This window comes from Lissotriton vulgaris, chromosome 5 (genome assembly GCF_964263255.1).
Source record: "Lissotriton vulgaris chromosome 5, aLisVul1.2, whole genome shotgun sequence".
NCBI classification, from domain to species: domain Eukaryota; kingdom Metazoa; phylum Chordata; class Amphibia; order Caudata; family Salamandridae; genus Lissotriton; species Lissotriton vulgaris.
Genome location: NC_141693.1, coordinates 1,399,668,141 through 1,399,812,319, shown reverse-complemented (window position 1 = coordinate 1,399,812,319; position 144,179 = coordinate 1,399,668,141).

Sequence of the window (144,179 nt, the reverse complement as noted above, 5' to 3'; positions counted from 1 at the left end):
AAAAAAAACATGATTACCATAACTAATTACCAATTAATATTTTATATTAATTAACAACCGAATAATAATTAGTTATTAATAAATTACTTCCCACAATTATCACTATAAAATCTAAATTAAATAAAGACTACTTAAAAAAGAATCATTCATTTATTATAATTAAATCACTTCCACCCTATTCCCCTATAAACCCACAACCAGCATACAGAACTCAGAAAATCGCAAAATTTAATAAAAATAATATTGATTACTACTAAAAATGTAAGACATATATTAAAAAACAAAGGCAATACTTATACAGAAAATAGATCACATTAATTTAAAATACATACTAAGATGCATAACACTAATTTAAAAATCGATATTTTAAACAACTACATTTTTGCAAATGATATTAATGACTTCGATGTTTTTAAAAACGATATTTCTTATCCTAAACTCAATATACTTGACCACGATATTCTTGCTGTCGATATTTCTCTATCATGATATTTCCAATTCAATATTTGTGTAAGTCGACGTTTCCAACCCGATATTCTGTCTGCATACCATATTGCTGGTTTTAGGACTCCGCACCCTTTACCACTTCTAACTAGTACTAAAGTGCTTGTGCTCTCTCCCATAAACATGGTAATATTGGTTCATCCCCAATTGGCATATATAATTTACTTGTCTAGGCCTGCCACTGCAGAGCAAGTGTGTGCAGTTTCACACTGCCTTGTCAACCTAGCAAATAAACCCTCTTGACAGGCCTATACTTTCTCTTTTTATACATATACGTTACTCCAAAGGTAGGCCTTTTATAACCCACAGGGCAGGGTGCAGTGTATTTAAAAGGCAGAACATGTACTTTTAAACTTTACCCGTCTCTGTACTGAAAAACTCCCAATTTTGTTTTTCACTACTGCAAAGCCTATCTCTCCGATGGGATAACATGTGGATTAACATATTACATCTTTGAAGTGTAACTTTCAATTGTGAAGAGATAGACTTTTCAACTTTAGTGTCACTCAACTCACAATTTAAAATCACAACTTAGGCCCCCATTAGGATGGTGGACAGACTTTGTCCATCCGCCATCCGCCATCCTGTCGTAGTAAGGGACCGTCCGCCACAGGGGCAGAGGTCCTGTGCGTAGAATTAGGATGCACCCGCAACAGTGATGGATTTATCCCACATTTTTAACATTGCGGCGGGCGGTGCTGAAATGCTAAAAGTACATGCTGTGCATTTAAAAGCAGAACATGACAGGCACCGCGCGGTGCCTGCCATGTTGTACTTTGAAACGCCCCACTCCCCCTTCACCCTGGGGGCCTGCAACGGGCCCCCAAAGCAAAGACCGAAAGGCATAGGACCGCCGGCATCGTAATATGGTTGGCAGTGTCTCGCAGACACCGCCACCATATGTAGGCACTTTTTCTTGCCGTCCGTCGCGGACTCCCCCGCCATCCTAATGTGGCGGGGGGTCATTTCTTTGAGGATGGAGGATTGATTGGCCCCGCCGGGCTGGCGGTAGCTACCGCCAGTCCGGCGGGGGCAATCCGTCCGCCATCGTAATCGACCCCTTAATGTTGAAGTTGTATTTTAATTTTCAGTTTAGCAAATGCCACTTTTTGAAAGTTGGCTTTTACTTACATTAGCCATTTGGTGCCTTCTAGCTGTATCTGGAATACACGTCTGGGGTGGGTGACAGCTTGTTTCCACATTCCCTCTAGGCAGTCACACACAAAGGAAAGGTAGGTGTTTCAGAGTGGTCATCTGCACGCAGATGGGCCATCCTGAGCAGAATGGGAGGGAGGAGCTGCCACTTACTTCTGAAAGTCCTGTGTCCCATCCCCACACAAAGGATTGATTACCCCTCTGTAGTGTGTAATTTTAATTAACATGGGTCTTGATCGGGCCTTAGTTGATCTCCTGGCAGACTTACATTCTGGCCTTTTGGCCTCTGTCAGGGACACTGCAGAGGGGCGCTGTACTAGACATTTTAACTCGGAAAGGGGGGTCAGGCAATGCTGTATCCTGTCCCCGCTTCTTTTTACAGTATATATAAATGCCCTTGAACCTGCTCTAAAGGAGGCTACACTTGACATACCGCGCATAGGGGAACTGGGTATTCCAGTTCTCCTCTACGCGGATGACGCTGTCCTCCTTTCACGGACAGGTTGTTGGACTACAGCGGCTTCTGGATGTAGTTGGGAACTTTATGGGATCCTTGGACCTTAAAATAAATGTAAAAAAGTCCCAAATTTTGATTATGGGGAAGTGTTCTAGGAAAAAGCAGTCTAAAACTTTTTTCTGTGGCAAAGAAGAACTTAGCAGGGTGCCACATTCCCCTACTTGGGGATTACTTTTGATGAGAGAGGGAACTGTGGCCCGCAGCTTAAATATAGAAACATCTCTTTTGCAAAAACTACCTCTGCACTCCAGGGCTTTACGAAAAAACTTGGGGCCAGGCCGATAGCTGCACTAATGAAGATCTATAAGGCAAAATGCCTTGCAGTATCTACATATGGCAGCTCAATATGGGGATATAGTTCCCCTGACTGTTTACAGGTGACCGAAAACAAATTTATGAGATCTGTCCTTTCAGTGCCACAGTCTACGCCCTCATATACATTCCGAATTGGGGGCAGGCTTTATTTCTGACATGATAAGTATGGCTCCTGTAATATGCTGGCTGAAGACCTGGTTGAACCAGGAAATCTCCCTGAACCATATTATCATGAAAGATTGTCTCCTTCTAGAAAACTATAGCAAGAGTGAGCGGTTGACTTACATTAAAAACACCCTGACCAAACTTGGGAGACCGGAGCTTTTCTCCTCTCCGGAGTTAATAAAACCAAAGGATATTGCTCTAATTAAGGGAGCTATGGCAGATTTGCTGTCTCTGGAGAGAGAGGAACGCGAATTAAAAAAAAACAACTGTAAGGGCTAATCTCATTATTGCCAGCTCATGTGGTCCTGAAACCTACCTTCATGTGGTGAACCGTCCTTTTCATAGGTTTCTCCTAACCTGCTTTCGTTTTAATTTGATACACTTAAATCTAGGACTGTTTCCTTCTTGGAGTACCCCCGAAAAAGCACCGCCGTGTTCTTGTGATAACTTTTCCACCCAGAACACATTGCATTTCTTGATGTTCTGTAGCCACTACACGGAATTGAGGAAGACATTTTTGGTCCCAATCCTTAAGGAGGGTGGCTTTTTGCAGGTCATACCTGCCCTCCTTTACTTGCAACTATTACAGTCCTGTAGGATCATCTTTCACGTTGCAAGCTTTCTGGTGGGTGCTGTAAGGATCAGAAATAAGAAAAACTGTGTGACTAATTGTACATAAATGAATTTGGATGTACATATGTATGATGACTGTTTTTCGAGAATTGTTGGGGAGGGCACATGAAAGGGCTAATGTTTTTATTCTATTTACTGTGTTTTTAATTGATGGACATTTTATTCTATGAATATTGTTGGATGATTTTTAATTGGACCATGACTCTGTTTTTATTCTGTATTAATGAGTGTATTTAATTGTATATTTTGTATAGTTCCTTCGCCTTTTTATGATATTGATTTATCGAAATAAAGTATTCTGACTGACTGACTGATTACCCCTCTGTAGTGTGTCTGGAGCCAGGGAAGGAAGGGAGAACCTCTGTGAACTTCAAAGCTTTCTTTGAAGTCTCTCCTACTTCAAATGCCCCACTGCGTAGAAGTACTGGACCTCTGGTCCTACCAAATCAGCACACTTCTCGACATGTGACCACCCAGCCTTGAAGAAGAGCATCTGCTGTGCTCTGCAAGGATTGCCACTCTGCTATAACTGCTGTTTGCTGAACTCTTGCCTTGTTGTGTTGTCCTGCTCCCTGCTGCTCTCTCTATGCCTGGGTGAGAAGGACTGGACCTGCATTACTTGAACCCAGAGTGACTCCAAGGGCTTGCCTCCTGTTTCCCAAGTCTCAGGGACGCAAAAGACTTAGGCCAGATGTAGATTAATATCATTTACCGATTCTAAAATACTGAATTTTACAGATTCTGTGTTTTAGAATCGGTAAATGATATGTAGCTAATGATTTGGTAAATTTTACTGAATGGGTAAAATTTGGGGGCCTACATGCCCTTCCGTGGCGGCATTGCCGCCACGGAAAGGCATTCAAATTTGCCCATCATAATATGGCTGGGGGTGTCTGATAGACACCGCCACCATATTATACCTTTTCCGCCCCGGTCACAAAAGCGACGGATGGTCTTACCGTCCACCGCGGTCCCCCCGCCATCCTAATATGGCGGGGGGACTTTAGAGCAAGGATGGCAGGCGGATCGTCCAAGCCAGGCCGGCGGTGGCTACCACCAGCCTGGTGGGGGCGATCCGCCCAACATCCTAATGGGCCCCAATATATCTGAATTTATATGCCAGCTGACCAGTTTGTAAATTATCCCCTACCTCCATCGACATTATATCCCTTGTCACATATATTTGCAACCCTAGGCTTTCCGACGAGAACTGGTTTATTTGAAGCTTTAATTGCTGAAGCACATTGCAGTCGAAAAACACATGCACAAAGCCAGCTCTTTCCAAACTACATCTACAGCACTTCCCATCATTAGAACCCCCCCCCCCACACTTCATCTTCCTCTGAGGTGTATGATACAGGTCAAAAATAGTCTTATAGTGTTTGGCTTTCAAATTTGCCGATAACAAAATCATCCCTGCCATATCAATTGGTTGCTGCACATACTCGCCTTGTTGGACCAACCGTTCACCCCAAAGATAGATGAATTGGCTGCATTGCTTTAAGAAACCCGGCGCATTGCAATCAGGGCCGACGATTCACTCATGGAACCGGCTCATAGCTGAAGTTAGGAGGTGAAATTTGGGGAAATCGCTCAACTGCTTGGAAATCACTGACACATCTTGCAGTGGTGACCAGGATCAAGGTACTTTTGCTCCAGGGTCTGCGTGGGTCCTGTATCCGACCCACACTACATCGTGATCAGCCTGAAATCTTGACTTTTGTCTAGTCCAGTGCAACTAATTAACTCTTTCGGCACAACTAGCTTCTAAGTGCTATATTTTGCAATGAATCTTTAAAAATTCCTATCTCAACTTTTACACATTGTTTTTTTTTTCGTTTTGGTCTCGTTTGTTTAAAAAATCACAATCTATTTTTCCAACCTGGAATGGAGTCTTTTTGTGGTGTTTTCACTGTGCTGTTGTAGGAAGTGTTGCACAAATACTTTACACATTGGCTCTTAAGTTAAGCATGACTGCTCTGTGCCAAGCTTTCAGAGGGTGAGCACAGGATAATTTAGGTTCTGTTGTGACCGACCCTGACTACGATTGTGTTTCCTGCTTTGACAGGGTAAATACCTCTGCCAACCAGACAGTCCAATCTCTAACAATGCCCAAATACCATGTAAAGCTAAGCCTGTGAAAACCTTTGCTCTACACTCTCAATAATGCATGATAGATGTAAGCCACAATATCCCACTGTTGAACAACATTGTGAGAAACTGACCTAATGCATTTCATATGAGTAGAAATACGTTTCACTCAGTGCCTTTCGTAGCTTAGCCCGAACAGCAATACAGTCATCAAATAACATGCTTCTATGTACTGTTCATAACTAAGCAATCACGAAAACGATTTCCTGAAAAGATTACATATTAATTAACTGTATCGCGATTAAATAATCAGTGAAAAAGACAATTACAATTAATGTAAATCCTAAAACTAATGAAAAAAAAGTTATCAATAAAAAATATCTAGAAAGAATCAAACATATTGAAAAATATCAGTCACTGAAAATGAATGATAAAAATATCACATTAAAAGTCAATGGAAAACCAGCCATGATATCAAAATATCCTCAGCTTGGCCTGAACACAACGAATACTGTGCACTGGCCACTCCCTTTATTTTAAGGGCACACGCCTCAGGAGGTGCCTCAATCTTGGTCCATAAAGCTCTCGTGATAGAGGAGACAATCAAGGCACATATCCCTGAGGCTTGCATTCTGCTCAGGCTTGCAGCAACTACAACCGCCGACTGAAAAAAAGAGCCCATCGCTCATTATAGGAAGCATTTACATAAATCCGAAACAACCCAAAAGTAAACCATTCATTAATGGCGGTCTTACGCTAACAATACTGAAAAGAATTGGGGATCCTGGCAGGCGATTTTAATATGTTTCTGCTTGGGACGTCCTATATGTCCATCGGGCTGCACGAAGAGAACAATCTATGAAATATCCCTGAGATTATGTCAGGTTAAACAAAGAGAGACAAAGCTGGCCATACATTCGCCTCTGCCCTAAATGCCTTGGGCCTTCAAACTCTGAATGAAAGAGCAAGTCATGATCAACCAGCCAGCCATACCCACACAACCAGCTCTTATACCTCGCTGATTGATTACACCTGGGTTTCTTCTCAGTATTTCACCCGGATAAGTAGCTTTCAGGTCTCGCACTCTCCAATTAGCGACCATGCTTTCCTTTTGTTCTCTTTTCGCAGAGAGACCTTGAAATTAACACAATTGCAAGTAGTTGGTATAGAAGCTGCAACCAGTGGGCTCCAAAGAATAGAAATGGTGCACAAATCCAGCCCCGGGAGATGTGGTGTAATTTAAAAAAGTGCTGCACAGTTATGCTTCCACTAAACTAACTTCCACTGTAAGCTGGCAAATCCTGTTGTCTAGATTATCAGTAAAGTTGGCAAATAAACCCCAAACAATGGGCAGCACCTGTCCCCAAAATGAAACCAATAGCTCTCCATTGAGGACTTTGAACTGCAATCCAAACAGACTTCTGAGGCTGGTGCATAAAGGGTCCGCCACGGTTAGTGCACTAATGGAGGTCAGAAAGGGATGGAAGGCTTACAGACAAAAAGCCTGGGAAATGGCCATTGACAATGAAGAGCAGGCATGGGTGGAATTGTATGAGGCACAAAAACAAAAAACCCAACAGAGTTCTTGTCCCTTGTCAAGAGAAAATCAAACCAAAATATTGGGAAGTAGTTTCCTTCTGTATCAGTTGAACAGTGGCACCATTATGTCGTAATTTGACAGTGATCAGGTTAGCGTTCAGCTTTGCTACACAAATTTCCCCTTATCTTGACCATGATGTTCGGAGGCCATTTTGAGAACACCGGCGTCCATTTTATATGAACGCGCTGCCTCGTGGTCAGTCTGCCCTTTTGTCCTTTCTCTGTACCACTGACCACCTAACTTGCCCAGCAACAGGCTATTTTTAGTACTGGTCAAGCTTGCACATGCGTAGTCAAACCCTCTGTACTAGTGGACAGTCATTACTTAGGAATGTTCCCCAAACTGACCAGTAGTGCTATAACTCCTCCCATGAGTTGGCTGTGTTCCAAAAATGTCCTTATATGTACCTAAACTGAGAAAATGTGTTCTGCCTACTCTTTTTATTACTGTAAAACTGTATAAAAGAGGTCTCGCACCAATGTTCGGTGTGATACTTCTTGCATTGCCAAAGGGTGCTGTAGGAATGTACCACCACCCCATGGGGTCCTAATAAACTTGTCTTTTGCATTTCTAGTTTCCGTGCCAACTTCTGTTTTATGGTATCAAGCAGTTTCGCAGAATATGTAGGTCTGAAGAACCCAATACAACAAATTGGCGACCACGAAGGGACTCATCGGCGACTCGGATGCCCGAAGGAGAGGTCGTGACGAAGGATTGGAAACTCGCCATGGACGTGTACGCTGCCACTGAGTGACCCGAGTCTTGGCACCCGCGGTGTTTTCTTCCTTTCCTTCTGATCTGACCTTCCAGGTGGCGCTGGTCCTCGACTGAGATCCTGATCGTTCGAGTTGTCGTACAGTGCCTGTTTGGCTGATTCGATTAAGGAACTTGGCAGTTGGAACCTGGATACTTGAGAATTTGGTAAGCTTGTGATTGGTAAGATAGTCTACGGACGCTTACTGTGGCTTTTTGGATTTGTTTTGAGTTAGCAAACATTTGGTCCTATGATTTGAGTTATTTGTGCAGTGCACTTCACATAGGCAGGCAATGCAGAGATATTTCTCTAATTTTGTATTTGTTTGAACGGCACACCTTGTGTGAAGTATATTAAGTGCCATTTTTGTAATATCGCGTTTTCGGGATATTTTGACATGCCTGTTTTAAGCACACCACTTCGAGGAATGTGCTATCTTGGAAAAGGTACCAGTTATCGATTAAATGAATCTCAGCCGGCTCCCCCAGAGGGGACACCTAATCGTGAAATGTACGTTAAATTTGGCCTTCCCCTATTATGTACAGTACATTATGGCACAAGTATACTAAATCTGATCACGAATTGCACTGGCCACTATATGGGTCGTTTGATTTACGAAAGGTTCAGTATGTGGAGCAATGTTTGTTTCAGCGCAGGTCTAGACAGGATATGTTTGATTGTGTACGTATGTGGAAGAAAGCGGTGCGTGAGCGAATGAAGCGTGAACAAGCCTTGGCGGACAAAGAGCAGCGAAAGGCTGCTCGTGATAAAGCTTTACAGCTGGAGGAAAAAGAGTTGCAGGAAAAGAAAGAGAGGGAGACACGGGAACGTAATTTGCAAATGAATGGTCAATTTCCTATTCGACGTCCTCTTTATCCTGTCCATACGTTCCACCTATGGCCCGACTGAGGATTCAGACGGAGACGATCAAGGGGGTAGTCGTACTAGGCTAAGTGCTGGCCGAGCTGCGGAATTGTGTAGTTTTGCCCGAAAACTTAATCTTAAGTCGATAACTATTTCAGAGATTAATGACCATATGTGTAAGTGGTCTGAGCAAGAACGGTTGTATTTCTTGAGCCATTTTGGAGATGAAGTTGTAGAACAATTTAGAAAGTATTCAACTGATTTGGAGCCTAAGGATGTATCAGTTAGTCGTGAGAATATGCGTAAAGGTCTTTTTGTTCTTACAGATGCGGATCCGTTTTTTCAACGGTTGGTTCAGCTACGGGATGAGGCGTCAAGACTACAGGAGGCGAAAAAGGCATCAGATGCGCCTGCGCCGGGATAGACGGAGAAATCCAAAGAGTGCCCTATCTTTGGAGCAGATAAGAGTTCTACAGTCCATGTTATGCCTATGCGTGAAGCTGCACCTTTATATGTCCCTCCTAAAGGGCAAGGTACAGATAATGACAAATTGTCTGTGGATGCAAAGGGTTATTTTATATATAATTGGGTTTATACACCGTGGAACAGAACAGATGTTATGGCACTTAAGGCTGCTCTGCCTGACCCTCGTAAGAATCCGGCAGCTTTCTATGAAGGAGGGGAAGGGGCTATTTCTTCGTGTGTTATGACATTAGTTGATATTGACCTTTTCTTTGGGTTAATATTGCCTCCCGATATGTGGAGGGCGATTCGTAAGTTCGATGATCAAGCGATCCTGGGGGCGGATTGGAAAACTTTAGCTCAAGCTGATTTGTATAGGGAACCCGCGTGTAAGCCATGCCAATTAATTTTAGATCTCCCGGCGGCTATTTTGAATAAGTTGAAAACGCTTGTTCCGCCTAAAAATATTGATTGGACCATGTTAGCCTCTTGTAAGCAGAAGGCGGATGAGTCGGTTTCTGATTTTTTCTCACGTTTTGAGGAAGCATTCCATGATTACAGTGGGCAATTATTAACAGAGGACACGGGTAGGCATTTATTCGTTGACAAGTATGTAGCAAATCTCCTACCGGAGATTGCTAAACGTTTAAAGACTAGTGAAAGTTCTTGGACCACGGCGACCCCTGCTTCTTTATTGACTATGGCTCAGTATTACGAGCGACAGAAATTGGAGGCTAAAGAAAGTACTGATAAGAAAGTGAAGGAATTAAAGACGAAGGTGATGATGGCTCAGGTTTATGCTACACAGCCTAGAGGGAATGATAGAGGTAGCCGTGGATCGTACGGTACGTCTTCTGTTCGTACCGACATTTCTGAGGATCAGTGTGCATACTGTAAACAGTTTAGACATTGGGCCTCAGACTGTCCGGTGCTTCGAGAACAACGTAATCAGCGTGGTCGAGGAGGTGGAAGGACGCGAAATAGTTATTCAGGAGCGAGAGGTGGAGCGAACGATCGTGGTAGGTTTGAAGCAAGGGGTCGTGGTCAGGCTGATAATAATACTTTTGATCGACGGAATCAGTATCAGATAGCTGAGGGTGAGTTTACTGAGTCCCAGGATTATGTACATGCATAGGATTGCGTAGGATGGGGTGTGGAATCGGTTGAAGTACCAGTAGATCAAAGAGGTTCATATGTATCAGCGGACGTTTTGGGTTCTACTGATCAGTTCCTAGTTGATACAGGAGCTACTCGTAGTGCTTTGTCTAAACACTTGGTTCCAAGGGCTCCCCTGTCTGGCGAAATGATTACATCGATAGGGTTCGATGGAACGCCCTTTCTTAGCCCATTGTCACAACCCCTTACATTTCACATTGACAAATTTCTTGCCCCGTGCCCGTTTTTGTTGTCACCAAACACCCCAGACAATATTATGGGAATAGATATGCTTAAATATTTTCGAGCAATAATACGCTGCGCTCCTGAAGGGGTGCAGGTTATTTTGAATGACAATTACCCAGATGTAGAGAGATTGTGCTCCATGCAAGAGATCGAGGCGTTAGCCTCTCTCCCAAAAACGTTATGGGCTACTTCAGACACGGATGTTGGACAGATGATTATCCCTCCTATTCGCATCGCTGTGAAGGAGGGAGCGTCTCTGCCTCGTGTACCACAGTATAAAATATCCAGGGAAGGTGAAGTTGCTTTAACGCATATTGTACATGATTTGATTATTGCAGGCGTGGTAGAGGTAGTTCCCTATAATGTTTGTAATAGCCCTATTCTTCCGATTTTAAAGAAAGATACTGATGACAAAATCTATTGGTTTATTATTGATTTGAGAGAAATTAACAAGATAGTAGTGCCCCAATACCCAGTGGTGTCTGATATTACCACCCTACTTACTTTGATTCCGCCCACAGCCACTACCTTCACCGTGATAGACCTGAAAAATGCGTTCTTTTCCATTCCCATCCATCCTGATAGCCGATAACTGTTTGGGTTCACATTAAATAATAAATCATATAGATTTTGTCGAGTTCCTCAAGGTTACACTGAAAGTCCTAGCATTTATAGCCAGGCTTTAAAAAGACAGCTTGATTCTTTCGATTTACAGCCTGGAGTGGCTCTCATTCAATATGTTGATGATATTTTACTTGCAGCAGACATGCAGGAGCAATGTGAGGAGAGTAGTCTTGCTTTGCTTTCTTTTCTTGCCCACAATAATCACAAGGTTTCGAGGAAAAAGCTCCAATATTGTAGACCAAAGGTGACCTACCTCGGTCATCTTTTGTCTAAGGAGGGACGTGCATTGACATCTGATCGAATCCAAGCGATTTTAGATACACCAGTCCCCCGCACTCAGAGAGATGTTCGTGCTTTTATAGGTTTAAAGTCTTTTTGTAGGCAGTGGATAATGGGGTTTTCACACATTATAAAACCTTTGTTAGCATTATTGTCCAAAACTACACCGATTCCCCTTGAATGGATGGATGAATGTCAGAATGCTTTTGAACAATTGAGACAAGCCCTTTGTTCTGCACCAGTACTAGGTACACCAGATTATACAAAGATTTTTACATTATACGTACACGAGAAGGATGGGTGTGCATTGTCAGTCCTAGTGCAGACACACGGGGACAAACAGAGACCATGTGCGTATTTCTCTGCAGTACTTGACCCCGTAGCACGAGGATTACCTGGGTGTTTTCGAGCAGTCGCAGCAACAGCAGTGGCTATACGACAGAGTGAGGGAATAGTTTTGACACATAAATTGTTGGTGTTAGTTCCCTATGCGGTAGATGCTCTGTTAAACCAAACAAAGACCCAGTACTTAACAAGTGCACGTTTAACAGGATATGAGCTAACGCTGTTGGCGCCACATATCACACTAAAGAGATGTGCTACTCTGAACCCTGCTACTTTATTGCCGTATCCAGTTGCTGAGGGCCAGGAGGAAGAACACCATGATTGCGTTTTCCTGACTAAAGAACAAACAAAGGGTCGTATTGACTTACAGGATACGCCACTTCCAGATGTAGATGGAGAACTGTGGGTTGATGGATCGTGTTTAAGGTTGCCAGATGGTACAACTTCTGCAGCATATGCAATCACGACACTTAAGACAGTGGTAGAAGCAGCACGAATACCACAGAAATCGGCCCAAGCAGCGGAATTGATAGCCTTAACAAGAGAATGTGAATTAAGTGCTGGTTTATGTGTGAACATCTACACTGATAGCCGGTACGCCTTTGGAGTAGCGCATGATTTTGGCCTACTCTAGAGAGAGCGAGGGTTTTTGACTTCACACGGAGTGCACATTATGCATGGAGAACTAGTGCGTGATCTCCTGAATGCGCTACTATGTCCAAAGAAAGTGGCGATAATCAAATGCAGTGCACATAAGAGAGTGACAGACAAAGTAGGACAAGGAAACGCTTTTGCAGATTGCATAGCGAGGGAAACTGCTATGTTACAAAATGCCTCGCCAATGTATGTGGTGAAATCACAGGCTGAGCGATGGCATGATGCTAGAGAGGAGATACTAGACATTCAGAAATCAGCGTCTGAAGCGGAACTCGCAACCTGGGCAACGGAGGGAGTGTTGGACGATGAGGGTTGTTGGAGAAGCAAAGATATGGAGAGATGGAAATTGCCTGCAGCTTACTTGCAAGCAATGGTTCAAATGACACATGGATTGGCACATATTAGAGCTCTCGCAATTACTAAATTGCTCACGCGAGTTTGGGAGCATCCTGAGATTGCCAATACGGCCAAAAGAGTAGTGCAGACCTGTCTGATATGCTTGCAGTACAATCCTGCTAAAGGGACGTATACTCCAAAAGGAGGGTTTGTTCCACCTACTGCACCATTTGAAGTACTGCAAATGGATTACATCCAGCTTGAGCGTTGCAATAACCTTAAGTATGTCTTAGTGGTGGTGTGTGCTTTCAGTAAATGGATTGAGGCCTTCCCCACGAAGGATAATACAGCGCTGACAACAGCTAAGGTTTTGCTCAAGGAGTACTTCCCACGCTATGGTGTTTGTAAATTTCTGTGGAGTGATAATGGTCCTCATTTTGTTGGGAAAATTGTGGAATAGGTCATGAAGGGATTGGGAATTCAGCAAAAGTTTCATGCTGTATTCCATCCGCAGTCAGCAGGTCTGGTGGAAAGGTACAATGCTACTCTGAAACTGAAGCTAGCAAAGATCGTGGCATCTACGTCTTTGAAATGGCCAGATGCTCTGCCTCTAGCATTGCCATCTATTAGATCATTTCCCCATTCCCAAACTGGCCTCACAGCTTATCAAGTGGTATTTGGAAGGCCCATGAATATATGGGGAGTTCCTAAGCCTCGGTTGTTACATGATGTGCCTTGTATAATGATGAACGATTATTTGACACGATTAACAAATGATTTACTTTCTAATCATCAACAGGTTCGATAAGCGCTCCCCGACAATTCCATTGGAAAGGCTCATAATCTTCGTTCTGGCGACCATGTGATGATCCGCTCATTTGAGAGAACCAGCAGCTGGAGTCGAGATGGCGTGGCCCTGAGCAAGTGTTGCTGGCCACTCGACCGGCTGTGCGAGTCACGAACAAGAAGCGCTGGGTGCATTCTACTCATTGTCGTCGTGTCTCTCCGGATCTGGTGAACCCCGCTGTGCTGTCTGATTATCGAGACATCTTGGACGAAGAGAAGAGCCCAGCTGTCACGTCTACTGAATCGGAGGGAGACTTCCCGGACCACACTGTCTCTGGTGGAGAGAGCTATAATCTGCGGCCAAGAAAAGCAGTTGTTTTGTCCGAGACTGGTTGAGTTACCGCTCCAGGTTTGTGAAACGGAAGCCGGGAATATCAAGGGGGGGGGGATCAGTTCTGCCAAGTGTAGCGACACCCGTCTTGAATCTCGGAGAAGAAACCAACGGCTACCTCGGAGCTCAGCACTCACATTTTTATTTTTTAGTTGCTTTCTTTTTGAGATATTTGTACTTTGAACTATGGCACCTTCCACGATGCGGAATAAGAGAATTCTTGGTGCAGTACTTTTCGTTATGACCATAGTGGTGATAGCGGTAATTGCTTGGGTGGTAGAACGACTGGTTCCAGCAAGAGAATATTTATTGCCTACTACCCCAATTCCATCTGAACATTTTCATTTCACTTTGCCCTATCATGAAGAACGACATAGACAGACTTATCTAAATAACAGTTTCATTCAAATTCTACATCACACCCATAATATGACGAACACTTCGAACTGTTGGGTATGTGGAATGGTGCCTGGACATCAAAAGAAAGGAGGCACCCCGCTTATTCCTCTCCCGTTCTCTCACAATGGTTCTTGTAATGCTTGGTACACTCTTCTGTTCACTTTGAGATGGCCGACAAAAGGTGGATTACTGTTTCGGCTCAACAAAGTCTGTTATAACGATCGAGATGGTTACCCGCAAGCAGAAGGAACTAAATTTGAATGGGAAGAATATCGACCAGATAATGTATCTTCACCACGAATTTATACGAATCAGAGAAATGTAAACATGTCAAGTCTGCATGTGATTACAGTTATTGATACTAAAGGTGATTTATGTGTCCGAAATAAAGGTACAATCCCAGTAGGAAGAAGTGAATGTAATACCACTCTCACCTTTGACACACCAAATGGTATCACCTTTGTGGCGTCACGAAACACTTACTTTATTTGTGGAAATAAAGGTTATCACCGTCTCCCTATAGGATGGTTAGGAACATGTTATATATCTTTTGTATTACCTCCTGTGTTTATTGCCCCGCCTATGTATCATAACGATTTTGTGTTATACCATGATTTTATACTAAATAGAGTGAAGGGAACATTAGCAATTGACGAAATTGACCAGACGGATACCTCCCTGCAGCAATACGTTGATTTTAATTTAGGCCTCTTTTCATTTGTTGGTGCTGCTCTAAATAGCAGAAAGATTAGACGACTGACACGTGTTGTGGAAGCCGTTGCTAATGAGACCGTTTTTGCTTTAGGGAATTTTACTGAGGAACTTCAGATTACCAGAATTGTAACGCTCCAGAACAGAATGGTTTTAGACGTAGTGTTAGCTGATCGTGGGGGTGCATGCCGCATTATCGGAAGTAGTTGCTGCATGTATGTACCTGATAATTCACCTTCTGTATATGATGCTATTTCTAAATTGCACAAAATAGCTGCTGAAATACATCCTGATAATGGTACCTGGACACTTTCGGGTTGGTTTTGGACTTTGCTCAGTACTTGGGGTTGGAAACTGTTGACAATTTTATGTATAGTAATTGGGATACTCTTCTTCCTATGCCTGTGTATTCTGTGTGGCCCTATGCTATGTTCTATGTGCATTTCTGCTTGCATTCCATCCAAACGAGCTATTGTCAAGAATGAGCAAATGATCAATAGAGAAATAATGAATATTATGTCAATCAATATTGACGATGAATACCCTGATTACGTCCATTATGAGGTAGCTTCAGCTAAACGCTAAAAGGGTCGTATGTCGTAATTGGACAGTGATCAGGTTAGCGTTCAGCTTTGCTACACGAATTTCCCCTTATCTTGACCATGATGTTCGGAGGTCATTTTGAGAACACCGGCGTCCATTTTATATAAACGCGCGGCCTTGTGGTCAGTCTGCCCTTTTGTCCTTTCTCTGTACCACTGACCACCTAACTTGCCCAGCAGCAGGCTATTTTTAGTACTGGTCAAGCTTGCACATGCGTAGTCAAACCCTCTGTACTAGTGGACAGTCATTACTTAGGAATGTTCCCCAAACTGACCAGTAGTGCTATAACTCCTCCCATGAGTTGGCTGTGTTCCAAAAATGTCCTTATATGTACCTAAACTGAGAAAATGTGTTCCGTCTACTCTTTTTATTACTGTAAAACTGTATAAAAGAGGTCTCGCACCAATGTTCGGTGTGATACTTCTTGCATTGCCGAAGGGTGCTGTAGGAATGTACCACCACCCCATGGGGTCCTAATAAACTTGTCTTTTGCATTTCTAGTTTCCGTGCCAACTTCTGTTTTATGGTATCAATCAGTTTCGCAGAATATGTAGGTCTGGAGAACCCAATACAACAATTACATCTACAACCTGTACAAACCAGTTAAGACAGTAGGCCCAGTCGAGATTTATTTTGAAGAATTCTCGGAGAGATCTCGTTCAACTCAAAATATACCATACTGGCCAGATGTTATGACTAAGGCTTCAATTAAGCACTCCTTCGCCTCTTTCAGAGCTGCGGTAGCCCCCGGCCCGAATGGTATCCCTACAAGAATTTTTGAAGACACTGTAGTTGCTTGCGCCAATCTTCTAGAACCATGTTTTAAAAACTGCTTAAAGGAAAACACCATCCCAGACAGCTGGATGAGTTTGGCAAATGTTTCGCAAAATATTAAACAATGAGCTAGAAGAGTGGTACCGCACTGAGGCCCTTACTGTTATTACCCAAACAGGCTTCAGGTACAGGCACGGAACCAGAGACAACCTAATGATAGTCTCCTCGTTCATTAAAACTATGAACTCCATCAACTCTCCACCATTATACGTAGCCTCAATTGATTTTAAAGATTTTAAAACTGCCTTTAAAAGAGTGGACAGAGGGAGACTGTGAAAAAGCTGCCACCTTGGGGCCTACCTGAAGGACCCTTTAGTGCCATCATAAGCTTATACTCAGATAGATGGGTAAATGTAATAGTAACATCAACAGAGTTACTACACACAGAATTAAAACCACCACGAGTCAAGCAAGGATGCATCCTGGCGCCATGGCTGTTTATCTCTACCTGGCTGACATCAACAAAGCATTGGAGCCACAATTGCAGAGGTTTGCTGGGCACCACATACATTGTCTCAAGTTTACTTTTTGATCATACAGCTGTGGGATTGCAATGTTCATTGGCGGCTCTAGCATGTTGCAGTGTAGAGAAGAAACTCAAAATCCATTACAGCAAATCGATATGCAAGGGACTCAAGGGTCCGATAAATAAAGTGAGAATAGACATTTTAAAAATGCAGCTTGTCTTACCAATGTTTGATTTTGCAAACCAAATTCCAGGCTAACTGTGGAGTGTCCAACATTTTTTGAAATCCTAAAAATTTACTTAAAAACTTTTATTTGTAATTCATCCAGCAGTTGGCTGTTTTTTCCTTGAAAAATTATTGACCCATATGTAAGCACAGGGATATGTTTCGCCTTCATTACTTTTTAGTAAATGATTGTACCTAGGGCATGAAAGTTTGTCACGCAATGATCTAAAGGCAAAAGACAATGAAGTTGCCTTGGCCTTTAAATTATCAAAGTGTGGTTTAAAAGTCATTCTATCGTCCAGTGTAACTCCTAAGTATTTATACTGCTTTATAGTTTCAATAGATAAATCCTTCATTTTCCAGAATGTCTTAATTGATTTTATTGCTCCTATATCATAATTTTAGTTTTTGGGCATTTTTTTTTCTAAACCATTCACCAATGTATATTGATCAAATGACTCAATCAATCTGTGCAGCCCTATTTGCGTGTGACTCAGCAGAATAGTATTGTCTGCATATTGCAAATATTTTACACTTTGGTCTGCAAGAATTGGCAAGTGTGCATTGACACGATGAAAATGATGCAACATATCATCCATAAAAAGGTTAAAAAGACAGGGGGCAAGTACTCACCCCTTTTTAAGGTCACTATATGTTTCAAGGCTACGAGTGGTACTAATTTCATCCCCCACTTTGGCCTGTACCCACAAATTTGTATACAATACCGCAATCATTTCTAAAAGGTATTTTGGAATGCCCCATGCTAATAATTTTGCCCAAAGAAGGTTACGTGGAACAGAATCAAAGGCTGCATTTAGATCTACATAACAAATAAAAAGTTTTTGCTTTTCGGATTTTGTTTTCTTTGCCAGCAAGGTAAGTATCAGCAAATTCGTTATTGTTGATTGTAAAATCCAGTTTGAAAAACTGGGATAACTTTCCTTGCAATTGCTAATTCCTCTGGATCTTTGAGTAATAATGTTGCAAACATTTTTGCCTCTACATCTGTTAGGGCAGCTAGCCTATAGTTTGCTGGGTTTTCAGGGGGCTCACTTTTATAAATCGGATGTATTATGCTGCCTTGCCAAGATTCTGGGACATGCTTTGGTTTTACGATGTCTTCGAACATTTGGGTAAGAAATTTTGACCATATATCTGTTCTTGCATGTAAAACAGCATTCGGGATCCCAGGTGTACCATTTGTTTTTATCCTACATATCAATGACTTTACCATGTCCACCTGCGGTGTCTAAAATATTAATTGGTCCCACAGTTTTCTTGTCTTCTATTCTCATCAAATATTAGTAATTGGTCATCACACTTTTTCATAAATAATGTAGTTCTCAAACAAGTGACCAGCTGAAAAATGTGGCTATCTATTTCAAATCCCATGGCTCACACGGCACACGCTTAGAGCGCCTCAAATTGTCTGCTTTGTCAAAGACCGTGAACTTTTAAAAACTAGTGTTGTCTTTAAATGGGCCTGATGTTTCTGGCTTATGTAATGTAATCAACGCCAAATTTATGCCCACTCTTACGTATGGTACTTTGATTTTTAATGACCATATCTCAGGCTGGCAGGACCACAGAGATGTTACAGTCTTTCCAATGCTATTCCATCCTCAAAGATTTGCCTGGAATTCAGGCTTTTTAAACCGGCATTATTCTCAAAAGCCTGATTTCTGGAATACTACGGAAAGCTGAGTACGGCAGACCCAGGGTTATTAAAGGGAATGATTTGCCAAGGCATCCATCATAAAACTCTACCATGGGAACACTATTTGAGTGATGTAATTTAAACCCTGGAGACGTTGTTCACTCCACTTCCTAACTTATCACCATAGCTTTCAGCAAAATTATAGCTAAAATCAACAAGGTGACAATCGAGGGCCACAGATATCCATGAACTGTCCTGAAAGTCTCAGGCCAACTTATGTAACACATTATGTCAAGAGCCAGGAGAGCCAAGTACTTAGCCTCTCAAGTGAAAATATTAGTGAAGAAACAGCTAATGCGACTGAAATGCAGGCTCATCCTTTTAAAAGCCTGCAAATTCAGAAAACTAACTGGGACTCTTGACCAGCAGTGTTGGTTATGCAACTTTCCAAAGGAAAGCCTAGCACACATGACATGTGCTTGCCCAGTCTTAAGACGTTTTTGGCTGAAATTGCTGTTCTGTAATCTCTGCATAAGGGACTGCAACACAGCTATTCTTGCATTTCTGAGTGGCACGTATCTGCAGCTAACTGCCCGGGCATGACATTTCTCAAAGAAACTCAAAAGTTATTGTCTCTGGTACCAAAAAATTCCTAAGTATTAATGCCCTTAACAGCGGGATGGCCTAAAATACTTTTTTAATAAAGATCTTAGTTTATTTTAAGCCACTTAGGCAACTAACCTCTGCACTTTGCACTTTATGGAAAACGGTCCTTGTCAAAGCCATTTGATGGATCTCTTGCACTTCTAAGTACATTTTGTTTTTATAATGTATTTCTATTTTGTTGTGTACTCTATATTGTGACGGATTTTCATAACTTGAAACAAAAATGTATCTATCCATTTATCTCAGTGAAAATTAATGATAAAAAGTGGGAATTTAGAAAATTAATGAAAAAACTAAAAAAGAGTAAACATAATTAAAATGTTTCTAAGGGGCCGATTCCGATGTCAGATGGACTTATTTCCATCCGACATCAGTCAGGAGCTGTAACTAACCGATCTGCTGTCGTTACGGCCCTGAAAGTATGATGCGACCGAACCCTGTTCTTTCGTATTCGTATGCTTCACAATGGAAGCTTGCTTTCCGAGTGGAATGCATGCCTGCAGTGTGTAAAGCAGGGGTGCAGGTTATCCCTGCACCCTGTGGCCGGCACCCCTAGGTCCCTGCACCCTGTGGACGGCACCCCAAGGTGCCGGCCACCTGGGTGCAGGGATCAACAGAGAGGCACCATAGGTGCCCCCAGGCCACCATTTGGCGGCCTCGCAACCATAGGGGCTCTGCTGGAGCCCCCCAGAGGCAGTTTACGACTGCTTTTTCATGCCGGAAACACCGGCCCAAAAAGGCAGTGAAAAACTGCCATCGTACTCCCTGGGTCGTAAAGAGGCGACCGAGGGAGTACTGAAGGATTTCTGGATGGCTGAAAGGCTCTCTGAGCCCGTCATAAGCCATCTGGAAATCCGAGTCGGATTCCATTCAGACTGAGCCTATCGGAATGGCTCGGTCTGAAAGGAATCCAGCCGGTACATTTCGATGCGGTCGGAAGGGCTCCAAACATCGTTTGTAGCCCTTCCGACCGGAATCGGAATCGGAATCGGAATCAGCCCCTTAGTGCCATCTATTAAATTTACAGTGACTTAGGCAAAGCTTGTAACTAATGCTCAAATGCTCTAAGTAAGATACAAATGAGAGGTTTGTCCCATGAAGGATATATCACCTTCACATTTAAAGACAATTCTGAAATAAAAAATCATCAACGTAATCAATTAGGATACTATTTCCAATTTTAGTTCCAAGAGACCACAGAAGAATATCTTGCTCAAATCAAACAATCTAGCTTAAAATGCTTTTGTCTTGTATCATACTAGATGCTTCTTCCATGTCTGGAATCTAGAAAGTTGTACCAGAACACTGGGCTAATCTTACCATTTATCCTACAGTGAAGGGTTTTAGTTATCTGAGAGGTAAAGGGGAGTTAATATATATTAAACAATTTAATTTACAGTGTAGGCCATTTAGCCGCACATTAAGGACCAGGAATCAGTAGGTAAGGTTAAGTAGGTTTTATTACAAATTAACAAGCTGATGTATATAAATCTCAAAAACCTATTGTAAAGATACAAAATTGCTATGAGTATGCCAAAGCGTCGAATGAAATTAAGTCTTAGTAGCATGAAGCATTCAAGAAATTCAGTTGCGGCAATACAGAAGTTAAGGAATAGGATTTGATGATCCGTACACAAGTTTTGGCTCATCTGTTTATACATGAATAAATCTAAAGTCTCTTAAACAATTCTTATGAAAAGGGGGGGCCCTCGGCTCCCCCACCCGCATGGCGGTGCGGCGATCCCCTCTCCCCTTGCCTCCCGGTGGTGTGGGGGCGTAATCTCCCGGCGTCCAATGATTACGCTGGAGGTGTGCGCCAAACCACCGGTCGGCCGGCGCCCAATCCCTGATCCGGAAGACGTGGTGCAGTCTTCCGGGTCAAAGGGGCGGGCATCGAGGGGCGGGGGGAGGGGGCAGCCTGCCCTCTCCCCGCGTCCCCGGGAATAAAGGAGGGGGGAGCGCTCAGTTGGCCCTTCTTGTCACCTGACGCTCCCCCACACTGGTCGTGCCCCGCGCTCGGGGCCTCCTAATTTTTTGTTTTATCTTTCAGGTCAAGGATTGCTGCTAGGAGTGTGTGGTAGCGCGACATTAGAAGCAGACAGATGGAGCGTGGATCATACAGGCCGAAGCGTTCACGTGGTATACCGGTTTACAGTGGATCTGTAGAGTACTGGACGTAGGACACGCAGGACGTCGACAGTAAGAGGAGAGCGGGGGGCTTGCATTTCATTGCTTTGTGTGGCCGCCGGGTGGGTCTACGTTAGAGTTTGGCCACCCCTAACAATCGGAATAGCCGGTGTTGCAGTCGCAGTTGCGTGGTGCTCATAGCCCCCTACGCATCCTCCGTCTCGTGAAGGTACAGGGTGCACGGGTTGAGAATCCGAGCAGTAAGCGAGTCGATCAACAGACAAAATGCCGGGAGCCAAGGGTGCTAAGGGGACAAAAATGGAGTTAATGTTGCAGGCCATGATGCGTAAAATGAATGCCATGGATAAGAGATTGGATAAGGTTGACAGCCTAGAGGCTCACGTGATGGAAAGGATTGATGATATCGCAGGCCCACGCGGTAGACCCAAGCGGCAGATTGCTGCGCCTTTGCTGGATGGGGATTCCGACTCCTCGCCTAAAAGGAGCAAGTCCAAGAGATCGAGGCGCAGTGCACCCGCTCCTGCACCTGTGGCTGTGCCCACTACACCGGAGCCGGTAGTCCCGGCTCCCATGGCATCGGCTCCTGCCTTGCCATCAGGGGCCACTCCTGTCGGGCCGGCGCCGCCTGCCCCTGTTTGCCCACTTCCGTTGCCTCCCGTGCCGGCACCCATGGGGCCTGCACCACCGGTGGTGCCGGCAGCAATGCCGGATTGCGAAGCTCCGATCCCACCCGAGCTAACGGCGCAGATAGCGGCTTTACTTCCTTGGCTGCAGAAGGGGGGTATGATGCCCTCAACACTAGGCCATGCCGCTGAGGCGGCCAAGATTGTGGAAAAGATTAGGGCGGGAACAGTTGCGAGTGCGGCTGCAGCCTCTGTTTCTCTTTCTTCTGCAGGTTTGGATGCCGCTCGACCGAATGGAAGCGACGCGGGACCGGCCCCAGGGTCCGGTAATGGTAAGGAGGTGGCCTTGCCTCTCTTAGGGGACTGTACGATCCCGTCTAGGAGCGAAGATTTAGAGCAACATGTTTCTCGGGCGGTGAAAGAAATGATTTGGGCGGGAAAGTGCATATATATTTTCTCTTTGCTATTAGACAATAGGGAAATGGAAAATGCCAAAATCCTTAAAGAATGGATGCACCCTAGCGAATGGAGAGTACAGTGTGCGAAGTTTAGGGTGGAGGAAACTCTGCGCAATTGGATCAGGGCCTTCTCCATCCTTACGGCTATCACTGTTGAACGCCCTGCAAATGTACATGCGGCAATGGCTTGCTATCAGAGCAGGATTGTAGGGTGGAGCGAGCAGTATCCTGGGGAGGCATGGAAGGAATATGATATTAATTTCAGGAAAGCGAAGGAATTTGACTTGTCATTGGCATGGGACAATGTTGACTCGCTGTCGTGGCATAAACAGTTCTCAGGGAACATGGCCCCTGCCCAGCCCACTAGCGTAGCCAGTGTGTTCCCCGCTAAAACCGAGCAGCCCTTTTGTGCAGCGCCGGGGAATGAGTTCCCGGGGAAGAATAGGGGAGGCGGCGGGGAAAGGAAAGGTGTGTGTTGGGACTTTAATAAGCGCTCCTGTATGAGGCCGGCCGGCACATGTAGATAAAGACATGCATGCGCAATCTGCGGTCACACCTTCCATCCCGAGACAACATGCAGATCGAGAAGTGGTAATCAGAGTCAGAGAGGGGGAAAGAAACCAGAATAGCGTAGGATGCACGGTTGACCCCTCCCCCATTAATGTCCTGGCAATGAACCCATGGTTGAATAGATACCCAGACCACGCTGCAGCTGCCTTACAACAGGAAGGTTTCTCGCAAGGTTTCCGGATCCCGGCGGGGGGATACACAGGCAGTGCGCACTGTAGGAATCAGTTATCAGTACAACATGATCCTGCAGTAGTTATGGCTAAGATCCAAAAGGAACTGTCCTTGGGCAGGATAGCTGGGCCATTCCTGGAAGTCCCAGTGCCCGATTTTGTGTGTTCACCATTGGGTGTAGTCCCCAAGAAAGAGAAGGGCGAGTTTAGACTGATCCACAACTTATCGGCACCAAGAGGGGTGTCCTTGAATGATGCGATAGACGAGGGAATTTGTAGTGTGAAGTATGCTTCCTTTAACCAAGCAGTAGAGCTATTGCGGGGGTTGGGGCGGGGCACTCTCATGGCCAAATCGGACATTGAATCCGCCTTCCGTCTGTTGCCGGTGCATCCTTTCGACCACCACTTACTCGGTTTCGCTTTTGATGGAAACATTTTCATGGACACATGCATGCCTATGGGTCGTTCGATTTCTTGTGCATACTTTGAGACTTTTAGCTCTTTTTTAGAGTGGGTCATGAGACAGTCCATGGGCCACAAACAGGTCATGCATTATTTGGACGACTTCCTTTTCCTGGGAGCGGCGGGGACTCAGGAGTGTGCCTGGGCATTGCAGGAATTTTGCGTGCTCATGCGGGCTTTCGGGGTTCCGCTAGTGCCTGGGAAGACGGTTGGCCCGTCCACCTGTTTGGAATTTTTGGGTATCAAGATTGATTCATTGGAAGGGTGCTTCAGGTTACCCAAAGACAAAGTGTTTAAGTTCAGGGCGGCCCTGCGCCAGTGCCTACTCAAGGAGAAGGTTACCTTGCAGCAGCTACCGGAGACGGTGGGTCAATTGAACTTTGCATTGCGAGTCATCCCAATGGCACGCCCCTTCTCTCGGTCGATTGCCCAAGCTATGAGGGGTTTGAGAGAGAAACATCACCGCACTAGGTTGTCAGCCGAGGTTCGCCAGGATATGAGGATGTGGATGGCATTCCTGGAGGATTTCAATGGCAGGATAGTGTGGCCGGGCCCCCCCACGACATCAGCAGAGTTGGGTTTATGGACGGACGCTGCTGGTAGCGTGGGCTTTGGCGCCATCCTGGGGACCAAGTGGGTCGCCCAAAAATGGCCTGAGGAATGGGGGTCATGGGGATTGACTACCAACATCGGATTCCTGGAACTATTCCCGATATGGGTAGCACTGATGGTCTGGCCGGAGCACCTTAGCAATCAATCAGTGGTGTTCTGGTCGGATAACATGAGCGTGGTAGAATGCATTAACCAGCAAGCGGCACGGTGTCCATTCATACTGCGCTTGGTAAAGGAAATTGTGCTACAATGTTTGAAATGGAATGTGACTTTCAGGGCCAAACATGTGGCAGGCGTTCTCAACAATGCAGCTGATGCCCTTTCTCGCTTTAAAATGCAGGTATTCAGGGAGCAGCTTCCGGCAGCAGACCCATCGCCAGCACCTTTTCTGGTTGCTCTCTGATGGATTGGTGCCCCAGACTACCGTACCTCGTGGCATCTAGCTTAGCCCCCAGGACCAAGACAGCATACGAAGGGGCGTTCTTGTCTTACTGTACTTTCTTAGGGCGCAATTGGGAGGCTAGCTGGGCGCAGGAGGATAGTTTTGTTGCATACCTAGAGTTGATGCACAAGGAAGGGCACTCGGTGGCCGCTGCAAACAGGAACAGAGTGGCTGTTTCCTTCTTCGCACAAGCCAGTGGTGTAGGGGACCCTACAAACACGTTTTTAGTGCGCAAGGCTTTGAGGGGCTGGCGTCGCATACAGGGACACTCGATCGATTTGAGAAAGCTGATTGGGCTGGTAAGGCTCACAGCCCTGTTGTTAGCACTCCAGGGCGTCTGTAGCTCGACATGGGAGGTGCTGCTTTTCAAAGCGGCGTTCACACTAGCGTTCTATGGGGCTCTAAGAATGGGTGAGCTAGTAGCTGGGTCAAAGGGTGACAAAATAGGCGGCCTTCAAGTGGGCTGTGTACTGATCCAGGATGATACAATGTGGGTAACAATTCAAAGATCGAAAACCGACCAGGAGGGAAGGGGGGATACCATAGTGCTTCACCGGGCTCGGACCAACCCTTGTTGCCCAGTCTCGCATGTAGAGGCTTTTAGAAGGCAGCGGGAGGGTACGCTGGGGGGCACTATTGTGTCACACGGATGGTACACCTTTGACCAGGTATCAGTTTAGGAGAGTCCTGGATCTGGCGGTCGCAAAAGCAGGCCTGGATCCCACGAAATTTGGCTCCCATTCTTTCAGGATTCGGGCAGCAACTGAGGCAGTTGTAAGGGGACTCCCAGTTGAAAAGGTTAAAAGGTTTGGGAGGTGGTCTTCTGAGTGTTACAAACGTTATGTACGTATTGACATGTTGTGACATAGCCAGATGACTCACGCTTGGTATCCCTTGGTTTTGCAGTTTCTCGAACCTGTCACGGGGGAGAGGAACTCGCCGAATGTCGGCAAGAAATATCAGCTTTGCAACACAAGCAACAAAAAGATCGACGGACAGTGGTGACTTGGATCGTGGGCCACTCTTATGTTCGGCGCGCAAAAAATGTATTTCTTTCAGGTGACAGGATGAGAAGGGCTGAGGAAAAGGGTTTCTCCGTTTCCTTCTTCGGAAGGGGAGGCTTGGGAATTAGGCAGTTCAAGGACTACTTTGTGGAAATATTATCTCAGCAACCCGCTCCCCCGTCAGTGGTGATGCTTCACCTGGGGGAGAACGATTTGACCAAACTAGGGAGACGCATCCTGATAGACGAAATCATATCCACTGCGGGGTGGGTGTCTAGAACATGCGCGGCTTGCACGGTAGTCTGGTCGCAACTTATTCCTCGTTGGCAGTGGCGAGGGGGTCTCGGTCAAGGCGTTGAATCACTCGGTAAAGAGGATCAACACACAGCCGGACAAATTGTTTCAAGCCCCCCGGTTGCAGACGATTCCTCATGGGTGTATTTGGGGGAGCATTTCTACCTGCGGGACGGGGTGCACTTGACTGAGGCTGGGAATGTTCTGTGGTCGAACAACATATTAGCATGGCTAGAGGGATTTGCGAGGTGAACATGACCTTTCTGAGGAGTAGGAAGGGGGAGGCCAGATCGTCGGGTAACAATGCTGGCCTGTGGCGGTAAGGTCATGACCGGTGAGCAGCTATTTTAAGGTCTGAGGGGTCGACATCATCCTTTGGAGGTGTCCGCCCAGGGGGTGGAGGGGTCACTGGCCCCTCCTAGAACTTCAGGGGCAACTGGTGACGCAAGTTAGGGCCCTCCTTCAGTGGTTAAATGGAGTTCACGGGGTGGACCGATTAATTAACGGGCTCGGCTGCATGGGTGGACCGAGTAATTAACGGGCTCGGCTGCATGGGTGGACCGAGTAATTAACGGGCTCGGCTGCAGGGGTGGACCGGGTAATTAACGGGCCCGGCTGCGCATGCGCACCTGCGTAAGGGCGCCGCTTGTAAGACTTGACACCGGTTAGCGACCTTGCCATATCGCCATAAATGTTAGTATGCAAAAATGTTCAGATGAGGATGTTAGATTCGGTAGGAAACAAGCTGTATTAGAATCTTGTTAAGGCTAGCCGATCACACTTGTCGATATGAATGTATCTAAATGTTCCTGAATATTTTTGCATAAAAATTGTATATTTTGTTTAACAATTTTATTATTTTGTATCTTAATAAATACAGCCGGGGGGTCTTGCGATCCCCCGCCTTCCAAAGACAAATCATGTTCCGTGTTGATGTGTTCTGGGTTGATGTGGGTATACAGGGAGAGGGGCGGTAGCCGTCACTGACCATGTGAAAAGGGGGGCCCTCGGCTCCCCTGCCCGCATGGCGGTACGGCGATCCCCTCTCCCCTTGCCTCCCGGTGGTGTGGGGGCGTAATCTCCCGGCGTCCAATGATTACGCTGGAGGTGTGCGCCACACCACCGGTCGGCCGGCGCCCAATCCCTGATCCGGAAGACATGGTGCAGTCTTCCGGGTCAAAGGGGTGGGCGTCGAGGGGCGGGGGGAGGGGGCGGCCCGCCCTCTTCCCGCGTCCCCGGTAATAAAGGAGGGGGAGCGCTCAGTTGGCCCTTCGTGTCGCCTGACGCTCCCCCACACTGGTCGTGCCCCGCGCTCGGGACCTCCTAATTTTCCCCACCCACCATCCCTGGAGCAAAGCTGTGTTGTGCATTATGTATACCTGTTCTGTTATTAATCAAGTGTTTCCCTTTTAGGATGTATAATTGAAGCATAAATGTCGGTTAGAATGTTTGGTAGACTGTAATTGTGTATATCTCTCCTGTACTAAGTATTGACTTCCCGGTTGGGGATTAGTGTTAAAATGTAAATAAAATTTGCTGTTTTGTTTAGGCCTTTTTTCCCATAGTAGCCTGATGAGGGTATGTCATGACATGTTGTTGTAGATAGTGTAGCTGTCCTTTAGTTCCTTTTTTCCACAGGTCGTCGTATTTATTAGGGTATTGGACATGCGGTAAGGTCATGACCGGTAAGCAGCTATTTTAAGGTCTGAGGGGGCGGCATCATCATTTGGAGGTGTCCGCCCAGGGGGAGGAGGGGTCACTGGCCCCTCCTAGAACTTAAGGGGGAACTGGTGACGCAAGTTAGGGTAATTAACGGGCCCGGCTGTGCATGCGCACCTGCGTAAGGGCGCAGCTTGTAAGACCTGACACCGGTTAGAGACCTTGCCATATCGCCATAAATGTTAGTATGCAAAAATTTTCAGATGAGGATGTTAGATTCGGTTAGGAACCAAGCTGTATTACAATCTTGCTAAGGCTAGCCAATTACACTTGTCGATATGAATATATCTAAATGTTCCTGAATATTTTTGCATAAAAATTGTATATTTTGTTTAACAATTTTATTATTTTGTATCTTAATAAATATGGCCGGGGGGTCTTGCGATCCCCCGCTTTCCAAAGACAAATCATGTTCCGTGTCCTGGGTTGATGTGGGTATACAGGGAGAGGGGCGGTAGCCGTCACTGACCATAAACTAAAGTTGGGAAACAGGGAAATCTAGTTAAGTCAGGGATAACCGGAAGATGTGAGCATACTGGAGACTTCAGTAAAAATTCTCAAAATCAGGACAATATATAGCATAAAGCAAAACAAAGAAAATAAAAGCAGAAAGGTCTTTACCCCTCAAATATCCAGGAACATATATGCCCTAATGACTAACAGTGTGAACACCAATTGAACACCAATTAAACCCACAGGACATCCGAGAATTCCACATCATCAACTCCAGTAGTTTTTCACCTTTTCTCACTACAAAATTGGAAGGGGCATTCCATGGGCGTCCCTTCCAAATAGTGACTCGCTACCCTATGTAAGAATGTTTTGCGACCACAATTGCAGTCGTGAAACACTAAAAAATTACCGCCACGGTGGTAAAGCACTCGAAAAACGTAACCTGATTCAAAGAGACAATAGCAGCTACACATTCTACAACGCATTACAAAAATTCAAAGCAAAGCTGTGTTTCGAAGATTCTCACTGTACAGCCCAAAGGCAAGCAACATACCATTGCACATATCCAAATATGATGACATAAGTGAGGCCAGCTCATACAGCTCATGGTTCACATAATTTCATCCAAAATGTCTTCAAGAATCGGGCAAGTAAGATCAACTAAAGTTTGCCAAATATGTCGTGCTTTTTCCTAGAAGACGACAGAGACACTTGTGTAAAGCTGTTTAACCGTTCTGGCCAAGAACAGAGAGCAACACAGACCACAAAATAAAATAATTTTTATGCGGAAATATAATGCAGTTTTGGAATTGCACAATTCCAAATACAAAACTGCCAGGCAAGAAACAACGCATCCAGAGGTGATCTTAGATGACAGCCTCTGCGCTGGGATTGTACCACAAACGTCCAGCAACTTAACAGGAAAAAGTTATGGAATTCAAATTTACTAAGAAATAAATGGAAGGATTCACCATCACAAAAATCTTTATTAAGGGAGGCACATGTAGGGGTGTTTATCATCCTCAAGAGCGTTTTACTTCAGGAATTCCCCTAAAAACACTATACATTATCATATATCAAAAATATTGCATAGCAGATCTTAGAATATATTCATGAAACCATTACAACAACTGTTGCAACTACAGTTGTACTAAATGAAGGCCAAATGCTAACCCCATTTTAAAAACATCTACGCAAGCAGAAATAGCCATTAATTATATTGAAAGACGTACAGATCATTCTTCCATCCCACTATTGGCTGTCCTTGCAGAGATAATTGCATACAAAAAAGTATATTGATAAGACAAAGGGGCATATTTACAAGGAGTTAACACCACCAGAATGTCACTTTCCAGACATTCTGGTGGTGTTAAGTCTTTCCCCTTATTTACAAGGGGACGTTAAGCACCCTTGAGTGGCTTAATGTCACCTCCTTAATAACGCCCCTATTCATTCAGCGTAAAAGGGGCATGCAATGGGTGTTGCAGTGGGCGTTCCGTCGCAACACCATTTGCTTTTTGACACTGCCTCATATTTATAGGGTATGGGGGAGCGCCAAAAATATCACCAGGGACAACCTGGTCTTCAGCAGGCAATACGCGGAGAAATGTGTAATTTCTCCTTGTATTTTGCTCTTTCCATTTGTTCTACATTCTGCAGCACACAGAGAAACAGCAAATTGCCTGTAAAGATTGCTTATGGGCAGGCACCCTTGCAACATGGCGCAAGGGTGCCTGCGTTGTTGCTAGGCAGATTATTTAGCACCAGTGCTAGGGGAAATGTGGAGCTGTGCTGCATTCTTGTAAATACAGTTTATCCTTGCATTTTTAAACTGACAGAGCCCTGCATTACCAATGTTGGTGTAACAGCATGCTCCACCAGTTTCTAGTAAATATGCCCCAAAGTCTGCAACCAGAGAGCTAGCAGATTTACAGTACAATAAAATATACTTCTATTTTGTGATGCTAGCTATTTTAAAGGAATGTACCAACCGATTTACTGCAAATTAGAACGCGGGGCACCAAAAATCGAAATGAGGAATTGACTTCAAATCATCGCTTTACAATGTAAATCAGCAAAGACAGTGGGGATGTGTCCAATCCCACATTTTATTCACTGAAGCAACTAGGAAAATTTTATAATCGCTCATTTTCGGTATCTACAAATCTTTTTTTCAGTCCCAGTTAATGCGTTAACATCTTGCTTTAATAATAATGGAGCATGTGCTATCTAAATCACTACCAATACTTCTCTCACAATAGCGGAATCAAAGTGGCAGAAATCAAAGTGTTATTCAACTATAAGTCCAACTAGCTCAGGTTGATTAGGATAGAGTTGTTAATGGAGAAGTTTGGCAGACAGCAAGTTCTAATGTCTTCTAACAATTTATTCAAGCTTGCCTTCTGTAAAATTAATGTATACTATATCCCAAAATACCACTTCAGGTGAAGAGAGGATACAGATATCCAAACTTAAGGACATCTTTTCTGGTTCTTGGCTAAGGGATGAAGAGGGCATGGTCATAGAACTAGACAAGCAGTTTATTATGCACAAAGTTCACACTGTCAATGGGACCAATGGGAATGCAACAATCTTGCTCAGTACAGAGTCTCGGTGTCAAGCAAAGGCATGTGATGGAGCTAAACACTTTCACAGGTGTGTCTGATTATGAAGAGAAAGATGCCAAAAGGGAGCGTGCCTCCACTGAGGATCTTACTGCTGCATCATTCTCTTTCACCACATTCCTGATTTGGGGCAGACCAAAAGGGTATTCTCTGCTGCCAGGATCACAGGTGTTAGACTGTGCAGCCTTAGGGTGGTCTTCCCAAAACTTTTTGCCTGCTTGCCTCATAGGTTTGCTTATTCTTTTTTGTTGGCCTTAGGACTCTGAGCACTTTACCACTGCTATCCTGTGCTAAAGTGCATATACTCTCTTCCTTAAACAGGGTTTGATTGATGTATCCACAATTGGCACATTTATTTTACCTGTAAAGCCCTAGTACAGTGCACTACATGTGATCAGGGCCTGTAAATTAAATGCTACTAATGAGAATGCAGCAATGAATGTGCCCCCCACTCAAATAGCCCTTAACCATGTCTAAGGGCTGCCACTACAGAGCCTGTGTGTGCAGTTTACACTGACATGTCAAATTAGAATGTAAAACCCCCTACCAAGCCATACACTCTCCTTTTTATTACATCAGTCACCCCTAAGCTAGACCCTGGGTAATTAAAAGGTAGGACATGTGCTTTTAAGTTTTATGAGTCCCGGTATCTCTCTTATAGGTTAAAATTGGGCATTCCTTATTACATTAAATAAGCTATAATTTCTAATTGAAAGAAGGTGGAGTTGTTGTAGTAAACTGACTTTAGTGTGTTATTTCATCCTAGCCTTAATGTAGGACTGCCTTATATCAGTGGGAGCCATCACAAAATAGAACAGTATATTAAATTATAATTGCTTACTATTGGCTTTGACATGGCCTCATGTCATCTGGTTTTCTGTGGCTTTGACATGACCTCATGTCATTTTGCTCTGACTTTACTTTGCTTCACAGCAGTGCTTACTATTGGCTTTGACATGGCCTCATGTCATCTGGTTTATTGACTTTGACTATTGGCTTTGAGATGGCCTCATGTCATCTTGCTTTCTGACTTTACTTTACTTCTGCATGCACAGCAGTGCTTCAAGGTCTTTCTGCGTCTCACTTGTTTTTTGCACCTCACCGACCAGAGTGAACTGGATATTATCTGTAAAATGTGCAACTCTGCTTCGAAGTCAAAACACTGAGGCTTGGCTAGACACTGTCTTGGCCTTGACGCAGACTGGTACCAGCCAGCTCGGTTCTTTCCAATGAGAAAGGAGAAGGGTTTTCTAGTAGCTTCGTCCCATGTTGAATAATGGTATTAAAGCTAGTAGCTATGGGGGCCTGGTGGAAGTTTACCATAGAATAGACGTATTGTTGTGGCTTGGTGATGGAACCTGAGTCCTGATAGAAACTCCTTCCTGGGCTGTTGATGGACTTCCTACAGCTTGAGCTGGCAAGGATGATGCAAATTCAATCGGTGAGGTGCTCCTAACCACATTCTCCTTCTCCACTTTCTCTCTCTCTTTTGTATATATTTTCTATTCTTTGCTACCTGTGTACATATTGCATTCTATTTCAATTGTTTATTTTAATTACTTACTTGATATATGGGAGTCTGCCATGATTGATATATTTGGTCTACCTTTCTAAAATAGTGCATTAATGAACTCGTATCTGTTATTTTACCTACATTTGGATGTGTTATCTTACCTCACCTTAAGGAAGTGCTGAGTCTTGCCTTGCCTTTGGGGGTGTTGGGTTAGGGTGTGTTCTTTTAGCGAAAAGCACATTTATTACAGTTGTCATGTTTAGTACCTACGTAATGGCAATGATAAATCCTCTTTAATAGTAGAGTAGGATTTGTCATTACTATGCCAAAAATGCCACCTTTATTAAGTTATAACGAATATATGGTTCGACCCTAAATCAGCAAAGCAAGGCCATAATATACTAAATCAACAAACAAATGGCAATACTGATGTACAGTCATCCAACCACTCACATACCGAGATCACACACCTTAATTGATATGATCACTTGAATTTATTCAAAACTCACCAACTTTTTCTGTTACATTTTTTTTCAAACTTATTTTTGGGGAAGAAAAAAAGAATTATCAGTTTTTCAAATTACATCAAATCCTAAACATAACAATACACATGGACATACCAACTACAAAATATACAACATTGAATGTATCACACAGACAATTTTCACATCACATATAATTTCGTTATACAGAGAACTATTTCTTTGCTCAGGTTCTGTACAAATATGGATGCGGTAGTGCAAAGAGGCCTCTGATAACCACCTTTCAAAGGATGTTTTACTTGTTTATTAACAAGAACAATATCCAAACAGTGACCCTACTGAGCTCATAAACAACCTTTAGAAAATTCTAACTTAATTACACATGAGCATCAGCAGTATTACATATTCAGAACGCTTGTTTAACTGAAAGAAAAACTGTCTACGCGTTTCGAACTCTGGCAAGTTTCTTTTAGGGTCTCCTCTGGACATAAAACACAAAAGAGCTCTTTCCTACCCATTCTGCTTGATCGAACCAAGAATGCAACTGAGATTCTACACTAGCTTTGGTACAACATCAAAGAGACCTTATATATACTGTCTCCTGTGAAAAGAAGAAAGCTTGTCTCAGTGTCATAGTCTGTGGCCCTTACTTACTTCTTTGAGTTGGCTTTGCGCAGAGGTGGCTTACTTTAACTAAGTGTAAGTTCTTCATTGTCAATAGCATCTTTGCTAGGCAATCGAGATACAAAGTTGCTGCAGCTGAGACCTCTTTGACACAGTTTTGAAACTTTGCAGATTGTGTTATCCCTGGATGTCAAAATAAGACTAAGGGGCCCATTAAGATGGCGGGCGGATCGCCCCCCGCATTGCAGGCGGTAGCCACCGCCGGCCTGGCGGGGGTGATCCGCCCGCCATCCTACCCGGAATCACCCCCCGCCATGCTAATATGTGACCGCGGCAAATGGAAAGACCATCTGCTGCTTTTCCGCCCCGGTCACCTTGCAGCCGGGGCGGAAAAGGTTTAATATGGTTGCGGTGTCTATGAGACACCGCCAGCCATATTAGCATGATCAAGAACAAAAAGGGTTTGGCTTAAGCGCAGTAAGGCTACGCCACAATCATGAACAACGAAACAAATGCCAATACTGCTCAATTCTTTTTCTCTAAGAACACCCAAGGTGAGTACCACGTCCTCAACTTGATAGACGACTCTTTCAGTCCTGAAATATATCTCAAAAAATATTTTATTTATTTCTGAAACGTAATTAATTTTCAAAAATAAATAAAATATTTTTTGAGATATATTTCAGGACTGAAAGAGTCATCTATCAAGTTGAGGACGTGGTACTCACCTTGGGTGTTCTTAGAGAAAAAGAATTGAGCAGTATTGGCATTTGTTTCATCAGCCATATTAGCATGGGCATTTTCAAATGCTTTTCCATGGCAGCAAGGCCGCCATGGAAAGGCATGCGGAGAAATCCTTTGGGGGCCAGTTGCGGGCCCCCAGGGACTCCGGGGGGGTGGTGGGTGCACATGGGGGGTACCTATGGTACCCCCTAGCATTGCAAAGTACAACGTGGCAGGCACCGCATGGTGCCTGTCAGGTTGTGCTTTGTAACGCACTACATGTATCTTTAGCATTGCGGCGGGCAGTGCATTCAGCACCGCCCGCCGCAATGCTAAAGATACAGGATGCGCCCGCCACTGTGGCGGGTGCATCCAATTGCCCCAACGGGACCCCCGCCCTCCACATGACAGGATGACTGGCGGACAAAGTCCGCCCGTCATCATAATGGGCCCTTAAGTTTGATGCAGAGAAGTATTCTAGAACAGAACTTGAATTTAAGGATTCAGACTTTGCAATTGAACACAATTTTAAGGAGTCATCCGTTGAAGATTATGAACTTTTACATATACATCTAGCTGTTTCCACAAAAGGAAAAGAAATAATCCTCATCTCTGGACAGATTTAGACAACCTCTCTTTTTATTTACTTTAAGTTTTATGGGATCAACTTAGATGGGAAGTGATTCCACGTGGTAGCGTGAACTTCAAAATTCAAAGGTGCATGTATTATGGTATTGTTTATGACCCTGCCACAAAGTATATCATTTGTATCAAAGAATGTTTTCAGATAACTGAAGGTTTACTATAATGTGAAACATATAATCATTTGTATGTGCTACATTGATTACAATTGTGTTTCAGCTCCAGAACGACAGTTTCACCAGACCATACAGAGTTGGATTAAAGAGATTGTCAAAAGTTATACCCATACAATAATAGGTAGTAGGTGGTATTAGGTGATAAAATCACCAAACACTTCCTCTTGTGTTCAACTATCAACACTGATTCTGTGAAGACCATGCCAAGCTCCGTGATGGGGCAAAGAGGAGATATCCACTGTTTCTATTTCTCTCTCTTAATAAATTCCTTTTTAGACAACATACTATTTAGTGCGTGGTTGGTGTTGGGTTCAGAGAATGGTGGAAGCAGATATGAGTCCCGTTGGATCCGGATTGAAAGGTTAGTGCATTCTGACCCTGAGGCAGGGCCAATGTCAATGCCTGAGAGATTCCCAAGAACTTCATCAACTAAACAAAAAGAGATATCGAACTTGAACACAAGTATGTAAAGTCCACTTTAGCTGAAATAAAGAAAAATATAAGGCTCATCATCACATCTACAAAAACATTTTTAGGTCTCGGCGTCAACGCGCGGAAGCGCGTCTCCGCCGGAGATCTTTTGTCAGCGACTATGCTTCCCAGGAGACAGTCCCGGCCACGCGCATCCTTCCAGGCGATTTGTAACTGGAACGCGCGCTGTGGCCAGGCGCTGTCTCCTGGGAAGCGCAAGAACCACACACGCATGCGCATACACACACACACAAGCGCCCATGCACGCACGCACATACATACATACAGAGACACCACCCCTGACACATACACACACGCGCGCACACACACAAGTGCACCGAGGCCCCCCGCCCCCCTCCCCCCTCCCCCCCCCCGCTGTCACCGTCATCACCGTCGCACACATACATACACACACACACGCACGAGCATACACACACACACACACACACACACGTGCACCAATCCCGCTCCAGCCTTTAGGAACTTACCTTACCTCAGCACGCGGCGCCCAACCTCCTGCTGGCGCGGCCCCGGGGCTCTACACCGCTCACAGGAGCCCCGGGCCGCGAGACGCAACGACTCCGCCTGCCTCCTCTTCAGTTCCAGTCTGAACGTGGCCCGCCCCCGTCACAGGCGACCGTGCCTGACTTCCGGGGCGGCCGCGATACTAAGAGACTGCTGGGGACAAAGTGTGGTCTGTGGAGTTACAATGGCTGCAAGCAAGGGGTGAGTGTGAAAGTGCCGACCTTATTTATGTTGGCGTCGTGCGGCGCAGCCAGCTGTAGCATTTGATTAGTGCCTAAACAATAGCGATGCGGGCCACGAGCGGTTATTTCGCAGAACAAAGATGCATTGCAGATTGCTTTATGTCGCGTCCATTGGCGCTTATTATGAGAAGTGTACGGGCCTGACGGAAAGTAATTGCTTTCCGCCGGTGTTTTGGTTGGCTGCCGTACATCAGGTAGCCTGTGTTTTCTTTGTATTCACGGGCGGCTTGTACAAGAGAATGAGCTGATTTCCCACAAGGGCATTCACGCTAATTAATTTAGTTATCCCAAGAGCTTAACAAGTTGGAGCCCATGCTGGCCGAGTAGCGGCGTTCTTCCACAGTACAATCACTTCATGGTATTTAAGATTAAGCGATGTTCCTTCCCCATGCGAACGAGCTCACGTGGTCATCTCTGGGCGCGTCTTCGCTTCCCTCGGATTCTAACAGGGAGGTGTCCGCTTTCTGTATTTTTAGTGGTGAGTGGTGAGGGCAGAGTGGTGAGTGGTGAGTGGTGAGTGGTGAGTGCAGAGTGGTGAGTGGTGAGTGCAGAGTGGTGAGTGCAGAGTGGTGAGTGCAGAGTGGTGAGTGCAGAGTGGTGAGTGCAGAGTGGTGAGTGCAGAGTGGTGAGTGCAGAGTGCAGAGTGGTGAGTGCAAAGTGGTGAGTGCAGAGTGCAGAGTGCAGAGTGGTGAGTGCAGAGTGGTGAGTGCAGAGTGGTGAGTGCAGAGTGGTGAGTGGTGAGTGCAGAGTGGTGAGTGCAGAGTGGTGAGTGCAGAGTGGTGAGTGCAGAGTGGTGAGTGGTGAGTGCAGAGTGGTGAGTGCAGAGTGGTGAGTGCAGAGTGGTGAGTGCAGAGTGGTGAGTGCAGAGTGGTGAGTGCAGAGTGCAGAGTGGTGAGTGCAGAGTGGTGAGTGCAGAGTGCAGAGTGCAGAGTGGTGAGTGCAGAGTGGTGAGTGCAGAGTGGTGAGTGCAGAGTGGTGAGTGGTGAGTGCAGAGTGGTGAGTGCAGAGTGGTGAGTGCAGAGTGGTGAGTGCAGAGTAGTGAGTGCAGAGTGGTGAGTGCAGAGTGGTGAGTGCAGAGTGGTGAGTGCAGAGTGCAGAGTGGTGAGTGCAGAGTGGTGAGTGCAGAGTGGTGAGTGCAGAGTGGTGAGTGCAGAGTGGTGAGCGCAGAGTGCAGAGTGCAGAGTGGTGAGTGCAGAGTGGTGAGTGCAGAGTGGTGAGTGCAGAGTGGTGAGTGGTGAGTGCAGAGTGGTGAGTGCAGAGTGGTGAGTGCAGAGTGGTGAGTGCAGAGTGGTGAGTGCAGAGTGGTGAGTGCAGAGTGCAGAGTGGTGAGTGCAGAGTGGTGAGTGCAGAGTGGTGAGTGCAGAGTGGTGAGTGCAGAGTGGTGAGCGCAGAGTGCAGAGTGCAGAGTGGTGAGTGCAGAGTGGTGAGTGCAGAGTGGTGAGTGCAGAGTGGTGAGTGCAGAGTGGTGAGTGCAGAGTGCAGAGTGGTGAGTGCAGAGTGGTGAGTGCAGAGTGGTGAGTGCAGAGTGGTGAGTGCAGAGTGGTGAGTGCAGAGTGCAGAGTGGTGAGTGCAGAGTGGTGAGTGCAGAGTGGTGAGTGCAGAGTAATGAGTGCAGAGTGGTGAGTGCAGAGTGGTGAGTGCAGAGTGCAGAGTGCAGAGTGGTGAGTGCAGAGTGGTGAGTGCAGAGTGGTGAGTGCAGAGTGGTGAGTGCAGAGTGCAGAGTGGTGAGTGCAGAGTGGTGAGTGCAGAGTGGTGAGTGCAGAGTGGTGAGTGCAGAGTGGTGAGTGCAGAGTGCAGAGTGGTGAGTGCAGAGTGCAGAGTGGTGAGTGCAGAGTGGTGAGTGCAGAGTGGCGAGTGCAGAGTGGCGAGTGCAGAGTGGCGAGGGCAGAGTGGCGAGGGCAGAGGGGCGAGTGCAGAGTGGCGAGTGCAGAGTGGCGAGTGCAGAGTGGCGAGTGCAGAGTGGCGAGTGCAGAGTGGCGAGTGCAGAGTGGCGAGTGCAGAGTGGTGAGTGTGCAGAGTGGTGAGTGTGCAGAGTGGTGAGTGTGCAGAGTGGTGAGTGTGCAGAGTGGTGAGTGTGCAGAGTGGTGAGTGTGCAGAGTGGTGAGTGTGCAGAGTAGTGAGTGTGCAGAGCAGTGAGTGCAGAGCAAGTGTGCAGAGCATTGTGTGCTGTTGAGTGCAGAGTGCTGTGTATTGGCAATGTTAATGACAATGCCCATTTATTTTTGATTTAAAGAAAACAAATGTCATGAGCAATGCCAATAGCTCTACCTTTAATGATGCCGAGACCATTGCATTGCAAATGCTTGTTTTACTAAAGCAGTTACCTCAAATCACATATCAATGAAACCCAGAAATCCACCAAAGGGTTATTTAAGGCTAACAAAAACCTAACTGTTACTCAAAAAACTATATTACCAGTGAAACCACCCCAAGACTTATGTTACCACAGTAGTGACTTCTTTTCTCAATAATTTGCAAACTTGAGGTAAAAAATATAATGGGCGTACTCTTCAAAGTAAAGTGATACATATGCTACTAAACATCCCACAACGTGAGAAAATAAACAATAAAATCTGATGTCAGCCTTTGATGTGAAGATAACTTCTGAACTATGGCCATTGGGCTCTAGATCAGACTAGCTTTCACATTTCTGGTAATAGATAATATCACTGCCCTATCAGAAGATATCTTCCAGGATATTAATAATCCTAACAGAGAGTAATACAGCCCGACTGTCTGACAAAATCCATTGAAACAAACACAATTCAGAAAACCCTGCCTGGATCGTAATTTTCTAGCTATCGTACCCATTTCTACCTTCCCCTTTCTTGCTTAAATAGAACATTCCATAGTCACAGCTTAACTTTAAGTGTACATAGAATGCAGAGTCAGGGTGTACACCCAAACATAGCACAGGAACATTGGCACTTGATGATGGAGAGCAACTGCTGGAAGCTCGAGATAAGGTCAAAATGCTATACTAATCCTCTTAGATAATCGATGTATCTGCAACTTCAAACAATACGGCACTGGCTTTTTCTTGCCCACTTGTAAAAAGAATATGGAATGCGCTGCAATGCTCTCAAATACGCTTTTTACCAACAGACGACAGTGAATCTATCTCAATCATTTTGTATCTGAGGATTGTCTAAGGTCTTTGGATGTCCTCATTACTTAGCCCCATTGTTACTCCTTTCAACACTTATATCCTCCCTTTGGCAAACCTGATTGCGAACCATTAGCTACACCATCAGATGTACATGAAAGATACCCAAATAATCCTGAATATTCATGAGAAGGTCACTGACACAAAACATATGGCATCAAGACCTGGGTGCCCCCAAATGACCTCTGCTTAAACATCAATACGACAGGGTGACCACTAATTAGTAAGATTGGCCACCTGCCCTTTGCCCCCCTCTCCTCAACTTCCCAAGCACCAGGGAAAATTGTATTCTGAACCTTTTTTTTCTCTCATGTTTAGTCATTTAATCAGAATTTGCAGTACAATTACATTTATAAGATTTAACTCATTTTGGCTTTTTTTGTAATCCCTTTGGTGATGATTGTCTTCCATCTGACCAGATCACGGTCAGCAGCAGATACATTTCATGCTAGCATTCTTCAAACTTTACTCGGGATAGCTTATGGAACACAGGGTAGCCATATGTGTATGCTTAGACAAATGCTCGGAAGAGGGGTGCACTCTGGGGAAAGGACCCAGGCATTTAGCGCCCTGTGGTGGGTTTGTTAATAGTTTGCTGCACCGCTGAACTGCCCTTTGCCTTCCCACAAGTGGGGACTAGGAATCCTGTTTTTTTAATACTTTTTGCGGTTCACCTTTGGTTTGTTCCATACGGCTCTTTCAGTTGATGTATTCCTCAAATGTGCACTGCATTAGGAGACTTCGGATTCAATCAGGCTCAGCAACATCGACTTTCAAGGAACATTTTATTTGGTAGGGAGGCTCATTCATTCCACACATTAAACTCGTGGTAACTGTTCATCGTGTTTTGCTTTTCACATTTGTTTTTTTCTGTTGATTTGTTACACAGATGTATAATGCACTCGATGCTTACTGATTATTTTTGGTCCATTTTGCTTGATAGTGTAGCCACTCATAAACTCAAACGGTGGGCACTAGTCTATCCATTGTTTTCTGCTCAACTTTGGATGCCTCCCTCTCTTTGGTCCAACGACGACCGTTTGGAAGAGACCCATGTTTGAAAGTGAGCTCCCAAAAAACCTGTGAAGCCCTTCTGCACTACAGTAGTTTCCGCGGATCAAGGGGCACACGCACATGCTCGAGGAGGGACAAGGGCAACGGAATAGCCAGTAAAATAAAATACTCCCCACTTTGACCAATATCCCAAGTGTCAGTGAGTGAATAAGGCGAGTGAGCCTGGTAGTTGCTCTTTGGCTTGTTCCGCTCAATGAAATTATGAATTTCCCTCCAACCTACTTTCAGTATTCTTCCTTCTTCCACTCCCTCTCTAATTTGTTATTACTGTCTTTTTCCATCTCTCTTTTTGTCCTAACCACAATCCTTTTCTGTCTTTGTGTCCATTGATGCATTCATCAATCCATTCCTTCTCTCCATTTATCCATACATCCTTCGGCCCTTCCTTAGATCATTCATTATTTCTTCTCTCATCACTCCATTCTCCTGTCCATCCACCAGTGCTTCCATCAGTCCATCTCTTCCGCAATACCCATTGTCTCTTATCTGCATCTATCCACTCTTCTTTCATCCATCCTTCTCTCCAGCCATCATCAACCCACCATTTACTTTTCCATCTCTCACCCTCCTCTCCTTACAACTTTTTCTGCATCCATCCCTCTCTCCATCCCTCTCATGTTCTTCCTTCATTCCAGCCATCCATCCTGCCATCAATCCACTGTTTTCAGGTAATTATTTTATTTAAGATTCCTGTAAAGTTGTGATAGATGGTGCAGGGATTGCACCAGTGGTGTGACAGTTATATATCATATGTGGGTTTGAGTGTATATTTGCACCATCCACATACACGGCATAAATATATAGCACCAGGGATCACAATTATACTCTGAATGAACTGCAGTTTAAACGCACTCTTGTAAAACAAGAAAAAATGTTGTGTAGAAAAAATATGTTGATATATATTTTTAAGTCATGCGTAAAATGTGCCTTGCAAGCCCACATGACTTGGTGTTTAGGATGCATAATGCTGCTTACTACTGAAAGAAGTTGGGTTTTCATGTGACTGGGTTTTAAGACCTGGTCAAGTAGCACCCACAATTCTTGTCAGGGTAAGGCAGAAGCGAACACCAAATTAACCTTGCTCAACCCACCTGTAGCTTGGCAGAGAGCAGGCAGGCTCAACTTAGAGACAATTTGTAAAGTATTTCTGCAACACTTCAAACAGTAGCACAGAGAGAACACACTACAAAAGGAGCCCACAACAGAGTTAGAACAATAGAGTAGAATTTAATAAATAAATCAAGACCATAGTGACAAAAATCCAATCAGTAGTGACTTTTTAAAGAATAAAGTGCAATAAAGTGTCTAAAAACATAAAGCGCCAACCGCGGCTATCTGGTCATGCTGGACCAGACCAAAAGTAAAAAGATAAAGTCCTGCTGAATGTTTACCTTCGCAGGTTTTATGCCAAGAGTCCTCTTTGCGTGGAAGAAGGTAGCTGGGTGCAAGGAGAGTTTAGCTGGTGGTGTTCCACATGGTGCGAGGAGCAGGCCAGGTGTCATGGACAGGCGGGCCGATAACTAACATTGGTGAACCTCTGCAGTGATCAATGCTGGCTGGGCAAAGAGACTGGCTGGTGGAGGCTCACTGTGATTTTGGTGTGAGCTGCAGGGTTCTAGTGCAAATAGGCCCATTTGAGCCACACCAAGGGTCCAGGAACTGAGCGGCAACTCTTGGGGGTAAGGATCTTGCTGAATATGGGTCACACCTAAGCTCCCATTGTGTGTGACTGTCTAGGAGGAATACGCAAAGCCCACCTGCCAACTACACACAGTCATGGACCAGAGACAGACTGCAGGCACCAAATGGCTAAGGCAAGAAAATGCCAATTTTCTAAAAGTTCAGGAGATGACATGCAGTAATTTAAAGTTGGCAGGCTACCATAAGAGATAAAAATATTTGCGTCCCGTTGTTACTGAGATGAATTGGGAGACCAAAAAAATCAAATTCAACTTTTGGCTGAAGAGGGAATCCATTCAAGGAATTCTCCCCTGACACTCAGGGAGAAGACTACCTTTGCATCAGGTTCATTGTGTTTTTTTGTTTTTCTGAAACGCAGCGCCATTTTGGGAGTGTTTCAGTAACACGAAAAAATAATTCCAAGCCGATAAAAAAGGATTGTGCTTACTGAACCTAAAAGAATGGCGATCTTCCTGAAGAACATAGAGGACCTGATTATGTGCTTGTCAGTGCATCACTGGGTCCGCTGCACCATCACACCTGTGGTCAGGCCGCCCGCCAGATTAAGAGTGTTCTTGTGTCTGGTAGGCTTTTTTGATGTTCCCACGGCGGTTCCTCTAAAAATGGCCACTGCAATGGAAACATCAAAAACAGTTCCTGTACGCCCATGGACTGTAAAGTCCATGCCGTGCAGGGGGGCTCATGTTGTACCCGCTTGTGTACAACCACATGGCGTGAGGCACCAGAGGCCCTGTAGGGCCCCCTTTGTTTCCTCTCTGCCACGGTTTTCATGGAGGAGGAATCACCATGAAAACTGTGGCAGAGAGGAAACTTGTAATATGCTTGGCGGGATTGCTGCACTCTTGCCAGGCAACTTAGTGCCGCTTCGCTGCCACACCACCACCAGAGAATGGCTGTTCCCTGGTGGCTGCAGCAGGGCAATGGCAGTCCGACCACACTAATTGTAATAGGATGGTCTGAAGACCACCACCGCTGCACCGTGCCCACCTGAATCTCGGGGTCTGTGGACCGTCAGACTCGTAATCAAGACCTAAAGAATTCCCTATGCCTCTGTAGTGTTTGCCTGTGGATTTCCATAGGTGCACAATAACCAGTAGCATAGTGTCTTTATCATGATCTTGTTTGTATTTTGGTTTGGCAGGTCTGTACTACATTGCTTTGCACTTTCTTTTTCTTGCATGCTGTTTTTTTTGTTTTCAGATTTTATTTTCTGTATGGTTTTCGTTGAATAAAAGTTACATTTCAGCCAAAGGCTGTGAGTATGCTCTTCGTTCTCCATTGTAAATCACATTTTGGGTGTTTCGTATTTTGTTCTTTGGGTGTGCTTCCACTCAGGTTGGGGAAATCTAAATGTGTCCAATACATTTGTCAAAGTACAACTGTGCCATTGAATTTACTATGCCTTCAATGGCAATTTGCTGAAGGTTAATTCCAGTAATCGGTTGCCTAGGTGGGCATGGGCATGCAAATGTAATAGTAATCACAGGACCGTGTCTCAGATTACTTATGATGAAGAAGGTTTCAAGAGATGGACGTGATGATGCGTAATGAAGCTGTAAAGCTGTGGGAAGCCTGCAGAGGGACTCATACCATCCGATGCAACTGAGGGAGTGAACTGGATAAAATTAACCCTGAGTGGCAACTGGCACTCTGACTGGCAGCCGTATGCAAGGGAGGAGGAAAATGGTGTCTGGGAAGGCCTGAATGAGGGCAAAGGATGAGAAGTGATGAAATCTGCCACTCAAAGTCAGAGGGAAGGGGATCAGGAATGACTCTGCATACAATCCTACTCCTTTTTATGAGTGAAATACACTGGGTAATAACTGTTGCACAATTACCTTCAGTTCTAATATATAAATTAATAGCTTTGAAAGTAAAGAAATATATTAGATTCATTAGAAAAGTAGATTGTACCTATTATTGGACTTTGTCCCATTTACACGCAAAACAATGACAAATTATTGAAGATAAATAACAAGTGAGAAATGTTGTCTGAGACCGGGGCATATAGCGCTGCATGCTGGGTATTAGCGCTTCATGCCGGGGAATTGGCGCTGCATGTCGGGTCAAATGGTGCTGCTTGCGGGGGCATATGGCGCTGCATGCCGGGGTATTGGTGCTGCATGCCGTAGCATATGGCGCTGCATTTGTTATGTATTTTTTTTTATTTAAAAGAGTTTTATATAGCGCTGGCTAGACCCGAAGGTATCAGAGCGCTTTACCTGAGAATCAACACTGTAACAGGAAAAAGTTAAACAATTACACAATACATCAAAAAATAGGCAATACTATTAGGAGAGGAGAGAAAGGAGAGAAAGAAGTAGTGAAGGGGCGGTGAGAAAGGGAGGAATAGGGAAGAGACAACAAGGAGAGACAAAAGCAAGTCTGTCTAAAGACCTACTGGGTAGGTGACGAACAAGGAGGGAATCCATGGCCCATCTACCCTATAGCTAAACCAGGTAGCTCCATCGGGCATCAGACAAAATAGTTGAGTCTCAGTACATTGAGAGAGTATAGAGGGAGAGACAAAAATAGAGGGAGGGTGAGGGAGGAGACGACAGGAGAGACAAAAGGAAGTTAAAAAATGTGGTTCAACAGTATAACAGAAAAAGATCAACAATTACACATTACATCAAATAATCAGCAATACATTAGGAGAGGAGAGAAAGGAGAGAGAAAAGTAGTGGGGGGTAGGGGAGGTGATAAAGTGAGGATAAGGGAGGAGACAACCGTAGAGACGAAAAGAAGTCTGTCTAGAGACCGACTGGGTAGGTGATGGCCAAGGAGGGAATTCACGGCCCATCTCCCCTATAGCTAAACCAGGTAGCTCCATCGGGCATCAGACATAATAGTTCGGTCTCAAGTGGCGAGGGAAGAGGTTCACAGACAAACAAGGTGGGGACAAAGGGCAAGGGCAGATGAGGGTAGAGGACATAAGCTGGTAAGAGTGGGAGCGGAGCGTGGTGGGGGGAGAGGGGGAAGAAAAGGTCAGGAGAGATGCGGGGGCGTTTGCCCGAAGTCCGGCTGGGTAGGTGATAGTCAAAGGAGGGAGTCCAAAATCAATCTCCCCTAACTAAAGGTACGAATACTCGCCTATTCTATTTACAGTCACTAGCAAAAACTGTAAATCGTTTGCACAGCATGGCACGTAATCTACATTGACCCTGGTGTCCAAGTCTGCTCTGAGAAACAACAAGGATTTCATTCTACTCCCATGGAGGCACTCAGAAAAAACATTTACGTGATTAAATATGCCTATTCTAGAAGGTGGCAGAAACTGGATTCACAATGAGTTTAGAATCATGTGACTGTTCCTGGTTGGCTGGTTGGTTTGTACTGACAGTGTTGAGTACTTTATTTTTTAGTAATTATTTTGACAGCAAAAAAAAAGGTTTCAAATGAGCATAAAATGACATCATTCAAATTATTTAATAGCAAGTATTACATTGGAAGAACAGTTCCCTAAACTAGTGTCTAGTTGTAAAACTACCAAAGAGCAGCCAATGCTGTAGGGCATTTTTAGGTCCAGCCTAGCGGCAGCGTGCCTGCACTGCTCGCTCTGCGAGATTGCTGTAGTAGAGTATGGGAGAGAAGATGAGCCCACTCTCCGCCCATATTTTTCAGTGGCTTGTGTCATTGTCTTTCGTAAGTACTGCCTTCGGATTCGTTAATAGGCTAGTTAGTCCCTCCTTAGTAAACCTTGTCTTCATTTGTAACCTTAGTGCAGGGCCTACATGCACTGCTTCAGCTGAAACCGCTTGTGTTTTTTCAAGCAGCAAGTCTGCGCCAGTAACACGGGCTCCTGCTTTCAATCACTATAACCCAGCATTATCTTGTGTCTGTTTCAACCACCCAAGTAAAATGGATTTAGAAATAATTTTGCAAAATAAGTCATTTGAATTGTAGGTAGCCAATAATCGTGTGCTAATGGGCTGAAGCTGACAACAGCACATTTGTGTTACATGTCATCTGCTCTAAAGCCACCTGATGGGTTATTTTCAAAAGCCAGTTTTATGAACACCACCACCATCACCAATACCACCACCACCAATGTCACCAATACCACCATCTCCCCCACCACCAATACCACCACCACTAATACCACCAACACCACCACCACAAACACCAATACCAGCATCACCAATACCAGCACCACCAATACCACCACTACCAATACCACCACCACCAATAATACCACCACCAATACCACCAACACCACCAAAACCACCACCACAAATTCAACCACCAATCCACCACCCCCAATAGCACCACCAATACCACATCACCAATACCACCACCACCAATACCACAAATAACAGTGCCAATACCAGTACCAGCACCACCACCAATATCAAAAACAGCACCACCAATATGACCTCCAATACAACTACCATCACCAATACCACCACCAATACCACCACCAATATAACCACTAATACCACCACCAACACCAATACCATCACCACCAATACCTTTGCCACCACCAATACCTTTGCCACCACCACCACCAATACCACCACCACCACCACCAATACCACCACTAATACCACCACCAAAACCACCAAAATCACCACTACTAATACCACCACCACCACCACCACCAATACCACCACCACCACAATTACCACCACCGCCAATACCACCAACACCAATACCACCACCACCAATACCACCACCACAAATACTACCACCACTACAAATTCCCCCACCAATATCACCACCACCAATACCAATACCACCACCACCAATACCAATAACACTGCCAATACCAATAGTGCCACCAATACCACTTGCAATAGCAATACCATCACCAATACCACCACCACCACCAATACCATCTCCACCAATACCACCACCACCACCAATATCACCACTACCAATACCACCAGCACCACCAATACCACCACCACCAATACCACCACCACCACCACCAATACCACCACCACCAGTACCACCACCATAAATAACAATACCACCACCAACAATACCACCAATATCACCATCACCTCCAATACCACCAACACCAATACAACCACCACCACCAATACAACCACCAATGCCAATACCACCATCACCACCATAACCAATACCAATACCACCACCACCAATACCATCACCATCATCACCAATACCACCAATATCACCACCACCAATACCACCACCTCAGCACCTCTCACTCACTAGTAATAGCAGGGGCATTGTACGAGGTCAGGCTGCAGCCGAGTCCATCCCTCCCTCCCTCCTTGCCTGCCATAAAGCACAGCCCGTCCTGCACCAGGAGGTGAAGCCAGAGCCCTTGTACAGCTGTATTTTTTTTATTAGTCCAAAGATAGCAATGACATTATGCAATGCCACACTGCACACTCAAATCACGAAGATGGCAGGAAATATCCCCCCACGCTCTTCCTCCTGAGCCGCGACAGTGTAATGACAGAGCAAAAGGTGTTGGACCGCTTTATTGGTGTTTATAGCTTGGATCATATGTAACTCTCACTTTAAACTTTGTGTCTGTGTAATTTACAACACTTACTCATCTTCTTTACTGCACAGTTTATCACTACTTTTAAGACGTCACAGGCCGGTTTCTTCCTCAAATATTTACAATCTAACAAGCGGTAGAGAAGACCCTTTATTGCAATGAAGTAGGTCCCGCATTTGCAAGAGTTTAAGCTATTAGTACTGTAAATGACAATGGCTTTTTTTATGTTTTAAAACCCAAAACATAAATAAAAGGCATTGTCATTTAAAATGCCAATAGCTCAAACTTGTGTGAATGCGAGACCTATTGCATTGCAAATGCTTGTTTTTTTTAAAGGTCCAGCCTGGAAATCTTTTTTAGATTTATACGATCTGACATGTAGGAGGTACACAGTTTCCCCTGGAAAGATTCAGAAAATAAAACCCATTCTAGGGGTACTTACAATGCGAGTGGAAGAACAAAGAGCATCACTAAGGGAAGAGTATTACCTTGGGGGATTTTACTTGTCTCTGGAACCAGTAGAGCGGCTGCTCCGAACAAACAGTCTGGCGCTTGCCAAGAGTTAGTTTGTGCACATGTCATCCAGCGGCACCAGAGGGAATTTGTTCAGTAAAATATGCTGACTCGGTTAAATATTCGAGCCTCACTTTCTCTGCATAGAAAGCTGTGTCGATAAAGGCAATGCAGAATGATTTATGGATCCCCCTAACATAAGTATATGCATGTGTTCCCCAGCCTGTGTCCGCTTATGCATACATCTGTGTGTTTTGTGATGAGAATCAAGTTAAATATAAATACCAATTAGGCCCGCATTCTTTATATAGAAACTACCTGCAATCTTTCTGCATCTCTTTTCTAGATCTCCTCTAGGGCATCCTTGTCGTGTGTAGTTCATTTTTCCTCTAAGTCTGATCATTTCACGCGCCTCTAGCCTTGAGGGTCCTGATCTGTGCGTGGGTGAATCTGAGGGGATGACCGAAGGGCTAAGCTAAGATTCAGACTGTCATTAACCAAACGCTTTATTTTCATTCTGGTAACAGAAAATGTATGTACTAAATTATCACACGTTTTGACTACTTATTTTGTAGTAGAGAAGGATGTTTTCCACTCTCTTTCTCGGTAACTAGACCGTTTCTTGCAGGTTGACCATATGCAAGTTCTGTTCCAGTTGACCTTGCACAAGTTCTGTGGTGGCAGAATTAAAAACATACAACACATTAGTTTCTGCATGCTTCCTACTCAAGGAATTGGAGCATTGTATTTAATTCTATTCTAATTTTAAACTATTCAGGCTCCAACTGAAGAGGGGGGGGGCAGTTTTCCTCACAGATCCTAGTGCAGGGAAAGGGTATAAAAGAACCTAGCACTTGGGACGAGGCGAGCAGACTAAGCTGTTTCTAGAAAGATATGCTGGAAACCTAAATTCTGGTTTATGGTGCACTAGCATACAGGTATGGGTGAGGGTGGCTTTAGAGGACTCACTAAAAATGACAATATTTATTTTAGATGAATACCTTAAGCTGTATGTCCAATAAATACAATATTGATACGAACACCACTAATAGTGTAGAGATGGGTGATGAGCAATGCGTGGAGAGTGCCTAGCCTTAATCCTTATTTCATGTTGATTTCGATGTTTATTATAATAATGATATTTTGTGTTCACAATATACATACGTGAATAGCACATATTACTTTCTTCTACATTAACAAATACCAATATTTGTATGTGAATGAATTCAGGGCTCTGCTACATCGCCTGCAGATATAAGAGATTCGCTCACAGGGTTTTCTGACTCCTAGCAAACCTACTTCACAAGGGTATATTATAACCCGGTGGGGGGATTAGGAGACACCTGCCAGTTTTAATTTTGTCTAAATTGAACGAAGTTACCTTTCGGGGTCAGGAAATCTACAGTAGTGACCCAGCACTGATCAGGATAGCATAACATCCCCATCTTGTACTTCAACTGTGCAAGATGAGGCCTAAGGGCGAGGGCAGTAGACCTTGAAGCAGGGGAACCAGTTTCGAGTCTCGGCAGGGACGCTCCCATTCTGTGATTCTGGGCAAATCACTCCATCTCCCCGTGCCTAACAAAAAAACTGATGTGTTGTCTGTAACTGGTGGTCATGTAAAGCACTGTGATACCTCCGGTTCTAGTTCTTGCCTTACAAAACTCCCCTTCTCCCCCCCCCCCCCCCCCCCAATGTCACGCCTCCATCCTATATGTAAACTATGACAACTTTATTATTGATCGTCTGTAGCCTATATGTATTATGAGTCAAAACATCTAAATCTTCTTGGCCCCTTTAAAAAAAAAACGTTTATCGGCCATTGTAAGAATGAATGACCCCCTGCTTGAAAGCATTACTCTTCAGTGAACCATTGAGAACGAGTTGTGTTCTGGATGCTGGCTCGCGTATCTTTGTGTTCTTTCTGAAACAGCAGCTCTCAGTCCGAAACACTTATGTTCATAATTATATTTGTTTGTTTCATCCCATTGGATCAGTAATGGAACCCATTGTTCCTCGTTATTTGCTTGGATCACGCGTAGCACTTCTTTGGTATACCGTGTTTTAGGCTGCTATGTTTTCTAAAGCCAGGTCTTTATGAACAGCAATGAGGAAAACTATTCTGCCCACCAAAATTATTGGAGCTAGTCCAAAGAAATACTGGATGCAAAGCACACAGTAAAGCCTATAGGACTGCCCTTAGGTTGCAATGAAATGCGTTTAATAAACCATCACATGCTGACTTCAACTGTGTAACTGAGCCTGATGTTTTAGAAAGCATGCAAAATTGTATCTAATGATTGAAAAAATGCTGGTGGATAGATTACATGTAATAATTGTGTAACTCGTTGCCTTCTGTGCTACCAGAGCTGTACAGTAATCAGCTGCAGATGTTAACTGGGTGTCTTGTGAAAAAAAGGAAACTTTGAGATGTTGTTAGTCTTTAGCAAATAAAGCAACATAGTGGCTTCTTGTGACTGTGGTAGTAATTCATAACCACAAAACTCAGTTTGCCTATTCAAAATGACCATATAACTACTACCTGCTTTAACAAACAGCAAGATTTTACAAAATGAATTAATCGCTGCCCCTGTTTCAAAAGTGCATTTACTTTAGAATAGATTATTTTCGGTGGAAAATCAAAGAGCAAATATTTTACGGAACTGTTGAGTTCCACTTTGTATGTATAAAAATGAGTTTCAATATTATTGAAGTTCATATTGGGCTGCTGCACTAAATATTGGCCATTGAATAATGTAGATTATTGAAAATTCCACTGTAACTCTCCAAAGGGAAGAACACTGTGATGGTTTTACGGCAACAGTATGCCGCCTTCGAATTTACAGTACAATACTGCAACTTGTACCATGTGTCTGCTTCTTGTCTCCTTGTTTCTATAGGTAATTCCTCTTAAGAAACAGAGGCACGTATTAGACTTGTACTAACAAGACTATTAAATGTGCCATATGCAAATTGCGTACCTATAGTGCACTCATGTCTTTGGGGTAAGTGACCTCATCGCATCTCACACTGACGAAAGCTCAAGACCACTTTCTAGTCCACTAGAGAGGGCTGAAACATGTTGGTGTCTAGATTGGAGTCATCAGATCATCACATGCTAAATACACTTCTACAGTGTTTTTACCTTCCCTCCCACTCCACCAATAAAGAATACTTTAGGAGTGGGTGAGGAATTTTATCTTTAAAGTTACGCCCCCTGTACACCTTTTCATAAGTGCTCCCTGAAACACAGTTAAGCCACCCGACCTTTAGGAGTTGGGGTGAGCCTGTTGATGAAGCATGTCACTAGAGTGAGTGAGGGCTATATTAAGAAAAAGTGTTTTTTCCCTTCCCACCCACGTTGACTGGTTGGTTATAGATTGGACATAGGAACTCTCGGTGTCAGTTTCACTGAGGAGTGAACCACCATATTATAAATCAAATTCCCCCCTTGTTCCCTTTTCCTTTTGACAAAAAATGCTCTGTCTGTTTTTTCAGATGGGACACCTATTTACTTGTGGATATATATAATAAGGAGGATATGTCTCTTCCTACCTCTGTTGTGAGGACCTCTCAACCCTTCCAGAGCCCTTGTGGGTAGCTAACTGTGTAATGTAGATTATTGGAAATTGCCATCTAAAATCTATAGTGCTTCTTGTAAAGATGGCAGCCGAGTGAGCCGCTCAGTGCAGAGATCTGTACTCGGGAAGTCTCCCCAATACTCAAAGCATTTTAGAGCTGTGCCCTGGGGGATGCCACTGTTTACCGAGCAAGGGGCACCACTCAGAGGTTTGATGAGAGTCTATTGCTCCCACAAACCAAGGCAGAAGGGACAAACGCCACAGTGCAGAGAACAATTCAAGCACGTGGCCCCACAAGCATGTGGCTTGGTGGGCCCCCTTGGGTCATTCTGAAGCTGACCTGAAGCCTGCAGGAGGACCTTGATGGAGCTGTTGAAACCCATAGGTGGCGAGGCTGTCTGCTGGAACTGAAAAGCGGAAACAAGATGGTGAGCAATTCTAGATGGGGAGGTTAAACACAGACAAAATACCAGCGGGGTCCAATGTCCTGCATACATACATACATGCATAACTCCAAAGCTACTTCAATATACTGAAGCCCAATATTGAACCCTTGCTGGATAGTGCTGCAACCTGTGTTCCTGGTTCAAGCAGTGAAGTGTGCTAAATGTGGGGGGCCTACTAACGACTCACAACCTGAGAAGGCTGCCAGACACACTACAGTTTCTGTGAAAAAGAACTGACAAGAGGATAAAAACCCTGGAAGAAGGAAATGGTATCCTGGGCCAGAACAAAGAGAGTGATGACGGCGAACATTAAATGGTCTGAAATCAGACACATCTAAGACTCAAAGGCGAAGCGATGATGTCTAAAGGGGCAGACCACTTCCTGTAAGATAAAACTAAAATGAAAGGCTGGGAGACTTGTAGAGGACTCTGGATTGGGCGACCCTCGAAAACCTGGTGAACTATTCTGCGAGTGGGAACTGGTTAATATTTGACCCAAAGTTCTAAGCATAGTAACCGCCAACAAAGTTGAGGCTTATCCTCTAAGAGGTTCTTAAAAGCTTATTATTAATTGATATCTATAGGCGGGTCCTGTATCCTGGCATCTCCATAAAATGTGGTATTATGTTGAAATGGTGGATATTTGGGCTGGTGTGTTAATCAGGCAGGGAGGGAGGATGAGTGGGCATGGAGTTCTGCTTCTAGGGTGAACTATCTATGCTCATTAAGTAGGAACCTGACGCCCACTCCGACTCTGTTCTTTTTCGGCTGGTCTAAGAGATCGGCATCATGAAGTCTCTTTAGCATTGGAAATTGGAGGTAAATTTGTCCCCCTGAGTGGAAAGGTTCTGTTAATAATTAATCTTTCTTATTGCAGTTACTGTTCAAGGCGCTCAATTTACCTAAGCCTCACGGTAAATAGACATTTTACATTCAAGCACATTACACTTAACATACAAGGTCTCAATTCCCCCATGGAAAGTTGTATGAGTTGGTGTTTACTTAGCTGGCAAGATTCTTACACTACCTTTCTTCTGGAAACCCATCCTTTAGGAAAAATGTATTTTAGGACGAAAAATAGAGGATACCCAGTCGAGGTTTGGGCATCAGGAAGCACAAAGAAGGCTGAATTTGCCATAGTGTTTAAGAAGGATTTTACATTGCAGCTTCATGACATTATGTTCAACCCAGAGATTAGATTCCTTAGGATACACACCCTAAATCACAAAACTGAATTGACGCTAATGAACATCTATCCCCCCCAATACTCAACTGGAAAAGTTCATGACTAATATAATTGAGACACTAGTGGGCCCTCAAACAGGGAGAGTCATCCTGGGGGTAGTTTAACATGATTTGAAACCCCCAGATAGACATAGCATCATTTCTAATCCACTCCTCCAAGGCTATCTTCAAACTATCAAAAGCTAAATTCACAGACCATGGATTGCTAGAGATATGTTAACTCTGACAAGAGAGGCTATTAATTTTTCCCCAAAGGGCACAGGACATACACGTAAATAGATGTGATCTTTGTGTCTAAAGGGCTATTAGACAGTGCGATAGAGACTAGGAATAGGAGTGGAATCAGTCTTGGATAAAAGTCAAATTAATTTAGTACCAAGGGAGCCCTCTTTAAGAGGATGGAAGACCTGGAAATTAAAAACATACCTCATTAGAGATTGAGTGCACAGAGAGAAGCTCTGCCAAAGCACACACAATTATTTTACCAATAACTATCAAACATAATTGGTCACAATCTGGGACTTCCATTCAGAGGAGCAGCCATTTCCCTACCAGCAAATATGTAAAGAGAGGATGCGCTAAAAGAACAAAAACTCCTAGTGGACTTGGAGAAAGTGGAAAGATATCACAAACTTAATACCTCCAGAAAAAAAAGAAAGGGAACAGACGTGAATACAGGGAAAACTACAAGTCCATAGAAAAGCCAAGGCGGAAACAATTTTGCAGAGACTGAAACAAGAAACTGAGGGCGCACAAGATGAGAGAGCACATTGTAAGATTGTGAGCTCAGGATGGGGCAGACATCATTATTGAAAAGGGAAAACAGGAATTATTCATTACGTTTTATCAAAATCTATAAACTTCAGGTCAGAAGAAAAAGGAAGACATCTCAGGCTTTCTAAACAGACTCCATAACCATACATACTCCCACATTGGAAAGCAGAACTAGACAAGTCTATCTCCACAGACGTGGTCCTACCTGCAAATAAATCTATTCAACCAAACAAAGCTCAAGGCCTGTATGGTCTCATCCGGGCTTTCTATAGAGAAATGATTCTCCGTTTGCTCGGTTCCCTGGTGCAACTGTTTATCTCTTTCTGTGTGACATGGGATAATACACCCATCCTGACGGAAGCCGACGTAGTGGTGATCCCAAAATCAAGTGACCACTTGAAGACCACAAACTTTTAAGCCAATAGTCCTTCTAAAAATGGACTTTAAGATCTTTACAAAAGTACTGACATAAGCAAGGTCCTTCCCTCCTTGGTTGAGCCAGACCAGGTGCTTTCGCTAGAGAAAGACAAGCGAGATAACATGCAGAAAGTAGCCCATGTGACTGGGTCATGCAAAAAGAGAGTGGGGGGGGGTCAAAGCTCTCCTGATGTCTTTAGACACAGAGAAAGCATTTGACAGAATGAGCTGGGACTCCCTCAAGGCAGTATTAGACAAGGTAGGCCTGGGTCTAAACATAAAACAGTGGATTCTGGTTCACTATGTTAAACTAGAGGCCAGTGCATAGGGGAACCTGCCAAGCCTGCCTCCTGTCACCTATATTTTGTATTCTTGCGACTGAGCGCCCAGCATGGCTCATAAGAGATTGCCTTAGAGAGGATCATGGAATGCGTGAGAAATGTTGAGAATTCATCACACTTTAAAATGATTAATCAGAGATACTAAACATATCAATCCCAAAAGAAAAAGAAGATACAATTGAGGACTCTCAGCCCAATGCAATGGGCTGAAACCCCCATCAGACATTTGGGAGTGTATATTTCAAGGGCTGTGGAAACATGGACTAATGCTAACAGGCCTTTTCCTAAAACTCAGATATTAACACCTCTACATAAATGGAAAAGCCAATACATCTCTTGGATTGGGGAAATCAATATTGTGAAAAATAATATTGTATCCCACTTGCTATACTTGTTCCAGGCGTTTCCCACTGTAATAGTGATGTCAGAAAGTAAAGCGTTACAACAGCAAATGATCTCATTTGAGGGGAGAACAATCTAGATTAAGTAAAAAAATGACTGATGGCCTCTGTGATCAAAAGAGGATTGGCACACCTGAACATTCTCTATTACTGTATTGCTGCACAACTTACAATCGTAGTTGAATGGTTGGCAGAGGGATCAGAAAAGAGCTGGCTCTTCATGAACAGGGAGGTGGGAGGTTATTCCTTATGGAATCTTTGGTTTTCTCAAGACCTAAATTACTGTACATATAAGAAGACACTAGGTCAGACCTATTGCTCTGGGATCAAGATACACACTGATCCTTCTTAAACTGGCCTTTAAACCTGAGTTTGATGGTGCAAGGTTTAAAAATTGGCAACAAGGGAGGTGCCTTATGATAACAGACATGTTTGACAAGGGACTTATTAAATCATTCAGGCAATGCGAAAGGGACCTCCCATTGAAGAAAACAGAATGCAGTATAACCAGAGAGACACTGGGTAATGCATCCCAACATTTAAATAACAGCTGCTAGCGCTTTAACCCCATTTGAGAAGCTATCAGCGACTTATGAAACTTCCATGGCTCTGATAGCAAAACGATATCAGCTTTTGGTAGAGGTTTGTCACGGGACAAATGGTCCTACCAAGCTCGGTGGGAAACAGAATTGGAAAATTAATTTAGTGAAAATGAATGGTTCCAAAATTAGCTGAATTTCCAGAAGGGTTTCAAGAGTGTCCAACATTGGATGAATATAAACTTACTATGAGATAGTACTTAACCCCCAGTAGACAGAATAATACATTTCTGGGAACTTCATTTGTGTGATGGAGGTGTAATACTGAGATGGGCACAATCCCTCATATATAGTAGGAATGCAATGAGATTGAACCCGTCTGGAAGGAAATACTTAGCCATAGATGTGTCATTATAGGGGAAGACACACCAGAAGACCCAGCAGTGGTGTTATTAGACATGAAAGGCGAACAGCATAGGGTGGGGAGTGACACATTAGTATATTTCTGGTTATAGAAGTTCATGTCGGAATCTAAATGCTTTTTTTGGGTCTTAGAAATATGTAAATTAGTTAAAAATTGAGGTGAACCACTCCCTCCATCCCGACCCGTCCCTCACCCTACTTCTGAACATTCCTGCCCCTCCATCACCTCCTTCTTCACCCTTGAAGGCCATATACCCACCTTCCCCCTCCATACCCCTCCTCTTGCCCTACTACCACAGTCCTCCCATCTCCCTTTCTAGGAACCCCACTCTCCCTCCCAACAGCAAACCACCCCCTATGACGAACATCGCTCACCCCGTGCCGCTCCCTCCCCCTTCTCCAATATCCCACCTTAGTCTTATATCTAACTCTCTTTGCAACATTGAACGCAATCTCGCCACTCTCACTAGAGATCTCGCTCATCTTAGATCTGACTTCTATTCCCGCAAAAACTGAGCCCTCCCACTTCGGATAAACTCCGCTCGTACTAGACATATGAATCCCACTACCCCAACCCGTTTTGCCCCACTCCTCTACACTGCTGCACACACAGACCTCTCCGCACCTCCTGCACCCTCTCCCCTATGGAGATCCTTGACCTCTGCAAATCCTACCCTCACCGCTCACCCACTAATATCCAGCCTCCCCCGGCCTCCAGCATTCCTGTCATATTGGGGACTAGCCGAACTCCCCTCTCACCTTGCTCACCTAGGCCACCTCCCCAACTCACCACCATCCACTCCCTTCCACTCCCCAAAACTCCCCCGAAACCTCTTTCCTGCATGCTTGTTAATTGTCGGTCCACTGTGCGACATGCCACTGGAATCTCTGAAACTATCCTTAGTGAATCCATCGACATTGCATTACTAACGGAAACCTGGCTCAAAGACCACTCAACAAGGATCCTAGACCTCCTCGCACCTCCGGGCTACTCTATTCTCAGGAAAGACCGGTCCATCCGAATAGGCGGTGGTGTTACCATCATCCAGTGAAGTAGTGTGGCTCACTGGTTAGAGGCGGCAGACCCGAGAGCAGAGGACGGCCCGGGACCAGGGTTCGAATCCCGGCGTGGCAGGTTTCTGGACCAGGGTCAGCGGACTTGATAATTCTCTCGCCTCGGTGCCCACTCTGATCAGCGATCACACTCGGCAACTCTGGGCATTAGCTTGCCTCATCTTCACTAACCGCCCCACCAGACCGCCGGGGATGCCTGGTCTCACCCTGGAGATACCCATTAAGGGACCATCTCTCAGGGAAGCCAGGAAGGGTTTCGCAGCGGTCGAAGCGCCTTGGGACCCTCCGGGTAAGTAGTGCGCTATATAAATGCCTATACATTTACATTTACATTACATTTACATTTACATCTTCAAAGAGGAACTACAAATTTCCCTTGTCCATAATACTAATTACTCCGCCCTTGAATACCTTGAAGCTGAACTCAAAATTCACGGCTCCCAACCCATTCGCCTTCACAACATATATAACCCTCCCGGCAATACTCATCCCTTCGTTGATGAGCTATCCAACCTTCTTACACAATCGTCACTTTCTAACTCCCAAAACATTTTCCTGGGAGACCTCAACCTCCACTGGAATGAGCCCAACAACCCCTCTATCACCCTCCTTTCCAACCTTCTCGAGATCAATGACCTCGAGCAACTCTGTCACACCCCGACCCACTCCAAAGGAGCTATCCTAGATGCCATAATTACAAGCACAGATCTAGCCCTCCTATCCAACATTGTTCCCATCGACTGGTCTGACCACCATCTCATACTGTTCTCTATAGCGGTCTCTGCCACTCCCCCTTCCACGAAATTCACTAAACCCATGAAACTGTCCAGAAATTTGAATAATATCCACCCGGATTTACTGGAATCCAAACTCCATGCCCAACTTCTCGCCATCCCACCCTCACTTAATGCGAATGATCTTACAGAACACTACAACAAATCAGTTGTGGACACGCTGGACCTCCTGGCCCCGCTTAAGCTCAAAAACGAAAGAACCATTCCTTCCAAATCATGGTTTAATACTGAGCTAAACAATGAAAGACGCTCACTTAGACGGACGGAAAGAACATGGAGACTGCACCCTACCCCCTTGCACCTAGCTCGCCTCAGACTTGCAAGATCTTCTTACAAAAAACACATCTTTAAACAAAAGCATCCATTTTCCGAGCACAACTGGAGTGAGCCAAAAACAGACCCAGATAACTGTTCAACATTGTTCGCAATCAAACCTCATCTGCTCCTCCTGTACTTATGGCCTCGACGACCAGATGCGAAGAAATAGCCCTCTTTTTCTCTGAAAAAATTGCTAAGATAGAGCAATCCTTCCTGCCGACTCTGACCCTTACCTCCATGTTGTACATCTCCCCTATCGCACCTGCTTCCCGCCCACACCCCCGCCCCCTCCATGACCCTCCATAACACTGATCTCACGCCCCCCTCCTTTCCCTCCACCCTCCATGATTTTAATCCCCCTAACACTTGCCTTAAAAATAACGCCACTTGGCATAATTTCCAGCCAGTCACTGAAAGAGATGTCTTTGACATCATTGCAAAACTTAAACCCTCCTCCCACACTAAAGACCCCCTCCCTTCTAAACTCGTCCAAAACCTCAAACATATCATTATAGACGTCGATCATTAACTCTTCCCTAGCCACCGGCTGTGTCCCCACCTCCCTACAACTGGGCCAAATCACCCCCATTCTTAAAAACCCTACTGCTGACCCTAATGACCTCAACAACCTCCGTCCTATTTCCAACTTGCCCCTCCTCTTGAAAGCCCTTGAAAAATGTGTCCTTCTTCAGCTTGACAGACACATTGAACTTTTTAACTTACTTGACCCCCTTCAATCAGGCTTCAGGAAAGGCTGTAGCACCGAAACCGCCATGCTTAACATTATGGATGACATTAACCACTTCCCCGACAATGGCGAATCTAGCCTACTGATCCTCCTCAATCTCTCCGCAGCGTTCGATACCGTTAACCATTCTGTTCTACTCAAAGTCCTTAAAGAACGATTCGGCCTTAATGGTATGACTCATAATTGGTTTGTCTCATACCTGCAACACCGTGCTCAACAAATTAAAATCCACAACTGCCTTTCGAACCCCACCCCCATCTCTCTAGGAGTTCCACAAGGATCCATACTATCTCCCTCTCTCTTTAACCTCTTCATGGAGCCCCTCAAACAAGCCGGTATTAACTATCACCTCTACGCTGACGATAAACAACTCTACCATAAGATAAAAACCAATGCTGACATCCTCCACCTCAACAACACCCTCATCAAAATTCAAGCCTGGTTCCACTCGAACCATCTCAAACTTAACCCCAAAATACTGAAATTATTCTTTTTTCCTCAAAAAACAACCAGCTCCCCATTCAAAAGTGGATCACAGACCTTAACGACCTCAACTGCCCCTTGTCCCTAGCCACCTCAGTCAAATCCTTGGGCATCTCCCTTGGCAACCGCCTAACTCTCAACGTACACCTCAAAAACTCTGCCAAAGGAGCCCTCTTTACCCTCCGTAACCTTAAGAAAATTAAGCCCTTCATCCCAATTGATGACTTTAAACTGGCAGCCCAAGCTCTTGTTCTATTGCGCATTGATTACGGCAATGCCATCCTCACCGGAATTCCTAAAACCCACCTGGCTCCTCTAAAATCAGGCTAGGCTTATCACGGACTGCAAACGATTTGACCACATCTCTCCCTCCCCTCAAAACCCTCAAATGGCTCCCCATTGAAGGCAGATCCACATATAAAACCGCCTGCATTACCCACAAAATCCTCCACCAAAACACACCGACATACCTCTCAAACAAACTGACCAAAGCATGCTGCACGTGATCCCTGAGAAGCTCCAACACCCTCCTACTTATCCCCCCCTTCAGAAAAAGAATTCCGCTCAGTCACGCTCCTTTTCAGGCAATGCCCCACTTATTTGGAATGCCCTCCCAAAAGACCTCCATTGTAACCAGTCCTACCCCAGCTTCAAAAAGAACTCCAACTTCTTCTCCTTAATAAACACTGGGACTTATAATCACTCCCTGGTGGCCTCACCCCTCTGCATCACCCCACCTAGCTGCTCGGCCTAAGGCTAGTGACCCCCGCCTGCCATGACCCTCAGTTTTCTTGCATGTTTTAGTCCCTCCTGCTCCTTGGTATACTTAGGTGAAGCTTCCCACCAAACTGTGACCGCTATATTGTATATCTCATAGTGTCTAGCAATTGTTTTTACTTTGTTATCTAGTTGACATGTATCCTATGTGGACTTGCTCTTTTATTAATCCTTTGTCTGTGCTTATACACACTGTACCTGTATTGAAACACCTTGTAAAGCGCTCTGATACTCCTGGGTCCAGCCAGCGCTATATAAAACCTCTAAAATAAAAAATAAAATAAATAAACAAGGTAAGGAAACAGTACCCTTTAAGTATAAGACATAAGAAAGTACCAGTATAACTACTTATTGTAATATTAAAAATGTTTGTAGTTATCCATATTGAGATAGAATCAGTATCATATAAGGAAATGTAGGTGGGACTGTCAGGAGATTTGTGATTTTGTTTCTAACCTTTTTTGGGAAAAAGATCCTGGTGAGACAATCTCTTTGAGGTTGAGATTACATTTATCATGCACTGACTGTATCTGTTGGTCCCAGGATCTTGTATTCTAATTTCTCCCAATAAACACTGTGTTGCAGTGGGATTGCTTTCAGTATACCAGGACATACTGGATTATACACCTATTGGTCTGTAGAGGAAACTAAATGCTCTAGCAACTTATAGCAAGCAGAACCAGCTTCACATTCATCTGGAAAAGAGCAAGATTTTGGTCTTTGGGAAAAAATGTAAGAGTTTTTCCTGGCACTTAGACACACAGGAGGTGAAGCAAGTCGACCAATATAAATATATGGGCTTAACCTTCAGGAGGAATTTGAATTAGGGTACGCATTGGGATGGAACTGAGCAGTTCGAATTCTTTTTCTGATTTTTCCGGCTTTGTTTTGGTAGCTCATGGTCTCCCCCCTTAATGCAGCTTTGTAAGTATACCATACAGTGTTTCTTGATGCACTAAAGCGATTCATATTAAAAAATTCATCAGTCCAGATTTTAATATGGTCGATGTATTCCTTATTGGATAGTAGCTTCCTATCAAAAGACCACGAGCGTTTTTGAGTAAGATTGGTATCATAAGTGATTAGCAGTGTTAGGGGATTATGATCCGAAATTATTTTTGGTAATTTATTTATATATGAAGAAGGTGCTACCTCACTAGAAGTAAAAATGTAATCTATCCATACATGCTTTTGATGGGGGTGAGAATAGTACGTATAGCCAGGGTCATTAGGATTATTTTGTAGCCATATGTCAGTTAAGCCGAGGCTGCCTATCAAACTATTAACAGCGGGATAAACCCTTGGTTTTCGACCCATATATTTCGGTTTAGGTATATGCGAGATGGATGGCAAGAGGGAAATGTTAAAATCGCCACAGAAAATTAATGGACCTTGCCACATAGCTAGTTCTGTTTCCAAGATTTTGAATATTGTGGGGTCATCATAGTTTGATCCATAAACAGAGCATATAGTGATTCCATTGGCTAATTTAGCGATTGCCCACCTTCCATGCGCATCAGATAGAAAACGTATTCCTTGACCAGAGCAGGTTTTTGCAAAAATTGCTACACCCCTAATATTTGATGATTGAGATGATGCTATCAGTAAGTTATAACCCTTAAGTCTTAATAAAGTTCTTTTACTCCAAGGAATATGTGTCTCCTGGATGCACAAAATATCTACAGGGTTTAGTTTAACTAATTCCCCTAGTCTGAGGCGTTTGTCTCTAGATAGGAGCCCCCCTACATTCCAGGATTGCATACTAAGTTTACCTATTATTAATGTGGAAAAATTGACAAGTAGCATTGCTCAAATGATATTCCATATCCTTGACCTGCTGTATTTCCTTTCTCATTATCTCAAAGGTTAATTTTATTCCTGCTGCTAAACCTGGTTCATTTTTTATTCCCCCCCCTTTCTCCACCCCCCCTTCCCGCCATCCCTCCCCAAGACCCTCCTTAAAACCCGCCCCTTTCCCCCCCTTACGCAGGCGTTCAGACTCTACCAGAGTCTGTGTGATGAAGTTGCTGCACTTCTACTGAGCTACAGCTCCTTGTCATAAATAACAAAATATGGATGAATAAAAATAAAGCTTAAAGTGAAAAAAATAACATTATATACCATAACCATGACCAACGTGACCTCTATATCTTGTCAGACATCTGTGTAATTCTTAGTTCACACCAATCAGACATCAAAGTATCAAAGAACTGTCAACAGATGTTTTTCATATTACAACACCATCATAAAGAAATACTGAACTGTTGTTCTTTCTTAAGATTGTTACCAGATATACCTATGAGTTTACCCAAAGTTTTCTAAGATATTTCATCTAAATAAGCTTTTGCTTTTACCTCAGACTGAAAAACTTTGTCTGACCACCATGTATAATCTTAAATCTACCAGGATTATTCAAGAATGCCAGGGCCCCTTTTCTTGAAATGTTTTGATAAATAGGTGCAACCGCCATCGTCTTTCCACGGTTGTGTGGCAAAAGTCAGGCCTTGAAAAAAAGGAAAAATCACTAAAAGATAGTTTACGATCAGGTCTCGCTTTTTCAGCAACTACTTGCCGCAATAGAACATTTCTGAAATATACTAGGATAGCACGTGGGTATAGCCCTGGCTTAGGTGGTGGATTGAACGGGACTCGATGGGCCCGCTGAAGTTCCAGATCCCAGTTCCAGTTTTGTACTTCAGGCATAGATTCGCTGAGAAGTTTGACAACGAAAGCTCGCATACTCTCCCCCTCCATTTTCTCGGGTACTCCTAAGATGCGCAAATTATTGCGATGTTGTCTGTTTTCAAAATCCTCAAGCTTCCATTTGATATCCATCAGTTCTGCCTCCTGAAGCTTGATTTTCTCATGGTTCTCAGAGGAGTCTTTTTCTGCCGACATCACCCTTAGTTCCATTTCTGTTACTCTTTCACCTATTTGATTACAGGTTTTGGAAAGTTTCTTGACAACCCCTTGCATTTTGCGCAATGCTGCGCGAGATCTTATGCTATCTAGAGCAGTCTCTTCCCTATGAGCTGCTATCGCTTGTAGAATGGTCTCCACCACCGTCTGAGGTATCTCCGAGGTGCTGGAGCTGGCACCTTGGTTAATATCAAGATGATCTTTAGCTAACTTATTCTGTGTAGCTCTAGCTCCTGTTTTAGGTTTAGCCTTGACAGTATTAGCATTCTTTGTTATCCGACAAGGAGATTTTTATCATTTACCAGGGAAATAGGGCGCACACCTGTATGTCCGCTAGGTAGAGAGCACGGTGAAGTGGTTGGTACAGGCAATAGGGCGAGCGGTAATCTCACACAACCGCTCAAAGTTGGACCAAGAAGATCCACACAAGTAACAGTAGAACAACAATGCCCCTGCACTATACAAGTATAGAACATTAAAGTGATAACATCTATAGCAAGTGAAGATCAGTTAGTATACAACCACACTTTCGGAGTGACTTTTAAGAGAATCAATTATCCAAGTTCAGGTGCAAGAGTTCCAAAAATGAAAGAAATGTTCTGTTCCTGGTGTTAAGTAATTGTTTTATTGTTCCTTTGATAATGCCAACACGTGTTTCATCGCAGGGAACCTACTGCGAATCTTCAGGGCTGAACGGAAAACATAAGAAATTCGCATTTGCAAAAAGTTCTTGTTATAAATGCAAAAGGCTAGTGACTTACCAATGTGCAGAAGTGGTCATGCTCATGGTGACTCTGTGTAATTGTGACTCATGTTCGATAGCAGAGTGAATCAGTGAACTATAGAGTGTACGTGTGGTTAAGTGAATATATTGTGACATGTATTAATATCTTTTATTACTTTCTAGTGCAGATGTCCATCTGAACAATGAATTGGTGTACATAGTAGGTCTAAACACTGGCCGTAGAGAGAGTGTAGTGGTATTGTGAAAAGAGTGTGGCTGTGTTTGAAAGGGCGGTATTCCCATGTGACAATGGTGAAAACGCGAATAAACTAGATGTTATAGTATTGCAAAACAAACGTTATTCTGTGTACACACATAGTCGGATACTTTTTGCCACTTATCATATATTTCCCTATTAGGGCATATCATCACAGTTACTACACTATGTAGACTCTACAGGTTAAATAAAGAAATTGCCAGGATGGCTCGTTCTAGTACCATGCGAAATGCTGTTGTAATTTTACAAGATAAACCCAAAATACCTAGATGAAAAAACGTTGTGTGTTCGCAGGTATGTGTGATTCAGTGAAAGGACCTACATGTTATGTGAGAGAAAACAGTCAATGGCTAAACTTAGTAAGGTGATTATATATATATCTGCTAGGTTAAAATACCCGAGAAGACAAAAGAGGAACTATTTCTATCGGGTGGAATCAAGGAATATGAGTGTATTCACAAAGACTTTTGATGTTTCTAAAAGGCTCCAAGAATTAGTTTCTTTGGGGAGATTCCTAAACAGTATGTCACACTTACCTTCTTGAGGAAAGTATGACAACAAATATAAGAAATGTACGAAATGTCCGTTTCTGGACAAAGTTCAGGTTAATTGTTTCGAGTCGTTCGAGGTTTGTAGCACGCTGCCTGCGTGATTAAAAGATCTGGGTGGGAACAGGCTATTTTTAGTTTTCAAATAACATAATCATCGCGAAAAAGCAAATGAGACACAAGGACTCGTAATATGTAGTTACACACTCGTACCTTGTTCAGTTTAGGTATGTGTCAATAGTCTTTGTGAATACACTCATATTCCTTGATTCCACCCGATAGAAATAGTTCCTCTTTTGTCTTCTCGGGTATTTTAACCTAGCAGATATATATATAATCACCTTACTAAGTTTAGCCATTGACTGTTTTCTCTCACATAACATGTAGGTCCTTTCACTGAATCACACATACCTGCGAACACACAACGTTTTTTCATCTAGGTATTTTGGGTTTATCTTGTAAAATTACAACAGCATTTCGCATGGTACTAGAACGAGCCATCCTGGCAATTTCTTTATTTAACCTGTAGAGTCTACATAGTGTAGTAACTGTGATGATATGCCCTAATAGGGAAATATATGATAAGTGGCAAAAAGTATCCGACTATGTGTGTACACAGAATAACGTTTGTTTTGCAATACTATAACATCTAGTTTATTCGCGTTTTCACCATTGTCACATGGGAATACCGCCCTTTCAAACACAGCCACACTCTTTTCACAATACCACTACACTCTCTCTACGGCCAGTGTTTAGACCTACTATGTACACCAATTCATTGTTCAGATGGACATCTGCACTAGAAAGTAATAAAAGATATTAATACATGTCACAATATATTCACTTAACCACACGTACACTCTATAGTTCACTGATTCACTCTGCTATCGAACATGAGTCACAATTACACAGAGTCACCATGAGCATGACCACTTCTGCACATTGGTAAGTCACTAGCCTTTTGCAGTTATAACAAGAACTTTTTGCAAATGCGAATTTCTTATGTTTTCCGTTCAGCCCTGAAGATTCGCAGTAGGTTCCCTGCGATGAAACACGTGTTGGCATTATCAAAGGAACAATAAAACAATTACTTAACACCAGGAACAGAACATTTCTTTCATTTTTGGAACTCTTGCACCTGAACTTGGATAATTGATTCTCTTAAAAGTCACTCCGAAAGTGTGGTTGTATACTAACTGATCTTCACTTGCTATAGATGTTATCACTTTAATGTTCTATACTTGTATAGTGCAGGGGCATTGTTGTTCTAGTATTAGCATTCTGTCTTCCTTCCCCATAGCTATCTTCTGAAGAGTATGGATGCAGTTCTGAGTCCTCTTCATCATCCTCCTCCCCCTCCGTAGACTCGTAGCTCTCTGTCCATTCCCCCACAGCATCTTCTTCAACCTCTCCGGTTTCATCAGAGAAGGAGTAAAACTCACTAAGGTCTTTTTCGCCCTCCGGGAGTTGGCCTATTTGTAGCAGAGTTGTATTCGGTAATAAATCATTAATACCTTCATTTGCTGTAGTCTGCTCAGGGGTTGGTTGTGGGGGTACAGTTAATGCCTCTTCCAGGGTTATTAAATGCGGAATAGGTGTTATAGATATGGTCTGGTTAGTGATTAGTGTTGCTTCCATCGTCAGATTAACCAGTTCATTTGGTACACCTAGGATATTTCCGCCGGGGCCTGAGAATGACATAGCGCGTCCCTCCTCAGCTTGTTTCTCACCATTTTCTATCCCTTCTAACAACTCACTAGCTTGCATAGGATTGGAAGTCTCACAAGTATTAATATTAATATTAATATTAATATTGTTCAAATCATCTGCATTATTGCCAGCTACGGGCAGAGGGGTGGCAGGAGCATTTGAGGGGTCATATAATCCATTGTCTAAGCCTGGTATGTTGTATAAAGAATTCGAAATGAAAATGGCAGCTTTAGCTAAAGCTGGGGAAGAACACACTGCCAAAATTATACAAAAACAAGATACTAGACATTTGATGGCGCAGGTAGCAGTATTGAAATCAAAATTAAACACCAAACTTAGCCAGAAAGCTGCCCAAACATATCAATCACATAGGAAACATGTCTATGAAAGTGGAGAAAAATTGGGTAGACAACTGGCACTTAGTACATGACAGAAAAACGTAAGGAATGACATCGCCTCTATAATAGATAATGGGCAGACCTTCACCCATGCGACTGATATCAATTATCAATTTCAAAGGTACTACCAGAAACTTTATTCGGAGGAAGCTCCAATTACTGAAAAGGATATAAAAGACTATCTAGATAACTTTCTTATTAATCCTGATGCTATGAAATTGTTCGATGACGCTACTAAGAAGGATCTCGAAAAAGAAATCACACTGACAGAGGTGGGTGCCGCATTAACATTATTGTCATCCGGTAAAGCAGCAGGCCCCGATAAACTACCGATCGAGCTGTTTAAGACTCTTAGCCACCAATTAGTCCCTATCCTACATGACTTATTCCTTGGGATACAGTATAATGGTGTTCCTCCAACCTCCTGGGACGAGGCTAACATAATCGTTTTTCCAAAAAAGGGAAAATCCCCCGAACAGCTAACCTCTTATCATCCCATATCCCTAATCAATTCGGACTCTAAATTATACGCAAAGATATTAGCGCTCAGACTCAGCAGGGTTGTTGAACATCTTGTCTCCCAATGGCAACATGGCTTCATTCCTGGTAAAGGAACCACAGAACACACCCGCAGGGCAATTGCCTTATTTGACGCCATGGTTGCCGGGGGGTGAGGGGGACAGATGTCGATGATCCTGCTTGATGCTGAGAAAGCCTTTGACCGTGTCACATGGGACTTTCTTTGGGAAGTTATGACACATAATAATTTTGGCCCCAAATTTATCAATTCTATTAAATCAATGTATCTTCGCCCCAAAGCAAAAGTCCAAGCACCAGGGTTATTATCTGGATACATTAATATTGCCAGAGGCACTAGACAAGGGTGTCCGTGCTCACCCTTGCTTTTTGCTTTATATATTAACCCCCTTATTTTGAAATTATTAGAAAGCAACAATATTAAACCTGTTATTAGTCATCATTTTGAAACAAAAGTATTGGCCTACGCCGATGACATCACGATTACTTCATCTGAACCGATCGAGGCTATTCGTGAAATAGAGAAAGTGACTACTGAATTTGGGCGTTGCTCGGGCTATTCCCTCAACAAAGGAAAAACGATTATTGTATGTACTGAAAATACCATTTGCTTGGATCAACGAAGAGCTGAAAAAGCTACATATTTGGGAGTAGTTCTCTGTGCAAACACTAAATTAATAACAAAAGCTAATTTTGATCCACTACTTATTAAGATCAAGAATGATTTCGAAAGGGTTAATAGCCTCCATCTCTCTATTATAGGAAGAGTCAATTATGTTAAAATGAATACGTTACCCAGATGCCTCTATTTGTTTCGGGCAATTCCATTAGCCATTGAACAGGAAACGCTAGTGTTGATCAATTCACGTATATCAAAATTTGTGTGACAAAATGGGAAGACTCGGAGATCTCTTGTATTATTGTCACTCCCCTATGATAGAGGCGGCCTCACTATACCTAATATAATCCTATATTATTGAGCAGCACAGATAAAACAGCTTACACCTATGATTAGAGGCTATAACCTAGAGAGCCCAGAAGGCTTTGGAGAAATACCCTCAATATACGAGCTCCTTGTAGTTCAGGAGGCTAAGGGCCTACTCTTATGGAAGACCGAGGCAAGAAATTATAAAGATGTTAAGGGAGAAATTATGGCTAGCGCATGGAGAACTTGGAATAAAGTAGCTAAATATATGAAAATCAAGAAGATCAATCGATATACGCCGCTATGGCGCTCTAACGCCATTCAAGGCCAAGATCTCGCTAGCGTTCTAAAGAAATGGGACAAGCTGGGAATTAGAACAATTGGCGAGTTCTTAACAAATGATTTTGATACTACCTTTTTTGATTTAAAGGTAAAATATAACTTACCCAATGGAGATTTCTTAAAATTTGCACAGATATTTGCTAAATTAAAGGCCAAAGAGTCCCTAATTTGTCTTTCTAAAATTGAAATGTTGGACGCAATACCTAGAATAAATACCAGAATTAGAACCTTGTATAATATTCTTTTGAGTATGAAGAATGATGATCTTGATAAGACTGAAAATAAATGGGCTACAAAATTAAACAATCCTAATGTAGACATCAATAGAGTATTAGAGATGAGCCAAAAGCTACTTATGGCGAGCAATCTCAAGGCGCAACTTTATAAAACTTTTTTTGACCTTTATTTCACTCCCGCTAAATTGTTTTTATGGGGTAAACGGGAGAATGATTTATGCCCTAGATGTACTCAAGGACCGGCAACTCTTACCCATATGTTTTACAGCTGTCCTGACTTGATGCTGATTAAAAACATGATAGCTTCCTTCTGGGAAGAGGTATTCAGACATAAAATACCAGAATCAGAAACCTTGTTTCTACTAGGCCATGATTATTCTCTAAATCTAGCAAAACCTGAAGAAAATCTAATTTTTATAGGTACAGCAGTATTAAGGTTAATTTTGTCTGCTCGTTGGAAAGAAGCAGATCCGCCAAGCTTCCAGATGTGGATAGCACGCTTCCTGGCGGTCTATAGATACGAAACTGCTATATTTGAAACAAGAGGAGTAAATTCTAGGGCGTGCGGGGAAACACTCTGGCGCCCAATCACTAATTGGAAAGCTGACATTATTCCCAGTGGTATTGGTTGATTTAAAATGTATGTATCTTATCTTATGTGTTAATTGCTTATTGCTATATTTAATTTGATTTCTTAGGTCTGTAATATCTGCTGTATAATCTAACTATTTATGTTATATACTTGTATCTCATATTTCACTACTGTAAAATGATTCCTACTTTTCCTGGTAAAAAATAATAAAATAAAATGTAAAAAAAGGGATGGAACTGAGCAGAAGGCCCTATTGCAGGCCAGTTGTCTATCCAGATTTAATAGTAGATTTGGGGGGCTTTCCCATATTCCATTACTAAGGGCTTACGAAGGGAAGATACCTCCGCTGGGTCTGTATGGAGGAGAGGTTTTTTCCAATGATCCAACATACGAATGGGACAGATTAGAAGGGGTAGTGCTCAAAAGGCATGTGTTTAGGTTTAGCCACCATATAGATTATAATGTTTTTTCTGTCTATATGTGTACGTAATGATTATTATTATATAGGCTATTGAGATAGATTGCTTCCCCCTGACACTTTTTTGGAGGAGTCTTGGATTAACAGTGATTTTTTGGAACTGTGTTGTGTCACACTAAAGTCAGGCTAACTAAGGAAACAGCTATTTAGTGTTGCACTTTTTAGACTACTTCTTTGTGGTTCAACTAGAAGTATAGGGGAGACACGTGTGTGAATAATTTCTGTAGGGTTATTGTTATTTGTTTCAATATCTGTTTCATGTTTGTTGTGTATTGTAATGTAAAAACACATTGTGATTGATGTAAACTGTTTAGCCTCGGATAGGCGTCATTCCCCTGTGTGTGTGATATACTGATTTTGATATATTCGCTATGAACAATGATTATTGCTGAGAGGGTAATTAAATGTGCTCTACTCGGAAAAGTGTTTAGTATTGTTTCCTTTATACCAATTTTTGATTGTATAAAACTACGTCCCATACCCAGGTATTAAAGGGTTATTTGGGTATACCCCTGTTGTCTACATACTGGACCAGGGTTCAGAATAATAGTGGTCTCTGCCCCTGCCCCCTGAAAGTTAAATGCTCCCTACTGCATATACTTATGGACTGCATCTTTTATCTTTGGAATTGCTTGGTTGTTACGGTCTGTAAAACAGAATTTTATTGATAAACTGTAGTGCGTAGGGGGTGTTGGGTATTTGAGAGGGGGCCATTTTAATGATTTTAATTGTCAATTGAGTTTTTAGAATGTTTTATGGACAATTGTGTAAATAAACTTGTTTTTCTACCTATCTGTTAATTCCTCCCAATAAACACTGAGTTGCAGTGGGATCGCTTTCAGGATACCAGGACACACACTCCTTGTAGACTTATTATATGAGCTTTGCTTGCCAGGCTCCAATGTATTGGACCTGGTCCTACATAATCTGGCCAATATTGTCCATGCACCATTTGGATGAGAAACACTACCATTAGAATCCATATCGCAAATGTGATTACTGTTAGGATGATCCAAACATAAATCCATTGGGCCTTGGGTACATAATTGACCATGTCATATCCTTTTCACCAATTTAGGCTTTAGGATTTGACTTTGAGCTAACTTAAATCTGTATGACTTAAAGTTTGTGGTCTGTGCCATGGACATGCTAAGAAAGATGTTCCTCATTCAAATAGTTATACGTTTGAGCACGTTGGGGTTTTTGTGCATTCATTGTATCATTTCTGTTTCCTACTGCATATCCAAAAATTCCAATGCAGATATTGCTGTAGGTGCTGTTTGCGTGATACCATTAAAATATGTAGCTTGTTGAGTTGCGGAAAGTGATTTATGGCTGTGAAGCTGTCTGTGGTTTTTGTGGCACTGCACTGGATGACCATGAAGAATTGGCTTTATAATATGGCTTGATTGAGCCTATTGACAGAATTACAAATGGTTTTCTTTTCATAGCTATTACTGGCGCAGGTGTCCTGTGGTCAGTCATGTTCAAACTCTTCCTATTTATCCAATTGTGGTACACTTAGGTCACCTGCCCTTGGTAACCAGCCAACAGCAGCAGACATGGAGGGGGGCAGCAGCCTGCACTTCAGATGGAAGTTGTAGGGATTGCTATAAAATTCAGTAACAGATCAAGGTGTGATTGATGTTGAGGATTTTCAACCCCCTCCCCCGGAATGCTTGGCATAGATGCCAAATAATCCTTCATACATTTATTTATTGCTCTCTTTGCACTATATATACGTTATTTCACCAGGATGTACCATTACTTAAGACCCTCATAACAAAGGTTTGTTTAAGCATACTATTGATTTTCTCTATCAATTAGTGTACCACTATGTTTGACATAAAGTATGTAGAATGGTTGAGCTGCTTTTATTAGAGGCATTCGGGATGGTGTGTAATAGTTGAGGGTTTATTGTTAAAGAAGAAGATTTTATATTGTTGTTCATAATGCTGGGTTGCCTTGGCCATTCGCCTTTTCACTGTCACAATGTTGGTGCACTTCTGTGCTGTGTTTTTAGCACTTTCAATATATCACCGTAGCCTTATAATACAACAAAATATTTATAAGAATTTTCTTTTTTTAACATATTTGCTCAAAGTTTTGTTGCATTTCTCAAATGGAAAAGCATATATTTCAGAATGCTAATGAAGGGAATGTTGCCCTGACTCATTGCAAACCTCAAATACCAGATATGCATGGGTTTTCCTGGTGAAAGTACTCTGCATAATCGATTATGTAATATTAGCACATATAATTACGTCGTTACAGAATCACTGCTTATTGCACACTGTTCATTTGATAACAAATATCATACTCATAAATATACGGGAAGTATAAAAAATATAGGCAGACCTTCATTGGCAAACAGGAGGCAAAACTCCATTGCAGTGATTGGCTGGCCGCTAGAAAATACTGAACATGACTTTTAGCATTTCTTTTCTAAAAACATGATAACTCCATTCAGTCTACCTCATGCAGGGATTTACCCCTGTCACCGCTGATTCCCACAGACAATGAACTGAGTATTTGGAGAATCTGGAGAGTAAGTGAAAGTGAAATGCCATTTTAGGGTACCTATGTAGTAGGCCTCAGTGGAAACGGAGTTTTACAAAAAAACTCTGACAATCCATGGAATTCCGCAAATGGTTGGAAATAGGTTGCTCTGCTCGCAGTGTGATTTAGCACAAGGAGCTCATTCTGCACTGAAAAAGTAGCATGAGCAGCACCACCCAGCATGCCAGAGACCACAATTTCTCTAATTAATTTTTCTGCCACTTGAGTAGGATTTCTACTTCAGCTGCTACTTTCTGATCACGAACAGTCGCAACCTCAAGCATTGGAAGAAACTCGCCAGGTCTCCTCCTAGCAACTGAAAATCACACAAGGGGACGCCATATCTTACCTGTCCTCTATAACTTACAGTCTGCAATCCACATGCAAGAAAACACTTAGACATAAAGCGGTTGGTGGAATTTGACCGGAAAAAATGCAATGCGGAGTGGCCAAAACTCTGTTAACTCTAACGGTGCCCACCCATACTGTGTACCATAATCTTCTAAGGGAAACCAATGTGTGCTTTGCCCAGCCACGGTCCATACAGGTAACAGCAGTGGGGCAGTGAGGCCACATAGGGGAGACCCTATGCAGAGGGGAATTTATTTATTTAATTTTCCCTCTGCATCGTCCCTCGAAATCCCCCCTCACACAGCCCCACCTCTCCAAAAATGCCAGGAAAAACTTTAAGCACAAACTACTAATTCTTCAGCAAGAAACGCTATTCGTAGACATTTACCGCAGTCTCACCTCTGTCATAAAAACCAACTATATCTTCTACTCCAAGCGCCCCTCTAAATGGAAAAGCACCTTCCTTCACCAGCTCCCTATCACAAAGTGATGCAAAATCCCATATGGCTTGAAACTATCTACCCCCCCTTCCCCTACTTTTCGTGGTGAAATAGACATCTCCATTTTCAAATCTGGAAACATCCTCATTCAAGCCTCAGAAAAACATCTCACCATCTTTGAACTCCATTTCAGCGCCTTAACTTACCTTTTCTCAATACCATCCTCTGACCCATCACCCTCCCATTTACTATCTGACCCCTCGCCTCCTCTTTCACCTACTCCTTCCCTCCCTCTTACAGACTGTGAAAACACCATGGAAGTCTCCCAAGCACTGACTCTCAATCGTTCCCATAATTTAACAACTGTCCCTCCTAATGATTCACCAACTGACTTCGCATCCACCCTTACTCTCTCTCCCCTGCTTGTGACTCCAACATCTTACAACAGTCCCCCCTTCTATCAGCCTCCCTATCACAATTGGACCCTACGCCTCCTCTGTCACCTACTCTAACCCCCCTCTAACAGACTTTGAAAACACCATGGAGGTCTCCCAAACACAGATTCCCAGTCTATCCCCTACCTTAACTACGGTCCCTCCTAATGATTCACCAACTGCCTACACAACCACCCTTACTCTCTCTCCTCTACTATTGAGGCTCCAACATCTCACAGCAGCCCCCCCTCCCATATTCTTCTTCCTCCCAGCACCCTCAATTTGACCTCCCTCCGACTCAAGCACCTGCGCCAACTTCTTCCCCCCTAGCTGACCTGTTCTCTTCTTACCAGGAGGACCACTTTCCTCACTTCCACCGAGCTCCCTTCCCTTCTCCTGACTCTCCTGTGCCCCCATTGACTGACTCATCCCACTTCACCCCCTCCTTTCAGCCATAAATCAAAACTCTCCTCTACACCCCCCACCTGGGCTCCCTTCCCTCCCTCTTCCCAGGCCTCTCGTCTTGACTAACATAAATCATTCTCCAAGTCCCCTGAACTCGCATCCCCATACCCTTCTCCCTTATTCCCCAGATGCTTTTTAACATAGAACTCCATCTCGCTAACCTATCGTTTGAACTCTCCCGTCTCAGAAAAGATGTTTGCTCCCTCTCCTCACTTAACTGCCCCAATCCTTCTAGTCCCCTGTGCACTGATCAAAACTACTCTACATTCACCCATCAACAGGATACTACCCCCCTCAGTAATGATACACTCAGAACCCTCTGCGCCCTGACCCTGACCCTGCCCCCGCCTCTGATCTCCCTGACACCTGTAATCCTTACCCCCCCTGCTCTTTATCTCCCGACCCTTTGAACCCACAGGATCATATCCCCTTGATCCTTGGGACTAACAGAATTCCAACTTCCCCAACTTCACCAAGACTTCCCCAGCAATTGACCACAATCCACCCCTGCCCTCCCCCTACAAGCAACCATATACCTTTGAATTGCATGCTGATTAACTGTCGCTCTGCAGTCCAGCATGCGATTGAAATTTCAGAAACCATCCTTAGCGAATCCATTGACATTGCCTTTCTTACTGAAACTTGGCTTAAAGATCACTCCTCTTCCATTCTTATTATACCCCCCCCCTGGCTACTCCATCCGCAGAAAAGATAGACCTGTCAAAATTGGTGGCGGTCTAGCAATAATCTATAAAAAAGAACTCCAACTCTCCCCTGTGCCTATCCCCAATCTTTCTACTTTTGAATACCTCGAAGCAGAACTTAGAGTGCTAGGCTCCCCTCCAATTAGACTACACAACATCTATCATCCACCTGGCGACCCTCTTCCTTTCGTTGAAGAGTTGTCGGACCTGCCCACCCAGTCCTCATTTTCCAACTCAAAAAACCTCTTCCTCAGAGATTTTAACCTCCATTGGAACAAAAACGACGATCCTATGGTTGGCCTCCTCACTGATCTACTCGACAACAATGACCTAAAACAACTCCCACTCACTCCAAAGGAGGCGCTCTTGACGCTAGCATTACTAACAATGAGTTGGCCTCCCTTTCCTCCATAGCTCCCATCAACTGGTCCAACCACCACCTCATCCTTTTCACGATCACCAATTTGGTTCCACCCTCTCCACCCAAAACCATCAACCAGATGAAACTGACCAGGAATCTTCACTTTATCCCCCTAGGCAAACTTGAGGCCAAAATCAAAGCTCAACTTCAACTCTCTCCTCCCTCCCAAAATGCTAATGACCTCACCGAACACTTTAACAAATCCATCGTTGAGGTCCTTGACCAAATTGCCCCAGCCAAACTAAAACGAAAGAAAAACTCCTCCAATTCCTGGCTCAATCCAGAGCTCAACCATGAGCGGTGTTCACTTAGATCGACTGAACGCTTATGGAGGCAAAACCATTCCCCTTTTAACCTCTCTCCCCTGAGATCCGCTAGATCCAACTATAAAAAACACATCCTCAATGCTAAGACATCATTTTTCCGCTCCCAAATCGACCGGGCCAAAAACAGACCTAGGGAACTCTTCAGCATTGTGAAAAACAAAACTTCCTCTGCAGCCCCCATGATGATTGCTACCACTGAGAGATGCGAGGAAATTGCCAACTATTTTTCAGAAAAAATGTCCAAAATTGATCAATCCTTCGCCGTAACCCCCCTCCTTCTTAACCCAATACCCTCATCAGACATTTCCTCAAATTCTCCTTCACTCTCTACACACCCTCAAGACTCCTTATCAATCCCTCTTATATTCCCTATTCTTGAACCGGGCCCCATCGTACTTGAACTAAAAAATAATGCTTCTTGGCACAACTTCCATCCAATCACTGATCTTGATGTCCTTAACATCATTTCCAGACTGAAACCATCATCTGACACTAAAGATCCTCTCCCTCCCAACCTTGTACAAGATCTAAAACATATCATTGCCCCCTATTGGACCTCAATCATCAACTCCTCCTTTACCTCTGGCTGTGTCCCTGCGTCCCTCCAACTAGGACAAATCCCTCCCATCATCAAAAATCCCGCTGGTGACCCTAATGACCTAAATAACCTTCGTCCTATCTCTAACCTCCCTCTTCTCTCAAAAGCTCTTGAAAAATGCGCCCTGCTCCAACTAGATAGACACATTGATTCTTTCAATCTTCTAGACCCGCTCCAATCAGGCTTCAGAAAGGGCTGTAGTACAGAAACAGCAATGCTAAACATAATTGATGACATCCATCACACCCTCAACAAAGGCAAATCCTCCCTACTCATTCTCCTTGATCGCTCCACTGCTTTCGACATTGTTAATCACTCTACGCTTCTTAACACACTTAAAGATCGTTTTGGCATCAACGGTTCAGTCCTCACATGGTTCACCTCCTTTTTCCAACGAAGAACCCAGCAAATTAAAATCCACGAATGCCTTTCTAAACCTCTGCCCGTCTCCCTAGGGTTCCCACAGGGCTCTATCCTCTCTCTATTTATTCTCTTCATGGAACCCCTCACCCTCGTCCTTAAACAAGCAGGAATCAATTACCACCTAAACGCCTATGACACACAACTTTACTATAAGATACAATCCCGCTCAGACGTTCTTCACCTCAATGATGCCTTGAGGAAGATTCAAGCCTGGTTCCACCACAACCACCTCAAACTCAACCCAAAAAAGACTGAAATCATTCTTTTCTTCCCTAAGAACAACTCTCTCCCTATTCTATCCTGGATTTCTGACATTACAGCACTCAGCTGCTCTCTCACTATTTCTAACTCAGTTAAATCCCTCGGTTTTAACATTGATCAGAACCTCACTCTTATCCCCCACATAAAAAGCTCGGCCAAATGCGCTCTTTTCACACCCCCTCACTTAAAGAAAATAAAACCCTTCATTCCAACTGACGACTTTAAATTAGTTGTCCAATCGTTGGTCCTGTCCAAAATCGACTATGGTAACGCCATCCTCGCTGGTACTCCTAAAGCCCACCTCGCCCCAATCAAATCAGTTCTGAACCTTGCAACTAGGCTCATTAGCGACCTCAAACGGTTTGATCACATCTCCCCTGTCCTTAAAGCCCTTAAGTGGCTGCCCGTTGAAGGAAGAGCTTCCTACAAGACAGCTTGCATTACGCACAAAGCCCTGCATCGATGCACCCTGCAATACCTCACAGATCAACTTCACTTAGCCAGCTGCTCTAGACCACTGAGAAGCTCCAACACCCTCGCTCTTGTCCCTCCTCTATTAAACAAGAATGCCACACAATCTCGATCCTTTTCTGGGAACGCACCTTACTTCTGGAACTCCCTCCCCAAAGATCTTTGTTGCAACCCCTCTTACACCAGCTTCAAAAAAGACCTTAAACTTCGCCTGCGTACCAAATACGGGGGTACTTAAATCCCCCCTGAGCTCTCTTCCCTCCCTATTGCTCTCCTCCCCATCTCTCATCTTCCTTCACCCACTAACTCCTCGCTCCAGTCTTTCCTATATGACCTGCCTCGTCACACCTGGTATTACTGAAACCTCCCCCACCCAGCCTCTCTCCTTTCCCTTACACTTCCCCCCTCTTCTCCATCCTCTCCCCACCGCGCTAGGCTAATCTCTCAAGATTCGCTGTTACCCTTTGCAACTCATGTAATGTAATGGTATAAAACTAGATTTGTTTTCATCTTCTTGTGGGGTTTTGAATACCACCTCATTGTAAACCTATTATATGCAAATAATTATATCTATTTATAGCTGTTTGAAATTGCCTTAACTATCCCCCTCCTTTACCTCTCCCCTTCCTTACCCTTCCTCCCTATTTTACATCCTTTCCCTCTCTCTCTCTAGCCTAATCGCTCATGATTTGCTGTAACCCGTGGCAACTTATTTCGTTTAATTCGTTGTGTAATATTTAAATTGCTTTCTATCGTCTGTGTTAATTTCTGAATACGATCTCATTGTAAATGTTGCTATATTACAATGTATACTCATGTAAAGCACTCTCATACCCCCGGGTCCAGCTAGCGCTATATAAAACATGTTAAATAAATAAATAAATAATGGACCGTGGCTGGCTTTGCCCCAGCAAAAAGGACGAGGCAGTTTGGACCTTTTGCTCTTAAGAAGAAATCCAGACAGTGTCTGGGTCCTTGATGTGGCACAAACGTATGTGACTTTGCTTCATAAAGGAACCAGTAGCTGTTTGGATTTTTTCTTGTGTCTGAGAAAAATTCTGAACAGAACAATCTCTGGCTCCTAGTTGATACCCTGGCACACAGCTCCTTCCTCTTTGAATCTTTCTTATGAACCAAGAGCATTCTGAGACAAAGTAGCAATGTGAGATGAACTAGGAAGAGGAGACTGAAGCAATCCTAGTCCCCCTCCTTCCAATGCTTTTCTCCTGGGTCATTGTTTCTTTTAGGGTGAAAGGGTGGGAGGACAGATGTGAGAGGAGCTGGTCTACTCCTTCTACCCTACCTCCCACCCCTTCACCAGATACAGTGGTATCTATTTAATCGACTATTCCTAGAGAAGGAAAGGAAGGGGTGATATCTGCTCCCATATCTAGCAGTGTTCTGAGAAAGTCTAGGTGAAGGACCAGGGTGAGGTTTGTAGTGTTCATCAGCCGGTGGCTGGGGGCACCCTATGACACTCACAGTTCTTCTCTAACAAAATGAACAAAGGATTCTAGATCTGACATACTTACTTTGGTAGTAGTTCCTATTAGCGACTTATGAAACTTTCATGGGTCTGATATAGAAACTATATTAGCTTTTGGTAGAAGCTTGTCACAAGGACAAATGGTCCTATCAAGCTTGATGGGAAACAGAATTAGAAAATGAATTTAGTGAAAGAGAATGGTCCCAAAATTTTCTGAACTTCCCACAAGGGTTTCAAGAGTGCCGAACATTGGCTGAATAGAAGTTAACTCAGTTGTTTCCTCCTGCATCTTCCTTCTTTAAAAGCTTAGCAACTTTTTTTCTCCTTTTGTTCACCAGCCACCTTCTTCATCAACTTCGAATGATTCAAAATCATGCAGCACATCTTTTCAACTCTGCTTCCAAGTACAATAACACCAAACCCTTCCTCAAATCTCTTCACCAGCTTCCTATCCAAGTCAGTCCCTTTCAAAGTTATCTTCCTCCTTCACCAATCCAATCCATCTACGGCAATGCTCAAGACTTCCATTCTAAATACTTAACCACATATGGCCCTCAGCAAAATCTCAGCTTAGCCAATTACCTTCTTCTCCATGTGCTACTTGTCGTCCTCGTAAGAACTGGTGGCTGCTTCTTAATTCTGACCTCCAAATTGTGGAGTTCTCTCCCTTCAGCTCTCCTGAAATTTCTCTCCATTTTTACTTTTGTAAACAGTTGAAAGCCCACCTTTTTTAGCCTTGCTTAGACTGTTGGACTATAGCGCGCTCTACAAATCTGTTTAACATATAACATAACATAACATAAAGGAGGAAAGACGCCTTCACTGCACACACAATTACAATCTATAAGCTGTTCTTTGGGTAGCTATAACCCACTTTCAAATCACACCATGCCCTGGAATAAGACTGCAGAAGGAGGAAGTAGAGGAAGAACGGTACACATATGCTGGAAGTCATAGGTGTACAGTATAGGATTTGTATAGGCAATGATTTCACAGGGTTATAAAACCAAGGGCTAAGGATTAGCATGTCATTCGAGGAAAGAGAATCAACCATGTGCAAAGACATTTATTTCACTGGATTAATGGAGTTGCCCTTAATATTTGGTTTAGAAGATGTTAGGCTAAAAAAGTGGTTTGGATGGAAGTCTCTTTTGTAATCTTGTAGAATAGGAATGGGAAACTTCTGAAACAGAAGATAGTTTATTGCCGGTTAAATGTAAAACTCAGAGACGCAATGAACAAGATATTTTAGAGGTCATTTGAGATGGATCACACTTTGATGCTAACTCTTCCTTATGTAATGATACCTTTTTTATAACACCATGATATGAACTGTGATACTGTTTTTAACAAAATTGTCATTGAATAGAAATAAAAATGTCCTTTGATAGAGTTCCCCTCAGTTCACACCTATCAGTTTTCCATTGCCATCCTAAAATACCTACACACAAGCAAATAAATACTCTTAATGTATGTGTTTGCATCTGTGGAAACATGTTTGGCATGTAGAGGGGAGGGGGGGTTGTGTGTTTGTGGAGAAGTGTGGCTCACTGGTTAGAGCTACTTAGACAAAAACTAAATGCCAACTACACAATTACTTTAATTCCTCTCATTTTGAGGAAAAACCAAGTAAAACTCCTCGGTTCATCTGGGTATAGTGCTATTACCCTTTTTCTTTATTATTTTCATATTTTTTTTCTATTTCATGTATGAAAAGGACACTTCTTCGTATTTTTTGTTCACACATAAAAACAATTATTCACAACACAAAACATTTTTGAAACATACATACACCAAATTGTATATACACAATTATTTGCTTTGATATATACACCAAATTATCTTGCAAAGACAAGAGTTACGATATGGGTTCAAGATTAGAATGGACAATTAATGAAAGTAAAAAAATTAATAAACAACAACTTAATGTGATTGGCTATTCATTTCACAAACATAGACCATAAATTGATTCCTTTAGTCTATTAGCAAACTACTGTCTACTCTCTTTTACGCCAACGCGTTTCGAATCCGGTATGTCCACTCAACGGATTCTCATCAGGGCTCTGCCTTTATAGAATGTATCTGTTTACCAGCAGTCACCGGTCCGCAGGTAGACTGTTGTTCTTGACTGAATTCCTTTCACTTTATATCTTGAGGGATCGAGTCTTTGTCCCTTCAATGTCGTCAATTTTAATTTCCGGTATTGTAGGTTGGTTACAGCCTGTTTGGATTCGCTCCCTGCTTCGGCTGTGTCTGTTCTATTTTTTTTGCGGTAAGCGCTTGCCTTGCGCATATCAATTTCGGCTTGTGAGTCGTCAGTCGTCTCCTTAATATTGCGGCAACCCGGTGACTGGCTCTCAGTCTCTGGATGCGGCGGCCATCATGAAACATTTGAGTTTTTCAAACTGTAGAATTAGTTCTACTCTTGTTCACGCGGCCGTGTTCCACGCATCCGAGTTGCTCTTCATTATCCGATGTTGTGAGCCGCCGCATCCAGAGACTGAGAGCCAGTCACCAGGTTGCCGCAATATTAAGGAGACGACTGACGACTCACAAGCCGAAATCGATATGCGCAAGGCAAGCGCTTACCGCTAAAAAAATAGAACAGACACAGCCGAAGCAGGGAGCCAATCCAAACAGGCTGTAACCAACCTACAATACCGGAAATTAAAATTGACGACATTGAAGGGACAAAGACTTGATCCCTCAAGATATAAAGTGAAAGGAATTCAGTCAAGAACAACACTCTACCTGCGGACCGGGGACTGCTGGTAAACAGATACATTCTATAAAGGCAGAGCCCTGATGAGAATCCGTTGAGTGGACATACCGGATTCGAAACGCGTTGGCGTAAAAGAGAGTAGACAGTAGTTTGCTAATAGACTAAAGGAATCAAATATATGGTCTATGTTTGTGAAATGAATAGCCAATCACATTAAGTTGTTGTTTATTAATTTTTTGACTTTCATTAATTGTCCATTCAAATCTTGAACCCATATCGTAACTCTTGTCTTTGCAAGATAATTTGGTGTATATATCAAAGCAAATAATTGTGTGTATACAATTTGGTGTATGTATGTTTCAAAAATGTTTTCTGTTGTGAATAATTGTTTTTATGTGTGAACAAAAAATACAAAGAAGTGTCCTTTTCATACATGAAATAGAATTTTTTTTTTTTAAATAATAAAGAAAAAAGGTAATAGCACTATACCCAGATGAACCGAGGAGTTTTACTTGGTTTTTCCTCAAAATGAGAGGAGTTAAAGTAATTGTGTAGTTGGCATTTAGTTTTTGTCTAAGTATATCTTATGGTCCAGCAGACCACACGTCCCAGGACCTGACTCCCCAAATTTTTCTCACTGGTTAGAGCGGCAGACTCTGAAGCAGAGATCAGGCCCGGAACCAGGGTTCAAGTCCCGACGCAGCAGGGTCTTGGGCTCAATGTCTGACTCGATAATTCTCGCCTCGGAGCCTGCTCTAATCATGGGTCCCACGCTGCAACTCTGGGCAATAGCTTGCTTAATCTCCACAATGGCCCCAACAACCCTGGGATGCCTGGCTTCACCTTGGGGGTGCCCAGGAGGGGCATCTCACAGGGAGAGCCAGGAAGGGTTCCACAGCGCCGGGACGCCCTGTTGCTGGGGCAGCTGTGGGCTTTACAAGTATATTACATATTACACATTTGTGTGGGTCTGTGTGTGTGTGTGTGCTATTACTTATTGACTTCTTTCCATACATAATGAAGCGATGTAAAAGCCTTGCAAACTTTATATTGTATACAGTCAAATTATGTAAGCCTATGAACATCTTATAACTTTATTTTTGTCCTTCTTGCTCATTTTCCTTTAATAGTGGCTGGAATCCATGCAACACTACTATCTGATATTGGGTAGTGTTACATACAATATGTTTGAGTAAGTCAAATATAAGCCTTGATTTTAGGATTTTGTGCTACCACCCAATATATACATTGTTAAATAGAGGATCAAATGTTACTATCAATGAGGTAATTTATTCATACATTCTTGATATATTTTGTTGCCTAGATGCACAGAGAGAAACGCTCAAGCCAGCTTGCATGATACTTTTGGCCAGCCAGCGTAAACAGATACACCTATTAGAACACAGTGTGATGTTGGGAACATCTAATTATTTCAGAAGCACTTTAATATCTTCCGGTAAATTGTGATTTTCAGTATAAATAAAGATGTTAACAAAAATGCTGTTGGGAAAAACAAACAGGAATGGAGTTCAGCCAGGGGTCTTAGAAGGAATAGTTGTTTTATTCCATAGAAGTGGAGAGAAGACACAACATCTGGTGTCCAAGTGCCGCATTTTTGTGAGAAGAAGAGACAAAAAACCCAATTCATCCACCAGAAACCTGCAGGCACTTAGTTAACATTTGCTGGCAGGGATAATCCTTGTCCTTTCACTAAATAGAGGCTGAGACTGCAGTAAAAGGTGGATGCCAAGGTTGACTACGATTTCAAACAGCAGATATAACATAGAGACTTCTGAAATGTTTCCACTAAGCCTACTAATTGTAGATGAGAAAAATAATTGCATCTCCTTTTTAACCCCTGGGAATGTTCCTCCTACTCAGTGAATCTTTGCATGAATTTAAAGATAAGAAATCTGTGTGGATAATTATTGACATTGGCATCCCGCTCTGACCACCGAAGCTCGGTATTAACGGATGAAGGGGTGTCGTCTCGCTGACATTTCCTGTCCTTGCTGTATTACATTTCAAAAGAGTATGTCTTAATCTAAAGGTTCTTCATGCAGATATGACGACTTTTAAACAACTGTGCGTCTTTAAGATCATATTTCCTAGGAATCTGTGTTTCCCTCATATTCAAGAGGGCTTTATTTGAGTTGAACTGGTATGTTATGATTAGGACGCTTCAGTAAAAGGGTAGGAGACAATTCTGGAAATTGGTCCAGACGGGATGTGGTATGGCTGCCCCTCCAGCATGCTGTATGGTGCCAGAAGCAGATTGGGTACCCTTCTTGACCAATATTTATAAGCCAAGTGGGATAGTGGTAAAGAAGAACTGGCCAACTGTGGGTATGGAGGCCTTGGAGTCATTCTCTATTCAATCAGTGAATGAATGAATGAATGAATGAATGAATGAATGAATGATTATTTCTATCGCGCAAGAAAACTTAACACCAAAAGCGCATCAAGGCGCTGTCAGATGGAAAAGACAGAAACGTAACTGAGGCCGAAAAACAGAAACAGAGTAGGGACGCCAATCCTGTTGAGATTAATAAGCTGATGAAAACAGCCAAGTTTTTATAAGTTTGCGAAAAATAATCAAAGAAGGTTGACTAGCAATTTCCGGCGGAAGCGAATTCCATAATTTAGGGGCCAACAAGGAAAATGCTCTACCACCCCATCTCGCCTTGTTGACCCTCGGAACTATGAGCAGATTTTTTGAGGCAGATCGCAAACATCTGCAGGGGATATAGGGTGTCAGTAAGGATTTAACCCCTTCGGGACCTGATCCAAAGAACACACTATGGGCAAAACAAAGAATCTTAAATGATATTCTCGCCTGAATCGGCAACCAGTGTAGCTCTCTTCTAGCCGCTTTCAGTTGCTTTGTTGATTTTAGTTCAGCATTCAATTTGGTTAATCGTAGAATACTTTGGGCGAAATTAATACGATTGGGCATTCCTAGTCCACTAATAGAAATTTGGCAGGAATTGCATACTGCTAATTGGGCAATAGTAGAATGTGACTTAGACGGGGCTCTCTCTGAGAAAATTCCCTTGGGAAATTGATTAAGGTAGGGCTGTGTCCTGGCTCCCACATTGTTCTCCCTATTTTTAGGTGATCTACCGGGAGAGTTGGCAGCGACACCTTTTTTCTCCCCGAAAATGGGAGGAAGACATGTTTTGTGCCTACTCTATGCAAATGATGTGCAATTCTGGAAGTGACGCAAGTAGACCTGCAGAGGAAGTTAAAAAACTTTAATCATAAGTGTGCGGCTAATAAATTGAAGATAATCATAGGAAAAACAAAGATAATCATGTTTGTGAAAAAAAGTAAACAGTATAAATGGCAGCTAGGCAATAGTAGAGTAGAGGTTGTGTCCTCCTATATGTGTCTGGGCATGACGTGTACCAGTCAGCTCAGTTGGACTTTACATAAAGAATCAGTGGAGTCGAGGGCATTGGCTACGATAAGAGGACTTGTCCACTTTAAAAAGACCTATAGAGGCCCCTCATAACCGCTTGTAATGCAATGGTCTCCATGCGATGTCTCGATGGGGTCGAGCTGTTAGCCATTAGTACGGAGGTAAGTTGGGAGAGGTGTGAAAACAAATGTCTGACAAAAACTGTTGGCCCTCCTTAAAGGTGCAATGTCCCAGGCAATAAGATTAGAAGCAACATTGCAAGCCTGGAACTTCCTAGCTTATAAATCAACCCTGCATTTTGAGATACATTATTGTTCCCAAATACTCAGAAGATATCAGCCTGCTGTGCCACTGTAATAGAAAGAGGTAAATTACAGTGGGCCAGGAAGGTAAAGAAAAGATTAGAAGACATTGCAGGAACCTTAAAACTAGAATTAAAAATAGCTGAAGCCCCAATATCTAAAGCAGAATTAAAATTAGCCTGAAAAAAGAATCTAGATTGACTGACTTGAAATATGTAAGGAACAAACCCTCTGCAAAGGACATGTTATATCCATGGGAATATATGAATTTATTCCCGTATTTTTTGGATTTACCATGTACCCGGTTACGATTACTACTATTAAAGTTCCGGGCAGGATTGCATGTTCGTTATGTAAGAGCTGAGAAATTTGAAGCCCCTTTAGATCAAGAGAATAACTACACATGTGGACTGCTGTTTCATAACCTTAACGTGCCTGTTTTAATTGATTGTCGTCATTTTTATAGGCCACGCTGCTTGATTTTAAAACCTCTTTTAAAATAAATATTATATCAATTGTCGGAATGTTGCACTAGAACTTCTCTTAAGGATGGAATTCTTTTATGTGACTTGTGCACTGGCTAAGTTTCTTAAAAAATGTTTGGATTAGTGTTTTATAGTGTAATTAGTGGGGGTCCAGAGCTTTAAGTGTATTATGATGAATTGGTATTTATATGGTAAAAGTATATAAAAATGATTTGCTTTTAAGGACTGTATGTTTTAAAGATGGTGTCTAAACATTAATAAAGAATTAACTGAACTGAACCTCGTATTCAAGAGTTGGAATAATTCATTTTCGAATTACACAGCTCTCCTAGAAAGAACAAGTGTATTTGGCGAGAAATTATGCAATATTGCGTATTTTCCATTCGTATGTATTCTGGAGACATTTGAGACAAGGCAAATGTATTGAGGGGTGTCTAAAGGTAACTATAAAACTGAACCTGAAGAAAAAAGAAACTTGCTGTGTTCAATCTCAATAAGGCACTTAGATAGTTATAACTAACACACATATGAATCCCCTTGGGGCTGGCTGGGGTACCTCTTCAAAATACTGATACTATTAAAGAAAATCATCTCTGCTATCAGATGATACATAGCTCCTGCAGTGCCCGGCAATGTGTTGACCAGTTTACTGAATGACAGTCAACAAACAAAAGGGAGTCATAGGGGGAAGAAAAACAGGAGAGGCGGGGAGGCCGCCCCCCACTCAATACGATTCAAACAATAGAAGGCCCCACCTGAGTTGCACCTATCATGACTTAAACAAAGGAAATGACAATGGTATTGTCCCTTTATCCTCCTAGTGTGTTACTTTCCACTACTATGCTTCGTCATGGTGCCCCTTCAATACTTAAAAAACTGTCATCACAGGTCTAAACTAACTTGTGAAGAAATGTAGTGTGTAAAGAGAGAGTACCTCACGGTAGCAACACCTGAGAGGGTTACTGACCCATAATTGCCAGTCTACCCACTTCTCATCATTGGCCGCTCTCTCTTTGTTGTGTGTGTGAAAATAATAGCCCAAAAGAACTAATGTACTCCCTTTTCAACAAAACTCATTTAGTGAAAAAGTGGTGGACATAGTCGAACTTGCCCACTGCAATGACAACTTAGGTGCTCACAGAACCCCAGTGAAAACCAAAAAAAAGAAGATTTTTAGTATTCTCACTTGTTAAAACTGGGTGATGCTTACTGGCCATCCAATTTTATTCCTGGCTGCAAGCATTACCACGTAAAAATGGTTACCCATCTACCATAGTTTTCGCCAACATGTTTTGTTGCCAAATGTTTACATAACTTCGTCAGGTCTTTGTGGGGTTCTATACTCTTACTCTTCACTCTTGATGAATCCCAAGACCTAGTGGTTGCCGTCTCACTGCATACCTGAAACCACCATTCATTAAAAGACCCCGTGTCAAAAGATCACGTGTCCGCCGGGTAGCTCCTCAATGTCGAGCACCCGGTGCCGAGTCCCTCTGGCGCGTGTAGAGCTCCGGAGCCAATGTGAATTTAAATTGAGAGGGTGCCCACCTGGCGACGTTGCCCGTATTCCTATTTTTAATTTACGGGTGCCACCCCGTTCTTATGGTACCTATTTAGAGGGAGCCTACCCCTCATAGAGGTGCTCGCCGCTGCCGCGAACTGCGGCCCGCCTGGTTATGGGTGGGGCCCGCGGACGGAAGCAGGAGGAGAACTGCCAACGGAAGTCAACGCGTGGCTCCTGTGAACCCGGGAGAGCCTCGCAGACAGCAGCAATATGGCAACGGCAGGTGGAGGGGGCTCGAGGCACATTGTCGGTGCCTGCCTCCGCCGCATTAAAAGGGAACTACAGGCTTAGAGGAGACGGCCGGGAGGGAGCGAGAGCAACCCGGTAAGGAGGGGGATTGAGGTTGTCCCTTTTGGGTCACTGAGTGGTCCCGCCATTGCGGGTCGCTCCAACAGAGTCAGTATCTCTTGGCTTTCATGAGCGGGCCCGCCATTGTGGGCCGGTCTAGCGATGGGCTATTTGTGTAAAGGGCCCTGGGTCGGTCCCGAGGGCCAGTGGTGCCCGTACTTCCCCGTGTGGGCCCGTGTCCCTAACATTTGGCCATAAGTGCTTACGCTGGCCCCCAGGGGCCCATGCTTTAGTGATAAATGTTTGCTGGCTGTTTGCAGAGCCCCATGGGGCTCCACCACTGCCCTGATCCTTAGTAGGGCCTAGGGGGCTCCAGCATTTACGGGGGACAAGTTCTTTCCTGTTTTAGGCACCATTAATCATAGAGCCTGCGGGCTCCAACGAGGCCACAGTTGATTTGAGAGCCAGATGGCTCCGAGGGGCACAGTCAGTTGTCCCCACGGGCTAGTGGGAGCCCATACCCCCTTTGCCTTTGCTGATTCACAGCTGCCCAGCAAGTAGTGGGCAGCTGCACCGTTTAGGCGCAATCTTTGAGAGTCTCTGAGAGGACAAGAGTGGCACAGAGGTGCCAGGCTTTCCACAGCTGAGCAGCACTTAGTGCCAGCTGCAGCGTTTAGGTCTCCCAGTGATTGTTCTCAGCTGCCCAGCAAGTAGTGGGCAGCTGGAATGTTTAGGTTGGCGCAGATGGCGCACCCCTGACTGGCGTTGCCTTAGCAGCGAGCCCTGACATTTTGGACACAGGGTATTTGAGCCCCTTCTTGGATGGCCAGTTGGCCAGGGGGACTTGTAGATGTATAGGGCGCAAGGCCCTTATGTGATGTATGTGATTAAATGTGATTGTGGTGCTAGGAAATGTAATGCATTTAGTATGTTTTACGTACTCAGTGTTTGATACTTCTAGATATGGTTTAGGCTTATGAGGTTGTTTTACCTATTTAGGTTTGTGTTAGTGAGATTGTACTTCACTGTGATTTACGCCCCTAATGTGAGTTATATTTAGAAAGGTAGGGTCTAATGTGTTCAGACTAGTGAGGACATAGCATAATGTGTTTATGCAGGTGAGGTTGGCGCAGGATGTAATTTGCGCTTGATGTGACTGTGCATAATGTAAAGTTATGTTATCTGTTGAGGTGGAGTACAGTGACTACCAGTGGCTACTGATTGTATGTTTATGATCTATTATTACGCGTACCAATTTCTGCTAAATGTTGACCTTGACAGTGGCCCACGTGGCCCTGTCCTGTGTAAATAATCCCTTGTGAATATTGCCTGTGCCAGTTGGCACAATGCATATTGTGTGATTACTATCTGACGTGTTTTTTTAATATAAAGGCTATTTTTATAAAACCTTGTGTGGAGTTCCTTTTGTGGTGGGCCTGGGATGTTGTTGCTGTGTGCGTGCGCAAATGCTCTCCGGGATAAGCCTGACTGCTCGTGCCAAGCTACCAAGGGGGTGAGCAAGGGTTATATTTGGCGTGTAACTCTGTTGCCCTGACTAGTGGTGGTTTCTACCTGGATTTGGAGCAAGCCTTAGCCAACCAGAAATCCCAGTTCTAACATTGGTTGTCAGGGTTGAGGATTAGGACTTGTGTTTGTGCAGTACCACAGCGACAACTGGCTACATTACAAAACTCTGTTGGGGATTATTGTTTTTGATTTTGTTTTTCCTCAAGAGTGTCATTTTTAAATGGTGTTCCTGCGCTTTTATGTTTAGTGACAGAAGAGAGAAAAATGACAGGGTGGGACGCCTGTAGGTGGGGAGGTTCCCATAGATAGGGAGTACCTTGCTGGGTCCAGTGCCCAATCCCTGTTCCTGTCCCCAGAGGTGGGGGTAGATAGGAGAGAGGGAGTGTGGAGGAGAAATGGCTAGCTCAGGAGGGTGGTTATCGCCTGAGTGTAGTGTGTGTGTCTGGATTCCCCAGTATGGTAGGATCCAGTGGTGGCAGCTAAAGTGTGTCCAGTTCTTGAATTCCCATTCACAGTTCCCAGAGTATGGTGCATGGGTCTCAGTAAGAGGGGTACAGGTTGAGAGTCAGGGGCAGTGAGGAACTGTCTCACCAGTCTGGAAGAGGCGTGTGGATGAGTGGTGTGTTGCACTGGAGGAGTAGGTGTGAGTTTGTTTGATAAAAAGCTTACAACGGAGGTGTACCTCTGGTGTGCTCGAGGTCCAGCAAAGGCAGTGGACGAGTGAGTGTGAGTTCTTTGTTTGATAAGAAGCTTGCACAAAAGGTGGACCTCTGGTGGGGTGCGGTAGGTCCTGCAGAGGCCCTGGAGGAGTAGGTGTGAGTTCTTTGTTTGATAAGAAGCTTGCACCGGAGGTGTACCTCTGGTGTGCCTGAGGTCCTGCAAAGGCACTGGACGAGTGAGTGTGAGCTCTTTGTTTGATAAGAAGCTTGCACAAAAGGTGGACCTCTGGCGGTGTGCTAGAGATCTTGCAGAGGCAGTGATTCCAAAAGGAGTGGCTTGTGTATCTTCTGGTCCTGTATGGGGGAAGAGGTTCATGTGTAGCCCAGCTAGGTCCCAGTAGAAAGGGAAGAGTGTAGGGGCCCACGTCCTGTCTCTGAGCCAAAGGAGTGGGAGGGACTGCGTGTCTCCATGTGCCTAAAACCCTGTCTCAGGGCCTGAAGGGTTCCCTACGGGAGTGCCAGGTCGGGGGCCTAGGCTGTGCTTACAGGTCATTTGAGGAGGATCTTCCTATGTCTAGAGGAAGGGGAGTTTCTGTAACCAGAACTCCGGCGATCCTGGTGTTGGGCAGTACCGCTCCTAAGTGGAGGGTGCAGAAGTCCTTGTTGAGGGGTGAGAGGGGGACAACCAACCCCAGTGGAAAAGCCAGTGGGTCAGGGCCAGCCAGAAGGGCTGAGCCACCCTTGAGTGACCATGGTGACGCCACTTCTGTTCTGAGACAGACAGACTGTCACACCACACATTAGTGATGTGTCACCCTCAAGGGGGGCATGTGTGCTCCCTGTGAAGTCCTGGTTTGCTGGGCATTCCCCGAGGAGGGGAAGGCCAGGTTCGGGTTGTAGCCTGACCTGGAAGGCAGGGCATCTGTAATCAGTGTCCTGGCCGGGTTGCCTTCTAGGGGTACCCCTGTGAACACAGGAAGGACCCATCTGAAAGGAGAGGGAGCCTGTGTTTTCCAGAAGGGGTGGTGCAGGCTTCGCCGGGATCCTTAGGGTCCCTGGCTGACTATGGTAGTACTACCCTGGGAGCAGGTGCGGCCCATTTTGAAGGAGGGGGCCCCTGCTCTACAGTGGGAGGGTGCAGAACTCTGGAAGGGGTGCAGAGGGAGGGAGTCTTCGCCTCTGACCCCGGTGCATCCAGTGAAAGCAGATCCCAGGCGGTAGACCAGTGATGGAGAGAGGTCCTGAACTGGTGGGAGAGTTGTGTTCTGGAGGATGCTTCCCTGGGAGGGTGTGCAACCCCAGACGTAGAGGTAGGGTGGGCATTCTTCCCCGTGACCTCTGGTCAGCCTGAGGGTGCGGACCTTAGGTTGAAGGATCAGTGGTAGTTTGGAACCACACAGAGAAGGAGAGTGGAGAATGGCTATTGTGTGCAAGGGGTTACTGCCCCCCACTCTGTGGTTTGGACAGAACCTGTGACATCTGGATGGCCTAGGGCCTGGTCCTGGCTGTGGACAACTAGAGAATACCAGTGGGGTATCCTAGTTGGGCCAGAGAGTTCTTGTTTAGAGGAAACCATGTGGGTTCAGAGTGGCGTAGAACCAGAGGGTGTCCCTGCTGTGCGGGCCTGCGTTCTTGTTCTATCGCCCAAAGCAGGAAAGCCCATCAAGGGAGTGATTGGTCTGCCCTGGGTTTGGCTGGAAGGGGGTTGTGTTGGACTTGGCCCTTTCGGCAGGTTCATCCCGAAACTTTTTGCATTTGCCTAGCCCGTTTCTGTAACCTGGTGTTGGTGATTTTAGGCCTCTGCACACTTTTTCACTGTGGTCCAGTGAAAAGTGCGTGCGGTCTCTGTGTTTGGGTGGTGAGAGGGGCCTGCCCTCCCATAGGAATGCATGGGGAATATGTGTGTCATGGTAGTTCCTGATGTGTGGGGAGTGCAGGGGCGAGTTTGGTATGTGCGAACTCGTGATATTAAATGCTGCGTGATGATGTGTGAGGATTTATTGTGTCTAGTGAAGAAGTGCCACTTCTAGAAGTTGGTATGTCTGTGCAGTAAATGTGAATTGACTGTCTGGCTTGTGATTGGCTGGAGCTGGCTGGTGTGCCTGGCTCCAGGAGTCAGGATGGGTCTGCCCCGGTGGTGAATCACATAATTCACATAAGGGCTTTGCGGCCTATACATCTACCAGTCCCCCTGGCCAACTGGCCATCCAAGAAGGGGCTCAAATGCCCTGTGTCCAGAATGTCAGGGTGCGCTGCTAAGGCAGCGCCAGTCAGAAGTGCACCATCTGGGCCAACCTAAACGTTGCAGCTGCCCACTACTTGCTGGCCAGCTGAGAATAATCACTGGGAGGCCTAAACGCTGCAGCTGGCACTCAGTGATGCGCAGCTGTGGAAGGCCTGGTACCTCTGTGCCACTTCTGTCCCTTTCAGGGACTCTCATTCAAAGAGTGTGCCTAAACGGTGCAGCTGCCCACTACTTGCTGGGCTGCTGTGAATCAAACAAGGCAAAGGGGGCATGGGCTCTCCCTAGCCCGTAGGGACAAGTGACTGTGCCACCTGGAGCCACCTGGCTGTCAAATCAACTGTTGCCTCGTTGGAGCCTGAATGGTGCCTAAAACAGGAAAGAACTTGTCCACCAAAATGCAGGAGCCACCTAGGCCCTACTAAGGATCAGGCCAGTAGTGGAGCCCCAGGGGGCTCTGCAAACAACCAGGGCCACATTTACCACTAAAGCATGGGCCCCTCGGGCCAGCGTAAGCACTTATGGCCCGAGGGGCACAGGCCCTCACGGGAAGTACGGGCACCACTGGCCCTCGAGACCGACCCGGGGCCCTTAACACAAATAGCCCATTGCTAGAGCGGCCCACAATGGCGGGCCCGCTCATGAAAGCGAAGAGATACTGGCTCTGTTGGAGTGGCCCGCAATGGCAGGACCGCTCAGGGAACCAAAGGGACAACCCAAATCCACCTCCTTACTGGGTTGCTCTCGCTCCCTGCTGGCCGTCTCCTCTAAGGATGCAGTTCCCTTTTAATGCGGCGGAGGCAGGCACCGACAATGTGCCTCGGACCCCATGCGCCTGCTGTCGCCATATTGCTGCTGTCTGCGGGGCTCTCCCGGGCTCACGAGAGCCTTGCGCTGACTTCCGGCAGCAGTTCTCCTCCCGCTTCCATCCGCGGGCCCTGCCCACAACCAGGCGGGCAGCGGTTCGCGGCAGCGGTGAGCAACTCTATGAGGGGTAGGCTCCCTCGAAATAGGCGGCATAAGAGCAGGGTGGCACCCGTAAATTAAAAATAGGAATACAAGCAAAGTTGCGGGGTGGGCACCAGCACAATTTAAATACACATCGGCACAGCGGCCATAATGCAGGGTGGGCACCTGCTAAAGACAAACAACATAGGCGGCCATGAAGCGGGGTGGGCAGCCGCTAGGAATAATAACTAAGACGCCTTCAGGCAGGCTGCAAGGGAGGCTCCTGGGGCCACAAGGGAAGTGCTCAGCCACAAAAACGAAGCGCCACTTCAGCAGGTCACAGCCCCAGCGCTCCCATGGAAGAAACAGAGAGCGCTCCTAGGGATAGAAGTACAGCACTCCTTCAGCGCTATAACCCAAGTCCAGGGAAAGAAGTCCTCCAGGTATCCAGGGGCTCGGCAGGGCCCAGGGAGGCAAGCCTTCCCCTGGGCCCCAGCAGCAGCACGCCCCTGGTAGTTTGGAGTGCAAGACAAGAACATTTTCATGGGGTCACAGCCCCTCTTTTATACACCCAATCCTTTGTTTCCAAAGGTGCAGGCAAGGGGTGAACCAGATGCAAATGGTTTTGGAGCACTTTATTTTGCTCAGCCACAAAAACGAAGCGCCACTTCAGCAGGTCACAGCCCCAGCGCTCCCATGGAAGAAACAGAGAGTGCTCCTAGGGATAGAAGTACAGCACTCCTTCAGCGCTATAACCCAAGTCCAGGGAAAGAAGTCCTCCAGGTATCCAGGGGCTCGGCAGGGCCCAGGGAGGCAAGCCTTCCCCTGGGCCCCAGCAGCAGCATGCCCCTGGTAGTTTCGAGTGCAAGACAAGAACATTTTCATGGGGTCACAGCCCCTCTTTTTTACACCCAATCCTTTGTTTCCAAAGGTGCAGGCAAGGGGTGAACCAGATGCAAATGGTTTTGGAGCACTTTATTTTGCTCAGCCCCTCTGCCTATTCACAGGGTGGTTCAGGGACATCAGACACACCACAAGGGGTGGAGCCAGCATTGTGGAGGGAAGGGCCAGCCCTATTCAGGTCCCAGGTGTACGCCTCCCTCCCATCAACATGCAGATCTCTCCATTAAATGTGATTGTGGTGCTAGGAAATGTAATGCATTTAGTATGTTTTACGCACCCTGTGTTTGATACCTCTAGATATGGTTTAGGCTTATGAGGTTGTTTTACCTATTTAGGTTTGTGTTAGTGAGATTGTACTTCACTGTGATTTACGCCCCTAATGTGAGTTATACTTAGGAGGTAGGGTCTACTGTGTACAGACTAGTGAGGAGATGGCATAATGTGTTTATGCAGGTGAGGTTGGCGCAGGATGTAATTTTCGCCTGATGTGACTGTGCATAATGTAAAGTTATGTTAAATGTTGAGGTGGAGTACAGTGACTACCAGTGGCTACTGGTTGTATGTTTATGATCTATTTTTACGTGTACCAATTTCTGCTAAGTGTTGACCCTGACAGTGGCCCACGTAGCCCTGTCCTGTGTAAATAATCCCTTGTGAATATTGCCTGTGCCAGTTGGCACAATGTATATTGTGTGATACTATCTGACGTGTTTAGAGAATACAAAGGCTATTTTTATATAACCTTGTGTGGAGTTCCTTTTGTGGTGGGCCTGGGATGTTGTTGCTGTGTGCGTGCGCAAATGCTTTACACATTGCCTCTGGGATAAGCCTGACTGCTCGTGCCAAGTTACCAAGAGGGTGAGGAGGGGTTATCTTTGGCGTGTAACTCCCTTGCCCTGACTAGAGTGGTGGTTTCTGCCTGCCTTTGGAGCAAGCCTTAGCCAACCGAAATCCCTGTTCTAACATCTGGAGATGGAGCTACATGGCCCAATGTTGAAGCCCCTCTTGAAGCTGGAGTTGGCAACTTCACCACTCCCCGGCTCTTTAGTGTTGGCTTTAGAGACTAAAAAGAGTTGTGGTCATGGTTGCATTGATCTAGGGATATAAGATTGATCTCAGTCAGGGATATGGGAGTTGAGGTGAAATCAAGAAAGATGATGTATTGGCTCACTTGAGACCTGCAGAGATGAGTAACTAAGTGCTGCACATGTTTTGGACAGTGGAATGAATATGGCAGATGTGTCAGGCACCAAACCAGCAAGGCTTGATTTTTTTATGTTTTTGAAGTTTGATGCTTCTGTTATTGTGATGTGAAGCTCTGCTCTCATGTCCTTCTGGACTGTTGTGCCTGTTTTCCTCATCTGCTGGGAGGACCCAATTTCACTCTGTCTAATAAGCTTTTATCAATGTTTCATAGCAGATTTCCTTGTCTTATGTGCTTTCCAAGGTTATTCCCATCCTACTATTTAGTACTGTTGCCCCAGAGTTATCTCCTCATGCCAGGTTTCACTGAAGTAATTTCTGTGGTGGTTGCACTTGTCTGAGGACCATAGCTGGCTTTCTGTTCCTGGTGGGATTTTACTCCCATGGCCCCCATGTGGGCCAGCATGTTGAATCCAGCAGTTTTTCAAAACAGGCAAGCACCCCAGGGTTTACATGAACTATTCAAGTAAGTGGAGTATTCGGACATATTTGAACATATCGGTGGAGGATATGCAGCCTATGGGGTGATCAGCTTGTGGGGTGATTCCAGATAGGGAGTAGTGAGAGTGGGATTTAGCACTTCTCAGCAGGGCAAATGGCAATAGTGCAAAATCCTGAATCTCCAGGCCCTCTTACTGAAAAATTTGACTGCAGTAGTGGTAGGGGAGTGGTAAGGCATGGGGTAGGGGACAGGCGAAGTCGTTTGTCTGATGTATGGTTTGCAGATGCCCTTGTTTTTTGGAGGGTCTTGTATTATTTTAAGATTGGTGCTAGGGATAACAATTCTAGAGGACACCACCGGGCAGCACGATGGAGAGCTGTGAGTTTAGTGAGGTGGCTGTAGTGGTCACTGGTGCTGCACACTCAAGAGAGAAGGGTGGAACCAGGCATGTTGCTGAATTCAAAGGTGTCGAGCCTATTTAATGAAGGCAGCAACCACTAAAGTGTAAACCCAAAAAGCAAAAAGGCTGCAGATGAATCTCCCCTAAAGAAAATTCCTGATAACGTGTTGCCAAACTCTGAATTTGACTGTAAACATTTACAAATATACGGTCTAAAAAAGAAAACATTTGTCAGGGACACTCATGATATCTCCCATAATAGTTCATGGTGTTCAAAATCAAGACTGATTATCTGCAGGGAAGTTGGGGGAATTCCCCCTAAATCAAATTTAGTGGTGACTGGTGAACTTTTAATCTGGTCAGATGTAAATGGTGGACTTTTATTTTACAAAATGAGCCCAACTTCAAATACAAATGAAGTTTTGAAGTTTATGCTTCGCCTACCAGAAACAATCTACCTAAGCAGTGCATTTTCCACCACAATTTTTGAATAAATAGGCTATAAAGTCATGGATTTTACGGGACAATCTAAGGTGTAATTATGAAACATTCTAATACTATCATGTGTGCCAAACAAGTATGATACCCCCCACTGGAGGCATGGCCAGCCAAGTAACATGGCGGATTTAACTCACTAGAGCTCCGCCTTTGAGGCCCCATTTTATCCTGCATTTCTCCGGATAGTGTAAATCAGTCTTACCCATACCGGGCGGAGCAGCTGCGGGATCACCCGAGGATCCTGACGGTGTGCCCAGAGCTGAGCGGCAAGGTTGGGGCGCTGAGAACAAGCCGCTGGGCGCTGGCAGAAGCGGTAAAGGTGCCAAAACGGGCCGGGACCCGAAGCGGAGGAGAGCCCTGGCCCCGATACCGCGCCGGCTGCAGTGGGGATCCTGCTTGAGGCTGTGGGCTGCCAGCCGCGCCAGAGGGGAGCTGAGGAGGCCTCGGTGAGAGAGCCCGGTTACTGCACGGAGCCCCCTGAAAGGTTGCGAGGAGGAGCGGTGTGGCGCCCGCTCCTGGAGCCGGGCCTGGGAGCCGCCATTGGCCAGCATAGCGGCCGGCCAGAGTGAGAGGCGGTAGTAAGGGCCCAGCCGTCAGCGGGACCCAGGGGCTGACATCGGGGGAAAGAAGCGCGCCCCTCCGTTGATCGCGAGCAGCAGGGGCATCTCGGAAGGGACGGCAGTTGGAGGTCGCTGGAGCCCTGGTGGTGCGCTGCGGAGCCTGGGAGGTAGACAACTGACTGAAGACTTGGCCCCGGTGAGTGACAGCACCTCACAGCACCGGCTATGTCCTGGGCGCGGGGCGCCTGGAGGCACGGGGAAAGCCAGGGGACAAGGCAAGGCGGTGGAGGACAGTGGCAGACGGCGTGAGAGAGTGAGACTGGCACTGGACTGGCTGAGGCGCCATTTTGGCTCAGGTGCCATCTTGAGCGCTCAAGTGACGGAGGCCCTGGCTATTAATTCTCGGGGCTAGGCCCTCCGCCTGCGGATGTCGCCGGCTCAAATAATTGCGCAATTACGGATGGCAGCAAAGGGACCCGCCAAAACTGCTGGAGTGGTGGCACCTTTGATGGGACACTGCCGGTTGCGGCCTTGTGCACACACAAGCAGGGACGAGCACCAGGAGCCCGGAGCCAGCCGTTGCACAGCTCCTGATTGCCTCATTGCAGCTGGCTATCAGTGGAGGCCGCTCGTGGCCCATATGCATTTGTCACCACACGGCCCTGCCTGCTGAAACGCGGACTGCACATCCGCACGGCCGCTACTAAGTCAGACACAGTCTGGGAAATAATTGGGAGTGAGCTGCTGCCTGCATTTGCCTACCGCAATCGCCTGGGTGAGACTGACCGCCCCTGGAGCCATAATCAGAGACCGAACAGGCAGGGACACACTGGGGGAAGATTTGCTGTCCACACGCACGGTCACCGGCGGGTGAGAGCCCATACGGGAGTCTGGGGGCAAGGTTGTAAGGCGGACTGCCCTTGGACGCCTGGGAGGCGACACCTGAGAACATATCTTGGCGAGACGGGCGCATCTCCGACCGACCCACGGTGCTGATAGATTGGCCGATAGAAACAAGGAGTCCCCCCTGCTTGGCCTTCCACTTGGTGACCCGAGACCGGACGAGTTAATGCCCACGGCGCAGCAGCTGGTAATGGGCCGGCTCAGGGACAAAGCACAGTTGAGGCAGCAGGAGGCGAGCGGACCCAACAAATCGCAGGCGCAGAGGTGGATAGACATGGATCCCGCGGCTGCTCTAGCGGATAAAATGGACACTGTACTAGCAGCGGTGGAGCGTATCGGGTCGACCCTAGAGCAAACCAAGGCGTCTTTAGAGGGACGGATTGATAAGGTCACGTCTGACTTTACATTACTGCATGCAGACCACCGCAAGCTGGCGGAGTCTGTCACAGAGCAGCGCCAAGTGGTCCAGGAACTGCAACCGGTGGTGCATAGCCACGCCTCAGCCCTACAAGACCTGATCGATAGAGTCCACGCACTAGAAGACCGCGCTGAGGACGCGGAAGGACGTTCTCAGCGCAACAATGTCCAAGTGGTAGGCCTGCCGGAGGGGGAAGAAGGGACTCAGCCGGAACGATACACGGAGACATGGCTGAGGACTATCCTGCCAGATGGAGTACTGTCCCCGCAGTTTGTGGTGGAAAGAGCGCACAGGGTTCCGGGGCAAGCCCAGAGACCGGGAAGCAGACCCCGGCCGTTTCTCTTCAGGCTCCTCAAATATAGAGGCCGGGATACGGTGCTCAGGGAAAACCCGGAAGATGATTGACTTGCAGGTGGGCAATGGTCGTGTGATGCTCTTCCGGGATTATATGGCAGCAGTGCAAAAGAGGCGTGGCTCCTATATGGCAGTGAAGAAACAACTGTGAGTCCTAGAACTGCCCTACTCGTTGCTGTTCCCCTCACGCCTGTCCGTGGTTTCCAAGGAGGGCACACGTTTCTTCGAGACCCCATCGGAAGCCTGGGATTGGCTGGAAGAGACCAGGCAGTGGACGGGGATACGATCAGCGGGCTCGGAAGACGGCGGATGGAAAGAGAAGCGGTCCAGGAAGAGGAGGAGGAAGAAAGGGGCCAGAAGAGGAGCGGGCCTGGGGCAGGCGGTGCCCAGCTTGGAGAGGATGCGGCAGGAGCGGCAGGAGCGGCAGGAGCGGCAGGAGGCGCTGGAGGCGGTTGCGACACTGGGAGTGGTGACAGTGCAAGGATGCCTGGAACATCGACCGCAGCGCGGAACTAGAACTAGTGGTTCGTCATTGCCATCCACTGTAATGTCAGAGGATGCTATACTGCCATTAGTAACACCCCAGACAGCGGATTTCATCAAGTGACTGAAGGTGGACCTGAGCTGACCTACTGCATGTCTGGTATTTTGAGCACGATCCACTGTATTCTTTGTATGACTGATGTAACACACTGGTAGGCCGCATTGTTGGCTCCGGAGTCACGACGCTGCACAAGCATAATTATAAGAAGTTGCTCAGATAGTGCAGATGCGCAGCCGCGCCTCCCTCTCGGGTGCAAGATTGCACGCCAAATCAGCGGGGAGACACTCATGGGGGGCCCGCACAGACCCGGTGCGCTCTGCTGTCAGCATCACACCAATCACACCTCAGCAGCGCTAAGGGCCTTCACTGAGGGAGTAACCTGACACCACCACTGACTGCGCGTTCCCCCGCACGCACTCACATTGCGTTCACGTTACCTTAAGCAGTAGCTTAGTTGCCTAGTCTGGACGCATTCTCCGTTGGGAGCGCGCCCATAAAGTTATAAAGTTAGTTTCGGTTCCAATGTTTCAGATGCGGCGCTTACTGATCCCCACCCAAGAGCTTGCCCCTCAGTCCTGCATGAAGCACTCCCCGACCCCCCAGGTGGTCCCGCCACAGCGTTCCTTATGGCATGCACTAATATCATGACCTGGAACATTCGCGGCATGCACATCCCATTGCGCCGGTACTATGTTTTCGCATATATGCAGCGCCACCAAGTGGGGATTGGGCTCCTTCAAGAAACACACATGTCCCTAGTGGAATTCGAGAGACTTTGCAGGCGCTGGAGGGGGCAACTTCATGCCACGACCTATTCAACACACGCGCAAGGCACATTAATATGGGTGAGGGCAGGGATCCCCGTCGCATGCACTGATACGCAGGTAGACCCGGAGCGGCGGTACACTTTTGTGAGGGGGAGGCTTAATGGGCAGGAGATAGTAATGGGTTCTATTTACGCCCCTAATGTAGAGCAACCTGCCTTCCTGGCGTCCCTAAATCACGTCCTTCAGAAATATGCAGGCCTTCCCTGGCTGATAGGCGGCGACTACAACATGGTGCTAGACATTCAGTTAGACCGCTCTTACCCGCCTCTGCGTGCAGTGGCAGCGACCTCGGCGGCGCAGGCCCTCCAGGACTGGTTAACACACTAGGGCATTCATGACCTCTGGCGGGCACAGCACCCCACAGATAAAACGTACTCATGCTATTCATCGGTGCACGGCCTCCATGTTCACCTGGACAGAATAGTAGGCTCCCAGTCCCTGCTCCCACTCCTGACCAAGTCGGAATACCTAGGTAGGACGCACTCAGACCACAACCTCCTGTGGTTCCAGTTCAGCTGGGCGGTGGATAGACCCCCGGTGCCCACTTGGCGCCTTCAGCCAGCTGCGTTGCAGGACGCCGAGTTCCCGTTATCGCTGGGCACTGCCATCCTATCCTACTTTGAGGAGAATATGGGCACAGCAAGTGATCCTATGATGGAGTGGGACGCCCATAAGGCGACCATCCAAGTGCACTGCATAGGGGCCAAATGGAATATGCACGCACAGATATCAGCATCCCTGACCCGCGTAGAATCCGAGCTATTGCAGTATGAGGAAGAGGGGGAGGGGGAGGATAGGCATATGCTAAAACTGGAAGAGCTGCGAGGTGAGCATGCAGTCCTTCTCGAAAGACTACGGTGCCACAACTATGCAGCGCACACGGCCAAGACGCATGCGAAAGCGGATAGAGCTGGCCGCTTACTAGCCTGGCTGATACAGGCCACAGACCGTAATGTCCCGGTTGGTGCCATCCCCTTAGGGGACGGGACTGCGGTGTATACGCAGCGCGAATGACATCAGGCAATCACTGAGCATTATCGAGACTTGTATAGAGCTCGGGGCATTGGCCAGGAACATGCACTGACTGACTTTCTGGAATCGGTTGCGTTGCCCTCTGTCGCAGACGCACAGAAGGCAGAATTGGATGCCCCGCTCACACTAGAAGAGGTGGACGATGCTATCCAGGCGCTGGCGACCGGGAAAACGCCAGGGCCCGACGGCCTGCCAGCCGAATACTACAAAGCAAATAGAGAGGTCCTAGCGCCGTGGCTACTCCAGGTGTATAGGGCATCGATAGACGAGGGCCGTCTTCCGTCCTCGCTACGAGAAGAATTCTTGGTGTCTTTACCTAAGCACTGGCAGAGAGCCGATGTCCCTGAGCTCGTATCGCCCATTGGCGATGCTCAATACAGATTACAAGATACTGGCCAAGATGCTCGCAGAGCGTCTGGCGCCAATAGTCCCACATCTAGTCCAGTCAGACCAGAATGGATTTGTGCCGGCGAGGTCCACATCTCTGAACCTCAGACGGTATTTTCGAGTAGCGACGGAAGTGGCGGCGGTCTGGCCCAGAGCGGGGTGCCTGGTGCTGGATCTAGAAAGGGCTTTCGATAGCCTTGAGTGGGGCTATCTTCTGCGGTATTGGAGGCGTCCGGGCTAGGAGGGGAATTCATGCAGATGGTGGGGCTCCTATATAGGAATCCAGTGATCCGTGTCCGTTTGGGCCCATACGTCTCGGAGGGAGTGGCGGTGGGCAGGGGCACGCGGCAGGAGTGTCCCCTGTCACCGCTGCTCTTCACGCTAGCCATTGAGCCTGTGACGACGGCCATGAGGCAACTCCTGGCTGACGGCATTCCACTAGGGGACGGTGTCCATCAGGTGTCCTTGTATGCTGACGATCTCTTAGTCTTCGTCAGGGATGTGGACCACATGCCGGAACAGCTTGCCCCCTTGCTGCGTCGCTTTGCCGACCTCTCGGGGCTGCGAGTTAATGCGGGCAAGTCATGCCTCTATGCCTTTAACTGCGAGGTTGCCGATCCGGAGTATAGCCTCCAGGGCAAGAGAGTGCAGTGGCGAGCGGACACTTTTAAATATCTGGGGATCCAGATCTACCAACAGCCAGCAGACCTGATGGACGGCAACCTAGGTGGAGCAGTGGTGGCGCTCAAGGCACAGATGAGTTTCTGGTCTACGCTCCCCCTGACGCCCACAGGGAGAGTGGCCCTAGCCAAAATGGTGGTGCTCCCTCGGCTTCTATACTACTTTGTGAATCTGCCTCTGTCCGTGCCTGCATCTTTCTTCTCCAAACTCAATGGGACCCTGCGCGACTTTATTTGGGGCACATCCCGGCACCGTCTGGGGCTAGGGAAACTGTTCCTACCCACAGACAAAAGTGGCCTAGCCGCACCCTGCTTCGAGCATTACTACCTGGCAGCGCAGCTCCAATGGATTGCCCGCTGGTTAGCAGACAGGGGGAGAGAGGACACTGCCACGAGAGAGCCACCCTACACAATGGAAAGGATCACCGCGCTGTTCCATCCATTGGTGACCAGGACACGACCTGCCCCGCTTCTGCTAGGGGTGGCATACAAATGCTACCGCAGAGCACTATACCTCACAAGCAAGGTGCTCCCATATGCGCCTGCGGTGCCACTGGAGGGCTCACCAGGGGGTGCAGGTGTTCTCACGCGCCACATGCTAGAGCAGTGGCAGGAGGCGGATGTTCAGACGCTAGGCGATTTATATCACGACGGAGTCTTGATCCCCTTTGAGACGCTGGTAGCAGAGGTTGGGCTCCTTCCCGGGGCATTCCTCATGCATAGGTCCCTCATGGTCCGGATGGCGATAGGATGGGGCGATATTGCGGAAGAGCCGCCGCAGTACTTGACGATGCAATACCTGCATGTCATGGGCAGGGGCAGACACCTCATTAAATGGTTTGCCGCCTTCCTGCGGACACATACGGAGCTGGACCTGGCCCCTCTCCGCGGAAAATGGGAGTGTGATATGGGGCGCCCATTGGCCGACAAAGAATGGGAGAGGATACTTAAAAGCCCGGTGCGCATCCCTAGAAATATGCACTTTCGCCAGATCCAAGTATATATAGTCCACAGGGCTTATCTCACCCCCGCCTTAATTAACAAGTACTTTCATAGGGCGGATGCGTCTTGCCCTCGGTGTGGTGAGCTGGATGCGGACCTCCTTCACCTTCTGTGGCTCTGCTCAGGGCTTGGTACTTACTAGAGGGACATCGGAACTCGGCTTGCGCAATGTACTGGACGTACAATCCTTTGTAACTGGCCTGAGTTCCTTCTGCATCACTTCAAGCGGTCACCTAGGGACAAGGCGTCGTCCCACTTTCTGGACCTAGGGATGGTAGTAGCGGTGCGGCTCCTCACAAAACGATGGAAGGCAAGCGACTTGCCCAGTGTGCAGGCGTGGACTTTGTCTCTTCTGTCGTGGGCCCGAGTGGAGTGGACCACCATTAGGAGAGAGGAAGTAGTGGGGCTCCGCAAGGAAACCATGGCAGAATGTTGGGAGGGCATGATTAAAGCACTGCAGGCAGTAGGGACTGTCACAGCTGAGGGGGCAGAGGGGGACACAGCTGACAGAGTAGATGGCAGCAGGGAGGGGTGCACGCGAATACTGCCATCAGCATGCAAGATGGGGTCTGTCGCTGGATGGTTGGGAGGAAGCAACAGACTTAGTGACGCATGCACATGATGGGGGACGGGAGAGTTGGTAGGACAGAGTGCGGGGACAAGCCCACATTTACCTGTTTTTCTTTCTTTCTTTTTCTCCTCTTCAGAACGGGGAGGGGGAGGCGGGCCTCGGGGACGGGAATGAGGGGACGATTTGTATTGAATCCTAGTGACAATGCCGTTTTTTGTTATTATTTTCTTGCAAATGTTACGACTGCAACTGAGTTACGCATGCATGACTTGTCTCTCTACGCACAAAAGGAACGCAAAGACTCTTACAAGCTGCGGACATGTCGGAGCGCCTGAAACTTAGTCACCCGGCAGATTGGTGGTGCTGTACTAGTGCCTTAGCAGCGCTCAGCACTGTCAGTGCACTGATAACTGGACACTGTTGACAAAGTATCCCGATATGCATGGGGCATGTAATGAATTGTTGCATATGAAATAAGAAATGCCAATAAACAGAGTTGACAAAAAAATGATACCCTCCACTATGGTGGGTAGTTTTCCCCACAAGAAACCAGTTAAAAGATAGATGCAAAAGAGTGTCATTTTCATTACATTTAAATAAAAAATAAAAAAAATGTCATATCTTCCTTTCAGTTGATTAGGAAAATCTTCACCCTGTGTCACATGGCCGATAGGAACATTGTCGACATCACTAAGTTAGCATAAGCCCAGCAACCATGATGCTGCTTTTGCGTGCGTTACTACATGGCTTTATTTTTGAAAGACTGTTTATGCCTTTCACATGAGAACTGTCTGCTTGGTTCATTCTCTGCCTGTTCTTGGAGTTTAGTCTGAACACTGTGAGCAAGGTCGATAAACAATGCCCCTTGCTATTCTGTTCTGGTCAGTCCCTAGCACCTAGACAAAACATGCTAATATAGCTGCTGCTGGAAACTTGTGCTTTGATATTATGGGGATGTATGGTTAGGTAACAAGAACTTGAAGTGGGAGCTTTCCAGGGAGAAGAGCCATGCAGTTCCCATGGGGTAGATATCCCATCTAGGCATTAAGGTATGGGGTCTGCTGTCAAAGCCCAGAGATCTTCTATTATATAATAAAGCTTCTTCTTTACAAGGGGAGGGTGGTTAGTCCTTATAGTCCTTTATCCACTGTCTTTTTATGATGACATCTCCCTATGGCTTTGCTGCAATGCTAAATGTTTTAGGATTGTGACTTTTGCTGCTGGTTGTGGCTCCTATTCTGCGTTTTATAGCACAATAGTTAAAATAAACCTTTTAAACTATATTTGTGTTTCGGTCAATTCTTATTGTGGACAGGTAAGAGAGTGTGAGCGAACAGGTGTGTCTTGTTACCACGATTCCTGAGAGATCTGGAGTGTTGTGTTCTGGGATGTCTAATCATTTGTTTCAGAATGTGGCTCCTAACCAATATGATCGGAAAAAGCCTGGAAGAAAGAAAAATGTATTTCTTGATTCCCCTCACTCACCAGGGTTTCCCCACGGTGACATGCTTCATCATGGGGCCATCCCAGCTCTCTACGAACTGGGGCGTGCTGCGACTTGCGGAATTACATAGGAGCACTTTATTGTGGAAGACTATGTGTGGTGCAATGTGTGGTGGAGTGGGTAGAAAGTGATTAAAAATACCTTACTAGTGGGCCTAAACAACTTTAATCTTGCTCCTCGGTTGGTATGTCTAGAAATGGGGTTGACACTGAGAAACCTGATTTAATCGAGAAGGAAATCAGTGTATGATCAACATGTTTCGAGATTCCCCTAACTCTGTGTTTGCAACTCCTAGATAAACCTTAATAGGAAAAAAAAGATGGTGAAAAAAAAAATAAAGATGTTGAAAAAATAAAGTGGATGCTGCTGCTAATAAAGCATGCGTTTTTATTACATACGATCGCTAATTCTCGTTGTATATCTGCAATGGAAAAAATGAAGAGACTGCTTTAGACACAACAACCCCCCTCCATCGAGTGGGGGTGCACATTATGTTCTTTCATATTGCGCTCATATATGGGTGATATGGCCATACTGGTGAGTGCAGGCTTTCAAGGCGCTAGTGGTTGCGCCTAGAAGCTTTTAAAACATGCCAGTAGAATGCACGGCGTGAATTATATACATAGTAACACAGAACTCAACCACAAGACACACATTACACTCATACAGGTAAAAAAGGGGTTAGCGTATTTCCAATTCTTTACTTAGTTATGTGCGAGGTTGTGCTTCATGATCTCGGGGGTGGGGGGTCTACCTGTGAAACAATCCTGCCAAAATGAGAGGATAAAAGAAAAGGGCGTCCATAGTTAATTAGAGGCCCCAAATTAGCGTCTGTTCTAGGCTCTTGTAGCGTTACAAAAGGTGCGTCGGGATCACAATCTTTATAACGGTACCTGTAAGAAAAAAACACTTACTTCAAGATAGGGGGCGCCGCATCTGGGTACCTAGACCTCTTCCCGCCGGACCGCATCATAGCGTGTCTCCAGTGAAGGGTTGGTTATAAGGCTTCCGGGGTTTCTGCCGCGTAATGGTGTAAAATGACTAGACCGCGCGGAACAGAAAAAATCGCCGTCGATGTTGGGAAAGAGCGGCGGCCATGTTGGAAGGATACGCGGGTGGACTCCGCAATATCCTTATCTAGAATATTACTTGGGTCAAGGGTAGTAATGGCAGAGTCCTTGATGATAGAGTGTTAAATAAGTATTCAATATTAAATGGCCAAAATATGTTCTTGTCAAGGCTTAGTTTTAGATATTTAAAAACCTTTGTGTGGGGTCAAGGGTAATAATGGCAGAGTTTGTGATAGTCGAGTATTGAATAAGAAATCGATATGAGATGGCAAAAAAATATGTTCTTGTAAGGGCGTAGTTTTCGAAATTTAAAATTCGAATTCTTTCGTGTAGAGACCCAGGTAGGGTCGCCTCTAGTAGGTCGAAGGTTGTGAAGTGCGCGCAGAGTATTTCATTGGTAACTCCTAACTGTTCCTTAGTTTCATTTATTAAAGGCGCCCCTTGAGGTACATAACTTATCGGTCTCAAATGTTTAGACAATCAGTGTGGGGCGTACTTCCATTATTTGGATGCCTACAGTCTTCGGTTTCTGGTGATGTTTTAAAACCCTCAGAAGACAGGAAAAAAGGGTATTACTATCAATCAGCTGGAGTCAAATTGCATTCCTCGGTTCACGTACTCTGATGAATTTTCCGGACTCGCCTTCAAAACATGTTAAGCCAGATTTTTTGTATCTTCCCAATTTGGTCTTATACAAGCATTTTTTGACTCTGCTTACCATTGCATTGTTTTTCTATATGCTACGACCAGACCAAGAGGAGGGTGTCATGTGGCCGATAGGGACATTGTTGACATTGCTAAGTTAGCACGAGCCCAGCAACCATGATGCTGCTTTTGCGCGCATTACTACATGGCTCTATTTTTGCAAGACTATGTTTATGCCTTACACATGAGAACTGTCTGCTTGGTTAATTCTCTGCCTGTTCCTGGAATTTAGTCTGAACACTGTGAGCAAGGTGGATAAACAATGCCCTTTGTTATTCTTTTCTGATCAGTCCGTAGCACCTAGACAAAACATACTAATACAGCTGCTGCTGGAAACAACTGCTTTGATATTATGGGGATGCATGTTTAGGTAACAAGCACTTGGAGCTGGAACTTTCCAGGGAGAAGAGCCATGCGGTTCCTATGATGTTGATATACCATCTAGGCACTAAGGTATTGGGTCTGCTGACAAAGCCCAGAGATCTTCTATTATATAATAAAGCTTCTTCCTACCAAGGGGAGGGTGGTTAGGCCTTATAGTCCTTTATCCACTGTCTTTATATGAGTATATCTTCCTTTATGATACATTGCCTTGCTACAATGTGTAACTGTGTTAGGTTTGTGCATTTTGCTGCTGGTTGTGGCTCGTATGCTGCGTTTTCGAGCACAATAGTTAAAATAAGCATTTTAAACTATATTTGTGTTTTGGTCACTTCTTACTGTGGTCAGGTACTAGAGTGTGAGTGAAAAGATGTGTCTTGTTACTGCGATTCCTGAGAGACCTGGGACTATTATGTTTTGGGGTGTCTAATAATTTGCTTCTTCATGAGTGTGTAGAAGAGCGAGTGAGACACTATAGCTAGTCGATCATGGGTTCATGAGCACTAAGGTGGTGTGAAGGCTTAGCCCCTATACACCTAGGTCCCATATTCCTGCACATAGTTCCGTGTATTAACACATAGAATAACCGTTTTTATGATATTTGTCCTTAAAACAGTATGTGTCCCTTGTGATTTACATTTGATTCATTAAAAAAATATATATGGTTTTGTTGCAGGGATTCTGCTCAGTCACAGAACTGTGCACGGAGACTCAGGTCCTCAGTGAATTAGGGTGTACCAAAAACTCACCTTAGTACCCAAAATCCCCTACCAGACTAGCATCAGTGTCTCGTTAGCTCTTCATCCTATAGCAAAGTCACCAATGATTAGACAACCCAGAACATGTGACTTAGGATACCTCAGGTAAAGTGGGAAACATGAGCACTCTTTCATTATACTCTTATACCAGTCCAGAACAGGGATTAAAGGGAGACATGAGCAAGTTTAATTTCTTTTTAATTTCTTTTTTTCAAATTGCAAAGAGCGTTCAGATACAAATTCACATCAAAGATCTAACGAACCCCAGCCCCCCCCCCCCCCAACAGAAAAAGTACATTGTGTAATTGGAAAAAAGGGAGTAGATGAGCAATAAAAAAAAAATACATGGAATAACAGAGCATGGAAATACATTTGTATATGTTACCATTGTAGAGAGTTAAACACTGCTCAATCAAACAGGTACTGAGTATGCAGTGGCAATAGTACACAATAGTCAGATGGAGTGAGCCAATCAGTGAGTTTATCCCATACCTCCAGGCCCTTCTTACGACCCCTACGTCCCTTTTTGGAGTATATCGCTATTTCCAAGTGATATGTTGCTATGAATCTAGCAAGCCATTGGGAGAATGAAGGGGGCTCTGGGTCTAGCCAGGCTGAAGGAACACAAATTCTCCATACAGCCATTGCTATAAAGATTAGACCCTCTTTTTTCAAATGTGGTGTTTCTGTTTGAGTTCCAAGCATAATGATGGTGGGGTTCAAGGTTATCGGCTGAGAGGTGACTTCTCCTAAAAACCCCTGTATTCGGTTCAGGGTGGGTGAAAGCTTTATACAGGAAGCAAAGGTATGTACGGAGTTGGCCCCAAAATCATTGCATCTAGGACAAAGAGTACCTTGACCGTTCCCCCATTTTGCGATTTTGCTAGGAGCGATGTCCAAAACAAAAGATTATTTTAAAATGTTGAGCTTGTAGTTTTGCTGACAGTAAGATGTTTTGAGAAAGAGGGAGTGAATTAAAGAAAACATTTCTAGGGGAATCCAGTTTAATATGCCATTTGCCAGCAATAGTTTGTAGGTCATCCAGCGTCTGACTATTTATGATGGTGTATAGGAGTCCAATTCGAGGGGTCAGAGGTTTCCGCAAAACATTAAGAAATTCCACCTCCGTGAATCCAGCGGCACCCCAACCTTTCTAGAGAAAAAATCGTAGATAGACTGATATTTAAAAGCGTCCTCTCTCTTGATACTGAATTTGGCCAATAGATCAGGAAAGGAAATAACTCCCTCGTTGGTAATTAAGTCATCCAGTTTTCTGATGCCTGCCCTATACCAATCAGAGAAGTAGGCTCTTCCAAAGATATCAGGAAGGTTGCTAATATTTAAAGTGGGGGAATAGTAGTTATGCCTGCCTATACCGAAACATCTATGAATGCTTTGGAAAACCCTAAATGAGTTAAGCAAAGTCTTGAATCTAGCCCACTTAAAGTATCCAAAGGATGTTTCTCGTAACAGGCACCCCCAGTGGTGCTCCCCAACCAGTAATTGAAAGGGAGAGGGGAGTCCTGTAGTGTAGGAATCGGGTTGTTCTTTAATTAGCTCAGAGCTATACTGCATGACAGCGGCCCAATAATACATAGTGATGTTAGGGAAGGCCCAGCCTCCTCGGTCTTTTGGCAGGCATAGTTGTCTGAGTGCCCTCCTGGGTTGTGAGTATGCCCAAATAAATTGTGTATATATTTGTTGAAATTTCAAAAGGCTGACATTATTAAATTCTAGTGGGATTGTGCAAAAAAAATATAAAAGTTTGGGGAAATAGGTCATTTTAATGCCATTACATCTGCCAACTAACGTGAGGTGTAGGTTATTTATTTGCTTCAGTGCTTTCCTGGTTTGTGTGGCGAGCGGTAGTAGATTATTGGAAACAACTTCATCCAAATTAGAGGAAATAAGGACTCCCAAATATTTGGCTTTAGGCACAACCCTCTTTAACATCATTATGACCCCGCTGGCGGCGTTGGTGGAGTCGCATGATGCCCAGATCGTATCCTACGCGGATGACACCCAGCTCCTCTTCTCTTGTAAGAGAGGAGGTGACTTTGATGGGGAGAGTATTCGGGATTGCCTTGGGGCTGTTTTTCATTGGTTCCATCTAAACAGCCTTAAGTGCAATTCCGACAAGTCCGAAGTACTTTTTTTTGGGTGTGACACAGAGCCAGATTGGCAGACTTGGTGGCCACTGGATATGTTCCCTCCGTCTTGCTCCTCTCAGGTTGCTAAGAATCTGGGGGTGAAGATGGATAACAGGTTAACCTTGAAATCCCAGATCCTGGGGGTGTCAGGGCAATCTTCGGCCTTAGTAGGCGCTCCAGTGCCTCGGGCCTGTTGGCAACTTTACATTGGCTTCCCATCCGCAAGAGGATCGCCTTTAAGGCGCTGACCTTGGCCTATAAAGCTCTTCACAAGGGGGGAGCTAAGTACCTCCAAAAGAGACTGGTCTTTTATCATCCGACCAGGTCTCTGAGGTCGGAATCCCTGCACCTTGCTGTTGTCCCTCGGGTAAAGAAAGCGCGCCTTGGAGGCCGCTCTTTTGGATTGCTGGCATCTCAGCTGTGGAACTCTTTGCCACTGGCCCTGCGGGGAGCTACTAGCTTGCTGGCTTTTAGGAAAGGCCTTAAAACTTGGCTGTTCACTCAGTAGCCGGTCTCTCTTGAATCCTTGGCTCACATTTCTTTTAGTTTTTTATTTGGTGTTATGTTAGTATGTCGCAGTTTTTTTCTCTTTCTCCAATAAAGCGCCGGGACACTCTTTTTGAGTAGCCGTGCGCTATAGAAATGAATAATTAACATAACATAACATAACATAACACCTTGCTGACGGCCCAGGAGATTTGACTGTTTGTTATTATCTGAGTCTTATTTTTATTAAGAACATACCCAGAGAACTTTCCAAATTTACTTGCCTCCCTTTTCAAGCCCACTATCGCACTTATGGGATCTGGTGAGGTGATGGCCAAGTCATCTGCGTAGGCTAAAATTTTGGTGCTGCAGCCTTGGTAACTAACCGGCAAGATGTTATGGTTGTTTTCGATGTGTTTAATAAAAGGGTCCAGATACAGGGCAAACAACAGAGGGGAGCATGGACAGTCCTGCCAACAGGTTAAACATATACCTATATTTCACCCTCCCCTGCTAGTATTTTTTTTTATAATTAAAGACCTCATAGGCGACCCCATACCTCAGAGATAACCAGGAGTGAATCACATAGAGTTGAGGACTAGCTCTCATCATACAAATGTTCTCCAAGAGTGTTCAATCATGCCTACACAGTGTATTATTAAAGGCGCCAGTATCTGAGCTGTCCACAGCTGCATATATGTTATGTCTAGAACGTGCGCTGATCAGTACAAACAACAGCAACAGTGTTTCCGGGTTACGACACCAGTCTACTGAGAGCTAGCATCGATTCTAATTGTGACGGGCACGTACTCGTGCTACACCGGTCGACCATTGCTTCACCTTTCTAGATACCTGGTGCAGAACTTGCAAAAAACACAGTTGATGGACAGAATGCAGAACAATGTCTTACATTCACCCCAGTACAAAGATCTGGGCCTAAATCCATCGTTTTTTTGCACTCCACACCACCCTAGGTCAGACAATGGTTATATGCAAATCAGCCTTGACCCTGTGCCTCATGGGAACAGTCCAGCCCAAACAACCAAGCCATGTCTTTCCTAGACCGGAATCAAGCATCCAAGGACCGGTTTCTGGCTATCAGACTTCTTCAGCCTGGATAGCTTGACTCCAGTGATGTGGAGAGCCTGAGACTCACGTCTGAGCATACCCAGCCCACTCGGGGTGAAATTGCAAAAAACACAGTTGATGGACAGAATGCAGAACAATGTCTTACATTCACCCCAGTACAAAGATCTGGGCCTAAATACATCGTTTTTTTGCACTCCACACCACCCTAGGTCAGACAATGGCTATATGCAAATCAGCCTTGACCCTGTGCCTCATGGGAACAGTCCAGCCCAAACTACCAAGCCATGTCTTCCCTAGACCGGAATCAAGCATCCAAGGACCGGTTTTTGGCTATCAGCCTTCTCCAGCCTGGATAGCTTGACTCCAGTGATGTGGAGAGCCTGGGACTCACGTCTGAGCATACCCAGCCCACTCGGGGTGAAATTGCAAAAAACACAGTTGATGGACAGAATGCAGAACAATGTCTTACATTCACCCCAGTACAAAGATCTGGGCCTAAATCCATCGTTCTTTTGCACTCCACACCACCCTAGGTCAGACAATGGCTATATGCAAATCAGCCTTGACCCTGTCCCTCATGGGAACAGTCCAACCCGAACTACCAAGCCATGTCTTTCCTAGACCGGAATCAAGCATCCAAGGACCGGTTTCTGGCTATCAGCCTTCTTCAGCCTGGATAGCTTGACTCCAGTGATGTGGAGAGCCTGGGACTCACGTCTGAGCATACCCAGCCCACTCGGGGTGAAATTGCAAAAAACACAGTTGATGGACAGAATGCAGAACAATGTCTTACATTCACCCCAGTACAAAGATCTGGGCCTAAATCCATCGTTTTATTGCACTCCACACCACCCTAGGTCAGACAATGGCTATATGCAAATCAGCCTTGACCCTGTGCACTCGTTTTAATTAATTTGGACTCATGAATACTGGCGGCGTCATACTTTACGTGTAATTGCAATACATGCTATTACTGGATCAATACTTATCCTTGATCAAGCTATCTTTTGATTCAGAATTTGGTTACCCTTCCGGGTTGGAATTATATCAGGAATTGGGCCTATCTTACTTTGGATTCAGCCACTAGACCCTGCAGATTTGTAGAATGTTGCCTTTTCTACAATGAAACACGTGTCGGCTGGCTGTATATACTTATACCTGATGACCTATTAAAAAAAAGAGAGAACATTAACTCCAGAATATACTACCAACGTTGGATGGGTGCTTCATCTTCAGAACTTTTTTATTCACACATTGTTGTTTTTTCTGTTTTGAGTGCGCAGGACTTTGGTTCATTTGTGATTGTGCCACATGGATAGAATGGTTTGAGGGTCTCCCTTCCCTGTCAGCACCATCCCAAACACTGATACTTATCACGGAACATACGTTAATAGTGCCTGAGCTCCATTACTCCCTGCCTACTAAAACCCATTTCTTTTCTCCACATAACAGCAACAGTGTTGATATAGACTTGAAGGCCTCGGCACTTACTGTTCGAACTAATCTTATGAAGCAAGTCTAGCAATGTAGAAAAACAAGTTATTCTCATGTTAATCAAAACACTCAGTCTAACTTGAAACAATATCTAACGTGTGTGTCGTGTGCAAAAGAAAGCGAAAGGTAAAATGGCATTTAAATTTCTAATAAGCTCTTGCTAACCTAACACTGAATAAATGCAAGGCTCAGCCCCACTACACCCTCTCTTGATCGGAGCACGGATAAGAAATGTGTGCAAAGCAGGTATGCACAGTTCAATTTCGAGAGATAGAATCAAGTTCAAATTTGCCATAATGGAAAAATGGGAGCAAGCTCTGAATTGTGATAAAAACTCCAAATCAGTAATTACTTTTGGGACTAGTACAGGCAATAGGCCTAATAAAAAAATAGTAAAAAATAAAATCCGATGTTCCACATGTGACTCCAGTTGTGAATAGGAGAGAGCATGAAAAGCACCTCACTCCAATAGTGTATATGCACAGTACTTTGCAACAGCCTCCAACAGGAAGTCATTGTTCTCATCTGAAAACATTTCAGCCATCCAATTTAATTACGGGAATGAACATACATGTTCCTCAAGAATAGGAGCCTCTAGTACCATCAGAGGACAACTCGGATTTACTTCAATATAACTGCGTGCCAGGAATTAATTTGCTGGTGCAAAAACATTCCAACGTCCCAAGACTCCATGTATCGCTGCAAAGGCCATAATCTCGCCGCCAGAACAAAGCAATTCATGAGCAACTAAGGGGCTCATCAGTTGATCATAATCTGGGTTGGGAGACACCGTACTGCAGAGACACAAATCCAGAGCCCATTCGAAATCGCAGCTCAGGCAATGAAAGACAGGCTAGATGCATGTGAAAAAGGAAAATCGAAACGATAATCCACAAGATGCACTCAATGTAGCAAGAGGCGCTCCATAGAAATTAAGCAATCGGTTGCGGAGCAGCAATAGCGGGGGAAAATCGTCTCGTGGCACAGGATGTGCATCCATTCTGAAATAAACAAAATAGTAGAAGCACTCCGGCAACCAGAGCAAGCATCAAGGGAAATCCACCAAAGAGGCTGGGAAAAATTTAATGAAAAAATGCCGGGAACACACCAAATTTAGTTTGGAAAGAAGTCACAAGGCCATTACTAACAACTTTAGAAAAGTGAGCCAGCCCTGTGGTCAAGGAAGCATTAAAGATAGTGTGAATTAACTCCCCGAAATACAGGGGCAGATCCATATTTAATAAAGCATACAATTCTGTGCGGGTATTTGCCACGTGAAGGACAAATGTTTCACGGGCAGATGTAAGGGCGACTTCTTTCTCGGACAAAAGAGCTCTTATTCGACTCATCTTGTTGAACTCTGTTTTTAAGGTTGGAATTGACTGCCAGGTGGAAACATCCAGCTTTCCATGAGGAGCAGGAAACATTACGTTTTTACAACAAACTACACGTTGGGAGACTGTAACGATGTAAGGAATTCCAGCCAGCATCCCACAACAATCTTCATTATTTAAAAGTAAATAACTACCGTTTGCTAGTAATGTGAATGTGGGTGTGATAGCAGGCGTCGGTGTACCCTTTAAGACACTGGCCAAATTAGGTGCATTCTGATTACACGAGCCATGCAATTGGATATTCCTACTCTCTAATGAGTGATCAGGTGTTGTCGTGCAATCCTCACCATTCAAATAAACCTCTTTTCCCTCCCTCAGGCCCCTATAGGTAAATGACAGTGACCAAGCTTCATGGAGAGAAGCGGTACCCAGAGGTTCATACCTGCCAATAGCATAGTACTTCATGCAAGTTTCGAACTTAAATAGAGGGAAAGGTAGTGTTATTAGCCCATGTACGACCCACACAGCAGAATTTGTCTTGGCCACAGAAAATGGCAAATGTTCTAACTTTTCAATATGTAACATAGAAAAAGTTGCATCTTTCATAGACATAAATTGCTGTTTGTCAGTCAAATTAAAAGGGGCAAACAATGAGGACGTGTTCATGTAGTCCCACAGCACTTTCCCTGCCTTCATCTTTTGTAAAGTCAACGCAAACTGCATAATGGTACAAAACAGAGACATCGTCTTGCACAATATCAACAACAGACGAAACAATATTATCTAATGTGTAAATGAGGGAAGAAAGTGTGTTAATGCTGTTATCTACAACTGCCCACACCATTTCTAAATTAGCTTGATCTATAGCCCTTAAGCGCAAAGCTGCTTCAATGTGGGACAGTTTCCAAACTTCGTTGTAAATAGCATATATCCACCTTTTGGATCTGCCAGATGCAGGGCCTTTTACAAAGTCATTCAGATCAACATCGTCGGTCAAATTAGACAAATTAAGCTTAACTGACGCTAAAGTGCAGTGTTTGAGCCAATTCTGACACAGCTTGCCTACGGCATAGGTAGTTGCAGAATGGTCACTCTCAAAAGGGAGATACACCCTAACCTGTGTGTAGCCAGGGGCAAAATCCAGTAAAGGATGTCAGCAAGAATCTGCACTTCTGTGCCACAGCAGCCAACCCTTAGGATCCAAAGTGGATATATTAAAAGTAGAATTCAGCAACAGGGTCTGTAGTTCTCTGACAGTAATACTAGTATTATTCTCCCTACCGGGGTACTCTTCCAAACCTGGAAAAGGAGCATTTAATGTTTTAGTAGTAGCCAATTCGAAGCAGGTGGTTTGTGAAATAGTCGTATTCAGAAAAAACATATGGTTTGGGATGAGACATGCACAATGCAAAGCCTCTGTGCCTTGCACTTGCCAATTTTTAGAACCCCAAACAGATTTTGGATCAATAGTATCTTTCCACAGTTCATAGCCCCCAATAGCCAATTGGTCAAGAAAGGACTTGGAATATAATAATTTTGTGTGGGTAAGTCTAACTTTGGAAGAGGACTTTTCGGTCATCTTAAAATAAAGTGGGAGGGGGCATGGCTTTGTGGCAAACTATGGCGGCCGTTTGCTAGGGTCTCTCCTGGGCCCTCCACCTCTACCTCATAACTCCACCACACCTATCCGTTTTAATTGTACCAATCTGCTTGTCGGAAATCACGCTGTACCTAGCGCCGCAACTCTGTGCTGCAAAGGACATCGTGGGCCAAAGATATCTGCTTCGTAGTCAAGAGGCCTGGCGAGCAGTGGAGCCGGGACCTCAAGTGGAGAATCCTGCCGCCCACAGTGTTGGGGTTGTTGGCGTGCCCCCTCCCCCACATCCGATGCTCTACTTGCCACCGGAGCAACATCCTGCTTGGCGCCCGGTTGCATAGTGTCCTGATTCTTCTGCGCCCTGAACAACAGCCAGGGCGGTGGGCAATAGCTAGGGACACCTTAAGACACACATAGCTTGGCCCAAGCTATCCCTGGAAAGTTTAACCCTCACACTTGAACAAACTGCCCCTTCGATAGAGCCAGATCCGTTAGTGGCATATATAAGCTTTCGTAACTGGCTGAACAGCTCCCTGGATGCAGTATTACCCCTGAAAAAATAACAAAGAAAAGTAGCATATTTAAATCACCGTGGTACACTACAGAGCTTAGAGATCTCAGGAAAATATGCAAAAAACTCGAACGCAGGTGGAGGAAAGACTGGGCCATCAACAGCAAAGCGGCCTATCGATCTGCCTTGAGACTCTACAAAATTTCTCTGAAAAAGGCCCAGGTGGCATTTTTCGAAGAAAAAATCAAAATGTCATCCAATTCATCTAGGGACACTTTTAAAATAGTAAAACAACTCCTTAAGGTACCGTCCTCATTAAGCACTCAGGAAGGCACAGATGCAAGATGCCACCAGCTAGCGGATTTTTTCGATACCAAAATCCAAAGAACCCTTGAAAGTCTACCCTATAATTCTCCAATTCTTGATGCTGATACCCACCTGGCTCTTACTTCCGGTCCCTCTCTAGACTCCTTCACCTGTATTTCCAGCGAAGACTTCTGTAAAGTCTTGTCATCTATGAAGAGTGGCTCTCCGTCTGACCCCGCACCCATTAACATTCTTAAGCGGATCTCAGACACCATTACCCCCTTAGCAACTGAGCTCCTAAATGCCTCACTCACCTGCGGGGTCGTTCCACCTAGTTGGAAACAGGCCATGGTCAAAACCCTTTTAAAAAAAACGGGGCTTGATCCTTCTGACCCGGCCAATTTCCGCCCGATTTCGTTGCTACCAGGCCTCAGCAAAATTGCGGAAAAAATGGTCAACCAGTAGCTCTCCTTGTTTCTGGAAAACAATAAGTTGCTGCGTAACTCCTAAATGGGCTTTTGCCCGGGGCAGGGCACTGATACAGCCCTGATAGTGGTTACGGAAGAAGCAAGGTGTATCTTGGATTCAGGAGGATCCGCTGTCGTGATCCTCCTGGATCTAAGTGCAGCGTTTGATACGGTGGACCACGAAATCTTAATACATCGTCTCGCGAGACTGGGCGTAGCACACATGGCCTTGCAATGGCTTACATCTTTTCTGAATAATCGAACCTTTCAGATCTGGGAAGGCAGCGCTCTCTCCAAATCTACCCCCCTCCAGTGTGGAGTCCCTCAGGGCTCTTCTTTGAGCCCTACTATTTTCAACTTATATATGGCCCCACTGGAGGAGGTGGTTGCTCCTTTTGGGATTAAAATAGTCACCTATGCGGACGACACCCAATAAGTCATCTTGCTAACCCAACAGGAGGGGTGATGGGACAATCTTTCTGCCTGCCTTGCCGGAATATATTCCTGGATGACCAGTTTGCGGCTCAAACTGAATGGAGCAAAAACAGAGATTATGCTCCTGGGCCACCGTCTGACATCTCTCCCCAAATCCATCTGGCCCCCCGTTTAGGTGAGTTGCCCGCACCTAAAGACAAAATTAAAAGCTTAGGGGTGTGGTTTGAGCCCGACTTGACCTTTAGGACTCAAGCACAGAAAACTGTAGGCATATGTTTTGGCCTACTCCGGTCTGTGCGGAAAGTTCTCCCACTCCTGCCTCTTCACTCCAGGAAATTACTAATCCAGGGGCTAATACTATCCAGACTGGATTATAACAATGCCCTGTCTGCCCTGCCCTTGTCCTGTTCTGCCCTCATCCGGTCGCTACGCAAGATCCTGCCACTGCTTCCCTTACAGGCCCGGGCATTAATAGTCAGGTGTACTATTTTAAGTCGCCTTGATTATTGGAACGCGCTGCTACTCGAGTCTCCAGGCCTGCTGTTAGACAGACTTCAAAGAGTACAGTCTGCTGCTGATAAACTGGCCCTTGGCTGGTCTAGGAGGTCCTCGGCCACAGCGGCGATGGCTGAACTCCACTGGCTCCCGTTAAAACAGCGAGTGTCCTTTAAATCCCTCTGTCTCGTTTTCAAAGCCCTGCATGGACTTGGGCCCAGCTCTTTGCAAGCGATGTTTGCCTGGTATACCCCAACCAGAGCACTTCGTCTGCAACGGCCTGTCTTGTGAAAGTGCCGAGATTTAAAAAAGCTAGGGCCGGGGGCAGATCCTTCGGAGTTGCTGCCGCTAAACTCTGGAACAGTCTGCCCCTAGTTATCCGTCAAACGAAAGAACTTCTTCCTTTTAGGAAATGTGTCAAAACTTGGCTGTTTCCGAAGGGTTGACTTGATGGCCATTGTACTGCTCTGTTCTCCCCCGTGTTTCTTCCTCCTGGAGATATCTCAGCACCAGGATGCCTGTAAGGTGACAGCTGCACTATACAAATGTTCCAAATAAATAAATAATACATTTTTAGCAGCTCCTCAAGCAACCATCAATACCCTTCAACGGGTTCAGAACTCAGCAGTTAGGCTGCTTACTGGTGCCTCAATAAGATCCTTGGCCAGACCGGTCCTGAGAGCACTTCATTGGCTGCCAATACGCGAAAGAATTGCCTTCAAATCGCTATGTATTACCCATAAGGTTCTCGAGGGTAAAGGACCCCCTATTCTCAGGAGTTTGATTTGCCCCTATAAGTCTTCTCGGGCTCTTCGTTCCGACCTCGGAAATCTGGCCAAGGTTCGGGGAACTGCAGGCGTTCTGAAAATTCACAGAAGAAAAGCTGGACGACTATGAAGGGAGACTGCAGCGCAATAACATCTGCGTCCTTGGAGTGCCAGAGAACGCAGAGGGGCCTGCTATCGTCCTGTTCATCGAAAACCTGATCATAACCAAGCTGCAACCGAAGGGCCTGTCCACACTGTTTGTAGTCGAAAGGGCGCACAGGGTCCCCGGGGGTCACCTGAGACCAGGTGTCCCACCACGTCCCATCCTGGCCAGACTATTGAACTATAGAGACAGAGACAGGTTTTTTGACTTGCCAGAAGTTGCTTCTGACTGGCTGGACACCCTGAAACCTTCACCGGAATGAAGAACTATTGGCCTAGACAGTGCAAAAAATCCTTTGATCAGTCTGTTATTCAGCTCCGAGAGTTGGACCTCGTCTTTGTTGTTTCATCAGTAGGTGAATCCGGCCTGAGCCCCTGTTCATCTCAGTAGTTTCAATCAATCAATCAATCAAACAAATTTGTAAAGCTCGCTACTCACCCGCTAGGGTCTCAAGGCTCTGGGGGGTGGGAAAAAGCTACTGCTCGAACAACCAGGTCTCAAGTTGTTTCCTGAAGGAGAGATGGTCCTGGGTCAGTCGTAGGTGGGTGGGGAGGGAGTTCCACGTCTTGACCGCCAGGTGGGAGAAGGATCTTCCTCCGGCGGTGGATTTGCGAATTCGTGGGACGGCGGCGAGGGCGAGGCTGGCGGATCGAAGCTGGGAGGTGGGTCTGTAGAATGTGAGGCGGCTGTTGAGGTATTTCGGGCCCATGTCATGGAGAGCCTTGTGTGCGTGGGTGAGGAGTCTGAACGTGATTCTCTTGCTGATGGGGAGCCAGTGCAGGTCTTTCAGATGGGCAGAGATGTGGCTGTGACGAGGGATGTCCAGGATGAGTTGTGCAGAAGTGTTCTGTATGTGCTGGAGTCTTTTCTGGAGTTTGGCTGTAGCGTAGAGGGTGTTCCTGTAGTCCAGTCGACTGGTGACGAGGGCCTGGGTGACCGTCTTCCTGGTTTCAGTGGGGATCCAACGGAAGATCTTTCGGAGCATCCGCAGGTTGTTGAAGCAGGATGATGAGACGGCGTTGACTTGTTTGGTCATCGTGATGGAGGAGTCCAGCATGAAGCCCAGGTTGCGTGCCTTGTCCGTTGGCTTGGGTGCGGTGCCCAAGGCGGTTGGCCACCAGGAGTCATCCCAGGCAGAAGGGCATGGTCCCAGGATGAGCTTCATCCATTCTGCGACGTCTTTCATTCCTTCCTGGAGGCTGGCTCTGGCGGTGGCGGGGTTGTTGGTGAGGGAGAGGATCAGCTGGGTGTCGTCGACGTAGGAGATGATGTTGAGGTTATGTTGGCGTGCGATGGCTGCGAGCAGGCTCATGTAGACGTTGAAGAGGGTGGGGCTGAGTGAGGATCCTTGTGGAACGCCGCAGATGACTTCGGTGACCGCGGATCGGAACGGGGGGAGGCGGACTCTCTGGGTTCTTCCGGCGAGGAACGAGGTGATCCACTCCAGGGCCACTTCTTGGAATCCGGTGTTGCTGAGGCGCTGTATCAGGGTGCGGTAGCATACGGTGTCGAAGGCTGCTGAGAGGTCTAGGAGGATGAGGGCAGCAGTTTCCCCGTTGTCAAGCAGGGACCTGATGTCGTTGGTCGCTGCGATGAGAGCGGTCTTGGTGCTGTGGTTTGCTCGGAAGCCGGACTGTGAGGGGTCGAGGGATCCGTTTGTCTCAAGGAAGGCGGAGAGTTGTTTTTTGACGGTCTTCTCAATGACTTTGGCTGGAAAAGGGAGGAGCGAGGTGGGGCGGAAATTCTTGAGGTCCGTGGGGTCCGCGGTGGGTTTCTTCAGGAGGGCGCTCAGCTCTGCATGTTTCCAGCTCTCCGGGGACGGTGGCGGATGCAAAGGAGCTGTTGATGATGTTCCGGAGATGGGGTGCGATGATGGAGTCGGCTTTGTTGAAGATGTGGTGTGGGCAGGGGTCAGTTGGGGAGCCGGAGTGGATGGTGCTCATCAGGCAGGTGGTGTCTTCAGTGCTGACAGGGGTCCAGGTGCAGAGGGTGGTGGTGGGGGGCGTTGGTTTGGTGGTTGGGTGCGTGGCCTGTGCGCCGAAGCTGTTGTGTATGTCGGTGATCTTGAGGTGGAAGAACGAGGCGAGTGAGTCGCAGAGGTCTTGTGAGGGTGTGATGTCGTTGTTTGAGGCGCTGGGGTTGGAGAGCTCTTTAACGATGCTGAAGAGTTCCTTGCTGTTGTGGGTATTGTTGTCTAGGCGTTCTTTGAATGTTGTCCTTTTGGTGGTGCGGATCAGCTGGTGGTGTTTGCGGGTGGCGTTCTTGAGGGCAGTCATATTTTCTGTTGTCTGGTCGTGGCGCCAGGCTTTCTCGAGGGTGCGGCAGGTTTTCTTGGAGTTTTTGAGGTCGTTGGTGAACCACGGGGCTTTCCTGCTGCCGGGTCTGCTGGGAGGGTTTTTCAGTGGTGCAAGGTCATTGGCGCAGTTGGTGAGCCACCGTGTGAGGTTGCGGGCTGCTTCGCTGGGGTTCGGTGCATTGGTGGGTGGGTTCTGGCTGAGGGCGGTGGTCTGCTGGTCGGCGGTGATCTTGCTCCAGCTTCGGCGGGGAACCTGTTGCGGGTGGTGGTGGGTCGTGGTTCTCCTGAAGTTGAAGTGGACGCAGCGTGATCTGTCCAGTGTAGTCCGGTGGAGTGGCTGAAGGAGATGTGCTTGCTGGAGGAGAAGATGGGTCAAGCGTGTGGCTGGCGTAGTGGGTGGCGGTGTTCACCAGTTGCTTGAGTCCGAGGTTGGCGAGGTTGTCTAGCAGGGCGGCGGTGTTACAGTCCTTGTTGTTCTCCAGGTGGAAGTTGAGGTCCCCTAGGAGGATGATGTAGTCTGAGGAGGTGAGGTCGTGCGGGCTGACGAAGTCTACAATGTTTTCGTTGAATTGTGTGCATGGTCCCGCGGGTCTGTAGATGAGAGTGCCTCTGAGGGTGGTCTTGGGGTCGGTGTGTATCTGAAAGTGAAGGTGCTCGGCGGCAGTGAGGGTGTCGTCGGAGTTGGTCGTAATGCGGATGGTGTTTCTGTGGACGATGGTGATGCCTACTCCGGTTTGGTTGACGCGGTCCCTCCGGGTGATCTTGTAGCCATCCGGGATGGCTATGGCGATGTCGGGGGCTGAGGAGGCATTCATCAAGGTTTCTGTGAGAAAGGCGACGTCTGGTGATGTTGGGTCAAGGAGGTTCCAGAGTTCAACGGCGTGCCTGTGGACGGAGCGGGTGTTGAGCAGGATGCAGTTGAGGTGATTGTTGCTGGTGCTTGGCGGGTGCGGTGCAGGTTCGGAGGCAGGTGAATTTGCAGGCTTGGCAGGTGAAGGGTCCGTGGGTGCGTTTCGGGATGGCTTGGTAGCAGGCGGTGTTCCGACCGGTGTTGAGATCGTGGAGGGTGACAGCGTTGTAAGTCCGTCGGGTGGGCCGACCTCGTCGAGAGCCAGGGGTCCTGGCGCTGGGCGCGGTCCAAGCGCGGACAAGCGCAGACGGGCTTGCCTTTGGTGCGCTTTCGACACACAATAGGTGCGCCCGCTGCGCGTGAACGCTGCACGTACGCGTGGACTCCGCCATAAGTGGCGAAGTGGGAGGAAGGAGCAGCTGGGAGGCGGGAGCGGGGTGGCGAATGGGAGGGGTACAGAAGGGAAAAGGGGCAGGCCGCAGGGGAGCAGCTGCAGGGAGCAGGGAGCGGGGGGTGAACCGAGCAGGAAAATGGTCCTAAGGGTGGCGAAAAATAACAGCTGATACCAGGGGCGGCAGCAGGGCACAAATACAGAGTCAGTCACAACATATGCACAACAATACTATGAGAGAAACAGGGGCAACAACAGGGCACAAGAACAGAATCAGGCGTGAAAAAGAGACAAGATACAGAAAAGAAAACACCTCAGGGACAGCGGCAAACTCGCAGTGGCAGCGGCGGAGACCAGGCGCACTCAGAGGGAGCCACGCGGTGTGAAAAAGAATCAGGCATGAAAAAGATGATGTAGCTTGTCACACTATACATGTATGTCCATGGGTGCACAAAAGAACCAGGAATTCAAAGTCCTAAGTTGGAATGTTAACGGGTTGGGGGATAGAATTAAGAGAACAGTGGTAATACAGTATGTCAAAAGACACTCGCTAGACATTGTCCTATTGCAGGAAACCCACCTCATAGGTAATGTATGTAAAGCACTGCACAGATACGGATATCACATGGTGGCACATGCAAGTTTTACATCTAGTTCCAGGGAGGCGGAGTGCTATTAAGGAAATCGTTTCCCCTATCTATCATATCCACTTATGTAGATGATCGAGGGAGATATACAGGTATCACAGGCACCTGGGAGGGTAAAACCTACACTTTCATGTCCGTTTACGCACCACCAGGGCTACAAGCTACAACGTTCACTGACCTCAGCGCTATTTGTCTAGCACTGCCAGAAGGGCACTAGATGGTCGGCGGAGACTTTAATTCTGTTCTATCAGGCACACTTGATAGGCAACAACCTCGCATACTGCCCCCGACCGCCCACACCGGCTCTGGATTTTTGGAGGCAATGAGCTTTGTAGACGGCTGGAGAACCCACAACCCTGACAAGATCCAATACACTTTCCACTCTGGGTCCCATAACAGTTTATCACGCCTCGATTACATTATTGTCCCGGCCTCCCCAATCTCAACGATCCATCAGATTTTTCACATGGCCAGAGGTATATCTGGCCCTTCCCCCCTGTGGATACACGTTGTTCTCGGCCACACACAAATCGGACGCATAGCACCTATCAACCCCTGGTACCTTAAGTACCCTAAAATCCGAAAAGACCTCAACAAATCTATAGACAACTATTTCCTGGAAAATGAGGGCTCAGTTGAATCCCCCCAGACGATATGGGATGCATTTAAAACCATGATCCAAGGTCAGGCCCTCTCACTCATAGCAGGATCTAAAAAAGACAAACATAAAGCCATTTCAGAGGCTGAGCAAAAGATTTATCACCTCGAACAAAATATACAATCTGATGTTACCCCGGAAGCCCTCCACTCATTATGCCTATGTCAAGATGAATACCGGGCCCTGGTTACAGACCGTGCAAAACTATTGGGGCAGGACAAGATGAGCCGCATCTATGACTGGGGAGACAAAGCCGGGAAACTAATTGCTTGGCTTGATAAAGGGGCCAGGCCAGTAGATTCATGCCAGAAGTTAGAGAAACTGACGGATCTCCTATTACAGACCCCCAAGCCATAGTGAACTACTTTGCAGCTCACTTTCATACAGTCTATAGCTCAGTAGCGCCATACACGATATCGGACTCCTCTGCCTTTATCAGGGACATCTCACTTCCAACACTCTCGGACACTGAGCGAACATTCATCGACAGTGCCCTCACTACTGACGAAATTGCACTGGCAATACAGTCACTCCAGCCAGGCAAGGCCCTAGGCCCAAATGGAATTCCGATTGAGCTGTACAAACTCTGCCCCGATAAATTAGTCCCATATCTTAAACTCATGTATGAGGACAGCCTCGAGATGGGGGTGCTACCCCTTGATCAAAGAATCGCCACAATTCACAAAGTCGGAAAGCCAAAGACAGACTGTGCCTCCTATCGCCCCATATCCCTTCTTAATGCAGAGCCCACAATTCTTGCTAAAATACTAGCCAATAGATTAGTCAAAGTTATTGGGGAATTAGTACACCCTGACCAATCAGGCCTTATGCCACGTATTAATACAGCTCTGAACCTGCGTAGACTGCATGGGGCTATGGGTAGAGCGTCTACTATATGTGAGGATGCGATCATAGCCTCCTTAGAAGCCACTTTGGCATTTGATACGCTTGAGTGGTCTTATCTTTTCGTAGTACTTGAAAAAATGGGTTTTGGGACAGTTTTCTGTCAATGGGTGCGACTGTTACATAGCGGACCCATGGCTAAAATATTTGTAAATAACAAAAAATCCGAACCATTCAAACTCAGCCGTGGTACTCGTCAGGGGTGTCCACTCTCCCCATTGCTGTTTGCTCTGGCCCTTGAGCCCCTTGCAGCCTGGGTTCACATATATGTAATGATCAAGGGGATGAGGTGGTCAGAGGGCTGGGAAGACCGCATTTCCTTGTACGCGCATGATATCCTTCTTTATCTTACCTCCCCCAAACGATCCCTCATCGCAGTCTTTGATATTTTAGCTACCTTTGGCAGATACTCCGGATTCCGTGTTAATTGGCAGAAGTCCATCCATTATTTTTTGCAATGGAGCTCTCCCCCACTACCTCAGGCTGCCCCATGCCTATAGCTTCAGAAGCCTTCAAATACCTAGGCATATTTATTTCCCTCAACTTATCGGTTAGATATACCCATAACCTTGTTCCCCCACTGCAGAGACTTAAAAAAGATGTCATGCATTGGAGAACGCTCCCGCATTCTCTTCTTGGCAAAGCGGCCCTCTTCAAAATGATGTCTTTGCCCCGATTCTTATATGTCCTACAGAACTCTGACGACCCTGTCCCGAATATGTATTTTAAAGAAATCGAAGGGCTTCAGCAAGACCTGTTGTGAGGAGGTAGACCGCGCATTGCCTTGCATAAGCTCACGCTTAGTTGGTATGATGGAGATATCGGCTGCCTGACATTAAGAAGTACTACTGGGCGGCACATCTGACGGCCATTAGCCACTGCACATACGACCGCCTGGATAACCCGGGCTTTCATATGGACTGCTGGCTCCTTCTGAATAGGTCTTTTGCCCGAGCACTGTACTCTAACCAGGAAGGTTCCACCTCACTGGCCCTACCGCACTCACTGTCAAAATCTGGCATGCCGCAACCAGATCCCTAGGATGGAACGACAAAATGACCCTCGCCACTCCCTTGTGGGACTCACAGAAACTAGGGGACTTGAGAAAATCCAAAGGTTTCGATAAATGAGACCTGATCGGCATTTCCCATATCAGAGACTTGTGGAACTCTGAGGGTGTGAAGACATTTGCCGTGCTACATAAACAATACTCCCTCACGAGCTCGGAGCACTTTCGTTACCTTCAAATCCGACATGCACTACAGACAACACTGCCCCGGAATACTACTCTCCCAGAAAGCTCCCCATTAGAGGATAGACTGTTAGACGGGCACTTCCCTGAAAAGGCCATTTCCCTCACTTACCGTAAACTGGTCAACAACATGGATGACCCCCTTCTGGTACTGCGTGAGAGGTGGACTGAGGATGGGTTTGAACTTGATGATGAAACCTGGAGGACGCCAGTTTCCTTCCCTAAGACTGCTGCTATCCCGGCAGGACACCGCCTCATACAATTAAAGATCCTCCATAGGATCTATATGACCGGCCCACAACTAATACACATGGGTGGGCTGGCGGATAGATCATGTAGGCGGGGATGTCCCCAGGAAGGCACATTTATACATATTCTCTGGCACTGTGATTTGATCCAGGAATACTGTGGTGCCATTCACACAATCATGAGCGTTACATTGGGGGTTGAGATCAAGCCAGAAGCGCCCAGGTGCCTTCTCAATATTTGGGAACCAACTGACCTCAACACACATGCAACACAATGGGTCGCTCTCGCCTGCATAATTGCTAAGGAGAACATAGCACAACTCTGGGGTGCTGCTCACGTGCCCATAGTTACTGATTGGGAAAAAGATCTTTATTGGAGTATGTTATGAGAAAAGACTGTCTATGTGGCCCGGGCTGCCCTCGGAAGTGGTCCAAGGTATGGGCCCCCTGGAATGCATATTGTGGTGATATTTGTGCTCCTCCCCGTGAATTGAATAGCGAAGAACCCCCCTCCCCGTGACTTCCTCTGAAATTATGATACTGTGATCTTAGGATTTCTTTTCTGTAACTGGCTGAATCCTATAATGCATCATTGTGGTAATGTACCTTGATGTCAAGATTGTTCTATAAAAAGAATTATACATTTTCTTTTTATTTTAAATGCATTAGGATTCGACTGATTGAAATCAGTAAAATAAGTGAAAGTGAGCTGCCTTCCACAGGAACAGGGCAATGTTCACATTGCGTATAATTAACCCTATTCTTCCTTGTGTTTGCCTTATGCAGGTAGTGATTGCCATAAAGTTGATAACAGAATAAATCACCATAATTTGCCGAATCTAAATATAAATCCTCAGCATCCAAAGCAGCATCATATTTCAAATCTGGAAACAAAGCCTCTACGGCTTGAACATCCCAATCATCAGAGCGTATATTTTGTTTAACCACATCCCCATAGAAACTCCTAGTACGTTCGGGACATTTATAACCTCTGTGGGACCGTGAATTTAAAATTTAACAGCATTCCATACAATCCCATCTAAGACGGGCCAAGCAGTAATGTTTACAAAACTAAGGTCCATCTTCAAGCTATGTGATGAGGAATGGGGTGCCAATGTTCCATTATTATGTCGAATAGCAGTCCTCTCTTCAACGTAGTATCCATTTACAAGACGGAAAAAATACACCACAAATCCAATTGACATTAACAAAAAAATTGAAAAAAGTACCAACCAAATGTAAGCCCAAGGAGGAATCAAAAATATTTTTTAAACCATGTTGCAAAAACAGAAAAATTTGAAGGGGACTTCCATGTGGTAGAGTTAGTGTCAAATAAAAATCTGGACTCAGTGGACAAACAGGTTTGTAAATCGGGCATTGATAAGTCTGTGGGGTAAGTATACTCAGTATCATCAAGTTGAGTATCAGGTGGGGTACTCAATAAAGTACTTAAAACTGCAGGCATTTCAAAGGCAATGTGAGGCCTGTTGTTAGGAGCCAGAACCAAAACAGAATTTCTCAGTATCTTAGGAGAGGAGACCGCAAGTGTCATACTAAGAAGAATCGGCTACTCTGTGTAATTTGACATTGTCAATAGAGATGTACCTTTTTTCCTTTCGACCTGGAAGTGGAGGTAAAATGACTGTTCTTGTGCCCTGCATGCCAAATACAGGAACTGGAGCTCGATATGAGAGACCAAATTCTTTCTTGTTCTCGATCTTCTCTCGGACCAGTTCTCCAACTCGTGGTAGCCAGCCAACTACCAGAATCTGCAACGGAGCTTCAGATGTGGAGGGCAAATGTTCCTTCGCAAGTAGATTCTGTAAAACATTACAATGTTCATCTATGTCAAAGGGGGCAGCAGCCGCCACCTTTTCTAGACCTTCAAGGTCCGGGACAAACATTTTGATACCAAAGAGCATCTCGTATGGGGTCTACCCACCCAGAGACCTTCTAGGGAGATTATTAAGTGCACGCTGTAGCCTATTGAGATGGGCTAGCCAGTTTCCGCCGGTACCTTTAACCCTAGCTGTCAATGATTGCTTTAAGTCACGGTTCATCTGCTCCACAACACTATTACCCTCAGGTCGGTATGGAGGCGAAAATTTGACTTGGACCCCCAATGAACTCATGGCATCCTTGTACGCCTTAGAGGCGAACGCTGGACCCTGGTCTGAATGGAAGGTGCCACACGCAAAAATTCCCACAAAGACACGCAAATCTCTTATGACAGTTTGTGAATCAGCTCTTCGGCGGAGCCACACCCTTACAAAGCGCGTACAAGAATCAAATGCAACTAAGATGTACTTATAAGCAGTATCTGAAGAAAAAGGAATGCAGTGATCCAAATAAACACAACCAAGTGATTTATTGGATATGTACAAATGTGTCTGGGGTGGACGCGTAGTAGTCGAAAGCTTTATCTGCTGACAAATGTCACATTAAAGGACATAATCACACGTCTGTTTATACAGTCCCCACCACCAAAAACGCTGTTGTAACTGAGATACAGAAGCCGAAACGCCTGCATACGCAGACGCAACACCCTTGTGGGCCGCTGTAATCAGCGCTGACCTACGGTCCGTGTTGGGAATCAATCTGTCACCGAAGTCTGGCATTTTCACATAAGGAACTTTATCGGGTCTTAAATGATAAGAATACTTTGAAGGAAATCCAGTAGGATATATGCTTCCCCTCTCAGTAGCAGCAATTGCTACCAAGACGTCATCATCAATCTTACTTTTGGAACATGTAACTGCTGCAACCAATATGTTGAAACAGCTGTTTTCTCAGCCTCATCGGCCAAACTATTGCCAACAGCATGAACTCCCACACGCTGATGACCAAGAGTATGAATTACATACACGAGTGGCAGTTGCTCTTTAAGTTCAGCCACTTGAACCCAGATAATTTTGTGTTTTATTGTGCTACCTTTGGAGTCACAATAGTCGTTCTGAGTCCAAAAAAACAGATTGTCATTGTAAGACTGGACACAGTACTAGGAGTCACTCACTATAAGAGTAGTCACACCAGGGTCTGCGTACTCCAATGCAAGCATCAGAGCATGGAGCTCCGCTAACCGGGCGGTACACTCCCCTAATTTCTGTGTATGCATGACATCGGACTTGAATTCTCCATCCACCATGGTACCAACCACAATAGCGGAAGCCGAGACGTATGCGTGCTTAGACCCATGCGCAACTTGCTCAGAACCATCAGTGTAAATGATACAATGGAAATCCTCCAAATGGCGCATAGTCAAAGGGGCAGGATGAACAAATTCATACTGCAACTACTCCTGCGACTGTAAGGAGGCATCAAAAATGAACGTGACATCCGGAGACGTCATTGATGTTGCCCATTGTATCCACCGTGGGTGCAAAGCTTTAGAAATAGGTACACTGGCTTTCGTCACTGCCTCCAAGGCAGGATAAGGGGTAACAACCAACATGCATTTTCCTTGCGACAGTGCGCGTTCCTTCAGAATCGCCATTTCCACTGCTGTCAAAACTTTTTCCACAGTGGAAAACTGCATTTCAGCCAACGTGTACAAGTGTGACTTGTAAGGTTTAGGTACTGTGTCACCTTCGTTAAAAGTAAGGTACGTGAAACCCACCGCCCCAGGGACGATTCTTATCACCAGTTTGGTGTGGTTATCACGAGTTAGTAAGAATTTAGATTCTAGCAGATCAGCCTGCAAGGATTGCAAAATGGCTGGATGTTCAGGCAGCCAGCACGATTTGGTAAAAGTTGGCTGTATCAAAGCATATAAAGACTTTGCTAAGTTAAATTTGTAACCGAAATCCACAAAGTTGCAAATTATACAGTCAACTCAGCACAGATGCCCCCATATCTCGACGTCTGTGAAATAAATGTCATCCACATATGAACACGCATCTGGGTCGATTCTCTCTAAATGAGAAACTATACGGGCAGCAAACACACCTGGACTATTCTTCTAGCCCATTGCAAAATGCTTGAATTTTTTCCGTGTGCCACCACTGGTGAAAGCGGTCCATTAATTAATTAAATGTGGGTTTCTAACGCGCTTGAATCGACTCCCGAAGGAGTATTTCTGCGCAATAGACCGCTGGGGAACCCGTCCTGGCTTTCCCTGTGAGATGGTCCCTACTGAGTATCTCCAAGGTGAAACCAGGCATCCCCGGCGTATGTGGGGGGCCGTTGTGGAGATTAGGCAAGCTAATGCCCAGAGTTGCCGAGTGTGAGCCCTAGTTAGAGTAGGCACTGAGGCAAGAATTATCGAGTCTGCTGGCCCTGGTCCAAGACCCTGCCTCGTCGGGAATTGAACCCTGGTCCTGGGCCATTCTCTGCACCCGGGACTGCCACCTCTAACCAGTGAGCCACACCACTCCACATTGACTACCTAAATCGGAATGATTGTGGGCGAAAAAAACATTGGATATGTCAAGTGTGGTTTTAAACCTTTTACGCACAAGACCATCCACCAAGGCAGAGCCGTGGGTATTCTGTGCTGCACAGGTATGGCAATGTGAGTTTAGATGCCAGTAATCCAATACCAAACGGTAAGAACCGTTAGGCTTGGTCACAGTAAAAAGAGTGTTATTCATCGGAGACACACACGTTTCAATCTTACCTTGATATTCCAATTGTTCAAGAATTTCTGCGACCAAAGTTTTCGCTTCACACCGCATGGGATATTGAGGTTGAGGCAGTGGTATAGACCGCAAGGGACTCTCATGTTGGGGGGACAATTTATCCCAATGACAGTGAGTATGGTACAAAGCAAGTGCAAGGGACTTAGCCCACTCTTCTGCAAAATTCAGCGCATGCTACTGTGACACTGTGTGCGCAAAACTAGGGAGGATTACCTCCTCCCCTCTCGGAGCTGCGAGAACAAAAGTTGGGGGCCAGTCAGCCTCCGCTAACAAAATGTTGTATGTAGTTGTAGGATTTTCCCAAAATACCCCTTCTATGGTACGTTGTATGTCATCTTCAATTAAAAGGCCGATTTCAAATAACCTATCAGGGGGAGCTACTCTAGTATAAGCTGTCTCAACAGCAACAAATTTGTCTGTCGCTGTCACCTTCAGTAGTGGACGCAGGGCCTCTCACACTATGGTAATCTCCGCAGCACTGTCCAACAGCATCAGCGCCCACGTCTGAGTCCGAAGCTGAGTTCTCACTATCTGTGGCATATCGCGCTATTAAAGAGGCAACCTTCTTTTTCTGAAACTGGGGTTTTTTCTGTGAAGAATCCTCCTGCTTACCTTTTCCGTCTTTCGGGCCGGGTTAGTCGCGACTTTGCTGGCCACCCCTGCCTCTGCCCCTGCCTCCACCACCGGACGATGAGGCTGATGTGTCCTTTAAAGAACGAAGAGAATTTTGATCAGGAACCTGAAAACGATCAGGTGACTTAATCGTAGCGCGGTCGCTCAGTAGACGCAGGCACTGGTGACGCCGGGCGAGACTCCTCTTTCTGTTGTTGTTTTCCCTGTTTCTTGTTTTTGTTCCAATTTTGCTTTGGAGCTTTGGGTTGATCGTCTTTTTCAGACTTCGACCCCTGAGTCTGTTTTTTATCTTTAGCAGAAAAGGGCTTGACACCTAAACTATTACGGCCTATGGTCTTATAAGCCGCCGTAATATTTCTTGGTAACTGACTGAGTTTATCGGCATTGGGGACCTCGCGCAAGGCAATAGACACTTGGAATTTCACCGCATATCCCTTTATATTAGAAAGGACGAATCGGAAACCACATCAAATGAACCAATGAGTCTCATTCCCAATTCAACTGCAGCCTCAGGTCCGTGTTCATCCTGAACACGTTTGATGACTGTTGGCAGGACAGCCATTGACTGAGTGCCGAAGCACCTCGTGTACACAGCTGCAAAGATTCTACCCCATGACTCGCAGTCACCGGCTTCCGGTACCAAGTCCTTGGGCAAACTAATTGTAAGAATTCTGTGATTTTCTACAGGACTTAAATTAGGAAAAACTGCTTCCAGCTGGTCAAATTTCTCCGCAAGCTAGAAAGGCATATCATCTTTATAATGGAGACGTTTGCCCATAACCACATTAACCATGACGGGACTAAACTTCATCCCGCTCGGTCCAGCTCGGAGCACCGCAACACCAGGGGCCTCGCCCTGGAAATTGCAGGTAAAATATTGAACCAAGGCCCTAATAACTCCAATAGCGGAGGTATACAGGGGCCTCAACTCAGCAACGGGGACTGTCCCCGCACGAGGGTGCGGGGTTTATCCAGCCAATCAGGCCAAGAAGCACCTGGAATGGACAAAGGACCTAATCTAATCGCCGTTAAACTGTGGGGAGGGCGCCATTAAACCAAACACAGTGCTACCATGCAGAAATTGGAATTTCCTGTGTCCTATATGGAACGTACTCCACAGGCATGGCTGTGTGAGTGTAAGTGTGAAAACACCTGAGTAGCTGTATCCACAGCAGGAAATGTCACCCATGAGTAGAAAATCTCAAACGGGTAAGCTATCTCAGCACTCATCACTTAAATAACCGCCATGCCCTCCAAGGTGACATCATAAGCCTGCAAATGATTGCGGACCGCAATGCGACTATGCTGCGGTATAAAAATGTCACCCATAACAACACAGACAGGAGAGGTACAATGCAAAACAATGTAGCACAACTGGGTAGTAATTCAAAAATGAAACCGTTTCAAGAGATTCAAGCTTGAAAAGACCTCTGTAACTATAGGTAGGTTTATCCGTCACCACTGTTAACCGGAAACAATAGTGAAGGGGTTAAGGACTGATATAAGCACTACTCAAGCGCCATGAAGTAAGACCACCGACTTTGGGTGCCATGTTGCAGGGATTCTGCTCAGTCACAGAACTGTGCACAGAAAATCAGGACATCAGTGAATTAGGGTGTACCAAAATCTCACCTTAGTACCCAAAATCCCCTACTAGACTTGCATCAGTGTCTCATTAGCTCTTCGTCCTATAGCAAAGTCACCAATGATTAGTCAACCCAGAACATGCAACTTAGGTTACCTCAGGTAAAGTGGGAAACATGAGCACTCTTTTGTTATACTCTCATACCAGTCCAGAACAAGGAGCAAAGGGAGACACGAGCAAGATTAAAATGTTTATTTTAATGCTGTGATATCAGGTGGTAAAAAAGGGGGTTGTGATGGACGGAGCATCTGAATCAATCAAACACTCACATACAGTGAAAAGATCTGGGTTTAATCCATCACCGTTCTTTAGCCCACTCTGCCACCCCAGTTCAGACATGGCTATATGCAAATCAGTCTGACCCTGTGCCTCATGGGAACAGTACAGGACGGAGCATCTGAATCAATCAAATACTCACCCGCGTCCATCACCACCCCATTTTGTACCGCTTTTGGCCGCCATAAGTGTGGCAGGGTATGCTCAGATGTGAGTCCCTTTGCTCACTTTGCCACTGGATTCAAGCAAGCTGGGCTGAAGACGGCTGGAATGCCAGAAACCGGTCCTCGGAAGCTTGTTTCCGGTCCAGGGAAGACATGGCTTGGCAGTTCGGGCTGGACTGTTCCCATGAGGCACAGGGTCAGACTGATTTGCATATAGTCATGTCTGAACTGGGTGGCAGAGTGGGCTAAAGAACGGTGATGGATTAAACCCAGATCTTTTGACTGGGTGTGAGTGTTTGATTGATTCAGATGCACCGTCCATCACCATCCCATTTTGAACCGCTTTTTGCCGCCATAAGTGTGGCAGGGTATGCTCAGACGTGAGTCCCTTGCTCACTTTGCCACTGGATTCAAGCAAGCCGGGCTGAAGACGGCTGGAATGCCAGAAACCGGTCCTCGGAAGCTTGTTTCCGGTCCAGTTAAGACCTGGCTTGGCAGTTCGGGCTGGACTGTTCCCATGAGGCACAGGGTCAGACTGATTTGCATATAGCCATGTCTGAACTGGGTGGCAGAGTGGGCTAAAGAACGGTGATGGATTAAACCCAGATCTTTTGACTGGGTGTGAGTGTTTGATTGATTCAGATGCTCCGTCCATCACCACCCCCTTTTGTACCGCTTTTGGCCGCCATAAGTGTGGCAGGGTATGCTCAGATGTGAGTCCCTTGCTCACTTTGCCACTGGATTCAAGCAAGCCGGGCTGAAGACGGCTGGAATGCCAGAAACCAGTCCTTGGAAGCTTGTTTCCGGTCCAGGGAAGACATGGCTTGGCAGTTCGGGCTGGACTGTTCCCATGTGGCACAGGGTCAGACTGATTTGCATATAGCCATGTCTGAACTGGGGTGGCAGAGTGGGCTAAAGAACGCTGATGGATTAAACCCAGATCTTTTGACTGGGTGTGAGTGTTTGATTGATTCAGATGCTCCGTCAATCACCACCCCCTTTTGTACCGCTGGTGATCTCAGGTGCAGCATTTTAGCTAATACAAGCAGACATACGATACGAAATAAGATTGTCAGCATACTTACTATTCCATAAAATACAAAGGGAGAAAGCAAATTATAATGCTAAATGGAAACAGATTAAATATATACCTATATTTCACCCTCCCTTGCTAGTAGGTTATTTTATAACTAAAGAAGGTCTCTTAGGCTTACATAGGCAACCCCATTCCTCAGAGATTAGCAGGAGTGAATCACATCGAGTTCAGCACAAGCTCTCAGCATATGAATGTTCTCCAAGAGTTTTCAAAATGCCGTAACAGTGTATTATTAAAGGCACCAGTATCTGAGCTGTCCCCAGCTGCATATATGTTATGACTAGAACGTGCGTTGATCAGTTCGAACAACAGCAACAGTGTTGATATAACCTTGAAGGTCTCAGCACTCACTGTTCAGGCTAAGCTTACGAAGCAAGTCTAGCAATGTAGAAAAACAAGTTATTCTCATGTGAAGCAAAACACTCAGTCTAACTTGAAACAATATCTAACGTGTGTGTTGTGTGCAAAAGAAAGCAAAAGATAAAATGGTGTTTAAACTTCTAATAAGTTCATGCTAACCTAACATTACAATGCAAGGCCCAGCCCCACTACAGTTTGACGTCCAAAAAATAACTAGGAATTGTAGCTTCTTTGATTTTTCAGATGTTATTCTAAATTTTTGCCATTTTACACACAGTAATTTCGTTACTCTATTTCTTAACTCTATTTCTAGTTGATATTTTATTCTATAGTTGTCCTGTACACACCATTACAGGCGTACTTGGACTGTGTTTTCATGATATTCTTGTTCCACTGTTAGGAAAACTATCACTGATATTGGAATATGATATAATGTGGAAATATTTTTTTTCTAAATAAATTAATCATATGCTTATTAAAGTCACTTAAATTAATGTGGATTAACAATCTTTATTTGCAGAAACTCCAACCCAATTTAAAAAAAAGTAGTATTATATCTGTAATCTGATATATGCTGTAAAACTAAACAGTACAATTTACACAAGATTTCAAGACAAACATCACATTCAATTCAGAAGCAACAAAAACTGTACAATTGTACAACATTGTATTTAAAAATAATTACAGCTATTTTACATAATATGGTGCAATAATGTACTTAAATCAATTACTGCGGAATTTACAGCTGGCAAGGTTAAAAACCACAAACAACAAATATTGGCAAAACCAATAGGTTTTGTTCAGCGAGATCTACTGTTTTATTCAATGTGTGTTTTTAACATGTTGCACTGCAGCACGATTAAAGAACTGCTGTGCAACATGTAAAACATTTTTTTTAAAAGCCAATTGATCTTACATAGGCAAAACCGATTAGTTATGTCAATGCTTGTTTTATAAAACATGGACTCGACCTTAAGGTATTGGAGCACTTTACATGAGCACCAGTTTCATTACAAGTGGTCACGTTTTTTCAGGCCCAGGGAGATTAAGTAATTTACGCAGAATCACAGGATGTTGAGCCGATACCAAGACTCAAACCTGGATCCCCAGTTCCAAAGTCGTCCGCTCGTGCAGTAAGGACACATCCTTTCCTATACTAAGCCCTACCATTTACTTCATAACCATCAATGACTGATGTCTGTGTGTACACCAACCAAACACATAAAAGGTTTACTATATGTTTGCATTGGCAGTGCTGTCATGAACCAAACCTAGTGACGTTTCTAGGCATGAACTTCAAAGACTACGCAGAAGGCAGTGGAAAAGTCATATGTGGGTTGAACTTCAATGCATATGTTTCAAAGCAATTTTGTTTAAGTAGTTGGTTATAGCTCTTCCTTTGGAGTATGCTCTGAAATTCTAATAGATTCCCTTTCTCTGATACCTAATGAAGGTTTGAGCAGGTTCCAATTGCCCCACGCCTAGTGCTCTATCACTGGCAACTTGATAGGAGCAGGGTGTTAAACAGCGCCTTGTAACATGGTATGGAAACCTACAATGAGTGTGTTTACTATATCTCGTGGGCGGTGATGCTGCGGGAAACCGAAGATGGATTTAGTTCGAGTATGACACCACCACACCCCAAGACTCGCGTAAGACACACTAAAGCATAGGAGGCCACCCCTTTCCCCAGGGAACTTCACATAAAGTAAACACCTGCCTCTGTTTACCGTTTCTCAGCTGTGCTTCCCTTCAGGTGCACTCTCCAGTCTAAAAGAGCAGGAAGAAACCTTTTTTGGGGAGGAAGTGGTGGAGGGTTATACACTATCACTGACTGCCACAGCCACCCAAACAGCTTGATTATTAAGAAGTAAACACCTTCCAAGGCAATAGGAACATGCTGTATCCACCCTGCAGGTGCTTTTAAGCTCGGCTCTCAAGATAGCACCCTATTCTCACTTTCATGCCGCACCAAGCCACTTGGGAGTACTTTTCTGGTCCTCAGACACATCACCAAAATGTTTAACTTATCTCACAATAATATATTTGTTTAATCCATTCAAGCATCTGCAAGGCACCTTGGACAAGACAAGAGCAACGATGCAGCACTTGTGGCACCAGTCTGCCTTGTAAGCCAGAATGTCTGGTGTACTGAGACCACAGCTGAAAGCAGACCTTTATCCAGTCACGTCCGGTCTCAAGGCGTGAAGGCGAACCATTACCCAACTTGGAAACACAAACCTTGAATAACTTGCCCTTATTCTTAACTGTACATCAGCAAAATAGATTTATTTGATGTTAGAGTAACACAGGCATAGACTAACAGAGGACAATGAGAATTTTCCTGCACCAGACTGAGGTAGAAAAGGAGGCTCCAAATTATAAATGTACAGTGGAGGCTGGCAGGGAATGGGGGTGGCAGGCAAGAGAGGGGGTTTAAAAAATACACTTATTTTTAAAACGGCTGCCATCTCTTAGTCGTGTTGCCGCTCTTCTTTGGTCTGAACCAAGAAGCACCCAGGCTCCCCATAGTCAATTACAATGCTGCAATGCAGTGTTGTGACTGGTCTGAGTGTCCTGTGGTTCATCACTCAGACTGGGACCAGGAGCCAGTGCATGTTCCTAGCCAGCCCTAGGCAACTGGCCAAGCAGTCATGCACACTTGGAGTGTGCAAACCACTCCTACCCCTGTGACCCTAGCCCCACCCTGCCCTAACCCAGCCCTGTAGCAAATAAAAAATAATAATAATAACAATTTGGCATATTATCAAGAACGGCGATAAAATTATCACCACTTTAGCAGCAGGAAACTGCTGCTAAAGTGGCGATAATGGGCTTGATAATATGCTCTTGTGAATTCCCATAGAAGCCCAGGTTAACACCAGAACCTGGGCTGCTATGGGAATTCACAAGGACATATTATTAAGCCCATTATCGCTGCTTTAGTGGCAGTTTCCTGCCGCTGAAGCGGCGATAATTTTATCACTGTTCTTTATAATATGCCCCAAGGTTCTCTGTGAGCAGTGTGGTTATGCTCCTCCGCCTGGGGTGCAGCCCCTGCAAATGTATGGAGACAATTGCCATCTGCCACAAGCCAAGTCTATCTCTCACCCCACTCTCCCAAAACTGATATACATTTGACTGCTACCAGGAACAGTAAGGGGCGGGGATCCTCATTCTTCATGAGCAACAGTGAGGCACCACAAAGGATACCTTAGGGACTACCTGGGGGGTTCCTTAAATGTATTAAAAATGAAGCTTTTTTTGCCACATCTAAATTGCAGTTTAAACTGCACTACAGGCTGCAGTGGCAGGCCTGAGACATGTTTTAAAAGGCTACTTTAGTGGGTGGCACAATGAGTGTTCCAGGCCAACTAGTAGCATTTATTTACCGGCCCCTTGTCCATGTAGTGCCATCAACTAAGAACACACAAGTAAATTAAATGGACTAATTAGATGAAAGTCAATTGTACCAAGTGTTAGGGAGTGGGCACAAGCACTTTGCCATTGGTTACTTGAGAAAAAGTACACAAAGTCCTAATGCCGACACAAATGGGTGCAGGAATGAAAGGCAGCAATCTAGAGGAGACTCTCCAAAAAGGACCATGCACAAACAACCACAACTACAGTGAGGGATTTATTAGAATAGCAAGACTGTGCGCTCGACAAGATGATGGCGTTTAGTTGAGCTCTGTTTCCTAACAGAGCTAACAAGAGTGATTCCGGTTGTCTAAGGATCTTCTCCCATATCTCCATCGCTGGATAAACCTCCCGACATATGATGGCTCACATTTGTGGTAGTGGGTGAGTTTAATTTCCACAATACGGCTGCCTTTACAGCGACTACATTTTCCTGAGGGGAGTATCCGCCATTTTGTTTGTGCGGCGCTCGCGTCTTTTGAGAAGTTATCTGAGGGCAAAACGTCTTCTCAATTGTGGCTCTTTCAAGTCATATTTTCACCAAGGGAGTGATAACTCACAACCACAAGAGTGAGGAGAGTTTCCCAGGTTAACTCAAGCTGCACATATCCTGGGCTTGCAACACCTTCCAGCTGTGCACTTCTCTCCTCATGTGGATGTTTACAGATCTTTTACTCCCTGCAGAGTCAATTATCTAGGACTCCAACTTCGCTTGATGCTTCCTTCTTATGCCTACATCTTGGGGGTCTTTATCTTTGCGTCCTGTTCATCAATTTAGGGAGCCCAAACACATTTATGAGCAATTTCTCTATGGAAAATTTCTACAGACTTGATTGCTTCAGTACTTGAGGGTCGCTATATTCAAAAACAGAGACAGCTATCAGTGATTGTTTTTATGGGTGCATATCTTCAACGTCTGACAGGACTGTAGCTGTTAACTGTATTTGATTGCCCTACGGTCTATATGAAGGTATTCTTTTGGTCACCTGATAACCTTGTCTTGCATCTTTCATGCTAAATTAACCCCCTGCTGTACGACAACACACATCAATGTTGGCGGGCTCCAGTAAGCTGCCCTTCGGATGTTGGAAGCAAATGGTGTGAAGGAGTGGGGTCTGTCATCATCCCTACCCCTCCTTTCATTGGCATGTTGCTTGATTTGTACTAATTCTTCATGAAAAGAGTCATCAAATTTAGTACAATGTCTTCATTGCTACTCTTCTACTCCATGCTATGCCAGTCTATCCTCGGTGTCTCACAGGTGATTCGAGCTTGAGTGGATGTGAATAAGTATTCAAATGTTGTATGGTATTTCCTCTGTAATTACCTCCCATTGCATTTCTTACTTTTGTACAGGCCTGTGAGTTCCTCTATTAATTTCTACTTTACAATGTATTTCATACCATAGTCCCATCATCAGGGATTTGGTTCTACCATTCATCAGCACTGTGACTCTTTTATTTACATATCCCTGCTGAGACTCATATCATTGTGCACCTGCTTTTATGGGAAAGATTCCTACTTCTAAAAAACTTCCTCACCGACAAGTACATTTTATCAAAATGGCTGGTTATCAGTCTCCCTCACAAAGACATCTTCATCTGGCGCCAAACCGAAAAAAGTAAAAAATGATCCACCATCCCCGGTTCAGTCTTCCTCTAATCCGGTGTTGGACTCAATTTTAGATGAATTGCATGCACTAAAACCGGTCATGAATACCACTAATGAAAATCTACAATCAAATGAGTCAGCATGGAAATTAATGGATCAGCATGGAAAGTAAAATGTCTGAAATGGAACAACGCATAAGTAATCTTCAAGATATGGCTACTAAAATACTCTCATTGGAGCTAGAAATCTATAAACGTAAACTACCTAGAAAACCATAACAGAAAGAACAACCTTCTTTTATATTGGCTACCTGGAAATATTGATGGCCCAAGTCTTCTATCTTTTTTTAAAGACATGTTTGTCGTATCTCCTCATCGTTCAGTCTTCGTCTCCTCTCAACATCCAGCGGGCTCCTCATCCTGGTCGTCTTCAACCTCATACCAATAAACCATGTGGGGTTATTATGCTTTTTCTAGAATTCAATGACCTGATGCATGTATTAGAAATTGCCAGAGAAAAAAGCCTTCTTGTCTAGTCTGGCCATAAGATTTTCATATCAGGATAGAAGGATTTGTTGCAACCGCCAACAGGAACCAATGACACCATATCCTCCGATACCCAATATTACTCACTGGCAAAAATGTTCATCAATAAGGTTGAACATATTTGCTACTCATTTCGACAACGTGGGCTGACTTGCGCTGAGGGTTGCTTCTCCTGCCTCTGCTTCTGGTGTGGAAGCGCTGTGACCTTGTTTGCTGATTTGCCTGGGACGCGGCTCTTGGCCCCGAGCTGCCATCGTTTGGACCAGGACCCGCCCTCCGCCCACACCGCTGCGGGACTGCGAGGCACTCCAACACCTGAAGCCTCTTCCCGCAGCGGCCCCGCCCCCGCCCGGTGTGCTTGCATAACTTTCGCAGCACCCGCTGCGCGGGTGCTACTCATTTCGACAACATGGGCTGACCTGCGCTGAGGGTTGCTTCTCCTGCCTCTGCTTCTGGTGTGGAAGCGCTGTGACCTTGTTTGCTGATTTGCCTGGGACGCGGCTCTTGGCCCCGAGCTGCCATCGTTTGGACCAGGACCCGCCCTCCGCCCACACCGCTGCGGGACTGCGAGGCACTCCAACACCTGAAGCCTCTTCCCGCAGCGGCCCCGCCCCCCACCCGGTGTGCCTGCATAACTTTTGCAGCACCCGCTGCGCGGGTGCTACTCATTTCGACAACGTGGGCTGACCTGCGCTGAGGGTTGCTTCTCCTGCCTCTGCTTCTGGTGTGGAAGCGCTGTGACCTTGTTTGCTGATTTGCCTGGGACGCGGCTCTTGGCCCCGAGCTGCCATCGTTTGGACTAGGACCCGCCCTCCGCCCACACCGCTGCGGGACTGCGAGGCGCTCCAACACCTGAAGCCTCTTCCCGCAGCGGCCCCGCCCCCCGCCCGGTGTGCCTGCATAACTTTCGCAGCACCCGCTGTGCGGGTGCTCCTCATTTCGACAACGTGGGCTGACCTGCGCTGAGGGTTGCTTCTCCTGCCTCTGCTTCTGGTGTGGAAGCGCTGTGACCTTGTTTGCTGATTTGCCTGGGACGCGGCTCTTGGCCCCGAGCTGCCATCGTTTGGACCAGGACCCGCCCTCCGCCCACACCGCTGCGGGACTGCGAGGCACTCCAACACCTGAAGCCTCTTCCCGCAGCGGCCCCGCCCCCCGCCCGGTGTGCCTGCATAACTTTCGCAGCACCCGCTGCGTGGGTGCTACTAATTTCGACAACGTGGGCTGACCTGTGCTGAGGGTTGCTTCTCCTGCCTCTGCTTCTGGTGTGGAAGCGCTGTGACCTTGTTTGCTGATTTGCCTGGGACGCGGCTCTTGGCCCCGAGCTGCCATCGTTTGGACCAGGACCCGCCCTCCGCCCACACCGCTGTGGGACTGCGAGGCACTCCAACACCTGAAGCCTCTTCCCGCAGCGGCCCCGCCCCCGCCCGGTGTGCCTGCACAACTTTCGCAGCACCCGCTGCGCGGGTGCTACTCATTTCGACAACGTGGGCTGACCTGCGCTGAGGGTTGCTTCTCCTGCCTCTGCTTCTGGTGTGGAAGCGCTGTGACCTTGTTTGCTGATTTGCCTGAGACGCGGCTCTTGGCCCCGAGCTGCCATCGTTTGGACCAGGGCCCGCCCTCCGCCCACACCGCTGCGGGACTGCAAGGCACTCCAACACCTGAAGCCTCTTCCCGCAGCGGCCCCGCCCCCCCGTTTAGGAGGATATAACCAGCCTACCCGTCTCGCGCAGCGGGACGAAGCTCGGGGCGAAGCCCGGGCAAAGGGCGGGCCCTCTGAGGCCCTCGTAGGCCAGAGTAGGCTGGGCTGGGCCTACCCCTTAACACCTGCAGTGCAGTGGCCCGTGCCCTGCCACGTCGGATATGTCGACAGAAGAGGAAACCCCTGGGAAAAAAGGAAGATTACGCAATGGGTCATTGGATAATTATTTTCCCAAGGTTCAGAGTGAGGGTGATAAGGATTCTATCTTAGCAGAGCGTAGGGCCGATCGGCGTCGCTCAGTTGAGAGCATGAAACATAGACCCCTCATTGACAGTTCCCTGCTTGTTTTGACCCGGGAGGGAGGCTCAGTAGATCTGAGTGGGGATAATGCTAGTCAGGAAGGCGTTCCCCTTTTGTTTCGTGATTTTGTATCCACACCCTGTTTGCCCTTGGATAACATTATAACTGTTTCTCCTACCCTTGTCCTAGTCGCATCACTGTCATAACCAAGCCTAGGAAACAGAAACCTAAGCATTTAGTTGCTGCCCAGATCCACCGCCCACCACCTAGTAAAAAAAGGAGGAAACTAAGGGTGGCACCAGGTAAAGCTAAAATCTCGCACACTGAATTTGGTAAAGGGGCAAAAACCCTCAATTCAACTGAGACTACCCTAGCAGAGGAGCCGGATCCTACACCAGCAGTAGCACCACCATTGGTAAATAGTTCACTTGAAGCAGCTGCACAGGCTGTGGTTCCTGACAGCAATGCTGGAGCCACAGCATCTGTTACTCCACCACCCCCCACATTAATAGGGAATTTGGAGTTTTTGCTGAGATCACTCCTTTTACCTATTAATGAGTCCATTAAAAAGGTGGAAATTAGACTGACCATACTGGAAACCGCCATATCTAGCATGG